The sequence below is a fragment of the Hakea prostrata genome, chromosome 3 (assembly GCF_041222555.1).
Source record: "Hakea prostrata isolate BN-2017 chromosome 3, UWA_Hpros_2, whole genome shotgun sequence".
Classification (NCBI taxonomy): domain Eukaryota; kingdom Viridiplantae; phylum Streptophyta; class Magnoliopsida; order Proteales; family Proteaceae; genus Hakea; species Hakea prostrata.
In genome coordinates, this window is record NC_142602.1 from 11522688 (window position 1) to 11666866 (window position 144179).

Consider the following 144179-nt stretch of genomic DNA (forward strand, 5'->3'; position numbering starts at 1 on the left):
TACTCGATACCTGATCTTCGGGCTGTGGATCACACTCCCGGGTATGCCAGATAGGGTACCGGCTGGGAGGATGTGACACACACTATGCACAGGGGAGGGCAAGGACGAGGTAGAGGTCGTGGTCGTATTGTAGGGGCACTTAGGGGCAGAGGTCAGGTTCAACACACCTCAGGCCGAGTTTTTGTACGAGGCCTACTTCAGTTACTACAACATCGAGCTGGGACGTCTGCTTCACCTACGCCAGCTCAGAGTCTTCAGGATTGAGCAGAGATTCGACACATTGCATTGGACACATCTCTTCACCAAGGATCTGCCGGTATACCCGGAGCTAGTGAGGTTGTTCTTCAGCAACCTTACTTACACAGAGGAGGCTCGAGGTCAAGGTCATCCACTTAGACTTGTCCTCAGGAGCAGGGTCTTCCAGACTCAGATTCGCTTTTCCACCCGATCACTGGCTGAGATCTTGTAGGTTCCTTACTATCCACAGCAGTGTGTGTGGATACCTGCGGGAGCAGATTTGGACAGCTATCTAATGCCGTATGAGCTACGCGAGATATGCTCCACACTATGGGATAGTCGTCGATGCTTCACTCCGTGGACCAGCGGACGGATGACGGATTCTGCACGGATTATCGGTCACATAGTCGGCCGAAACATTATGCCGAAGGCCGGACATCACCATCGGGTCACAGTGATGGAGGCCTTAGTCATTTACCGCATCTACATGGGCTTCGAGATCGATCTCTCCTACATCATTCAGCAGGTCATGCTGGACTTGGTTCTGCGGCCTAGCATGCGGAACCTTTGCTATGGGAGGCTACTGACCTCGATCTTCAGACATTTCGGGGTGAGTTTCAAGGATACACCAGTGGACACTGGTTCACAGGGATATGTCATCGGGACTCGGACCATTCGTCAGATGAGACTGCAGCAGACTGTGAGATCTCCTGGTCCGGAGGGTGAGGATGATGAGGAGACAGAGGATGAGGATCAGGAGTCAGAGGATGGAGGAGAGGATATCGGTCCTGATAGTGATGATCAGGCCGGAGACGATACAGAGATGCACGAGGCTGGGCCAGTGCATCACGAGTTTCCTTCATCGCACTTCGAGGCAGGTGGCCCCTCTCATGCAGACTTCAGATCTTGGGGCACAGATGAGATCGATGACTTCCATGCTAGAGAGGATGGAGGTTAGACAGGAGCAAATGTATGAGAGGATGGAGTCACGACAGGATAGGATAGAGCATCAGGTGACTCAGCTAGCGGAGGAGTTCAGAGCATACAGAGATCAGAGGAGATCACCTAGATAGACTATACCCTAGGGTTTTCATTTATGCATTTAAGATGTAATCGTTGTAAAAGCTTTTGAAATTAATGAAGTTCATTTTGTTTCACTTAATTATTGTATATTATGCACCTTTCTTTTATTTGCATTAGTGACATTTGTTTAAGTATAATTATGGTGTGTTATTCGGAAATGTTCTGTTATGCTTCATAGGTTAAGTTTCTAATCGAAGTGTTCTATTATTCACTTTTAAGAGTAGAGGAGTCATTTCAGATCTATGACTCAGGAATGTTCCGTTATTGTCTTTTGTGGTTACGATTTCCTCGAACCTTGGGCTCTGATACCAATCTGTCACATCCTCCCAGCCGGTACCCAATCTGACATACCCGAGAGTGTGATCCACAGCCCGAAGATCAGGTATCGAGTAATCAACCTCCCACATAAACAATAACATAATCATGAACAAAAATAATCGATGTGCTAAAGATAAACCATAGATCCAAATAAGGAAAGAATGAATCATATATAAATCAGAGTACTAAATATAATCAGAGTGTCTAAATCAGATAAGTAAAGTGAGGCGAAATCCCACTCTACAACCAGCGGAAATGTAGTTCTAAAAGAGAAGAAACAGGATAGAATCTAATCCCAATAGCAGGTACAAAAGGTAACTAAATTGTTCTCAATCTTATAGACATATTGGCAATATCTCGGAAACTTCCAACATTCGGGGCACCGGGTATCTCATGGGTACCCTGATCAACATTAGGTATCTCACCACCTCCATGAGGTATTTAACCACCACCATGAGGTATTTCACCACCTCCTTGACCACTGGATTCACCACGCCCACTTCTCAGAGTAACCATTTTGCAAAACTGAGAACATCAAAATACCGAATTTCGAAGTTTCAACATAAACCACAAGTCCAAATGATTTGAAAACTTAAATCATGCTTAAATATATCCATATAGTCATCAAACAATAATCCATAAGGCAAAAATCACATTTTCCAAAAATTCAACAGCAAAAGAGGTCTCTGTGACCATTGGTCGAGTGATTGGTCGACTGACCCAGTCGACCAATGAGTCGACCAATGCAGACAGAATGTGAAAATTCGCATTATAAGCCTCATTTCCTTCCAACTTCATTCTATCTTCTTTCAAAGGTGAGAGAGCTCTAGGGAAAGTCTCCAAAGGTTCTCACAAGTGTTCTTAAGGTGTTTTGGTGCTTCAACAACAACACCACAACACACAACCATCACAAACAAGGTAAATCTCTCATTCTTTCTTCCATTTTCATCTTCTCATGCTTGCATTTCAATCAAAACCATGCTTTGCTTGTATCCAATGCTAGAAATCATGCTTAGGAATACTTAGAAACATATTCCCTAGGTTTTAAACACAATGCCATGCATAGACAACAAATTCTAACATATTGGTGTTCATCTCGCAACGTTTTCATACCGAAATCGTTATCTTTAGAAAATTTTCGTTTTCTCTCAAACCGCTTGAGATTTTCGCACGAAATCAAATGCTACATGCTCAAGATGATATTGTAGATAGGTCCATAAAATTTGATTTAACCAATTTCAACGTTTCAAAAATCCAATTTTGACCTAAATTGCAAAATCCCCAAATTTTCCTTCTTGCTGAATCTTTCGCTTTAATCCAAGTTTTCGATCGATTTTCTTCAAACAAACTTCATAGACATGAAATTCCAAGTATTGCGCACATGCTAGTATGTTCAAATCAAATTTCCCCCAAATTTGAAATTTTCCGAAAAATTACGAAAATACCCTTTTGACTCAAATCTTAAAGTAGCACTAACTGGAATTGTCTCTTGTCTCTTTCACAGATACACACTATGCAGAGGGGAGGGCGAGGACGAGGTAGAGGTCGTGGTCGCATTGTAGGGGCACTTAGGGGCGAGAGGTCGGGTTCCTTCAGAGCCTAGACAGGAGGTTCGGAGACCAGACATGTTCGACACACCTCAGGCCGAGTTCTTGTACGAGGCCTACTTCAGTTACTATAACATCGAGATGGGACGTCTACTTCACCTACGCCAGCTCAGAGTCTTTAGGATTCGGCAGAGATTCGACACGTTGCAGTGGACTCATCTCTTCACCGAGGATCTGCCGGTATACCCGGAGCTAGTGAGGTTGTTCTTCAACGAACCTTACCTACACAGAGGAGGCTCGAGGTCAAGGACATCCACTTAGACTTGTCCTAAGGAGCAGGGTCTTCCGAACTCAGATTCGCTTTTCCACCCGAGCTCTGGCTGAGATCTTGCAGGTTCCTTACTATCCACAAGGCAGTGTGTGTGGATACCTGCAGGAGCAGATCTGGACAGCCATCTGATGCGGTACGAGCTTCGCGAGATATGCTCTACGCTATGGGATAGTCGTCGATGCTTCACTCCGTGGACCAGCGGGCGGATGACAGATTCTGCACGGATTATCGGTCGCATAGTCGGCCGAAACATTATGCCGAAGGCCGGACATCACCATCGGGTCACAGTGATGGAGGCCTTAGTCATCTACCGCATCTACATGGGCTTCGAGATCGATCTCTCCTACATCATTCAGCAGATCATGCCGGACTTAGTTCTCGCGGCCTAGCATGCGGAACCTTTGCTATGGGAGGCTACCGACCTTGATCTTCAAGCATTTCGGGGGTGAGTTTCGAGGATACACCGGTGGACACCGGTTCACGGGGATACTCTATCGGGACTCGGACCATTCGTCGGATGAGACTGCAGCAGATCGAGAGATCTCCCGGTCCGGAGGGTGAGGATGATGAGGAGTTAGAGGATGGGGATCAGGAGTCAGAGGATGGAGGAGAGGATATCGGTCCTGATAGTGATGATCAGGCCGGAGATGATATAGATATGCACGAGGCTGAGCCAATGCATCACGAGTTTCCTTCATCACACTTCGAGGCAGGTGGCCCTTCACATGCAGTTCCAGAGACTTCAGATCTTGGGGCACAGATGAGATCGATGACTTCCATGCTAGAGAGGATGGAGGTCGGACAGGAGCAGATGTACGAGAGGATGGAGTCACGACAGGATAGGATAGAGCATCGGGTGACTCAGCTAGCGGAGGAGTTCGGAGCATACAGAGATCAGAGAAGATCACCTAGAAAGACTGTACCCTAGGATTTACATTTATGCATTTCAGATGTAATCGTTGTAAAAGCTTTTGAAATTAATGAAGTTCATTTTGTTTCACTTAATTATTGTATATTATGCACCTTTCTTTTCTTTGCATTAGTGACATTTGTTTAAGTATAATTATGGTATGTTATTCGGAAATGTTCTGTTATGCTTCATAGGTTAAGTTTCTAATTCAAGTGTTCTATTATTCACTTCTAAGAGTAGATGAGTCATTTCAGATCAATGACTCAGGAATGTTTAGTTATTGTCTTTGTTGGTTAGGATTTCCTCGAACCTTGGGCTCTGATACCAATCAGTCACATCCTCCCAGCCGGTACCCTATCTGGCATACCCGAGAGTGTGATCCACAGCCCGAAGATCAGGTATCGAGTAATCAACCTCCCACATAAACAATAACATAATCATGAACAATAATAATAAAAGTGCGGAAGATAAACCATAGATCCAAATAAGGAAAGAATGAATCATATATAAATCAGAGTACCAGATATAATCAGAGTGTCTAAAACAGATAAGTAAAGTGAGGCAAAATCCCACTCTACAACCAGCGGAAATGTAGTTCTAAAAGAGAATAAGCAAGACAGAATCTAATCCCAGTAGCAGGTACAATGGGTAACTAAATTGTTCTCAACTTCATAGACAATATCCCTATAAGTATAGATCTCATAAACAGCACAAGGACGCTTCCACTCAATGGTCGGACTAAGCATCGTACGGAGCATAACTACTCGCGGAATCTTCAGTGTAATGGTTGTAACCGCAATCACCTTCCTGGAGATATGCCTCTTCTCCTTGCGCTTCTTCATAGGGGCTGTCATAATATTCAAGACTCAGTAGAATAGTCTAACAAACATTGTACAATAAAGGAATGAGTTTCAAAGAAACTCAGTAAGGCAGTTAAATCCATAATAACATAAATGGCTGGATTTCAGAACAAACATAAATGCAATATGGTATGAGACAAGCAATGAATGAATGAATCTAACTCTACATATGCTGGTCTCTATTGGCAGACATGCTTTAAGTCATAGCACCGTACTTCTTTAGGAAGGTCTCAATCACTCATCATCAGTTGGTAATGGGTCCGGCATCCCTCGGGACATTCCATGGCTGGGGGTTAAGTCACCACTCTCTCACATCACCATTGGTCTAAGTACCAGCGCATGTCAAGGTAAAGCCTAGCCAAATGCAAGTCTTCTACTTAGTTACATCAAGTCAGATCCAGATACGTCCATTCCTCGTCCCTGACGATCCTTTCCGGTATCCTTCACACTAGAGTCCTCATAGTCCCTGACTACGAACTCATCAACCCTATTGGTCATCCACATATGGTAAACGGGAAGCTCTCATGTCCTCTCACGGGTTGGTTACCGGTCTTAAGCGCCCGTGAGCCCAAGTCTATCCATATGCAACCCTACCAATAAATGGCCCCCACAATGTGATTCCTGTCCTCTCACGGGTTGGTTACCGGTCTTGAGCGCCCATGAATCCCCATTGCTACCACGGGTCGTTCGGTCTCAATACCCCTCCGATTTGGGTCTGACATAACAGGACATCCTAGCCAAACACTACTAGACAATCCTAGATATGTCATCCAACAGTTTAGGAAGGTGTCCAGAGGGCATCTCCGGAAACATCCCATAATATTCCCGTAGTAGTCCAAGGACAGAAGTGTCAAAAGGACACCTCTCCTTTCCAAACCATACTTAAGCATCCACATGCATCAATTCATATCATCACATATATGGTAACTTCATATATGGAAAGAAATCAATAATTACAATCACTTTGTATATAATTGGTAAGTAAATCATACATGAGTCAATTCAATATGAATAAGTAATGCTACTGATATCAAGACAGTACCACAGTAGTATAACATTATAAGAATCTAATTAAAGAAATAACTTAACAAGATTCAAATATAGAAACTAAGATATGCAATTTATGTTGTTAAAGAAGTAACCATCCTTACCTTTTATAACTCGCAAAGGAATCCTAAGAAATCAAGTAAGATCTTGGCAAACTTGAGAAGAAGGTCCTAAACAAGTGTATACAACATATTAGGAAAGATCCCTAACAGAAAAGATACCAAAACATCCAACACAGACCAATTCTGGAGTTGCTGTACTCATTGGTCGAGTGGATTGGTCGACTGGTCCAGTCGACCAATCAGTCGACCAATGCAGAAAGTAGCCTAAAAATCAGCGTTTTGAGATATAAAATCCGAATTTGGTGGTTCAAAAGGGTACTAATCAAGGGGTAAACTACACCAGTAGTATCCTAACATATAGGGGACCTCAAAACACTAATCGAATCAAGCCATCAAGATCCAAATTAGGAAACAAAAAGTGTCACGCCCTCCCAGCCGGTACCCTATCTGGCATACCCGAGAGTGTGATCCACAGCCCGAAGATCAGGTATCGAGTGATCAACCTCCCACATAAACAATAACATAATCATGAACAATCATAACAAGAGTGCGGAAGATAAATCATAGATCCAATAAAGAAAGAATGAATCATAAATGAATCAGAATAATAGATATAATCGTAGTATCAAACGGATAAGTAAAGTGAGGCAAAAATCCCACTTTACAACCAAATGAAAAAGTAGCTCTAAAGAATAAACTAGACAAAACCTAATCCCAAGAGCAAGTACATTGGGTAACTAAATTGTTCTCCACTTTATAGACAACATCCTTGTAAGTGTAAATCTCATAAATGGCACAAGGACGCTTCTACTCAATGGTCGGACTAAGCATCGTACGGAGCATAACCACTCGCGGGATCTTCGAGTAATTGTGGTAACCGCAATCACCTTCCCGGGAGATATGCCTCTTCGCCTTGCGCTTCTTCATAGGGACCGTCATAGTACTCGGTACTGCAGGATAGTCTAACAACATTGTACAATAAAGGAATGAGTTTCAAAGAAACTCGGTAAGGCGATTAAAAATCCATAATAACATAAATGGCGGGATTCCGAACAAACATAAATGCAATATGATATGAGACAAGCAATGAATGAATGAATCTAACTCTATGTATGCTGGTCTCTATTGGCGGACATGCTTTAAGTCATAGCACCGTACTTCTTTAGGAAAGTCCACTCACATCCTCAACCATTTAAGATATCTTGGATTCTCTCACGGATCATTTCACCGGTCTTGAGCAGCCGATTGGTAATGGGTCCTTCATCCCTCAGGACAAACCTTGGCAGGGGGTTAAGTCAACACACTCTCTCACAACCATTTGGTATAAGTACTGGCGCATGTCAGGGTAAAACCTAGCCAAATGCAAGTCTTCTACTTAGTTACATCAAGTCGAGATCCGGATACGTCCATTCCTCGTCCCCGACGATCCTTTCCGGTATCCTTCACACTAGAGTCCTCATAGTCCCCGACTACGGACTCACCAACCCTATTGATCATCCACATATGGTAAACGGGAAGCTCTCACGTCCTCTCATGGGTTGGTTACCGGTCTTAAGCGCCCGTGAGCCCAAGTCTAACCATATGCAACCCTACCAATAAATGGCCCCCACAATGTGATTCCTGTCCTCTCACGGGTTGGTTACCGGTCTTGAGCGCCCATGAATCCCCATTGCTACCACGGGTCGTTCGGTCTCAATACCCCTCCGATTAGGGTCGACATAACAGGACATCCTAGCCAAACACTACTAGACAATCCTAGATATGTCATCCAACGGTTTAGGAAGGTGTCCAGAGGGCATCTCCGGAAACATCCCATAATATTCCCGTAGTAGTCCAAGAACGAAGTGTCAAAAGGACACCTCTCCTTTCCAAACCATACTTAAGCATACACATGCATCAATTCATATCATCACATATATGGTAACTTCATATATGGAAAGAAATCAATTATTACAATCACTTTTATAACATTGGTAAGTAAATCATACATGAATCAATTTAATATGAATAAGTAATGCTACTGTAATCAAAGTTATGCAACAGGAGTATATCATTGTAAGAATCTAATTTAGGAATCATATCTATGATATTCAAATATAGAAACTAGATTCATGCTATCTATGTAATTAAGGAAATAACCATCCTTACCTTTTATAACTCGCAAAGGAATCCTAAGAAATCAAGTAAGATCTCGGCAAACTTGAGAAGAAGGTCCTAAACAAGTATATACAACATATTAGGAAAGATCCCTAACAGAAAAGATACCAAAACATCCAACATAGACCAATTCCGGAGTTGCTTTGTACTCATTGGTCGAGTGGATTGGTCGACTGGGTCCAATCGACCAATCAATCGACCAATGCGAGACGATAACCTAAAAAACAGAGTTTTAAGATATGAAATCCGAATTTGGTGGTTCAAAAGGGTACTACTCAAGGGGTAGACTACATCAGTAGTATTCTAACATATAGGGGACCTCAAAGCACTAATCCAATCAAGATATCAAGATCCAAATTAGGAAACAAAAAGTTACCATAATTAAATCAACCATGGATCTTGATGAATTTGAAATAGAAAACAAAGACAAGAACAATAGGAGGATAGATCTTTGCTTCGGGTAATGGTATCATGAAAACATACATAGATCTTCATGGAATAAGGCTTAGAAGCATAAATCTAAATAAGGAAATAAAACCTACCATATATGTAACTACCATGCATCATGAAGAACACATAGTAAGGTAGAAGAGAACAACTAGAGATTTATAGATTATGGATCATGGAAGGAAAAACACAGTAATTAACTACTAACATGATCAACATAGAAGATCCAAAGAGATCAGAATTCAGATTAGAAGTTTAACAAAGATTAGATCATGGTTTGATCATGATTCCTTCAAAAGCTTGCAATGATCATGGTTAAGATCATTGTTCTAGCCTCAAATCCTTAGGATGATCATGAGAACATGTTCAGAGATGTTTGCAACAGAGAATGCAGCATCTCTTCTACTGTCTCAACTCAAAAAGGAAAGAAAAACAAAGATGGAGGAGAAGAAGAGAGAGTAGACATACCTTTTGATGCAAAAAGAAGAGTTTCGACGAAGATCCGTCAAGAAAACACCAAGGATGCAAGAGAGATGACTTGCGAGAGGTCTTTGGTTCGTTCCGGAGAGTTTGGAGGCAGCAAATACGAAGTGGACTCGAGATTGGACTTAAATAGAGCAAGAACAACCTAATTGCCAAAGACAAGACTCATTGGTCGAGTGGATTGGTCGATCGGCCCAATCGACCAATCGGTCGACCAATGCTGACAGCAAGACCAAAACAGGGAATTGAAGGTCCAGATCAAATCCAATCCTAAAGGGGTTTTGCACACAAGTCAAGTGACTTACCTAATAGGTAGAAATGCCTTCAAACCAAGATAGAGAGCACTCCAAGTCCATCAACTAATCAGATCTTCATCAGGATTCAGTTTCCATAAATAGAACCTCATCATCAACTTTCATGGATTCAAAGCCAGACACCAAGTCCTCTACTGGGATGGCCCAAAGCTGACTTCTTACTTTACTTCGGGTCATCGGACCTACAAATAACAAGGTTTCCGGGTCAAGGTTAGGGCTGGGTTTTACAAAAAGTTACCATAATTAGATCAATCATGGATCTTGAAGAATTCAAGATAAAAATCAAAGACAAGAACAATAGGAGAATGAATCATTGATTCGGGTAAAGGTATCATGAAAAACATACTTAGATCTTCAAGAAAATAGGCTTAAAAGCATAAATCTAAATAAGGAAACAAAACCTACCATATATGTAACTATCATGATTTATGAAGAAAACATGGTATGGTAGAAGAGAAACAACTAGAGATTGATAGATCATGGATCATGAAAAGAAAACACAGCAATTGACTACTAACATGATCAATATAGAAGATCCAAGGAGATTAGAATTCAAATCAAAAGTTAAACAAAGACTAGATCATGGTTTGATCATGATTCCTTCAAAAGCTTGCAATGATCATGGTTAAGATCATTGGTTTAGCCATTAATCCTTAGGATGATCATGAGAGACAAGTCCAGAGATGTTTGCAACAGAGAATGCAGCATCTCCTCTACTGTCTCAACTCAAAAAGGAAAGAAAAACAGAGATGGAGGAGAAGAAGAGAGTGTAGACATACCTTTGATGCAAAAGGAAGAGTTTTGACGAAGATCCGTCAAGAAAATCACCAAGGATGCAAGGGAGATGACTTGCAGAGGTCTTTGGTTCTTTCCAAAGAGTTTGGAGGCAGCAAATACGAAGTAGACTCGAGATTGGACTTAAATAGAGCAAGCAAGACCTAATTGCCAAAGACAGCACCCATTGGTCGAGTGGATTGGTCGACTGGTCCAGTCGACCAATCGATCGACCAATGCGAAGACAGCAATTCCAAAACAGGGAATTGAAGACCCAGATCAAATCCAATCCTAAAGGGGTTTTGCACACATATCAAGTGACTTACCTAATAGGTAGAAATGCCTTCAAACCATGATAGAGAGCACTCCAAGTCCATCAACTAATCCGATCTTCATCAAGATTCAGTTTCCATAAATAGAACTTCATCATCAACTCTCATGGATTCAAAGCCAGACACCAAGTCCTCCACTGGGATGGCCCAAAGCTGACTTCTTACTTTACTTTGGGTCATTAGACCTACAAATAACAAGGTTTCCGGGTCAAGGTTAGGGCTGGGTTTTACAATATCGCATTTGAGCAGCTAGAGGAATTCAAGCAGGAACTAAAGTTTTTTCTTCAGCAAAACAATGATGTGTTTGCATGGTCTACAGAGGATATGTCGGGAATTGATCGGCAAGTTGCAGAGCACAAACTTTGGATAGATTCGAAGGTAAAACCAATAATTCAAAGAGGAGAAATTTCTCCATAGAAAAGCATGAGGCCATTCGAGGTGAGGTTGAAAAATTAAAGAACTCTAGGTTCATTGAACCCATCGAATGCCCAGTCTTGTTTGCCAATGTGGTAATGGTCAAGAAAGCAAATGGAAAGTGGAGAATGTTTACAGATTACACAGATCTCAACAAAGGCTTGCCCAAAAGATTGTTATCCGTTACCCAGGATAGATCTTTTGATAGATGCCACCGCAGGATATGAAACATTAAGTTTCATGGATGCATACTCGGGATACAACCAGATCCTCATGTATAAAGAGGATGAAAAGTTTACTGCTTTCATGACTGATCGTGAAAGCTTCTATTACAAAGTCATGCCGTTCGGCCTAAAAACGCAGGGGCTACTTATCAAAGAGCTTTCAACAAAATATTCAAAGACCTGATTGGGAGAAACGTGGAAGCGTATGTTGATGATATGCTGGTAAAGAGCACTGCAAGGTCAAAACATATTGAAGATTTAGCAGAGGTATTTTCAGTACTCCGGAAATACCAGATGAAGTTGAACCCGGAAAAGTGCGCCTTCGGTGTATCATCGGGCAAGTTCCTAGGCTTTATGGTGTCTCAAAGAGGTATAGAGGCCAATCCGGCCAAAATATAGGCTTTGATAGACATGGAAGCGCCCAGGACTATTCGAGATGTGCAATGCCTAACAGGGAGAGTAGCTACGTTGAACCAGTTCATCTCACAGTCAGGAGAAAAGTGCCTACCTTTCTTCAAAGCACTCAAAGATTTGAGAGGAAGTAAGGAGGCAAAATGCTCAGAAGAATGTCAAAAGGCATTCGAAGATCTGAAGGAAACACTGGGAAAACCACAGCTCCTGTCCCGACCAGAAAAGGGAGAAATTTTGCAACTATATTTAGCAACATCCCCCTCGGCAGTAAGTGCGGTACTCGTTCGGGAAAAAGACAAAAAGCAGTGGCCAATCTATTATGTCAGCCACGTACTACTCGACGTAGAAACGCGATATTCCTAGATCGAAAAGCAGGCTTTGGCTCTATGATAGCAGCCAGAAAACTACGGCCATACTTTCAGTCACATCCAATCGAGGTATTTACTACTTTTCCTCTTAGTAAAGTTCTTCGTAAACTTGATTTGTCTGGAAGAATGGTGGCATGGTCGGTCTAGCTAAGCGAATTCCAAGTGAGCTTTAAGCCTTTAACGGCAATCAAGGCCCAAGCATTGGCCGACTTCGTAGTAGAAACTACTGCACCAATAGAGGAGATTGTCGAGCCTAGTATTCCGACCATGTGGGAGGTATACGTGGATGGCTCGAGCAATAAACAAGGAGCAGGGGCTGGGATTCTTTTGAAAAGCCCAGCAGGTTTTGTTATTTGTTATGCGTTAAGGTTCGCATTCGAAGCAAGTAATAATGAGGCGGAGTACGAGGCTTTAATAGCTGGACTTTGCTTGTCAAAAGCATTGGCAATAGCAGAGGTAACTATCTTTAGTGACTCACAGCTTATTGTCAATCAAGTACAAGGGGAGTATGGCTTCAAAGAACCCTGACTACAAAAATATCAAGAGATTGTGCAAGCGTTGCAGAAAGAATTCAAGAATCTGAAAATATGTCAGATCCCTAGAAAAGAAAATATAATGGCAGATGAGCTATTAAGACTAGCTAATGCCAAGGAAAAGAACTTAGACCCTTTGGTCTCCTCTTGAGATGCTTGGGTCCCAAAGGATTGAAAATAGGTCTAGCATAGGTTCATGAAGGAATTTGGGGGGCTCACATGGGAGGTCGAGCTTTGGCCCACAAAATTTTGAGGCTCGGCTTGTATTGGCCAAAGCTCCATCAAGCTGCAATGGATTATGTTCGTCGATGTAGCAATTGCCAGATCCATGCTACGGTATCAAAAAGGCCAGCTGAAACCTTGACTTCGATTCTAGACCCCATCCCTTTCGCGATGTGGGGAATTGATATCATGGGGAAATTCACCAAGGCAGCCAGCAGAAGGGAATATCTAATAGTAGCAATTGATTACTTCACCAAATGGGTAGAAGCTAGTGCTCTGGTGACCATCACTGAAAGAAAGGTGGAGAAGTTTGTGTTGGAGTCTATCATTTATCGGTTCGGGATGCCAAAAATTCTCATGACTAATCATGGCACACAATTCGATAATCCACAATTTGAACAATTTTGCAGTACATATCTAATCGAGCATCGTATGTCATCAGTAGCATATCCCCAAAGCAACGGCCAAGTGGAGGTTACAAACCGAACACTACTTGAGGGGATAAAGAAGAGACTCGAAGCGGATAAAGCTTTATGGGTCGAAGAATTGCACAATGTTCTGTGGGCATACCGAACTACGATTCGAACTCCCACAGGAGAAACTTTTTTTTAAATTGGCCTACGGGTCTAAAGCATTGGCACCTGTCGAGGTAATGGCTGGAACACTACGGGAAAGAGAGTTCGAGGAAAAAGCAAAGGAACACGGATTGCTAGATAGCCTTGAATTATTAGATGAAGTTCGTGGAAAAGCAATAGCACGAACTCAGCATTATCAAAGAAGGATAGCTTCACATTACAATTCCCGAGTGAAGAGTCATCAATACCGAGTGGGAGACTTGGTATTAAGGAATACCTTAGCTTCAGACCCACGCCACCAGAGGAAATTGGACCCTTCATGGGAAGGCCCATATATGGTAATTAAACCGGTCGGTTCAGGAGCATATAAGTTGAAGAACCTGACAACAGACAAAGAGCTGGATCGTTCGTGGAATGCTAGACACCTGAAGAAATATTATCCTTGAGAAGATTATCATTTTCATTCATGATGTAACAGCATTCAACTCAATCAATACAATTCTCAGTTTTTAACACACCATCTTTGGATTGGGGGAAACACACAATACTCAGATTAGATCCAACGACAAAATCACAAGGCATCGGTTTAAAACCCGAGTGAGACCTTCTCAAACTTATTGAATTTCTACGGAAATCCTTAAGTCAAGGCATCGGTTTAAAACCCGTGTGGGACCTTCTACAAGGCATTGGTTTAAAACCCAAGTGAGACCTTCTCAAACTTATTGAATTTCTAAGGAAATCCTTAAGTCAAGGCATCGGTTTAAAACCCAAGTGAGACCTTCTCAAACTTATTGAATTTCTACGGAAATCCTTAAGTAAAGGCATTCTTCTAAAACAACTAAGACCTATTGCAGCAGAGACTCCAATGACTGACAAAGTTTAGAGATGAAGTTAATTCTTTATTCCTTTAAATGACCAAAAGGGGTCAACCTTTACATCAAATATACACATGAGATAACAAGTGTTGAGATACAATCTTCGTTCGGTCAAGAAGGAAAATCATCATCGATGATTGTGAAGAACTCCAAAACAGGATCGAAGCAGCTTTGTCAGAAGCAACACAGAGTCAAGAAGAACAGAGTCGGGAAAACATATGATGGCTATTGGCCGTGGAGACATAGGTCCTCTCATCATTTGGTTCTCCTCCTCGATGGTTGTGAAGAATTCTGCAAGCTCCCACCTACAAAATCCTCCGCAATTCCATACTCTTTATCAAGGTTTAAAGTATCCCACGATACATCTCGATACGTCTCTCCATTGAATTACACTAAAATTCATTAGCCAGAGTGATACAATACACGATACAGGACGATACGTTTCTTAAAATCACCTGATCAATATGATACTCGATACCGATACTTTAAACCTTGCTCTTTATCCAGCTTTTCCCAAAGAGACCTGACCTGTGGTCAGACATGCATTCAAGGCAAGCTCTTCATAGCTGATTCCTCTGAGAGGGGACAAAGGAGGAGAATCATCAAGATGATGCATCATATCCGGATCTGGAGTAGGAGGTCCACCACGTCCTTGACCCAAGCAGGAAGAGGAAGTCCTAGCTTTGCAAACACTTCGAGATGACAATTTGTGCGGTGGGGAGCCATGTTGAAATAAGGATTTCTCCTTAGTATTGATTCCCATACCTCGTTCTCACCGTCCTGATATGCCTGCAAATTATAAGCGTTCAGCATGTCAACAAAAGGCTTACTCTGCAAATATTTGAAGATGCAAGCCCTACGAACATCAGTCGAAAGGGATTCGGGCAAAAGGGTAATAGCTTGCCTTTGTGGCGTACATGCGGCTTCAGACCCTTTCGCCCCCTGTGAAAGCTTCTCAACTTCCCACTCCAGCTTTCGGATTCTCTCCCTGGCACCATCCAAATCCGAACGAAGTTGCTCATTTTAAGAATTCTTCACTCGGGCAACCTCCTTTTAAGCCTTGTCTCCAAGACGAGCAATCTCAGCATCCTTGGCTTTGGATTCTTCCTGAAGCCCGGACAGCTCGTTACTCAGTTTACTGAGCCTAAAAGCTTCTTCCACCTGATTGTGGAAATTACCAGCAAGGCTCCTGCAACAATTCGAGAGTTAGTCAAGAGCAAAAAATCTTCAGAATGAAAGGCAATGAAGGGAAACTTACATCACTAGGGACTTTACGAAATCCCTATCCAGGACCGTGGAGAAGGCTCTGCTCTTGGCAGGCATCTGAACAGAAGTGCACCATTCTAGTGCCTTGTCAAAATCGCTTGTCACCAAGTCAGACCTCTTCAGCGACCAGGAAGGTTGGAACACATCATTATCTAACCGAGGACACTTTCTAGAAGTAGCACCCTCGGCCCCCTCGAAAACCTCCACAAAAGTTGGAGGGTTGGAGGAAGATGCCAAACAAGCACTAGAGGCAAGTTCGGGAACCCGAACAACAACCAAAGGATCCACATCTTCCTTAGAAGACTGAACGGTCTTCATCATGGAAGAAGATGCCAGCGAAGCTCTAGCAAGGGTTTCGACAGTACGAACAGCTACGGAAGGGGCCACATCCTCCTTGGGAGACCAAACGGTCTCCATCATGAAAGGAGACGCGAGGGAGGCATCAACGGAAGCTGCATGAATCTGAACTTTAGAAGATTCACCAACAGCAATTTCGTCGCGTGGAACAACCTTCGTCAGCATTGGAGCAGTCTTCTGAGCAGTCTTCTTGAAAGATTTCGCCCTAATATTATCCAAGTTAACTCTTGGAGGCACTACAAAGGGAAAGAAAGCATCGTCAGTACGAGAGATCAGCCAAAGATAAAGAAGAAAAGGGAAAACCCTAAATTTCCGAAGTCAAATGAAGTGAAGGATGTCCAGCAGAGAACTTTCGGAATAAGTAAACCCCAAGTATACTACTTTGGAGATTACTCAAGGAGAAGAAGTTCATAATAAAACTGAATGACAGAAAAGAAACTCACTTGTTCAGGTTTCAATTGAAGTATCGTCAGAAAATAAGAGTACAGAGGTAGCAAAGACAAAACACCACTTTGCAAACGATGAAGACAAGAATGACTTGCAGATAGCGAAGGCAAAGATGAAGCACACCTGAGGAACTTAAATAGCCTCAGGGAGTGACATGATGGTTGAAAACCCAAGTAGATCAAGGGTTAAAATAGAAGGGACGTTTCGAATTCCGAGAAATGCAGGATCAACGGTCAAGGGATAACAACGCTTCAAATTCGAAACTTAAAGGCTGTCCCAAGTTTCCACGTGGAGCAACGTGCACCTGATACGAGGATACTGCCAAATACCAACCGCCGCACCAATATTAAATAAAGAGAGTATTCCCATATCCTTGGGAAGGACAATTTATACGCGAATACGAGGAAATGTTTGGGCTTCGTCATAAAGAGGGAGTAGTCGGGGGGAAAATGCGCCAAGCGTCATAAAGGGTTCGGTTAGAACCAAATCAATGCTCTCGAGTGTATCCCTCTAATGTCCCGAGTGTCATCTTCAACTAAAGTACAAGTTTATCTCCATAAAAGCTTATCTCATTCTTGAGCGTCATTCTACATAAGGAAACAGAGAAAATTCTTTAAGTACGCTATGAGAAAGTATCATCAGAACTTTATAGCAATCATTGAAAGAGTTCAAGAAGAAGGAGGCAAATATCTATTTCATTATCGACAGGTCATGGGGGGCCAACCCTTACAAAAAATAATAATAAGAGATAGCTCCCTATTGTTCTCCAACAGGTTTGGCCGAAGGATCCTTGTCTGAGGCAGGCTTTGGAGGTTCTTCGGGAGAGGCGGCGAATCATTAAGGTACTCCTTGATATTTGGATCTACCGGAATAGGGTCCTCTTCCTCCCAGATCCAGTCAGGAAAAGGCAGCTCAAGTTTCTCAAAGACTTCCTTATGGCAAACACTCTGAAAGGGAGTTGTGTCAAAGGAAGGGTTAGCTTCAAGAATAGCCTTCCAGACGTCATTCTTCCCCGCTCGGTAAGCTTGAAGGTTGAATGAAGTCATCAGATCACTGAAGGGGACGCTGTTCAGATACTTCCGAATGCAGTCTCTTCGAAGATCTTGAGAAAGATGTTTAGGTTTGCTGGGAACTACCATCCCCTTCAGACGATCATTCTCTATGGCTTGAAACCGAGTCTGTCAGTACTCTCGGTAGCAAGCATTTTCTGCTCCTTAGCCTCGCGCTCAGTAGCAGCAGCACGACTGATTGACAAGTCAAGATCTTTTTTTCAAAGAGTGGATAGCCTTGTCATTCTCCTCCTTCAACACTTCGGCTACTTTCTTCAGCTGGTCCACCTCAGACTTGGCCTTCGCCAAATTCTCTTCAGAAGTTTGTAGCAAGGAGCCGTTACGACCAACTCGGCTCAAAGCCTCCATGTGTTGGTAGAAGCTCAGCACGGCATTCCTGAGAAAGCAGGCGAATTATCAAAAATCCCAAGAGAGATTACAAAACAAACAGCAAAAGACCAAGAAAAGTAATACCTTGTGGAGAGATGAACAAGAGAGTCATCTTGCAGGGTTTCAAAGGCTTGGTGATCAGCCAGCATCAGGCCGAGAGAGCTCCACTCGGCAATCTTCTCATGGTCCTGCGTGACCCGGTCCGACACCACCAATGACCAATGAGGAACGAAGACCTCCTCAGAATCTTTGTTCTTTTTGGATTTCTTTGGGGCAGAAGCATCAAGATGCCACCTATTGGCCTCAAGTTTCTTATACCCTTGTAGGAAGGGTCTGGAGGAGGCATAGAGGCCACCTGGTCTGCAGTCAGCGCCCGAGGAGACCGTTGCTCTACAATCACAACGGCCTTGGCAGCCTTAACCCGAAGGTTGTCTAGGTTAATTCTTGGAGGCACTGCAAAGAAGGACAAAAGTTAGAAAGTTGAATAAGGCTGCAGTATACTCAAGAAAGATGAAACGTGACAGTTAGAAAGCTCACATTGAGCTAGCCCCCAATATTGAAGAATGGGGGTGTATTCCATCTCATAACCATGTATCTCTTGATACCATGGAATTGACTTGATTTTCCTGACAGCTGCTCTATCTGCCTTGGATAGTGGAGGGACCCGGTTGCCCTCAGAATATGAAGTGAACAGTTTCCAGGTGGTCGGGAAGTTAAGGTCTGATTGAGGCGCTCGACAGAAGTAATACCGCTTGCACCACCCCTTATGATTGGAAGGACAGGTTCCCCTGGCAAGAATGCTGCCCGACCAGTCAAGCTCAACCTTGTTGCACTTGGAAAGAACAACCTAACTCGGAGGGTGAGAAAGAAACAGAACATGAAAATGTATAAAAAGAGGAAGAGAAGGTGTGATGCCAAGTTCGAAATATAAACCCAGAAAGCCGACGATGAGATGCCAGCTATTGGGAAGGAGCATGCCAGGACAAATCTCCCAATGATTTAAAATGGCAAAAAAAAAAAATATTGAAGAAGGGAAAGCGAACCCCGCTTTCCAGAGTATCTATATACAAGGAAAATTCGCCATTAAAGATCGAATTAACCCTCTCATCAGGAGTAGGAGCTCTAAGATGGTATGAAGAAGGAAAGTCGAAGCGTTCGATGGCTGAAGGAAGGTTCTCCTCAGTAAAAGAGGAAGGAACAGAACATGGTTCATCAGTGGACTTGATAGGTTGTGTGGACTACCCAGAAGATTTGGCAGTCGCCTTTGGAGTTCTGGATGGTCCAGACTCAGGAAGCGCAGAAGGAGCCTTAGCACTTTCTTCTGCTCTTTTCTGTTGGCTAACTTCTTCGAAGTCACGCCAAAGAGTAGTGTCACTATCTGGACTTTCGGGAGGGACGAAGCAAAGGCCTCATCACCAGAGTCGCCCTTACCAACGCTATGTTCAAAAGGAATTTCAGAAGAAACCCTACCACCTCCCATCACTGTAAAGGTCTGGTTGTGGTTTTTAACAAAAAGAAATCGGAGACGAAAGTAAAGGCACGAAGGAGGTAGTAAACTTACTGATTCACCGAGGTAGAAGGCTTAAAAGCGAGAAGATTGTTCGAGTGCAAAGAAGATGACGAAGTTTCAAAATTCCAGACAAAGAGAATGAAACCTACGAAGACAATGAACCGCTTTTAAGCACTCACACAGAAGATCGAGGACGTGTGCGATCGATATGGATTCTACATCAACGATCATGATTTGAAGACATTTCGAAAGTTTGAACTCACGAATAAAAACAAGCGATGCAGAAACCGTCGTTTCGATTTCGTGAGCAATGATGATTTTGGCTGCAGAGGATGTGTGGCGTCACCCCCATAGAAAGTGGAGACATTCACGATGCACGAGGAAAAAGCAATACAACCGCATTAAATGCGATTCAACATTTAATAAGCTGAGGATTATGCAAAGCCCTCTTTCAACAGATAAGGCAAGTTCAAAACCAAGCCCTCGGAATTGCCCGTGCGCTTGGTCTGGGGGGCTCGTGATACAGAGAAAATATAATCGAACCGGGTTTGCCCCTCGACCCCGGTCGGGACGAAAGAAATTGACTCGCTTCCGAGGCAGGCTGGGTTCAAAAGATAGCTTGCTGAGGAAGTAAACTGACTCAGTCAACAGGCACGCCCGAATCCATGATAATCGGAGTGGACGAATCGTCAAGGAGACGGTTAACAACACTTGCGGAAGATACTGATCGTTATTATATGGATAATTACATATAACGTTCATATTATCAAAGGAGTTATCTATTAGCCCAACCACGAACGGATCTATTCGTTACAATCTGGCGGCTATCCGAAGAAGGCTCAAATACATCCAACGAAGAAGATTCGAAGGTACACACTATATAAGACATCACCTGCCCACAAGGTAGATAGATACTGTAACAACCCCCGTATTTCTAACCCGAGATCCGTATTGCAGGTCTGAGAATCCGAAGGTCTAGTCGGGTAAATTTGTGGAGCGTCCGAATAAAAGTCCATGATCCATACTCTGAACCCATGAATCTGGATCCTTTGTCTGAAGAGCCTGCCTTGCTTGGTAGTTGGTCTTCTGGAAGACTTGTGTTGTTCGGAGATGTCCAGAATGAAGGTAAGATCTCCCCCATCTCTTCTTTAGGGCTAGGTAGTACTCGGATATCAACACCCTAGCAAAAGCACCCTTGTATGGCAAAATACATGGGGGCGGTTGCTAGTGGCGGTCGATCAAACCAAGCGACCGCCTGGAGCGACCGCCCGGTCTGTTTTCGAGGTTTTGCCCTATTTTTCCCTCCTCACTTCTATAAAAGGTAACCCTCGACCTACTTACGAATATTTTATTCGTGGTTAGCATTTTTGGAGGTTAGACGGCTGCGGGGAAGTTCCGAAAGTGGATTTGAAGTGCTGGCAGTGACCTGGAGATCAGTCCTTCCTTGTTTCTGGTGTTCTGAATTGAGGTAATGGATTCACCTTTCATCCTTTATCTCCTGTGTCTTTCAATTTAGTGTTAACCCATCCCCTCATCATGGTAGTTACCCTTTTTATTCAGTGGTAACTCTCTTTCCAATCTACTTGAGATGGATCATCCGAAAACGAAACCCTGCTTTCGTGGAAAGGATAATCCAATCAAGGGGAGAGTTCTGGGTAACCCAATGATGGTAATTGTAATATCCAGCCCTATTCTAACCCTGACCCTAACCCGGATCCACTGTTGTATTCAGGTCCGAAGACCTAAAGCGGTGGTAGAAGAGACCTATGGACCATTCTGATTGATGATCATGATTCGGAGACTGAGCCTATGGACATTGATGATGATACCCCTTGCTAAAATGCATTATCAGTGTTTAAGGAAAGTCTGCGTATCGGAGAAGATTAATCTCGTTAATGTACCTATTGACCTCCTGTGCACAATCCGAAGGTATTCCCCGAAACTAGACTTCTTGATTGAATTGTGGAAGAAAACCTCACTCAAATTGACCTTGTATAGCCTTTCAAATCCCTACTTGAAGTTGCTGAACTAAACCTGTTTTTCTGCTGAGAAATATTTTGGTCAATCCTTTTGGTCGATACCATCGACCAAAGTTTCCCAGTCTGCCAAGTTTAAGATTCCATGGAATATTCCTATTCTATTTATTATGACCTCGAGCCTTGAGCCTTGTGCAATCATTTTTCTCACCTGAAATCGTGGGGAGAGCTTCCCAAGGCACCTCCTTGGCTAATGTGAAGGGCACCTCATCAAAAACTCATTGTTTACTATTGATTCTTGTCTACTTCTTCCACACTAAGGTATGAATCACCACTCCACTCTCTACCCTACCATTTTCTACTCTTTTCTTTTCCTTTCTTGCTGGTGAGACATTGGAAATGGTGCTGCAACCTTGCAACCACCACTCCAAGTGTCTACACATGATTAACCTATGATCTTCTTAGCCATCCATTGATGTTATGCCTCCACCTCATGCCTAGCTTATGTATTCCTCTATTCTTCTATTAACATCATGTCACTTTGTACCAAACTGAGTTGTAGGGCATGCTATGTTCATGTTTATCACTTCTATATGATTCCAATCGAATTTCTATTAGTTCCTCTAACTATTACATGCCATTCCTCATCAATGCAATCAATTCCAACTCATGCCATGATGTTTATCACTTGAACTTGTTATCTCAAATTGGGGCTTTTTGTTTGGACCATTGGATTGGGTAATTTTCTTGACTTATAGTGTCCTACTACTGTTGTTAAGTGTTTCCCCAAGTTTCAGATTGATCCGAACACCGGAAAACCAAGTTAGGATGAAAACACCCAAAATCCATCATTTTGTCCCGAAGGAAATTTTGGTCGATCCTTTTGGTGGATACCATCGACCAAAACCATCGACCAAAGTTGTTGCTGATAGCAACCTTGGCTAGTTTTGATCCAATTGATATCCAATCTTCTTAATTCCTTCTCTAACTTATTATTGATGTTTGTTTAGGGCCTTAACAATTATTTTGGACTATTTCTTGGTACTCTCAATTCATCATCAGTCCAACCCAAGGTAAGGATGGTTATCTCCATAAACATATAGATCACCAACTTATGATTTATGTTCTTGTTTATGAATGGAACCTTTTGACTACTTTTAAATCTTTATAAGACTGTTATATATGTGTTAGAATAGTAGTATTGACATCTTTATACTCTTGTCATGATTACATTATTATTCTTGTTTACTTATGTCTATGATGATTCATTTCAATATCATGTTTTAACTTTTATGATAAGATGTATTGGATGCATGAAAGATGATGAACTTGAATATGTGATTGCTTATGTATTGACTTGGGATTGGGGAGTGCTCTATTGACACTTCTGTCCTTAGGCATCGGAGGGAATAGTATGGGATGTTCTTTGATGGTGCCTATCGACACTCTCCCGGGTTATTGGATGACATACATAGGACTGTCTAGTTGGTTGGCTAGGTTTATCCTTGTCGTGTCAGACCCGAATCGGAAGGGCATTGAGACCGAACAACCCGTGGTAGTGTATGGTTGGATGGGCGCTCTAGGCCGGTAACCAATCCGGTAGGGGACATAAACCATGCTACGGATACCTGAAAGGGGCCATTTATTGGTAGAGTTGCATATGGATAGACTTGGGTTCACGGGCGCTCAAGACCGGTAACCAATCCGTGAGAGGACGTGAGAGCTTCCCGTTTACTATATGTGGATGACCAATAGGGTTGATGAGTCCGGAATCTGGGATTTAGCTGACTCTAGTGTGAAGGATACCGGAAAGGATCGCCGGGGGCAAGGAATGGACGTATCTGAATCTGACTTGACCAACTGAGTAGATGACTTGCATTGGGCTAGGCTTTACTGTGACATGCGCCAGTACTTGACCAAATGGTGATGTGAGAGAGCGGTGACCGATCCCCTTACCACAGTTTTTTTGGTGACTTTACCGATCTTCCCCAGGCATTCCCAAGATATGGAAATGAGAGAGTGACTGACGACCCAAAGAAGTATGGTGCTATGACTTAAAGCATGTCTACCCTAGAGACTAGCATTCATAGAGTTAGACTCATATTTGCATCATATGTTCCATATCGCATTGCATTATACTATGTTCTGAATGTGTATGATTTCTAATTATGGAATAATCGCCTTCTTGCTGAGTTCTTCGAACTCATTCCTTTTTGTGCAAATGTTTTTAGATTATATTCCAGGTACCGAGGACTACGATGGCACCTCCTTTGAGGCAGACTATGATTCCACACACTACCCTCCGGGTAGTGGCGTCGGTGAGGATCCGTATATTGGAGCCGAGGAAGATTACTATCCGCACCAGGGTTAGCCCCACAGTTGTGAGGGAGCGGCAGCGTTGGGTTTACTTCATCCGTACTGTTGAGGAGACTACCATTAGTATAGAAGAAACCCTAGCTTAGTGCCCCATTTCTCTGGTGTATTTATGGAACCTTTGGTCTTGTAACTAACTTATCTTTGGGATTATCTTTTGATACTTGGACATGTAATTAACGTTATCACACTTCTTTTCCGCTGCTCTGAGAGAGTGGTTATCATACCTTCTCTCACCTTTATGATTATGTTCATACTTTACTGTTATGGTCTTCCGCACTCTGATTTATTTAATCTTATCTTATTCATGATACTTAGTATTAATTGTTTTTACCATTGATTATTACTGTTCATGATTATGTTACCGTGTTTGGGGGGGGGGGGGCCCCCCCCCCCCCTTCCTCCTTGCCCGGGGGCCCCCCCCCCCCCCCCCCCCAGGGCCCCCCCCCGGGGGGTTGGGACAAGAATTGTTAGGTTTTCTTTCACCCATTGGCTATAGGAGTGTTAGATTTGAGATTTAGTCCATGATTACTCGAAATCCGGATTGAAAACGAGTGATCAGAAGCCTAAGTTTCGGATTGAAACTCTCTGTTTTTGGGGCGGTCACTAGTGGCGGTCGCTCAACCTATGCGACCGGCCCGAGCGACCGGCTGGTAAACAGTGACCAAATGACTTTTGGTTCTGATTCACTTTGATTCAATTAACTTATATAATATTGTAACCCTGTGTTTAGGTATACTCTGTTTGAAAAGAAAGTCTTGTAATAGTTAACGGATCTCCTTTTACGGACAATTTACTTATATGCAGGTAAGGACAGTCAATCTTAATCTTATGAATATACTTGAACATGCTAGTCCAGTGTCTGTTAGCATTAGTCTTTCATTATATATATTGCTGTAGTTATGTTTTATATATTAATCATGTTATATTACTGTTGTTTGTCTTGTTTACATATATACTTTGTTGATTATGATTGTTATGAATGATGACGGTAGTATATGGTTTTGATGGATGAGGTATTCCTTTGGGATATCTTAGCTTGGGATATCAGAAGGCTGTGGAATGGGACACATGCCTGCTAATGTCTCCAGGACTGTCATGACTGCTTGATGACATTCTTAGGTAGAGTCTAGAATTGCATGGTTAGGTAACCTATATGCTACTACCCTTTCGGTAGGGGGATTGAAACCGAGTGACCCGTGATGACAGTGATATGATGTTGGTCCACTGTTAGTCATGTAAATGGTAGGGTTGCATATGTTAGGGTTGGGCTCATGGACGTCCAAGGAACGGATCGGGTGTTGTCACATCCCCCTAGCCGGTACCCTAACTGGCATACCCGGGAGTGTGATCCACAGCCCCGAAGATCAAGTATCGAGGAAATCATCCTCCCACATATACAATAACATAATCATAAACAAGAAATAATCAAGGTTTAAACATTATAAACAAAATATTTAACTCAAGAAAGAATAAATGATATAATCAGAGTGCGGAAAAGATACCAGATATCCGAAGATATCAAGATAAGTAAAGTGAGGCGGAAACTCACTTCACAAACATAGCGGAACGTAGAATGAAAGTTTAAAATGAAATACAACTGAAACCAATGTACTAATAAATAAACTAAGAATATGAGTCTTCAAGTTTATAGATGACGTCTTCATAAGTGTGGACTTCATCAATCCAACGGATTTGTTCTAACTCTACGCTGCCTTCAAAGGTAGTACGCAGCTTGATCCGCCGAGGGATCATCAGAGTAAGCTTGATCGTCGCCAGCACCTTGCATGTAATACGCTTCATCGGCTTGTGCTTCATTGTACTGCTCGTCATAATACTCTGTACCTGCAGGATAATCTAACAAGAAAATGTACAAAAAGGAATGAGTTTCGAAGAAACTCAGTAAGGCAAGTTAATCCATAACATCATTGATAACATGTGGCAAAACATAACATGATGCAATGCAATATGGAACAGATAAAGTATGAATGCATCTAAACTCTATGTATGCTGGTCTCTATGGTAGACATGCTTTAAGTCATAGCACCGTACTTCTTTGGGTAGGTCACTCACTCCCCCTCAGCCATCCTGGCATCTTGGGTCTGCCGGGTAATTGGGTAAAGTCCTCATCAAACCATGGTAGGGGATTTAGTCAACATACTCTCTCACAACCATTTGGCATAAGTACCGGCGCATGTCAGGGAAAAGCCTAGCCCAATGTAAGTCATCTAGTTAGTTATATCATGTCAGATCCGGATACTTTCCCTATGGCACCGACCAACTCGATTCCGTATCCTTCACACTAGAGTCAGCGTATCCTATGGCACCGACCAACTCGGACTACGGACTCATCGACCCTATTGGTTATCCACATATGGTAAATGGGAAGCTCTCATGTCCTCTCACGGGTTGGTTACCGGTCTTGAGCGCCCATGAGCCCAAGTCTAGCCATATGCAACCCTCCAATAAATGGTCCCCACAATATGATTCCCGTCCTCTCACGGGTTGGTTACCGATCTTGAGCGCCCGTGAATCACATTCGCTACCACGGGTCGTTCGGTCTCAATACCCTTCCGAATCGGGTCTGATATAACAAGGGTCATCCTAGCCAAACACTGCTAGACAACCCTAGGTATGACAACCAATGATTCGGGAAAGCGTCGATGGGCATCTTCGGAGAACATCCCATACTATTCCCTCCGATGTCCAAGGACAGAAGCGTCAAAAGGACACTCCCCAATCCCAAACCATACCTAGGCAAACACATTCTCAGATCAGTCATGACATACACAACCAACAGTTCATCATATACAAGAGAATGTAAAAGCAAAATCAGATTAAGCAGTAATAATTAACTCATATAACATGAATAATAAAAAGGATAACATAAACAAGTGCTACTGTTCTCACAGTAGGAGATCAGAATTAAAATACAATAAAAGTATGTAAAATCATAGTTTCGTGAAGTAGAAACCAGAGAACAAGCAACCTATGTAGTTAAGGAATCAACTGTCCTTACCTGATTATCGAAGAATATGATCCAAAAATCAAAGAGAGCAACTCCAAACTTAGCAAATAGACTCCTAACAATCATAGATACAACATTAGGAAAGATGCCTAAAAGATCAGAGAGCAAACGAATCAAATCGGGCGAAAAACGAAGCTACTGACTCCTTTGGTTGAGTGCTTGGTCGAGTGCCCCACTCGACCAATGAGTCGACTAAGCAAGTCAGTATGGAATTGTACAGACTGCTTTGGCCATTACTTCCTCGTTTGAATTCGAATTGATCTGAAATTCGAAGGGGAACTTCCTAAGGTATATTAGGATCATATAGTAAGATAAAAACATCAAGTCATGGGGAAAATTTGGGTTCTTGATCTAACCCAAGAAATTAGGGTTTCAACCTTATGGTTCCCATAAAAAGGTTGAGATCACAGAATGAAAGAAAAATAAATAATTGGCCAAAAGCAATAAGAAAATCATAGAAATTATAGTTTAGGTTACTAGAAATATTACCCATGAGGTTTCCCTCGCATGGGAGGTTACCAAGAGTTTCCAGAACTCAAGCAAGGGTTAGGGTTTCAAGAAAATCTTCGGCTAGGGTTGAGATCATGATGATGATCATAGATCTCAAAGAAACGAAGGAGATCACGAAGGGATGGTTGCAAGGATGCAGCATCAACTTCCTGATCTCAATCAAGAACAAGATCAAGAAAAGAAAATTAATAATTCAAAAGAGATACTAACCTTGAATTGTAAGAATAGAGAAGAGAGGCTTCAGATCTCAGAGAGGAATCTTCGAAATCACCAGAGAGAGTTTCGGAGAGGTGTTCTCACGTTCACAAAGTGTTTAGGAGGCAGCCGTAACAAAGAAATATGAAGTAGGGTTTAAATAAGAGTGAAAAACCCTAGAATTACAATTTCTCGGATTTCACCTTCCTTTGGTCGAGTGGCCCACTCGACCAGTCAGTCGACCAAGGCAGACAGTAAGGAATAATCAGGGATTTGGAGGATCAAATGGGCTTTAAACCTTATGGGCTTTTGCATACACATCAAGTAACATGTCAAGTGTGAATAAATACCTTCAAACCAAGTCAGATAATACTCCAAGTCCTTCAACTAATCTCATCTTCAGACAACTGCAGCTTCCTTTCCAAATCTACACAGACATCCAAGTATGGAACTCCATCAACAACATCTATGGGTTCAGAGTCAAACACCAGGTCTTCTACTGAGATGGCCCATAGTTGGCTTCTTTCTTTACTCTGGGTCTTTGGACCTAAAAACAACCGGGTTACCGGGTCAAGGTCAAGGTTAGGTTAGGGCTGGGTTTCACAGGTGTCGTGAGGAGTCATGAGAGCATCCGCCCCAATAATATGTGGATGACTATAGTGTTAAGGAGTGGAGTCCAACAGCGGTAGCCAGTCCGTGAGGATTCTCATTCCTAGGTTGCGAAGGATATTGAACCGAGTTGGTTGGTGCCATAGGGGATGTATTCGGACTTCATGTAGACATGTAACCAGTATGACCTTGCATTGGATTAGAAACCCCGACATGCGTCAGTACTCATTACCAATGGTCGTGGTAAGAGAGTGTTGACTTAACCCTAGCCATGGTTTGTGAGCCAGGTGTGGACTTTCCCTTTTGCCCAGGATCCCTACAGAGGTAACCAGTCTTTGCCAAATCAAAGTGATTAGACGTACCCAGAGGAAGGCTGGTGTATATCTTAAAGCATGTCAGCAGTTAGAGACTTGCATAGTTAGAAATCATAGTATCATTCATACTTTGCATTCATTCATATCATTATGCATTATTGCTTTATTGGATAATTGATGGGATTTATGATTGTTTTTTACTGAGTTCTCTAGAACTCATTCCTTTATTCTTCGTGTGTTTAATAGCCTGTACAGAAGAAGGAATTATATCTGAAGATGGGCTGGTTTCCTATGAAGGAACCATCCCGTATGAAGAGGATGTGGCACCGTCAGTGGGAAATGGAGATAGCCTGTGCGGGAGCTCCTGCGGGTGCATGGAGTGCGCTTATCGCACCTATTGATGGTCAGAGACAAAAGGTGGTTAGGCAGTTCGCTCAGAGATTAGAGAAGAACTGGAGGACTCCTCATCTTGATAAACTTGAGTCTAAGTTTATAGCATTAGAAAAGGAAACTGGAAAGAAATTGATATAAACTCTTTTGATTACTTCCGCTGAACTCATATTCGTTTTATTCGTTATTCTTTCATTTATTATTGTTATTGGAGTATTTGGACTCCTGTAATTCCTTTAATTCATTTATTGAACAGTTTTGCTCTTGATTATCTTTATTTGTATTAAATATTGTTGATAGATTAAAACCTTGGATCTTGTGACGGATCATTCCCACGGGTTGTCGGGCGGGTAACTGAGACCGGCGGATGGGGTGTGACAGATACAATCTGAATCGTATTCTCAGTATTCATTCTTTAGCTCTGTGCTCAAGCATAGCCGTTTATGATCAGTTCATCAACTGACTTAGCCTTCGGAGGTGGACTCCCGACCACAGCGGTCGGGCTACATCTGACGTTCGTTTTTGCAGGTCATCCACAGGAGATCTAAGGGCTGAGCAAATTTTGGACGCATCAAATAGCAAGGACAATGAAGGAAGCAATTGCACTAGGAATCATAAAAGGCTTGGACAAGGCAAAGGACCTAGGTGTAGATGTCAAAGTAATTTGGTACTGCAAAGATGAATTCCAATCCATATTCCTAGACAACAGCATATGGCCATTGAATTAAGTCCAACCAATCGCTTACCTTTTTGAAAGCAGAAAGAACATTATAATTTGTAATATCTGATTTCACCCTCTAGAAAACTAAACTAACTCCACCCCGTTTAATGAAAGAGAGACAAACCTCTCTGACATAAGATGTATTTGTAACAACAGCCACCAGTAATTTGAATATTTTCTTTTCGTAAAAAAAAAAAAAAAAAAAAAAAAAAAAAAAAAAAGAATAGAAAAAAAGCGCGGGGTTACCGAAAAGAAAAGATAAAACGCGCGGAAATCCGTTGTCGCTGGAACGGCTTCACAATGGCGGCTCTCGAGCTCTGCTCATCTGCTTCCATTCTATGTGAGAGATTTTCAACCATTTCTAGAGTTCCGAAGAAGTCTCGCGCACTTTTTTCTCCTGCTATTATCTACGGAAAATCATCTTTACACTCTTTATCGTCTGCTTCTTTCGATTTATTTTCAAATCCCTTCTTTTGGGTGAAGAAAGCTGAGCTTAAACGGTTCTGGAACCATCCGAAATGCCTTTTCCCTTCATCTGGAACGGAATTTATCCCCAGAAAGGAAGAAGACGATGAAGAAGTAGAAACTGATTATAATAGTGCCGGCGGTGAGGAAGCTGTTGATTCTGATTCACTTGATGCCGAAGCAATGGAAGAGGAAGCCCAAGATGCCGTTAGAGAGTATTCTGTCTCTCTACATCGTGAACTCAGAATTGGTAGGTTACATCGAAAGGACTGTCAGCTTTTATTTTGTTTATTTTTCATAGAGCTATACCATGTTCACAATTTTCACTTGATGATAGTCGCCATTGATTTCCTTATACGACTATAAGCGTTTGATGCTACTGGAGAAATATAAGACATGCTAAATTCGAGAGAGTCGTATGACTTGAAATAAATATTATACTAAAAGTTAGTGAAACTTGTTTCAGTAGGTTCTGAAAGTTTTGGGTTCCTCACAGAATTTGAATGGCCAAATGTACGTCTTCCGCCCTTTACCTGGCAGAGAGGCGTTACGAACCTTCTGTCTTGATTAATTAAACATTGAAAATTTGGTTTTTTATGTTGTATTGTTAGAAACATTTCAAGTTTTTCTTTTTGATGACTTGAGTCTCCCTAGAGAGTTCTTTACATTGATGAGGCAGTTTGTCCTCATCCATCTACACATGCGATGCATTTGACATATAGAGGGAAGAAACACAGTCGATTGAACTCAAATGATCTTTTAATAAGCCTTCTACTGGAGCCCCACTCTAAAGCGTGCACTTATTAGTTGTAGGCCTTAAATTTTTTTCTGTTATTTAATAACTGACTTTGAATATGGTAATCAAAATTATTAGAGGCAGAGCTCGGTGCAATGGTAAGATTGCTCCATCGCAACTAGTGGTAAAGCTGTAGGTTATGGCTGGACATTAGGGCCCTCCCTTGATCCTGTAGTGAAAGGAGCCTGGTGCACTACCCTTTTTTTCTTTAAAAAATAGTAAGAAATAGGAAACACTGCTTGGAACTAGTGTACGGCATCAAGAAAGATATCTGCAGCAGTAATTTCTTCAATTTCTATCCCAATACAGAAGTGTACATTTTTCTAGTTCATTATCCATGTAGTTTTTCTTGTCCTCCATCTAGAAGAAATATTTTCTACTGACAGAGGTGACTAGATAGGATATACCTCCACAGATGGCCCAAGGAGAACTCAGTGCCTTCATCAGGGGGGCAATGTCCATTACCATCATATGACCATCTATACAAGGAACAAGTCTCCACTTCCATGATGACTGCTCTCAATTCTGCTAAGTGGGATTAAACAAATCAGCTGGTTCACAGAAAACCAACTAATTCATCCCCTCTGCCTCAAATAGTGACTGTTTGGAAGGGAGGGGGAAAAAAAAAAAGAGAAGAGAAGAAGAGGCATTAAGAGGGATCTTCCTAAAGTATTAATTATCACAACTAACAGAAATTTTCGAATACTAACCCCCAATTTGTTTGACGGTCTTCAATTTGGCTTAGAGTTGCACAGATCAACTAGATTGGAGAAAACCCAACTCTGTATTGTTTAGATAATACTCATTTTAAGGGCTATTCCTAAAGAATTAAAAGCCATTGCAATGAAGTTCTTTTTGGCTTTTTCAATACTCACCCCCATTCATTTGGCCTGTCCATTTAGTTAGAAATAAAATTTCAGATATGATTAAACTAGAGTATTATCTGGATTGTGGAAAGATTCCTCACCTAGATTGCCTCAATGGACCAACATTATGAAACTGAAAGAGAACACCTAAGAGAGAATCTTTTTGGAATAGATGAAGTCCATTAAGTACTCTGGAAAGTCTACCTACACCAGTGATGTAACCAAGGTTGGTTCCCCCTGTAATTGGACCTAAAAAACCAGATCCAATAGGCCTCCTTTAAAGTAGGCCGAATATCCTAGGGTTTATTTTGGTGATTTTGCCAGACCTCCTATGTCTTACGTAGGGTTTGGTTGGAACCCCCTTGATCCAAGGGTCATGGATCTCTTTATTTATTTTTATTTGGGCTTGTATTTTGTGAATTGTGACAGAGTCCTAGTCTATGCAAGACTTTGAGTTCAAGTCCAAATCTCAAGTAGGACTCCTCCTCAGAGTTAGTAATTTGATTCCTTTCTTATTTGAATAGTTAAGTCTTTGTAAAGTGAGTCTTTTTATGGATAAGGTTCCCTAGTTTGAGTCTTGGTCAAATTACTTAGGTTGTAAGGCTATAAATAGGCCATGGAGTTCAAACTAAAATCAGTCTAGAGAGCATGGTCGTCAAAGCAGCAAGGCGACCAAAGCGATTGGGGCTAGGTGATTAGGCGACAAAGTGGCCTAGGCAACCAAAGAGGTTGGGTCAAAATTTTTCAATACAACTACTTTTAAACTATTTTTCAATACAACTACTTTTTATAATAAGCTAAACAAATACTCAACAGCCACATTCATCCAAAAAAACAAACATTCAAGAATCATAATTATGAAAAATTATTCAAAAAAAGAACACAAACATAAGTTAATCTCATCAAACCATGGTTGTCAAAGCATCCGCCTAGGCATTTATTGATTCGTTGATTCTTGATGTTGATAATGGCTTATGCTTCACATTCTGTTACTGACGGGCATGGGGGTCCCGCTCCCCGGTGAGCGGGCTGGGGTTCGGGGAGGCCGCCTCGGCGGGGGTGTGGGGGCAGGGCCCTCGGAGCAAAAAATAAGTTCTATGTCACTTTGGGCTTTGAAGTTCCTTTGCAGATTAGGCGTCAATTAAGAGGTTGAAAAACTGCTTTGCCGCCTAGATGGACGCTTTGACAACCATGCTAGAGAGTTTAAGAAAAATCAGAGGCTTAGGCTGTGTGGAGGAAACCCTGCGGCTTGGGTTGAAGAGTGATTCTTGTGCAAGCTCTCAGCAGTCAATTACAATCATTCCAGCATACAACTTGAAGGTCCAGCGGTCCCACATTGATTCCCAAGTAAATACAGTCCCTCCCCCACCACTTCCCTACCTGCAATCCATCAAGAACCCCTCCCCTCCCACTTGCAAGCCTCCCCCAGCCCACTCCTTGCCATTGCACCCTCCCCAGCCTTGCGGCAGCACCCTCCCCTCCCTCTTGTCCTCCCTTCTTGCAGCAGCCCCTCCTTCCCTAGGAAGAAAAGAAAAGAATAGAAAAGAGAGAAGAAAGAAAGAAAGAAAAGAAAATATAAGAGAGGAGAAAGAAGAAAGAAAGAAAGGAAAGAAGAGAGAAGGGAAAGAAGAAAGAAAGAAAGGAAAGAAGAGAGAAGAGAAAGAAGAGAGAAGAGAAAGAAGAGAGAAGAGAAAGAGAAAGACAGAAAAGAAAGAAGAAGAAGAAGAAGAAAAAGATAGAAAAGATCAAGAAGAAGAAGATTCAAGATTTGTCCAAGTCATGCCCAATTTTCCAATTGCAAGCTTCCTTTTCCTTTTCCCTTAATTGTAGACCTCCTAAACCTTTCCCACCCTTTTCCTTAATTGTTAAACCTTAATCCATCTCACCTAGGGATCTTTCTCTTGTCGAATTATTCCTCACTTTCTCCAGATCACCCCAGAACCACACCTAAACTATATCCCAAGACTCCACCGCAGGCTTCTCGGGTAAGTTTGGTTTTCTCAAATTGTGAAATCCTTCACAAACCTAACCCGAAAATCTATATTGTAGGTCCGAACACTTAAAGTGCAGGAAGAAGGCAACTGTGGCCATTCGAATTGAACCTATAGGTTGTGACTTAGAATCAATGGAAGTAGATGGAGATGATGCTAAGATAGAAACCTTGTCGGATTTCGGAAGAAGATCTAACTTGAATGATGATGGACTTGGTAGATGGACCAAGAGTACAAGAATGACACAAGTGGAAGGTCCCAGAAAACTAGGAAGACCCTTTTATAACTTGGAAAAGGACCCAAGAGGAAGTTGGAGCTTTCGGAATACCAAAATGAATTTTTGACCAAAAAGGGGATAGTTGGCAGCCTCCCTTGGTCGCCCCAGGCAACCAACCTAGGCGACCAACTAGTCCCGGGGTAGAATTGTCACTTTTGGGAAATTAGGATTTTGAAGCGCTATGAAGTATTTTTCGTTCTAAATCGTGTCATTGTGTTATAAGGCCATGAGAGAATGTCAGAGACACTCTAGAGAACTCTCTCCAAGGTGAAAGAAGATTTTCAAGCATCCGTGAAGCTTTCCGTCCGACAATTCTTCTTCTACAAGGTTTAATAGTCACTCTCTTCTCTCTAGTTCTACTTTCTCTATTGTTTCTACCTACATAGAGACTTTGAAGAAGGTCTGAGTCTATTGTAATGATCTATTCTTCCATTCTCTTAGTTCTAGAGTGAATTTCCATTCAGTCTAGCTCTTTCATGAACTTCATGGTGTGATTTCTGTAAAGACCTAGTATAAATCTATGTGATTTTTATTCTCTTTGTTTAATCTGATTTTCAACCCATCTTAGATCATATTCTATGATGTTTTTAGACCTTATTCTATTATTTTTTAGTCTTAGAGTGAATCTCCATTCTCTCTAATCTATTAGTAAATCTGCGGTTTGATTTCGGATGAAACCTAATATAGAACTCGTTAGGTCTTCATTCCTTTGGCCATTATTGATGCCTAGATCATACTAGATAGTGACCTACTATTATTTCAAAGTTTTTTAATTAATTTCGGAGTGTTTTGGAACCTAAATGATGAGTTTCCGATCGATTTCAGGTTTTTTTCTGTCCATTCAACAAGCCTTGGTCTATTGGCTTGGCAGCCTCGGTGACCAAACCAAGGCGACCAAAGGGTACTGCTGATAGTAGAATGCCTTGAATTGCCCTCTTTTCATCTTCGAACTTTTAGGGTTTGTTTCTAACATTAAATCATCGTGTTCTTTGGACTTCTTGGGCAAGTTTGAATTCATCTTTTGGTATACTTATCAATGGTTTCAAGTTGACAACAAGGTGAGGATGTTCACTTACAATAACCTAACTTACTTTCTTATTTTGTAATAGGACTTGAATGCATGTTCTATGTTACTGTTTTAGGACTTAATCATAATAGATATGCTTCTATAATTTCATAATATTATTAGTAATGATGTTATGCATATTTGATAAATATGTGAATGAGTTATGATATGATGATATGTTTGGAAATCATATTGTAATGTGATTGCTTAGGTTGTGATTGTGGAATGGGGAATGTCAATTGAGTGTTTCTGTGATGGGACATTAGTGGAGGTGGTATGGGACGCTTTCTTATGATGCCTCTCGGCACTTTCCATGATTATTGTATGTTATATATAGGATTGTCTAAAAGCGTTTGGTTAAGAAACCCAGTCATATCTCACCCTTTTGGCGTGTGTATTGAGGCCAAGTGACCCATGGCAGCAATGGGGATTGTGGGCGCTCAAGACCGGTGGCCAACTCTTGAGAGGACACAATCACATTGTGGGGGCCATTCATTAGTAGGGTCGCATCATAATAAGCCTAGGCTAATGGGCGCTCAAGACTGGTAGACAACCTGTGAGAGGACATGAGAGCTTCCCTTTTATTATATGTGGATGACCAATAGGGTTAACAGTCCGTAGTTCGGTTCGTTGGAGCCATAGGATATGATGAGTTTAGGGGAAAAGGTACATGAATGGATTGCGAGAGGCAAAGAAGGGAAGTATCTGACGCTAAGTTGATGTGACTCAGTAGATGACTTGCACTGGGCTAGGTATAACCTTGACACTTGCCAGCACTCATACCAATGGTGGAGAGAGAGAGAGTGGTGACCTAAACCCCAGCCATGGTGATAGTCCGAGAGGGATGCCTCGACCTAACTACTGCGGAGAATCCAAAAGATGTGCTTAAGAGCCGTGAGGGAGAGTGACTGAGACCGCTCAGAGGAGTATGATGTTCTATTTTAATGTGTGTCTGCCATTAGAGACTAGCATCTGTTAGAGTTAGTTATATACTTGCATATTGTCTCATATCATATTGCATCGTGTTTTGTTCCTGAATTGATTGTAATTGTTATTTGTATTTGAACTACTTGTTGAGTTCTTTTGAGTTCACCCTTCGGGGACAATGTCTGTTTAGATGACTTTGCAGGTGAAGAAGAGATCTCGAGTCCCTGTTTAGAGGACCTTCCATATATTATGCAACTGAGGAAACAATGGGAGATGATAGTAGCCCGTGGTGTGACTCGAGTACCAGTATGGAGTACTATCACTGCACCAATCAATAGTGATAAACATTGCCTTGCTCCTCGATGGGAGTACGAGCTTGATATGAATCCCCAATTACAAGAATACAAGCCCAAGGAGAAGAAGGCAAAAATAGGAGAGGAAGAACCATTAGAAGACATAGATTAGTTTGATAGTCTTCTTTATTTCCTTCAGTTGTAATACTTTAGTTGCCTATTTTTCCGCACTTTGACTATTAGAGTTTACTTCTGTATACTCTTTTACTATGATTATATTGGTATCATTTTTCCGCACTTTGATATTGTTTTGAGATCCTTCTGAGATCCATTATTTGATTATTCATTTAATTTCATTAATACAATGATTATTTATTGATCATGATTATACTATTGTGTTGTGTGGGAGGATGATTGTTGAAACTTGATCTTCGGGGCTGTGGATCACACCTCCAAGTATTGCAGTTAGGGTACCGGCTGGGGGGATGTGACACAAACTATACCTATATTAACCCTGATTCATCCCATCTTTTTTCCTACCAACCTTAGGTCATCTTGTAGCATGAGTATCCTATCCCATTGGAATTGCTTCCTCTCCAAAGTTCCACCCATTAGAGAATGCTTATTTCAATCCACCAGCCCATATTAATTTTGTTGAAACCCTACACCTTTTCCAAAACCTCCCAAAACCAAGATACACAATATATTATCCACTTCCTTCCCCAAAACCATCCCATAAAAGAACCCATAGTTATTTTAGGCATCCCATAAGTTTCCTATCCTCTCAAAACATACCCAAACCAACCCATAAATAAAATCCTAACACTTCGATAGCACACTTATTTGCTGGTTCTAATTAAAGAGGGTCCTGGAAGGCTAAGCTAGACCCTGGGTTGCATCAACCTGCTGGATAATTATCAAATCGTAGAGGTTTGCTTGGGATAATTGATGCTTTTATCTCACAGAATTCTCCCTGTTTGTCTTTGTTGGATCTATATGGATTCATGATACATGTGAGACTCTATGATGGTTCTTCACGTACTTTACTGACTTCTTAATTGTTATACATGCACAGAATTCCATTCTCCATAGTTTCTCTGTTCACTGTTTCATTATGTTTAAGGTTTTTTCTTCTGAGTTGTTTACTAAAGTTGTTGCAAGGTAAGCTTCATTGAATTTGGCATATTTAATTTTTGTTGTTTCCAGAAGATGAGACAAGTGATGGGAAGGAAACTGGTCGAAAGAAGAGGAGACAAAAAAATTCCAGCATCAAGGTGAGTGAACTTTTAGTTTTGTTTCAACGTTCTTCGTCTATTTTATCAGTCACATGATTTGTATTACTAATTATGCAGTTTTATGCCTTCTGATGATTAGTACTAGAAGAAGAGTCTACGTTAAGTGCTGATAAGTGGGTATGGAGTCAAACTCTTGACATGAAAGAAAATATAAAGTTGTGGGGAGGAGGAAGGGAGTTCTTTTGTAATTTTGAATCGTCTTTTTGATAGAAGATTATCATTCTCTAGATAGGTAGTTGTCCTCCTCCAAGCTAAGGAAAAAAAGAAGTAAAAATTACGATGAATGGTAGCCATGGTGAGGTCTTGCTTCGTATCAACTGCAACAATTGTTATACTATCGGGGCTATGTTTAGTTGATATACGACCAATAAATAAAATTGAAAGTTATTTATGGAACTGTATTGTATTAATACAGACCAGCACAGAACTGACTCGGGATGATAAACTTGGCAAACAGTCCACTGAAACCCAAAAGTCATAGGTTAATGGAAGAAATCCCTTCATGTTCAGTTTTTCCCCCCTAAGCCAAAACCCAAGTGGATCGCATTTGCAATTGAAACAACCTAGAAGAAGTGTTATTTGTGTATCTTGTGTGTCTCCATACATCTCGTAAAAGTCAAAACCTGGTTCAAGCTTGGTTCTAATAGTTGACACATTGGTGTGACAATCATAGGAAGCCAGTTTCTGAACTTGTCAACAAATCTTCATCTTTCTCCTCAAATACACCCCAAGTAATGCCATGAGGTATCAATCTCCATGGCAATGCCTTTGGTATAGGAGGGAAGGCCAATTGGCACAAATCATCTTTTCTTGGTAAGGAGGGACAATCTCTGCACCAAATAAATTCACATAATAACCCCAGATTGTGGCTGCAGTTCACAGTGCAGAAATGTGTCAACCATTGTATCTATCAACTCATGCTGCACTTAAAAGTGCACCTTTAGCACATCATGGTTCTAGATGCTTATTTATTATTAAAGTGTCTCTTTGTATATGAAAGGGATTAGACTTCAACTTAAAGTTATGTGGTTCCATTTGCTATTTTGCAGATCCCTGACCATCTTCTTCCAAGGGTCACAATTGTTGGAAGGCCAAATGTTGGCAAGTCAGCATTATTCAATCGTCTTGTGGGGGTATTAGTTTTTGCAACTGAGTCTTTCAGCACTTGTTCCTCAATTAAATATGTACTTCATTTTACTAGGTTGATTGACAAGAGTGTTGACTTCTTTCTGTGTATGCGGTGTGTCCCTCCCTCACTTTCTGTGGTTTAAAAGTTGGCTTCTCTTTTTATAATTTGTTTTACTTCTGAAAATTGCAGGGTTCTAAAGCTATAGTGGTGGATGAACCTGGTGTAACTAGAGACCGGTTGTATGGTAGAGCCTTTTGGGGTGTACATGAATTCATGGTGGTAGATACTGGAGGTGTTATCACTGTTTCAAAATCTCAGGCTGATGTTATGGAAGAATTGGCTATTACAAAAACTATTGGGATGGAAGGGATAACACTTGCCTCAAGGGAGGCAGCTGTCGCTAGAATGCCCTCAATGATAGAGAGACAAGCTACTGCAGCTGTAGAAGAAGCGTCTGCTATCATATTCCTGGTTGATGGTCAGGTATGTCCAGAATTACCACCATGATGACCTCTATTGTGATTTATAGCAGGAAGTATCTCTTTTTGTTTCTTTCACAAGTATAGAGAAAGGATGACAAAATACATAGCAGGGTGTATGCATTCCCATATATCACTAATCCGTGTAGCATGTCTCCCATAGTGAGATTACCCAGTTGATCTTTGTCCTATCTACTTGTAGAACACCAAAACAGAACAGCGTCAGCATAATGCTTACCTACTGTACTCCCTTTTAATTTTTCCCCCCTCTCTAACTATATAGTTATGTGACAGGGAGGTCCTTGACACAACAACAATGCTGCTTTATTGCAACTTAGGGGTTGTGGGTTACTATAGGGAAACAGCTTTTCCCTGAGGCAGGGGTAAGTCTGTGCGCATAATGACCCTCCCTAGACCTCACTAGGAGGAGCCTTATGCACTAGATGTGCCTTTTATATATAAGTCGTATGATGGTTATCCTCCTGGGATATGTCCAATGAATAGCTTAGGTTCGCTTGAGATATTTTGACTTTTGCATCTCACCTAGAAGAGAGCTTTCTTGCTTACTGGGACTTATCATGTGATATCAGTATCCAAGTTCTGCTAAAGACCTTGCTGATGTCATAGCTGAACAAGTGTTGTGCGGCTACAATGCAGATCTGGCCTCTAGGTCAGTTAGCCTTTTGAAAAATAACAGAAACTGACTCATCGCCTGATCATAAGAAAGAAAGAAGAGAAGTCAAGGAGAACATCAGCAGCAACCATTCTGCATCAGAATGATCAACAATATTGGTGTGACCATGACAGTGATGAATCAGATCTTTCCCTGGAGCACTCTCTTAAGATACCTCTCTATACGTGATGCAGGACAACCAGCTAGGAACCAATTCGAACCAACATTGAACGCCACCTTAAACCAGCCACAGCCAGCTGGTCCAACTAGAAGGTCCCGTTGCTTCACAATTTTGACTAATCAATGTGGACTATTTCACTGGGACAAGACATGAAGAATGAAGGCCAAAATAGTGTTCAGGTCACTGTTCACGTGAATGGTGTCACAGCCTATTATTAGGTATTAGGAATATTTCGTAGAGGATTTTTGGGGGGTGGGGGCCCAAAATCAGATTGCATGAAGATTTTATTCTTGGGAGATTTAGGACCTTAGTTTAGTTTCTATTTTGGTAGTTTTTAATTTTAATGAATTTCTATTTCCAAAAGATTCTATTTTCTCTAGTTACTAGGTATTAGTTTCTATTTTCAGTTTATTAAGTGTCTATTTCTTATAAAGCTTTAGTCAAGCTATAAATTGGCCTTTACATTTCAATAAAAAGCAAGATTTTTGGAAGCAAAAAAAAAAAAGATGAATTGAAGCTTTAGCATTGTATGTTTGCAGCCCCTTCTCTCTCTCTCTCTCTCTCTCTCTCTCTCTCTCCCCCCTCTTCTCTTCTTCTTACGAGTGTTGTTCTCCTTCTTCCCATTTTTTAAGTCTAACTAATTCTTCTAAGATTTCACTTCTTTCCCTCTTCTTCTTTATCCTTCTTTCTTCTCTATTCCGTCCATCATTAATACGGCATGTTGCACCCAATGGGCTTGATTGGGCATTATGGTAAACAGACTAATCACATTGACAACAAGGGATATATCTGACAAGGTGGAAGGGAGATGTAAAACTTTGCTGACTAACCTCTGAAACTAATGTATGCCTTAAAATTCATTATCATTAGATGCGCCAAGTTTGCAATGAGGTTCATAGGAGTCGTTGCATCTGGAAACTATCAGGAGCAATCCACTAGTGGTTGGATCACTACAGGAGAGAAGAGAGAGTGCCAATTTGGACTCAGTAGTGCTCCTTTGAATCCTAAAGCTTTAGTATTGCAATAGGATAAAATGTAAGTATGGATTGCAAGTGCCTGTGTTTTGATATAAATATGACATGTCCCATTGGCATGCATGGCTAGGTATCGGTAGTTTCCTTTCCTTTTGCTTGATGAGGTGATGCTGTGGTCAAAGATGGCCTTGCTCATGTTAAGTGAGGAGATGATAGGGCCAGCATAGTGGTAATGAGGATAGCATTAACAGTGGGCTGGTGGCATGAGATTGCATTAATGGTAAGACCATTAGTCATAGGCTTCTCACGGCCATGGTTGTCTATGTCAACCTGCTGAGTTAGGCTGCTATATAGAGGAAGTGCTATTGGAATGATGGCTGATGTTTGGCTTTTTAATTAAACTGCACCCATCCTGAACTTCTGGATGCCAAATCTGTTGCTCGTGTGTGTAGCCTGTGGTCTGAACGGATAACAAAGCTGCCGATGCCTATAGTTTGAGAGAATGCCTTGCTACAGCAAGCCTATATTCGTCTGAAGTCCCTATTGCACAGCCTGAGTGCCAACTTGTTGGGTTTGAGTAGATGAAGGGAGTATCATGCTTGCATTGATTATGGGGGGAATCTTCACTTAGTAGTGACCCGCTCGGGCCACACCCTGATTATACCCTGTGAGCTAGGTTTCTGTTTAGAGGTTATAGAGTAAGTATCCCTAGAACTTCATTGAGAGATCATTTGATTTGGGAGTTGCATAGTGGCGGAGCTGCCGATCACCTTGTCGAGATAAGACCATTCCATTAGTAGAGGACCGATTTTATTGGCTTGGTTTGTAGAGAGATGTACGCGTATCATTTTCCAGTATTGCGCCTCAATCTGCAAAACAGCACAAGCAGAACACAGGTCTCTATACTCCTTTACCCATTCCCTACTCCCTATGGCAGGACCTTAGCATGTACTTTGTGTTAGGCTTATCCAGGACCTCGAGAGGCAATGATTCTATCGTTGTGATAATAGGTCGCCTCTAAAAAATGGCCCACTTCATCTTGTGCTTGAGGATATCTGATGCTTCAGTGGTGGCAAAGTTATTCTTTCATAATGTCTTCAAGTACCATTGCCTTCCCGTCACCATAATGTTTGATAGAGGAGTCAAGTTCACTAGTCACTTCTGGCACACCTTGTGGTGCATGTTCGGCACCAAACTCCAATTTTGAGAGAGAGAGATGAAGGGATGGGTGCAAGAATTAGAAGGGAAAGAAAGGGGGAGATCAACATGGAAAAACCCTTAATTGAGTTCAGCTGAATCGGATGAACCTAGGGAATTTTTTTTGGCGGAAATTTGAAAATATTAGGTGGGTTTTGGTAAAATAAAAAAATTGTATTTATGCTTAATTCCCCACTTTTTCTTCCACAATTGTTGGATTTCTGTACACGTGTTGTGGTTGCAACGGCTTGCTGCTTGCTGCAACTGTTGCAGCAAATAAAAATCTAGTGACACCCTAGCTAACTCTTGCCCATATATCACTACACATAGGCTATAGTGTAGCACAATGCTTATTCTGTCGTGGAACACCCTAACATAGTGTTTATCATGCAATGTTGTAGAATCCATGACAAAGGGTGGGTTTTCCCATGGTTTTGGCTGCTGGCTTCACACACCAACTCCCCTCCTTTACCTGTGCTTTGGACCGGCAGCAAGCATTGGATGAGTCACTTAACAGGCGATTCCTAATGTGCCATTATTGTTCCTCAAAAAAGTGAGGGGGTGTACAAGATGATTACCACAAGGTGCAAACATTGTCATCATTAATCTTTTAGGCAAAGTATATGTAATTCCACCTGCTCCCTTCATTTTTTTTCTTCTTTTTTCTGTTAGTGAATAAGTGGATTCCTTTATGCTACTTAGGCCAAGTCTGGATACATCATACAGTTCCGACTCTCTATTCTGGGTCAGAATTAAATGCTGCGCACAGGGAAAGACATGTGGGCTAAATTCATTATGGCCTCCAGTTCTAGAATCTCCTATTCTTGAATATTCCAAGAAGGGATTAAGAGCGAAAAACTCACTTTGGAGTTAGATGATCATGTTTCCCCATCTCAGTGTGGGGCTCACAGGCACAGTACCTTCTCATGGTCAGAGCCCGACATGAGTAAGTTATTATACGATTCTTGTGCAACAGACATGATTCTCGAACTCTGAGATTTCCTGCCAGAAATATAGTTATATTTTCCTCGACATGGACAAAGTATACAGTTTGGACATCACAAAGATTCCACTTCATGCATAATGCCAGACGGGTACAACTCATAATTTGAATTGTGCAAGTAACATGCAATTTCAATAATAGATTTGAGCAAGGATTGAGAATTCTCAGAATTAGTATTGTAACTAAACGTGAGCTAGAATGTTATTGATTTCACATGTTCTCTTGCTGGATAGGGTGATGGTTTGATGCTTTGCTATTTTGAAACAAGTTATCTTCCTTTGCATACGTACAAGCTGCTTGAATTCATGATCTGATTCCTCTGTCAGTTATTAATTCTGAAACAATATAACTGAAACAATATAACTAATACTGAACAGGCAGGTCTAACGGCAGCTGATGTCGAAATAGCTGATTGGTTGCGGAGAAACTATTCAAACAAGAGTATTACTCTTGCTGTGAACAAGTGTGAATCTCCACGGAAGGGAATCATTCAGGCGTCAGAATTTTGGTCTTTGGGGTGAGTTCTTTCCTTTCATTTGTTGATTTTTTTTAAATACATTCAAATTGATTGGGGAAAAAAAGCATGGCTGCTTAATATTACTATTGGGGTTGCTTATGCATTTTTTTTGGTTGATCAAGTACATGATATTTTATTTTTGGGAGAATTGCTGATGCCCTCACATACTATAGCTTAATTACATATCAAACCCTGCACCTTATGAAATTACTATCGCCCTCCTCTCTTCAAGCGGTGTTAAGAGATTCTTAGTTCTCAGTGCAAAACTTCCATTTTACCCTTCATTTATAAACATGTTTTTAACAGGTTTTAAGAGATGGGTACTCTCTTCCACCGTCTTCTTCATCAAACCCTTTTCTCTTGTCCTTGTCTTTACAACCTTAGATCCCTAAATTCATGGGGAATTGCTTGTGGTTGAACCCAGTGAACCTCAATTCCTAAAAGAGATTCTTTATATTGCCTATTCCATGCGTAAGCATTAGGCTTCTCATTTTTACAGAGCCAAGCACCCTATTTACACACTAAATTAAAACCGAGATGTTTTTCCCGTATTTCCCCCCCAGAAGTTAGGAACTTTGAAATCTAGGCATTAGTATTCCAATCAGGTGAGCTAAAAAATACCAAACAGATCAGTCAAACTTAGAGTGGAAACCGGCTGAGATTTTAACTGAACTGTTAATTAGTAATTTTGACCAAGAAAAGAACTGCTAATCGGCAGCAGCAATGAATCTCTATATAATAAATGTCAACAGAGACAAACCGGGAACTCTGGAGAAAGATAAAACTAAACATACTGAAATTTGCTCCATATAGTCAACGATAGGCATCTTATTATCTTCCACCACGCATGTCTGATATCTACTGCATATTGATTTCCAAGGGAAATAAAATTCTAACAGATCTGCAATCAATCAAGATTCTTTAATTCGAAGGGCCTAACAACATGGATCGGAGATTTATGGAGTACATTTGGTTCATATATTGCTGAGATCTACAAATCCACAACACGCATAATATAGGAGAGAAAAGACAGGTTTTGAGCTTCAACCAAATTAAGCTGCCGTGGCTTTCCGGGGGGATTTGGTGGCCTTAGAAGGTGACTTTGGCTTCTTGCTAGCAGCCTTCTTGGTCTTTTTGGGCAATAGTATAGGGTTAATGTTTGAAACAGCACCTCCACGGGCAATCGTTACACCTGCTAGAAGCTTCCCAAGCTCCATTCCTCACTGCTAACAGAACATGTCTTGTTGTAATTCTGTTCTTCTTGTTGTCCCTGGTGGCATTTCTGGCCATCTACAAAACCTAAATTCACCATTGAAAACCCATATTATAGTGAAGGATTCCTAGAAAACTTTAAGGATTAGTAATCCTTTTTAGAAATCCAATGAATTCGGTCTTATAAATACGCAAGGAGAGTAATCAAAAAGAAAGAAGATGAGTTCTTCTTTCTTTTATCACTTAGGAGCCATGCATAATCACCAATCAAGAAGAGCATTAACAAGTTATCTGAAAAGAGGTAAATTATACAAGTTGACTTTGATCTCGCACTTGGGAAGTTGGAATGAGCAAGGAGCAGAAAAAACACTTCTTCCCAACAAAAGGAAAAAAAGGTCAAGTTTCTTGAGTTTTGATCTTCCAAAGAACAGCAGAATGTGTTGAGGCGTTCTCCAGGTGTTGCTGTAGCCAGAGCCATGGAAGGGAGGGGGCGTGAGATGGGAGAGAATTACGTGTTTTAGGAAAGGGTAGTTCTAAGTAACCAAAGTGTAAATAAGTAACTACACATCTCTCGGTTAGTTTTTTTTTTTTTTTTTTTTTTTTTTTTTTTTTTTTTTTTTGGGGGGGGGGGTTGAAAACTGTAAAGATGACACATCATCAGTTAGCAAATGTAGTTAAATGGCAAGGAGGCAATAGTAAATTCAGGCGGTGTCAAAAGTTTGATTAGTAATTGAAAAAAGTATAGGGGATAAAGTTGTATTTAAGCATAGTTAGGGGGCATTAGTAATTATCTCTATATTTTCCATCCAGTGTGGATCCGTAAGTGTGCTTATGTGAATGCTTTTCATCATTTTTTATGATTAAACATGATGTGAAGTATATGTCCTTACATTATTTTGAGCCCTTATATAGGTACACATTAAGTTTTAAATGGTCCTGGTGAGTTAAAAAAGACGAAGTTTATTTTTGTGTCTTGTGAAGGTTACCTAATTTGCAAGACAAAAGTGGATGTATTGATGTAGATAGAACTTTGGAATCAATATGTTTCAAACACAGACCACCACATTAGTTAGGATCAAGTTTCTTTTCTTGGGTAACCTTTCATCATGTTCTTATACTTATGTTCCTCCTTTACCACCGCCCAATTTCTTTCTTATCTCAGAAAGATAGTTGTCAAGGTGCTAAGGGAACCGAGGCATTGGAGAAGGGTAAGATGTGAGCAATTTGGTGAGGAAGGTGGCCAAGGCACCCACCTAGGCGACCAAAGCTTCTAGGCCAACCAAAGCACTTGGACAGGTAGGTGATGCTAGCAGTGTTAAGAAATATGAATTACTTTGTACAACGGTTTTGGTTGGACGGCTGATGGGACTCCAATATTGAGGGGCACACGCCATAGGGGTAGAATGTAAGGAGTTGTCAGGGATCAATTCCAATATTAGGAAGTAGTTTTTAAGAGTGTTTTTTAGTTTGTTTTGGGGGCCCTGGGGCTATATTAAGTGGAAAAGAGGGACTATGAAAGGGGAAATGGTTTACTGTGTTGTTTGGGGGCAAGCTTGCTTGCAAAAAGGGGAAGACCCTTGGGGCATTTTGAAAAGTGTATTCTAGTCTTGGCAGTCTTGTAATGGAGTTCAATTACTGAATTTAAATAGTTTGAATGTTGTGTGAACGATCGAATGAATCCATTTAGAGCTTAATCAACGGGCAGAGACATGCAGACAGGATTGTCCATGTAGTTCGGTTAGGGGAGAGAGGAAGAATGGCTTACAAGGACCACCAGACCGAATATGAGCAGCGTTTGGGTGGCTCTCTGACACTTGGAAGGAGAAGCCTTGTGAGTAGCTCTACAAGAAGAACTAGTTGGTGCTTGATTGGGCTAGCTTCAAGGAGGCCCCACAAACTGAGTTCGCTGATAGAAAGGAAACACATTTGAGTGTGGGGTTGGACAATCACTGTTAGGGCCTTAGGATGATGCCATGTGGAGGAGAGAGAATATTAGGGTTAGTTGAGTGGTAATAAATAGAAGGGAGAATTGAGTAGAGAGGGTATCGAATGTTTTATGAGAGAGTCTTGGGCAGCTGTAGGCTGAGGGAACACCTTTGGGTGTGGGGGTGACTGGCACCATTAAAACCAGTTTATCAGTGTTAATTTCTTGCATTTTTGTATTGATTTTGGGAAGTGATAATAGGTATCTATCAACTGGTATCAGAGCATTCACGATTCCAAGGAGGTGAAATGGTTTTATCACTGTTTTCTGGTGATGGAAAGGAGTAAGAGTGGTTAATAGAAGTCGAGCAATTTTGTTGTCAACATCAGATTAAACACGAACATTGGCTCGCAATAGCTCTCGAAAATTTGGTTGGGGATGCGTTTGATTGGATTTATCAGAAGACATGGTCGGAATTCAACTGGACAATCTTTAACGAAGGCCTGAAAATCGAATTCGATGGCGGGACAGAGGCAGAAGCGAGATCAACTTTGATGAGTTTCCGTAGTGGAATTGCGACCAAGGTGAAGGAGAACGATTCGTAAAACCACCCTGTACAGTTGAAAGCCAAGGTGGTGGGGGTTGCAACCGGCGTGGATGAGTATCATCGAGCATGGAGAAGAAAGAAGAAGAGCGGGAGAAGTTTAGGTAGCGATGCCTACCGGATTAAAGATGCAGCAGCGAGAAATCATGCTGAGATTCAATGGAAGCCAGAGGCAATCGGTGTAAAACTCCCTACGGCGACTGAGGTTCCTGTTTGCAGAAAATGGGGAAGACGACGATGGTGTTTGAGGAATTTTAGGGTTGGTTTGAACCAACTCAAACCGGTTTATCGGTTCAGTTCGAGCTCAAAAAACCTGGAACCTCTTAAGCCCAGGTGGACCAATTACAACGACTGGATCGCTAGACCCCCAAAGAAACCCCCTTGGGTCGAGCCCACTCCATTAAACCCAACCCATCTTATTTCATCAACCAAATATCCAACCCATATTCCTTAATCCACCATTTTAAGTGCTTGGGCCTAACCCATAAAAGACCCACTATGGGTCCAACCTATTTCCTTAACCCAAAGCCCAATCCAGCCCAATAAACCAACGCCCAACCCATTTCTTTTAACCCTTGGTTTTAAATATTTGAACCCCATCCCTTTTCCCCATCACTCATGGGCCTGGCCCATTTCATATACCCAAAACCCAAGCCTTCTCAGCATTACCTTAAACCCAAATAACTCAACCGGATCAAGACCCAAACCCAAACCCAGCCTGAACCAAGAACTTACCAGAAAATGGTCCAACCGAACTAACAAGTTCGGGAACCATCATCTTCAACCTTGCTGAATCGAGACGGACAGTAGGCGGCGGCAATGGATGTGCAGCTTTGCGATGGGTGTTAGTTTCGCTGCTGGCGACAGCGATTTCAAGACCGAGTGGGTGCGATTTGCTCCAACGACACTTGCACTGGAATTTTGGCCAAAGAAAACCATTGCTTGGCAACGTTCCCTCACTTTTTCGCTGCAAGTTTTTCGCGATGTGCGTGGTGACCTATGCTCCATCACTACCTGTACCATGAAATCGACAACCGCAATAGCTCACCTTGACGCTGATTTTCAGACAGATATAAGTGTCGCTTCTTGGTCTTCTCTACGACCCCACTTTGGTAACGGCAGTTTTGCACCTCTTGGGCTTTCATCTACCCTCTTTGGTGTTTGACGTTGACTGGCATAATGTTCGAGAGGAACTGCAATGTTGCAACTCTGATTTTTTCTTTTGAGGAGTCTGATTTTTTCCTTTGAGGCGTCCTTGAAGCTGTGCAATAGAGAGGCATCGAGTATTGCACGCCATTGGTCAAATGCATCCTTGGAAATGGGCCTGCTGTTGGATCTTAGAGAATGATGCTGAAATGGCCTGACGGTGGGGCAAGCATGTGCAGACTAAGCTTCAAAATTTCCATCACCTTAAGGACAAGGTGATTTTCGTGGGGCCGGTAGTGTTAGGGCCCTAGGATGATGCCATGTGGAGGAGAGAGAGTATTAGGGTTAGTTGAGTGGTAATAAATAGAGGGAGAATTGAGTAGAGAGGGTATCAAATGTTTTATGAGAGAGTCTAGGGCAGCCGTAGGCTGACGGAACACCTTTGGGTGTGGGGGTGACTGGCACCATTAAAACCAATTTATCAGTGTTAATTTCTTGCATTTTTGTATTGATTTTGGGAAGTGATAGTAGGGTTTTATCAACCACCTTATTGACATAAAGGTTAGTGTGTGCGAATCATAAGAAAGAGCTGTGATGTTGAAAGGAAGAAGGCCTGGGTTGGTCTTTGGATGGGATTGAGGGGTTGCGAGTGTCGATCCTTGCCGAATGTGGAGAAGAAAGAAGAAAAGAGGCTCGAGTGTGGACACCCATCATATTGGAGTCTGAAGATGCAACAATAGATCCTGAGGTTGAATAAAAAAGTTGTGAAGGGAAGAAGAGGAGTCGAAGGAGGCCTGGGGCAATCAGTGGAGAACTACAGGGGGTAGCTAGGTGGCTCCTCGTTAAACTTTGAGAAAGATTGAGGAGGCATGGTTACTCGAACCCTAAAAGCCAAATTGCCAAAAGCTAAGTTTTTTCAGGCCTTCAGGCCGAAACTAAGCCCGTTTCACTTGAAAATCAAGGCCCATCAAATGAAAAACTTAGCCCACTCAAAAAAGAATCGTAAATGGGCTCTAAAGCAAAAGGCCAGGCCCTCTAGCATTGGTTTAATGCCCATGCAAACAAGGACCCAAAAATTAGATGATTCAATTGTTAAACATTTTTAAGAGGGGTACTTTTGTCAATCCTTTATTCCTTCTTCTTCTTCTTCCTTCATCACTGTTGCGAACTAGGGCCACTAGGTGCTACTTGCAAAGGGGAGGGGGTGTGCTCGATTTTGATAGTGACAGTATTCTACCTAGCCCTTGAAGACAACCTTGGAGGAATGATTTGTAACGGCGATTTACCTATGGCTTCCATTCACCGGTAAACATTTGGGATCTTTTTTAATACCGGACTTTAAGTGGACTTGGCTTTTGGAAGCTTTCGAGATTCTAAGCTCAACAATCGTATCAAAGGAGAGGATCTCAATAGTAGCGTGCAGATGTTGATTCGTGCTATTAGGATGGTTATAAAGCAAGAAATGCTTGATAACCCTTTTAGATATGCCAAAAACTACTAGCCGAACTGCTTCTTCCAAAAACTTGACACATGAAGGCGACAACGACTTCCCCAAGGCTTGTCATAAAGGCCAAAGGGGGTATAATTTTGTCATTCATTTGATCTAGGAGAAGGTGATGGAGTAACCAACCATGCTTCAAGGGGGAGAGTTAAGACCATAAGAGCTGGACGGACTTCAGGGGATGCTATCTTTGTTTAACAACAATCTAAATGAGATTTTAGCGGATGGATGGTATTAGGAAAGATGATCTAGGCCATTTCATTGGTTGCATACCGAATGGAGAAACATGGTGCTGTCAACCCAAATGCCACATATTTGTTCATTGGAGGCATGAAAACATTGCATCTTGGGTACAATAACAACATTTGATCGCATTGAGGATTGCAGAGATTTTAATGGCTGAATTGGCGTGACTTTGCAGCCAATATGTGAAGATTTAATTACATCTTCTATGTTCGTAGTCATTTCCGTAGTTAGTATTGTAAGCTTTTGTAATGGTTGATTCTTTGAAAATTTTGTCTGAGGAAGGTATGCCCTTCCAAATTACAAGCATCAAGTTAAAAAGAGCCAAAAATTATTTTCTTTGAGCAAAAGGCAATTTATGTGTTTATTTATGCCCAAGGAAAATCAAAGTACTTGAAGGAAGATTCTCCTGAGGTCGATTTGAAGGATACAACCACTGTTTCTGCACATGAAACGTGGACTCGTGAAGATGCTATAGCAAAGGTATGGATTTGGAATAACGTTGATTCCTCTATTGCAAATAACTTCATGTTTTATGACACATCTAAACAGATATGGGAGGACTTGCGTGATGCCTTTGGTGAAGAGAAAAAATATTTTACGAGTTTATGATCTTATTGAATGTTCAATTACTCATTGAATGGTCAGTCGTTGATGAATTATTATAATGGATTTAAAGGATTAGGTGAAGAAATGCAACAACATCAGCCCCTTACTACAAATCTGGAAACTTTAAAGACAAAACAGGCTGAATTCTATGTTTCAAAATTATTGGTTGGTTTGGATCCAAAATTTTTGATAGGTAAAGTCAAATTTTGACATCTGAAACTGTACCTGCCTTGAGTGATGCTTTCTACAGCTTATTACGAATTAGTGGACAAAAGAGTACGCAAGGAAGCAAGGAGAATTCAATAATGGTTGCATGTCGTGGCCATGGCTCTTATACCTCACGTGGATGAGGCAATGGTCGAGCAAGAGGAAGGGGAGGAGGTTGAACTTCCCTTCCAAATTTATCCAAAGGAAATCGAGTGTGCTCTTATTGTGGCAAGCAAAATCATATAGAAAAAATTGCTGGGAGAAGCTTGGCTGACCGGAGTTGGCAGAAAACTGTGTTAATATGACAACATTTACTGGAGAGAATACCAATGACAACTCATCTGTATTTGCTTTGGTGGCGTCTACAAATTCCTCATCTCCTAGTGTTGACCTCAATCAAATCCTAAAGCGCCTACAACTGTTAGAGCAGAGTCAAGATACATCCACCACTAGTCTTGCCCAAACAGGTATATTTACTAAGTCTTATGCTTTGGTTTTTTAGTTTGTAGACTTTGGGGCATCTAGACATATGACAGGTATGTTATCCATGTTTTCAAATTTTTCTAAGTTTCCTAACCCTACTTCTATTGTTATGGTTAATAGTGAAAAGTCTTCCGTTGTCGGTAATGGGAGTGTATCCCTTTACCAAATTTGAACATTTCCTCTGTTTTAGTTGTTCCACAATTTGTAGTAAATCTTATTTCTATCATTCATATTTCTAAAGCGTTAGATTGTCTTGTGTTGTTTTTTCTGTCTTTTTTTTTTTTTTTTTGAATTTTAGGGTCTTCGGACTAGGAGGATTGGTGGAGGAATTGAGAAAGATGGACTGTACAATCTGTCCAATTTTAACACTTCCTCTGCAAAGACTTACATTGTTACCATTGGACTGGCACTATCGTTTGGGACATCTTTCTCCTAGTAGGCTTAGGTTGGTTGTTTTTGATTGTAAGGATGTTAAGTCAATAAAGTGTGAGGCACGTGAGTTGGTAAGCATCATAGGACAAGTTTTCTTGCTAGAACTCAACTGAGAAGTATGACTTTATTTGCTTTAGTACATTTGGATGTTTGGGAACCCTGTTGTATCCTTAATCGTTTTGGTTTCCCGTATTTTGTCATTTTTGTAAATGAATTTTCCAGAATTACCTGGTTATTTTTAATAAAGGATTGAAGTGAAGTTTTGAAAATAATTGCAGATTTTTTTGTTGAAATTTCTACTCAATTTAATAAATTTGTTAAATTTTTTTTCGTACGGATAACGCTTTGGAGTACGTGCAAAATGCGATTTTTGATATATGTTCTTCTTAAGGCATTCTTCATCAATCTAGTTGCTTATACACACCACACCAAAATGGTCTAGCCGAGCGAAAACATAAGTACTTGTTATAAGTAGCAATGTCCCTTGTGTTCCATGAGTGTCCTTAAGCAATATTGGTGTGATGCTGGCCTTACATCTTGTACCTTAGTAAATCGAATGCCATCTTCAATGGTAAGATGAAATACCCTTTCGAGTCGTGTGTCCAGACTTACCTCTATTTTCTGTCTCACTTAAAGTTTTTGGCTGTGTATGTTATGTGCATGTTTTACCCCAACCTAAGGATAAATTTTCAGCCAAAGCTCATAAGTGCATTTTTTAGGTTATTCTCGATACCGAAAAGGATACAAAGTTTTTTACCCGTTGATCAAACATCAATTCACTATAGCGGATGTTACGTTCTTTGAAGATATGCCATATTATGACTCTAATTAGTTTTCTGAAGATGATAGGTTTGACCCCCTTACCTGTGGTTGTACCGTTTCCTTTTGAGATTCCTGAGGTAGAATCAGATTGTGAAACTCCTGAAGTACCCATTGTACTTCCTAGGCCAGACAAGGTGCCAGTTCAGTTTCCACCAGTGCATGTCTATTATCGGCGGAAGAGACAAAAACAGTTAGATGGTACAACAGTCGATATCACTTCTTCTATAGATCCTCCTCCATTGTTTGATAATTCTGAAGATCTTCCCATTCCTTTGAGCAAAGGTAAACATTTTTGTTCGCAACGTTCTATTGTAGTGTACCTTATTTCTCATTATATTACTACTCTTCACTTCCCGGTTCAATAACGTATCCTTACCACATCTCTGTCTTCTATTCCTATTCCATCTACATACTCTGAGGCTCTCTCTAATCTGGGTTGGAAAGCTGTTATGGAGTCTGAAATTGAGGCTCTACACTTTGGATACTTGGACTTTTGTGGATTTGTCTCTAGGTAAGGATTTCGTGAAATGTCGTTGGGTATTTGTGATTAAGTCTTAAGTCTAATGGATTTGTAGAGCGCCTCAAAGTGCGGCTGGTTGCCAAGGGGTATACTCAAACTTATGGGGTGGATTTTTTTGAAACTTTCTCCCCTGTAGCTCGTTTGAATTTTGTGCATATTTTGTTGTCTTTGGCGGCTAATTTAGAATGGCCTCTTCATCAGTTAGATGTCAAAAATGCTTTTTGCATAGAGAATTGGCTGAAGAAGTGTATATGGAGCTACCTCTTGGGTTTGTTGCTGAGAGGGGGAATTCTACTAAAGTGTGTCGACTTCACAAGTCCATCTATGGGTTGAAATAGTCGCCAAGAGGATGGTTTGAAAAGTTTAGTTCAGTACTATCTGAAGTGGGATTTTCCTAGTGTTATTCAAATCATTCTGTCTTTGTAAGAAAGATTTGTAATCTTAATTTTTTATATAGATGACATATGGTTTCTGGAAGTGATAATGTAGGCATTGATGAGGTAAAGATTTTCCCCCCCTTTTTTGAGTACAAGATTCCAAACCAAGGATTAGGGGCATTTGCAATATTTTCTCAGTGTTGAAATTCTTCGAAGCAATCAACCTTTGTCAGCAAAAGTATGTATTGGACTTGCTAACTGAAACTGGAATGCTTGGGTGTAAACATGTTGACACACCCATGGACCCTCATCTCAAACTCACCAAGGATGATGGAGAGTATTTGGCGAATCACCTGAGGTATAGATGGTCGGTAGGAAGATTTATATATCTTACTATGACTTGTCCAGACTTGTCATATGCTGTAGGTGTTGTTAGCCTGTTCATGCAATCACCTAAGAAGCCTCATTGGGATGTTGTGGTGCGTATTTTACAGTATTTGAAGAAGGCTCCAAGAAAAGGGTTTGTGTACAAGAGAAATGCTCGCCTAAAGTTGTGCACATATTCAGATGTAGATTGGGCAAGCACGAGATGATCGGAGATCAACTTTTGGTTGTTGTACTTTCCTTGGGAGAAATTTGGTCACTTGGAGGAGTAAGAAGCAAATTACAATGGCTCGATCTAGTGTTGAGGCAAAGTATCGTGCTATGGCTCACACGGTGTCAGAAAATTTTTGGGTCAAGTTCTTCTTGAAAGAAGTTGGGATTGAGGTTGAAGAGCCAGTTTGAATGTTTTGTGATAATCAAGCAACGATCTACATTGCCAGTGAAATTGTATTTCATGGGAGGACCAAACATGTGGAGGTGGATTTGCAATTTGTGTGGGACGCAGTCATGCAAGGAGTTGTAGCTATGCCGTATGTTTCTTCTCCCGAACAGGTTGGAGATATCTTCATTGAATCTTTACCTGGTCCAGCCTTTGTAGAAAGATGTCGCAAGCTGGGAATTGATGATCAATACTCTCCAGCTTGAGAGGGGGGGGGGTTGTTGCAATAGTCAGGTAGTAGCTTGGGGAACAAATCATGGTGGTTTGAAGTTCTAGAAACAGAATTGTGGAGCTTCAGAGTGCAAGCTGTCACCAAAATAGAAAGTACTAACTTGGAGAAAAAGTTGTTACAAAATTAAAAGTTTAGGTGTTCTACCAAATTAGAAAGTAGTTTTCTGATACGTTGTATTTCCTTTGTTAGATTAGTTTTAGAATCTTAGAAAGTTGGTGTCTATTTTTGGAATTTATTTAGAATTTGAAAGTTGGATTATAGGCTTATAGCTGTACTTTTCAACTATAAATAAAGGCGTTAGAGGCAGAGAAACGATACTACTGCAGAATCGTCTCTACCCCCTTCTTTTTCTCCTCATTCTCTTCTCCTTTCTTCTTCTCTAGCTCTCTGTTTTCTTTTCTAACCTGCGGCTGTTCAGTAGGGCTGTGTTTGTTTGCTGGAATAAAGGTGGGGTGGAAAAATTCTTGAAAAAAGTGTAGATTTCTTAGTTTTCCCTTAAATCCCAAAATTGTAGATTGTTTGGTTGCTTGGGGTGGGAAAGTGAGAGACAAGTTTCCTTGAATCAAGGAAACTTGTCTGGTGATGTGGCAACCCAACTTTCCCACCCCAAGCCATTTTAAAACCCCACAAATTTGGTGGGACTTTGTGGGAAAGTTTGGAAAAGTAAAAAGTGGGACCCACCACTATCACTTTTCTACAAAACCCTTTCCTTTCCTTTCCTTTTCCCTCACCCAACTACACATGGGACCCACATGTTTTTTTTCCCACCCCACCTTTGCAAACAAAAGCAGCCTAGGAGATTCTTGTTTGGTATAATCCTCACCCTCCAACCAGCCTGATCCTATACGTGTCCCATGGCTTCCTGCTCCTCTTACACTCCCCTACCAGCCACCCATCCTAGAGACTGAACCACTATATATCACTCATGCCCAGCTTGTTACAAATATAGGTAACCCTTGTATTCCCTAGGGCTTTGGTAAACAAATCTGCGATTTGTTCTCCAGTCCTCACATGCTTGGGGGATATTATGCCTTGTAGTAACTTCTCACGAACAAAGTGGCAATCTACTTCAATATGCTTGGTACGTTCATGAAAGACTGGATTTGATGCTATATGAACCGCAGCTTGATTATCACACCATAACTTCATTGGTGTGTCATCAATAATTCCTAATTCTTGGAGTAATTGTTTTATCCATACCATCTCGCATGTTACCTGTGCCATAGCACGATACTCAGATTCTGCGCTTGATCTTGCTACCACAGTTTGTTTCTTACTCTTCCATGATAGAAGATTTCCTCCAACGAATGTGCAGTAGCCTGTAGTTGATCTTCTATCAATAGGTGATCCGGCCCAATTAGCATCAGAGAATCCTTCAACATTTCTATGTCCATGATTAGTGTAAAGAAGTCCGCGTCCTGGAGCTTTCTTAACATACTTTAGAATTCGTATAACTGCATCCCAGTGTGATGTTCGTGGGGCAGACAAAAATTGACTCACAACACTGATAGGAAAGGCAATGTCAGGTCTAGTCACAGTCAGATAATTCAGCTTCCCAACAAGCCTTCTGTACTTCTTTGGATCATCAATAATGGTTCCATCTTCTGGCATTAACTTTAAGTTACATTCCATGGGAGTGTCTATGGGTTTTGATCCCAACATTCCTGTTTCAGAAAGCAAATCCAGTACATACTTCCGTTGAGATAAGAAGATGCCCTTTGTTGATTAGGCAACTTCAACTCCTAGAAAATACTTTAACTTGCCCAAGTCTTTGGTCTGAAATTTTTCTTGTAAATAGGTCTTTAACCTATCAATTCCTGAAGTGTCATCTCCTGTAATGACGATATCATCAACATAAACTACAAGAAAGATCTTGCCTGCATCAGAGTTTTTTAAGAATACAGAGTGATCACTTTCACAACGAGTCATCCCAAATTCTATTACAACAGTAGTGAATCGTCCAAACCATGCTCGAGGTGACTGCTTGAGACCATATAATGATTTGCGGAGGCGGCAAACCTTATTCTTCTCCCCCTGAGCAACAAACCCAGGTGGTTGCTCCATATACACTTCCTCATGCAGATCTCCATGAAGGAAGGCATTCTTTACATCCAACTGAAACAAGGGCCATTGGTTGGTAGCAGCAAGAGAGATTAAAATGCGGATGGAAGTAAGCTTGGCAACAGGCGAAAAAGTATCAACATAATCTACACCATAAACTTGAGCATAGCCCTTGGCAACGAGACGAGCTTTCAGGCGAGCTAAAGAACCACCAGGATTAACTTTCACAGTGAATATCCACCTACAACCAATAGTTGTCTTTCCTGAGGGTAAGGGCACAAGATCCCAAGTCTGATTGTCTTCTAAGGCTTGTAATTCATCGTTCATTGCATTGACCCACCCAGGATTAGACAAGGCTTCAAGAACATTCTTAGGAATAGGATAAGTCTCTATAGTAGATATAGCAGTTGAGAACCCAGGTGATAAAGTAGAATATGAAATAAAGTTAGAGATGGGATACTGAACACAAGAATGAGTACCTTTCCGTAGAGCAATGGGAATGTCAAGGTCAGATTTGGTAGGAACGTCCGCAGGATCAACAGACGAAGTCGGCATAGAGGTAGAGACCGTAGGTGCAGAGGGGGGAGTCGGTGGTTTTGGACGGCGCATGTACACTTTGGTGATGTCTGGCGGTGGTGGAGGTGAAGGAACTATATCCTGTGGAAACACACTTTGAAAAATACATAGATCATCATTTAGGTCGGTTAAACTATGAGATTCAGCAGAAAACGGAGTGGACTCAAAAAATGACACATCTGCAGTAACAAAATATCTGCGTAAGTCAAAAGAATAACAACGATATCCCTTTTGAGTGCGAGAGTACCCCACAAAAATACACTTAAGTGCACGAGGATCAAGTTTAGAGATCCCTGGACGATGATTACGAATGTAACATACACAACCAAATACGCGAGGAGGCAAGGTAAATAAGGGAGATGAAGGAAATAAAAGAGAATGAGGAATGCCACCTTTTAAGACAGATGAAGGCATCCTGTTAACAAGATAATAAGCAGTTGAAACTGCATCAGCCCAAAAGGATTTAGGAACCTTCATCTCAAATAAGAGAGAACGGGTGACCTCCAATGAGTGTCTATTTTTTCTTTCTGCAACCCCATTTTGTTGAGGAGTATCGACACAGGAGGATTGGTGAAGAATCCCATTAGAAGCCATAAATTTACAAAAAGGATCAGAGAAATATTCTTTGGCATTATCACTACGAAAGGTTTGAATAGGAACACCAAATTGAGTACGAATTTCAATAACAAAATTGCAAAATATGTCAAATAATTCTGAACGATTTTTCATTAAATAAAGCCAAGTGACTCTTGAAAAGTCATCCACAAATGTAACAAAGTATCTATAACTTGAAGTAGAACTAACAGGACAGGGTCCCCACACATCAGAATGAACTAGAGAGAAAGGGTGGTCTGATTTGTTATGTATACGAGGAAAACTCACACAATGAAATTTTCCAAATTGACAAGACTCACAATCCAGCTTAGAAAGAGAATGAAAACTTTTATCTACCAATTTTAGGGTTTCCAAAGATGGATGCCCCAACCGACAATGTATTTGATGGGGGATGAAAATACTAGAAAAAGCAGTAGAGGATATCTCCTTGAATAGATACAACCCCCTTGACATACGACCTCTACCAAGCATCTTCTTCGTCGTAAGATCCTGAAATAAACAATATCCAGGAAAGAATTGCACCAAATAGTTATTAGTGGAAGTAAATTTATGAACAGATAATAAGTTAAATGGCAAATTAGGTACGTAAAGAATTGAGGGTAGGGTAATGGATGGAGTGAGTTGAACTGTACCCACTCCTTTAACATTGATAAGAGAGCCATCAGCAAGTGTAACCAAAGAGGATGATGGAACAAAAGAGGAAAATATACCTGTAGCCTTGGTCATATGATCAGAAGCTCCTGAATCAATGATCCATGGGCGAGATGTGGTTGAAAGGCAAGCAGTAGCATTACCTGTCACAAGGGTGGCAGCGGATGATTGTGGTTGAGTGGCCCTGAACCGAGTGAAACGAATATAATCTTCCTTAGTCATTTTTACAGTCTTACCCTTAGGATAAACTTTAGTAGTTGTAGACGCTGATTCAGAGGTAATGATTGCATTCGCCATGTGTGGGGGCTTCCCATGAAGCTTCCAACAATATCGTTGAATATGTCCTGGACGACCATAATGATGACAAGTCTTAACTTGTCCTGTACTATCAGTAGAGTTGTGTGAACTTGGATATTTTCCAGTATTATTTCCTCTTGTTCGTCTATATTATCGTCCACCAGGGGCTTGTCCTCCAGAAGTGCCTCGAGAAATTGTTGCCAAAGCTGAATTTTCTGGAGAGTTATTGGTACTCTCCCTTGCAACACGAAGAACTCTTGAAAATGTGTCAGCTAACGTGGGTACATGATCACTACCAAGAATCTGTGCTCTAACTGCCTCAAACTCCTTTCCAAGACCTCCCAAGAAACCCATAACAGCTAATTGCTCTCTTTGATTTTGCATAGTTTTGACATCAGAGGAGATAGGTAGAATAGAGTTTAGTTCTTCATACATTCTTTTAAAATTTGCAAAATATTGGGTAATATCTCTACCTTTCCTATCTACTCGATAAAATTCCTGAGACAATTCGTAGATTCTAGCCAAATTATTCTGACCATAATACAACACATTCAAATACTCCCATAATTCCTTCTCAGTTTGTAAGTGAGTAACCAAATCTATAATATTATCGGCCAAGGAATTAAACATCTGCCCAAGTATTCGAGCATCAACAATCGCCCAAGTATCATCCTCTTTAGGTACAGTCTTAGTCAAATGATCTATTTGTCCCCGTCCAGTAAGAATGATTCTAACTATAGCCCTCCACTGGTGGAAATTTGATGCACCCTCTAATTTCTTCTCAGTTAACCAATGAGAGGATGAAGAAATTATTTCAGTCATGGTATTTTTACTTGAAGTTTCTCCCATATCTAAACACAATTAAAACCAAATCAGATTAATCTCAGAATCAGATCCAGATTAGTTTCAGAAATCAGAATCCGATTAATCCCAAAATCCGAAATCGGAAATCGGAAGTCAGAAATCATAAATCAGAAACCAGAAACAGATTATCCCAGAATCAGAAATCGGAAACAGATTAATCTCAGAATCAGAATTAATTCCAGAAACAAACCACCAAATATTGAACCACTTGAACCAATAGAGCAAACCAAACCAACTCAAAACCAGTCTTAAAATCAGGAAACTTGGTCACGAAGTCACTCCTCTTTCTCTCTCACTCTCTCCAGTTTCAAACAGCGTCGGAAATGAGAAAGAAAAAAAAAACAGATCGACTACTCTGGCGGCACAAGTGACTACTCCGGCGACTTCTTCTTCTCCTAAGAATGGTTATTCTCTCAACCCTCACTCTTCTCTTTCTCTCTCACTCTCTCCAGTTTCAAACAGCGTCGGAAACGAGAAAGAAAGAAAAAGAAGAAAAAAAAAAAAAAACAGATCGACTATTCAGGCGGCACCAGTGACTACTCCGGCGACTTCTTCTCCTAAGAGTGGTTATTCTCTCAACCCTAAACAGATCGAGAGACACTCTATCATAAAACGAAAAGTATCTCAATACAGTTTATTTCGTACCTGAAAATTGCATATCCGATATCAATTTTGGGCATTCCCTTGCACCGATCTTCCACGAAGACATCAAAGTAATGGCAGCGTAAGAAGCTGCGTCAATCTTCAAATAGAAATCACCAACAAGTGCAGCGTAAGGTGCTGCATCCCTTTAATTTCTGGAAACGACTCTCACAGTACGGTTTCTTTTCTTTCTATAGAATCAACTGTTTGTACTAGTAATTCTTAGAATCGAAAGGAATAAGATGACCTACAGCTCTGATACCATGTTAGTTTGAGAAAGAATAAGGTGAAGAATTAGGGAGAAGAGAAGATGGAAGCCACGACTTAGTTGTGGAGGCTCTAAGAAAACTTATGAGCACACCTCAAAATAACTTCAATATATATAGGCTGATTTACAAGTCTATTCTATAGAGGAAAGCATCAACCAATTTCAATTGGTATAAAACTCTTAATTACCACTATCTTTTTCCTATCGAGAGTTAGCGCAAGGCACTAACTCTCGATGGATCAGTCTTTCCCAAATTGCCCTTTCCTAACAGTTTCTAATTTCTATCTTCATTCAGTCTTATCTCCCTTCAGTATTGAGTTGCTATATTTTCAACTGTCTGTGGTTTTGGTTGGGTGGGTCTTCCATTGGTTTTCACGTTTGAACCAAGAGAGATGGAGGAACCAAATGCTTTAATGGTGGAAAAAAGAGAAAAAAGTGTTATGGTTGGTAGATCGAAATGTGTGGAGAGGGATTGGAACATCTTAGATGTGAGGATTGGGACTTGGGCTCAGTTGAGGATTGAATTCCATTAACACCCCACATTTTGAACTTACTACAAAAGTAGATGTTGCAGCTTGAAAGGTAAACTTATGAAATTACAGTCCAACTTCCCCACTATAATGAATATTATAGGAAGCTAGTAATAGGTTACAATAGTTTTGTGAACAACCTGAGTGACATGTAGCTTTTCCCCAGTCATGGGAGTCTCTTTGTCTTCATCCTCTTGGAATTTTCCCAAGTTGATCAGGCTTATTTTGTGTTCCATCCAAGTCATATGTGCTCCTCTCAATCTCATACTTCAGTGCACCTCTCAATCTCATACTTTAGTGCACCTAGACCAAGTCCTTAAGTCTCATGGCAACCAATTGGTTCTGCCTTTTGGAGTGTATGTCATCGAACATTCTCTAGTTGCACTCACATTTACTGCTAGAACATGGCTGGGATAGCACTTCACATGCTATTTGGATAGGTTTGGTGAATGCGATTCATTGTCATGTTAACCACCATTCAGCTAGAACTAGAAGAGAGTATTAAAGATTTTTGTTAGGTAATATTGCCTAATGCTGCATAAATATGAATGGAAAGACTAGGGTCATTGAACAACAGTCTTATTTTATCCTGCTTGAACAAAAAACAATTGGAGAGAACCCCGAAGGTGGAAAGGAGGGGATTAGGTAGGGGAAAAAGGGTTTTATTTTGGTCTCTCTTTTTTTTTTTTTTTGGGGGGGGGGGGGGGGGGTAGGGGTGACAACCTCAAGGCTCAGAGAAAGGCCGGAGAGGCATCAAATGGAAAACATCTAAGCCCAGGGTATCACAATAACCTGTTCCTTGGGAGTTGAGAAAAGGTTTGGGGAGATCAGAGAGAGCTTAGAATTAACATCATTAGAGATGGCCATCCAAATCTGGTCAAGAGATTGGGATTTGGTAGTCCCTCTTTTAAGATAATGCTCCAGCCAAATATGAAAGATATTAGCCCTGGATGTCAGTCTTTTGTTGTATTTCATGGACTGGAAGCTGAGAGGGAAAGCAGCCAGTGCAATTCACAATGAAAGGAAGGTGGTGTCCACTGCAGGGCCAAATGGAAGCTAAAGCTTTATGGCAAGTGGAACTGGTAAAGGGACAGGATAAAAAGAGATGGTGGTTGTCCGCACTCCTTAGTACCATTCCACAAAGGTTGCAAGGAGCAGAGACCTTTATGTGGCTGTGAAGGAGAGAGGATTGGTGAGAAGGCTGTTCAAGGATCTCCAAGAAAGGTAGAATCCCTTCATAATGCGATTGTATATGGTATTTTTCTGTAACAATCAGACTATGTACTAATCTGTTCAGGTATAGGAATATTTGTATTAATTCCAGGGATTCTATTTGATCAAGCATCATTATATAACCGTCCAGAATATTCTAATGTGATATGGACTAGATTAACAAAATACCAAGATGTAAGGATGTAAGGATGAAACTCCTGAAGTGGAGAGGAATACCAACAAAAAGAAGGGACGAGAAAAGCAAATCAGAAACCAAGAGCAACTCAATCCAACTAAACCTATCCCAAACTAACTGGGTCTTGCTTCTTAACTCATATCTTTTACACCATATTTTTGGATGCCACATCTATTCACCATCATTTCTTGTTTCTGCCTGAGCAATTTTCAATCCCCCAGCCTTGTACTTCTTCTAAACTCCATATGTCACTCCTTGTGCATATGTTGAATACTAAAGTTTTTCAACGTAATGTCTTTAATTATGATGACTTTTTGGTTGGTTTCCTTTGAAAGCATCAACTATTTTGTATTTTGGTTCTTGTTGAAAATGAATTCCTTTGGTGTGTTCAACTGAACTTTATTGGAATTGGAACATAGCTAGATTGGGGAATTGTAATCCATCAAAAACAAACAAAAATAGTGCAAAATTACTGAATTGTCTTTTTTTAGTATTTATTTATCCTACAAGATGCTTCTAGCATCCAACATATATGGTCACAATTGTAGTAAGGGATAGTGGCCTGCAGGTCACAATGAGCTTGTGGATTGGTTGATATGATTTCTTGTTGAGAAACACGATTTTGGTAGAATGGCTTGAATATATCAATGTGGTGTCAAGCCCTCTATTTATAATAAAGTGGAAAGAACACTATTACATAAATACCCTTACTTGGGTAACAAAAAATGGAAAATTACATGAACAAAAACTCTAATGGAGTTGAACTCCTAGTAGAACTCAACCAACACTCTCCCTCAAGTTGAGGCATAGATATTAGTCACGCCTAACTTGCCTACAATAGGAAGAAAATCTCCTACCTTCAAACCTTTAGTGAAAATATCTGCCATTTGGTCTCCAGATCTCATAAAAGACATGCAGATGGGCCCTTGTGCTAGCTTTCCTTTGATAAAAAACTTGTCAATTTCAATGTGCTTAGTTCGATCATGTACACAGGATTATTGGCAATACTAATGGCAGCCTTGTTGTCATAATATAACATCATAGGGTTTGGAATTTGGACTCCAATATCTTCTAGCAAGCCTTTCAACCATAGTAGCTCACAAACTCCATGAACGATAGCTCTATGTTCAACTTCGGTACTGGATAAAGCTACCACATTCTGTTTCTTAGTTCTCCAAGTAACAAGATTACCTCCAACAAAGATATAGTAACCATAAATTGACTTCTTGTCAAGAGATCCAGCCCAATCTGCATTAGTGTATGCTTCTACTCTTAGATTATTAGTGGGTGACAAAAGTATTCCTTTTCTAGGAGTTCCCTTCAAATACTGCAATATTTTGGTAACAACCTTCATATGAGCTAAATATGGACCATGAATGAACTGGCTCACTATCCCCACCGTATAAGCGATGTCTGGCCTGGTGTGGGAAAAGTAAATAAGCTTCCCTACTAGCCTTTTGTATCTTACCTTTATCCACTGGTTCCCTCTCTTTTTTCTTAAGTTTAGCTTCAGCTTCAATAGGGGTATCAACTGCTTTACACCCCAATATTCCCACTTCTGATAATAAATCTAGGACATACTTTCTTTGGGTTAGGAATATACCCTTTTTTGATCAAGCCACCTTAATCCCTAAGAAGTACTGTAACTTCCCTAGATCTTTAACTCAAACTCTCTGCCAAAAAAGTCCTTCAACCTTTGAATTTCCTCACCATCATTCCCCATGATGACAATATCGTCTACATAGACAATGAGAAGTGTGATATTAGTACCTGACTTCTTGACAAATATTGTATGATCAACATTGCTTTGCTTGTACCTAATAGAAGTCATTGCCTTTAGGAGGCATTCAAACCAACATCTAGGAGGCTGTTTTAACCTATAAATTGACCTCTTCAACTGACAAACTTTCTTTGTTGTATTGTCATTGGTGAATCCATGTGGGATTCCATATAGACTTCTTCCTCTAACTCCCCATGTAAGAAGGCATTCCATACGCCTAGTTGGTACAAGTTCCAGTCTTTGTTCACAGCTACAGATAACATAATTATGGCAGTGTTCAGTTTCACAATAGGGGCAAAAGTCTCCTGATAATCATTCCCATAGGTCTGGGTAAACTTCAAATTGTTGATTGATCCATCCATATTTTGTTTAACCACAAACACTCATTTGAAGCCCACGGGTTTTTTTTTCTTGGAGGAAATATAACCAGCTCCCAAGTATCATTTTTCTTTATTGCTTGTATTTCCTCTACAATAGTTGCCTTCCATCTCTTATTAGCATGGGCTTCCTGCCAACTTTTAGGAACATATAAAGATCATAATAAGATACCTCAGGGGAATCGTAGAATCTGATTCTGGAGCAGGAGATTGAAGTGGTAACGTGTCATCTTTCTCCACCTACTTTGGCCTGTTGTAATTCTTCCTCTGATACGTCTGCACCTCTTTATTTTGGTCAATCTTGTTTTGAAAGACCTCAATAATGTGCCTCACAGGAGTGGTCTCCCTCTGACTAGGTTTTTCACATGGTTGAGAAAATGGAGGGGGAGAATTAGAGTCCTCAGGTATATTGGCCGAAGTCTCCCCCTTGGTCGGAAACACTACTCCTAAGTTGTGTTGTGGTGGTGTGATAGGATTTAGAGTTGGAAAGAACACCTCACCTCTAAGACTCTCCCCTTGGAGAGGTGTATAGTAAGGGTAAGACTCTTTAAAAATTACATCTATAGAGAATGGTTTTCCTGGAAGGGGGATGATAACATTTGTACCCTTTCTGAGTAGCAGAATACCCCAGAGATATGCAGCGTAGGCTGCGGGGAGCTAGCTTACTTTGGTAGGCTGTGATTCGGGCATAACACACACATCCAAAAACCTTTGGGAGAATAACAAAAAAAAAGGCTCCTTGGAGAAGCTCATTAGGACATTTAAAACCAAGTATCCTACTAGGCATCCTATTTATAAGGTAAGAGGTAGTGAGTATAGCATCACTCCAGTATTGGTTAAGGACATTTATAGCAATCATAAGTGAACAGGCTATCTCTAAAAGATGCCGATTCTTTCTGTCGGCAACCCCATTTTGGGTAGCTATATCAACACAATTGGTTTGATGTTGATGTCAGAGTCAGAGAGATTTCTTTGAAATTCACCATCAATATACTCTGTGCCATTGTTACTGCTAAGGATCTTCACAGTGGCATTGAATTGAGTTTTAATCATATTATGAAAATCACGAAAACATCGAAAAACCTCATTTTTTTTTTTGTTTTAAAAGATAAGTCTATATAGAACGAGAGTGACAATCAATAAAAGTAACAAAGTACCGATGGCTAGTAATAGACACATGTCGGCTGGGGCCCCACACATTAGTATGAATTTGTACAAAAGGAATAGATTTTCTATTATGAAGAGAAGGTAAGTAAGTAGAATGAGTCTGCTTCGCAAAAATGCAAGCTTCGCAAAAAAATTCATCATTTTTACAAGAAGAAACTAAATCAGGAAATATTTTCTTAGGAGTATAGAGGGGGGTGACCTAGCTTACGGTGCTATGATGAAAGTTTGATATTACCGAATGGACCTGATTAGAAGATGCAGTCAGAGCAAAAGTAGATCCTCCAATTGGTTCCAATAGATAAAGTCCATTGTCTATTTTACCACATCCAATCTCTTTCCCTGTTACTAGATTCTAGAAGATATAATAAGATGGGAAAAAAGTCACTTTACAATTCAAGTCATGTGTAAGACTACTGATTGAGAGCAAGTTAGTAGAGAAAGAGGAAACGTATAAAACTTTAGACAAAGAAAGTGATGGGGAATGCTAAATGGTCCCTTTTCCAGCAATGGAAGAATATGAGCCATCAACAATTTGAACTTTATCTTTTCTGAAACTTGGAGAATAATGTAAGAAAAAGGAGGATGAACTTGTCATATAATCTATGGCTCCTATATCAATGATCCAAGGAGCAAAAATTGAAGAAACATAGAAGCTTGTAAAAGTTTTACCTAAAGTAGCAAGGTACAAGTTGGTATGGGTAGTAGAGGAAGCAATAGTAGAGGCTATACTAGCAGTAGGAGACTGCTAGAATATGTTGCAGAGTAGCTAACTCCTCCTGTGAAAAACCAATGTCTGCAGAGGGTATTATGGAAACCATCTCAGAAAGATTAGCCTTCGGTTTTTCCCTTCTTTGTGTCCTTTTTTGCTCAAAATCGTAGGTTTTCCCATGGAGCTTCCAACAATTGGCCTTGGTATGATATGGTTTGTGATAGTGCTCACACTTGACAATCTCCTCAGCCAAATCAAATTTAGTGCTAACAGACTGTAAGGCTGATTTCTCCACAATAGGAGCATGAAACATAGCTAGTCAACGGTTTTTCTCACATTGAACAAGGGCTTAAGACTATTTTAGTGTAGGAAAGGGAGAACGACTTAATACTTGCACTCTGATCTGATCATACTCCACATTTAAACCCGCCAAGAAGTCATATACCCGAATCTTATCAACATGCTTCCTATAAGTAGTCGCATTATCCAGATTAGTGGGGTGATAAACCCTATAATGATCCAATTCCTGCCAAAGAGATCGCAACTCAGCATAATATTGGGCCACAGTCAGTTCCTTTTGGGTAGTCTCATGAAGATTCTTCTGTAGCTCATAAACTTTGACAAAATAGGAATTGAAATGTTTGATTCTTCAGTATCTTATTCAGAACTTTACAATCAATATATACACAACTGCTATCTATGAAATAGGAAAGAATATCCTACCTAGAAGATTAGAATAAATAAGAAATCTACCTAGAATAGAAGATTACAATAAATGAGAAATCTACCTAGAATAGAAGATTACAATCAATGAGAAATCTACCTAGAATAGAAGATTACAATCAATGAGAAATCTACCTAGAATAGAAGATTACAATCAATGAGAAATCTACCTAGAATAGAAGATTACAATCAATGAGTAATCTACCTAGAATAAAAGATTGCAATAATAAGAAAAATACATGTAATAGAATATTACAATCTGATCTACTTAGATTAAAGATACTAATAAAATATTATGATATGATTCTAAGATTTTCCACACTCCCCCTCAAGCTAGTGAATAGGCATTCTCCATTCCCAGCTTGGATATGCATTTTTGAAAGGCTGAGTTGCTCAATCCTTTAGTAAGTACATCAGCAAGTTGACTATGTGTAGACACATACGGCGTACAAATCAGTCTGCTATCCAGCTTCTCTTTGATGAAGTGTCTATCAATCTCAATGTGCTTGGTTCGGTCATGTTGAACAGGGTTATGTGCTATACTGATTGCTGATTTGTTGTCACAGTAGAGTCTCATTGGTCCACCCCATTCAACCTTTAGGTCTTCTAAGATAATCTTCAACCAAAGTAATTCACATATTCCTTGAGCCATTGCACGAAATTCGGCTTTTGCACTTGACCGAGCCACAACATTCTGCTTCTTGCTCCTCCATGTCACAAGATTGCCACCAAGAAATGTGCAATATCCTGTGGTCGACCTTCTATCTACTGCTGACCCTGCATAATCAGCATCAGTGTATGCTTTTAGTATCATTCCTTTATTCCTTCTAAATAAAAGGCCTCTCCCTGGCGTCCCTTTTAAATATTGTAGCACATGGTGAGCTGCATGCAAGTGAATTTCCCTTGGACTGTGCATGAATTGGCTGATTACACTAACTGCATATGCTATGTCTGGCCTTGTGTGGGACAAGTAGATTAGTCTTCCTACTAGTCTTTGATACATCTCTCGGTCCACAACAACATCTTCTTCTGCATTCCCAAGTTTACTGTTGGGATCTATTGGAGTGCTTGTTGGTTTACACACGGCCATTCCTGTTTCTTTAAGGAGATCAGTGATATACTTTTGTTGAGAGATGAAAATGCCTTGTTGAGAGTGAGCAACTTCAATGCCAAGGAAGTATTTTAATCTTCTTAAAGCCTTGATCTCAAATTCCTTAGCCAAGCATTGAGTCAAATTTTGTTTCTCTTTTTCTTCATTTCCTGTCACTATTATGTCATCAACATACACAAGTAGTGCCGTGACTCCCCCAGATGATGAATGCTTGATGAACAATGTATGGTCTCCTTGACTTTGCTTGTAACCCATACTAATCATGACTTTAGTAAATCTGCCAAACCATGCCCGCGGTGACTGTTTGAGTCCATATAAGGCCTTTTTTAACTTGCATACAATATTAGCAACTAAATCCTTCTCATAACCCGGTGGAACCTCCATTTAAATTTCTTCCTTTAGTTCACCATGCAAGAATGCATTTTTAACATCAAACTGTTGCAAGTCCCAACCATAATTTGCCGCCAAGGATAGTAAGATTCTAACAGTATTCGTTTTTGCAACTGGAGCAAATGTTTCAAGGTAGTCAATCCCGTAAGTCTGGGTGTAGCCCTTGGCTACCAACCTTGCTTTGTACCTTTTTAAAGATCCATCTGCTTGATACTTCAATGTATATACCCATTTGCACCCCACAGGTTTCTTCCCTTCTGGTAATCTTACAAGTTCCCATGTTCCATTGCTTTCTAATGCTTCCATCTCCACATTCATAGCTTGCTTCCACTCCTTATTGGATAAAGCCTCAGATAAGGTGTTAGGAATGGCAATGGTGTTTAAACTTACCAGAAAGGCTCTATGAGATGGGGAAAAATGTTTAAAGGACAAAAATTGGGCAAGAGGGTACATGGGTTTTGTTGTGCATTTTCTAGTGCCTTTCCTAATGGCAATAGGAAGGTCTAGTTCATTACTATCTGTGGGCACATCAAATTCGGTTTGTAGTGAAGGATTAGTCATTTGTACCTCATTTCCAGAATTTGGATTGGAGTCTTGAACTTGCACTGATTCTGGAACAAGATTCTTCTTCCTTGAGAACACCTTTCCTTTGCCAAATCTCACATGCTCAATATCAGAAATAGGCTGATTCATTTCAAAGTTTGACATATGTTCATGTTGTTCACAGTTTGATACAGGTGAGTCGTGACACAAGTTTAGGTTGTTCACAGTTTGACTCAGATGACATAGTGAAGTATTTGGGAGTGAACTCTAAGTCAAGTAAGGAATTCCCATTCTTATCTTCCATTATTGAATGCTCCCCCTGAAGATGAGGTGTGGAAAAATAAGACTTATGTTCATGAAAAGTGACATCAATGGAAACATAGAACCTTTTTGAAGGAGGGTGATAGCACTTATAGCTCTTTTGAGTGGAGGAATATCCTATAAATAAACATTTGAGTGCTCTAGGATCTAATTTACTCCGATGTGATCCATGAATATGAACAAATGAGACACACCCAAAAATTCGAGGAACAAGGGTATTTGTCATTTTTAGGTTTGGGTAGAACTGGGAAAGGACATCCATTGGACTCTTGAATCCTAAGACTCTCGAAGGCAGCCGATTTATGAGATGAGTTGCTGTGAGGACTGCTTCCCCCCAAAATGACTTAGGCACATTATATTGGAATAGGGAGGCTTTAGTTACATCAAGAAGGTGGCCATTTTTCCGTTCAGCTACTCCGTTTTGTTGTGGGGTATCAACGCACGATGACTCATGTATAATTCCCTCCCTTTGAAAGAATGGAGTTAGAATTTGATTGAAATAGTCTCTGGTATTATCAGATCTAAATCTTTTTATACTAACTCCAAATTGGTTTTTAACCATGGAATGGAAGTTGGGAAGAACGCAACTAACATCGGATTTGTTTGTGAGTAGAAAAATCCATGAGACACGAGTGCAATCATCAATGAATGACACGAACCACCTAGCCCCAGACACATTAGGAATTCTAGAAGGACAAATATCACTATGAATTAGATAAAAGGGGATGGAACTTCTTTTCTTGCTTAAAGGAAGTGGTACACGCTTGTGTTGAGCAAGCTCACACACATCACAATGAAACTCATCGACATGTATGCCTTGAAACAAAGAAGGAAACAAAAGACTGATTACCCTAAAAGAAGGATGTCCAAGTCTGTGATGGTAAAGCCAGATTTTTTCTTTATTGGTTTGAGAAGGACTACCATTAGTAGCATGTGATTGGCTTGGTGCCTCAAGGTAGTAGAGTCTATCCCTTTCTCTAGCATGTCCAATCGTCCTCCCTGAATCCTTGTCCTGAAATATACAATGACTATGGTGAAAGACTACATTACAATGTAAATCTTGCGTGAGTTTCTTCACAGAAACGAGATTTATAGATAGTCTAGGAACATGTAGGACATTTTTCAAGGTGAGGGATGAGTTGAGCTCAATATTTCCAGTTCCAGCCACAGTAGTTAATGAGCCATCAGCAGTTGCTATCTTCCTACTACTTGGACAGGGAGAATATGTGGTGAAAAGATTTGGTGAGTGTGTCATATGGTCAGTTGCATCTGAATCTATGATCCAGGGGCTTGGAAGAGAATTACTAGACATTTAATCCAATAGAAAGTGGAAACTCACCTGAATATGCCAAAGAATATGTACCTGGTTTTTTTGTTAAGGTTGCTCAAAAGAGTTTTTACACGTTTTGTGTCCTCCTGATTAAGGCTAGCAACCTCTTTATTAGTGACTTCAGGTTGCTGTGCAGATGTAACATGCGCCTGACCATTATTTCCAGATTGCTCTCCTTTGTGCCGCCACTCTCGGCTAGGAGGTTTACCATGAAGTTTCCAAGATCTTTCCCGTGTGTGACGAGCTTTCTTGCAGTAGGTACACCATAGATTGTCTCTGTTTTGCAATTCTCCATTCTGTAGATTTTTTATTTTCTGATCAAATGCAGTCCTGAAAGTAACCTCTCTTGGTTCTGACATACTCTTTGTAGGTGCTTAAAAATAGTATGTGAAACAGTAACCAAAGATGCAATAGAATGACAGATAAGGCGGAGAAATAAAAAATCTGTTTTTCAGGTAAGGAAAAATTAACAGAACAGAGCTGAATAAAGAATGGCGATAAAGGCCAAAGGAAGAATAATCTCTGTGTGGCGGAAACACCAGAGATTAAAGGTAATGAAGGCCTGAAAGCTGGACAGCAATCCCAAGATTGGTTGGCTCTGATACCATGACGAAATAGGAATTGAAATGTTTGATTCTTCTGTATCTTATTCAGAACTTTACAATCAATATATACACAACTGCTATCTATGAAATAGTAAAGAACCTACCCAGAAGATTAGAATAAATAAAAAATCTATCTAGAATAGAAGATTACAATAAATGAGAAATCTACCTAGAATAGAAGATTACAATCAATGAGAAATCTCCTAGAATAGAAGATTACAATCAATGAGAAATCTACCTAGAATAGAAGATTACAATCAATAAGTAATCTACCTAGAATAGAAGATTGCAATAATAAGATAAATACCTGTAATAGAATATTACAATCTGATCTACTTAGATTAAAGATACTAATAAAATATTATGATATGATTCTAAGATTTTCCACAAACTTGTACATCATTCCCCAATTGTCCATATGTTTCAGTAGTAGCCTTCCATATTTGGGCTGCAGTATTAAGTAATAGGTATCCACGGACAATATTTGGATTCATGGAATTCGAAAGGAATGACATAATAAGAGAGTCATTCGAGATCCATTTATCCTGTGAAACATCTATGGTGGTAGGTTTGATAGTGGCACTCGTAATGTGTTCAACAAGTCCTCTTCTGACAATAGTTAAGTAGGCAGATTGAGACCAGATCAAATAATTTGTTCTATCAAATCTTATTGAAAGAGGATGAAGAGTGGGGTAATGTTCCGAGCTAGTGGAGGCAGTAGTGCCTTGGTGGTTGCCATGCCAAAAAACTGTATGTAGTTCTTCAGTCTTCACTATTTCAAAACAATTGAAAAGTCGCAGAATGGAATAGCTGAACCACCCAAACATATCTAGACAGTTATAGGGTCTATAGTGTAACACCATTAAATTTCCTTTTTTTTTTCCCCCGAAAATTTGGATAATTGCATATAAGTCCTTGTAAATATGGATAATCACAAATATACCCCTTAAAATATGGATATTGCATATAGGTCCTGTAAATATGAATAATTACAGATAGGCCCCTGTAAAGCTGAATAATTACATTTAGGTCCCTGTAAATATGGATAATTTCATGTAGGCCCCTGTAAAACTATGAATTCTCAAAAGAGACCCCTTCATATATACAAATTTACAATTAGACCCTTGGTCTAGTTTGGTCCATGATTTTGTTTCAAGGGTTGAATAGGTTTTAAGGAGCTATTGTAACGAAATCAGAAGCTATCATAACAAAATCAGAAGAAGAAAAAGATGTAAGAAGCACTCATAACAAAATCAGAAGAAGGTTTCAGAAATTAGAAGAAGAAGAAAAATAGAAGAAGGCAGCGGAATCTGCGATGGAGATGGAGCTCTCGTTTCAGAAATCAAAAGAAGAAGGAAAACAGAAGAAGAAGGTGGAAGGTTTATGCGATGGAGATGTAAGGAGCTATTGTTTCAGAAATCAGAAGAAGAATGCGGAAGGTTTCTGCGATGGGTTCTAGGACTAGGTAGTGATGTTGGGTTGCAGCGGGAGGTTTTGGTTTCGGTGACGGAGCAGTTGCAGCGGCTGTGGAGGTAGGTCTTCGTCAGCGAGAGAGAGAGATTTCTCTCTCCTCATTTTTCTTTTTATTCTTTCTCTTCCCTAATCGAATTCAGGCTTTGATACCATGTTGAGAAACACGATTTTGGTAGAATGGCTTGAATAAATCAGTGTGATCTCAAGCCCTCTATTTATAATAAAGTAGAAAGAACACTATTATATAAATACCCTTACTTGAGTAACAAGAAATAGAAGATTACATGAACAAAAACTCTAATGGAGTTGAACTCCTAGTAGAACTCAACCTGTCAACCAACATTTCCACTATTTAATAATAGTACAGATTAGAGACAAAATCCATTATTAGGAATCCTAATAGTTAAGAAAAACAAGCATGATTTGCGCACCTGGAATAAAAAGGATCAGCTTTCTTTTGGTGATTAAAGAAATATTATGTTCATTCATATCATATACAGATGGGGCATTGGGTTGATGCCTATTAAGTACTAGCAAACATAACCTAGTTGATGTGAATGTGATTCATTTTCCTAACCATTGCTTGTTTACATTTTCTCATAGCATTAGGTTACTTAAATGGGAAAATTGGAAGCTAGAATTACTTAAATTTTTCTTTAGCTTTATATGTGGTTTATTAGGTTAGATGTATATGACCATGAACATTTGTTGGATTCTATCATTGTGGTGGAACTTTTTATATTTCCTGTTCTCTCGGCACTATACTTTGATTAATACATTAATTTTTTGATTGATCAACTAGGTTTTCTCCACTTCCAGTATCTGCTATTTCGGGGACGGGAACTGGAGAGCTTCTTGATCTTGTTTGTTCTAAACTAAAAACACTTGAGGTATTTAATTTCCTAAAAATATTGGAATTCTTCAAATCTAAGTCATGAGCACCTATATTTTTGGTTTGTTTATCAAATTATGTAGTTTAAGTCTTGAAAAACTACTTGATGTGATGCAAGATGTATGGGATTCACTAATCATTATTTTTTACCAGTTCTCATTAAAATTGGTTTTGTTCTCTACTTGGTTTAATTTCATGTTTGCTTGACTATAGAAAGTTATAGCCAAGAGGCCAAGCATGCAATATTTTTCCTCATAGTTTGTGGATTTCTAGCCAATTTAATATTTAATTGAGGATGATGTTTCCCAGAGAATCAAAATAGGGTGGATGAAGTGGAGAGTGTGTCAGGGTTCTTATGTGATCGACGTATTCCATTGAAGCTTAAAGGAAAATTCTATAGGACCGTCGTTTGACTAGCTATGATGTACGGTGCAAAGTGTTGGGGATATAGATAAACTCAGTGTAATAGAAATGAGGATGCTAAGATGGATGAGTGGCAAAATTATGAAGGATAGGATAAGGAATGATCATATTAGAGTTGGTATGGGGGTTGTTTCCAAAAGTGATAAGCTACGAGAAAGCCGTTTGAGGTGGCACGACCATGTTTAGCGGATGCCTATAAATGCCCTTGTATAGAGATGTAATATAATCCAAATTGAAGGAACTAGAAGAGCTAGGGGTAGACCTAAGAAAGGAAAAATCGGTTGAAACTAGGATTTCGACCAATGAAAAGGCCAAAATTTTGGTTCAAACATATGATTTTTTTTTAAATTTCGACCCTAGGTTTTGGGTCTTATATGACGTATACTTCATTTGATTTCTTGCTCTTACCTATGAAAAGCATAATAAACACAATGGAACTAATATTTTGCCAAAAAAAAAAAAAAACTATTGAAAATTTATTATTCAAGTATACTAACAAATGATTGGTCCCTTTGAATTGTTCGTTATGATCATCAAATGATTTGTAAAGGTTTCCTAATGTCATACTAAACCTAGAGTACAGTAGGTTCAGAAATTCCAGCACACCACATAATCCAAGATCGCATAGTTTTGGCCAACCTCACATCTACACTATAGATCTGAATATCAGTGGCATAAAGAAAATCATTAATCATTGGCAGCTGAAGAAGAAATAAAGTATATTAATTCAAGTAATTAAAGTTCTCACAAATGTAAGTATCGTACTACTGTCTACACATCTTATGACATCTAAAAGAATTAAATATATTCAAACCAAGGTATCTTGAAGAAAACTCTAATGTCCATAAGCACAATCTGCACACAAAAAATTCCCCGCCCTTATAGGAATTTCTTTGACATATCCAATAATCTAAATAATCCAAATCATTTTGAGCGAGAAAATTTCTTCTCAAGAATCTCAACCAAAAAAATTCTAAGTCAAACGTCAAATAATCCATGCATAGATCAATCAAGGTGTAAACAACATTTAATTTGACCACAATTCCAGTAGTTGTACTAGTAGAGTCATCCCAATTTAGTCTCTTTGGTTTTACTGTCTACTTAGTAACAAGCACAGTTAATAAGAAGATTGCAATGCTCCATGATCAATTGATCATGCACAGGTATGGAGGCAATAGGTAGTGTACTTGTAGCTGTGTTAGGGGTTGCCTCGGCTTCTTCAGTGATGAGTGCATAAGCTTGTCCCTGAGTTGCTGGGGGCTGAAATAGTCCTCGGGATAGGGCAGGTTCTTGCTAGATTTCCATGCTAGTATGCTAGTTACAGTTGAAACATCTTGGTCCACCAATGTTTTTGCAGGTGTAGTTGCAGGCAGAAGAACTTGACCAGCCTGATTGGAAACAGGCCCATGAGACTGTATTGATGGGTAACTAGTATAAACATCCTTGGCAAATTTATTGGGCCCTTGGTAACCTTGAGAATGATTCTGCCTCTTTATACTATGAGTCGCCTTATAATCATCCTTTTGCCAAGACTCAATCGTCTTTGGAACCTGCAAAACCAAAGTCTGAAGGCATAGGGCTTCCAATACAGTCCTAATAGAGGGCGTGAGACCCTTCAGAAATTTCTTGGCTTCCTCTCGATGGGTCCTCTGATGAACTGGAGCAAAGTAGAATAGGTCTACAAAATTCTGTTGGCATCCTAGGACTGATTTTGGGCCTTGTACCAGGTTAGTTAACTCAAGTTTCTTTATATCTTCAAATCTTTTCAGTTAAGACAATTTAGGTCTTCTACTCCCTATGGACTCCATGTGGTCCAGGACCATTACCTCTTAGTTGATTATTGTTATTATTGTTTCCCTGCTGCATTTGAACCATAAATAATTGCATGAACTGCTGTTGTGGTTGCTGCATCTGCTGCATCTGCTGCATCATATTAGTGAAGATGACAGTCACATCTTGAGGAGTCATGAAAGCTGGTCCCCCTAGTGTAGGTTGTCCACCTGCATTAGTGATAACAGCTCCTCTATTCTCTAATTCATCACCTCCCCTAGTTCCTCACCCCTTCTAAATTCTAGGAGGACCTCCTTTCCTTTTCCTATTTCATCTACCGTTCATAAATCCACAATCACTCATACCTTTCTATTATTTATTAATTTTTATAAAATGGATTTTACTAAAACATGCACACCCTCCCACCCCCACCCCCTCACCCAAAAATAAAAGAAAAAAAGAAAAAAAAACTACGGAGCACTTCTTAGGATTTGATCCTTAGACCTTTCTATCTAATTAATGTTTTTTAACCATTGGACTATTATGCAAATTGTGATAAAAGCCCAATAAAATATAAATATACAAAAGGAGCTGAACCCACTGCGGTCTTGTTGACCAACCCCCCCCCCCCGAATTGTGATAATCAAGCAACAACAATGATAGCTAATACCTCACTCTTTAATGGTAAGAGGAGACAAATTAGGCTAATGCAGGTTGTGCTTAATTATTTAATAAAACAAGAAGTGATCACTTTAGTTGATCAATATAGAACATGGCAGATGCCCTTACAAAGGGATTGAAATACAAATCGAACATTCAAAATTGTGGGGGAGATGGGATTAAAGACCTTATAGATAAATAGGTCTTAATCCAATTTCATGTTATTTTGATTAATGTTGCAATCATTAGCTACTACTTGTGATTCTTGTTAAATGCTCATGAATCATTGGTTTGAAATGTTCCACCACTGAGGCTAGCATAAGCCAACTTTATTCTCACCATTTGAGTGATGGTTTCTCAACCATTCTTAGTTTCACTTAGTCATGGTTGAATTGAATTTTGTATGAAGATTATACATATTTCTTTGTTGAATATTGGTATTGGCAGCCTTGGTAAAGGTGATGTTTTAGCTGTTAAGGCTTTAAAATTGTGGGGGAGATGGGATTAAAGACCTTATAGATAAATAGGTCTTAATCCAATTTCATGTTATTTTGATTAATGTTGCAACCATTAGCTACTACTTGTGATTCTTGTTAGATGCTCATGAATCATTGGTTTGAAATGTTCCACCACTGAGGCTAGCATAAGCCAACTTTATTCTCACCATTTGAGTGATGGTTTCTCCCCCCCCTCCTTCTTTTTTTCCTCTTCTTCTTTTTTTTTTTTTTTTTTTTTTATTTTTTCTTTTTTTTTTTTTTTTTTTTGGTATTGGCAGCCTTGGTAAAGGTGATGTTTTAGTTGAATTTAATTGTTGAGGTATTTGAGTCATACCCAACTTGTGTTGAGGTACTCAAGTTATACCCAACTTATTGTTGAGGTATTTGAGTCATACTCAACTTATGTTCTAATATGAGCCATCAGATTAGTTACGATCTAACTGTGTAATGGGCCTTTGTAGGAGAGTCCAATTACCAATAGACTTCAGTATTTATACTATAAATACTAGCTGGAAGCAGCGGTTGGGGTATTCCAAACTAGATACTCAGGGTGTAATGCTTTAAGCAATCTCGTGCTTAAACCCTAATCCTAACAATCTTAAAGCATTAGTTTTTTTGAGAAGTTCTTGTTTGAAATAAGGTAAATGAACGCTGCTCGGTTCAAAAAGTTATCTGCAATTTAATTAGAGTGAGTTATCTCTTTCGCACAAGTAAGTGGCCCTCTCTATGCTTCATGATTTCTTTTTTTTTTAAAGAATAATATTTTTTAGAGTAATCTATTCTGTCTGTTCTTGGGATTCGAACGAATCTCCATTAGCGGAACAATTGATATCTGCTTGTTTCGTTTTAGAAATTTACGAGATATGGATTACTTTAGGAAGATTTTTGGTTCTAACTCGGTTTTGGAATCAGAGTTATGAAAAGAAGAGTTATTCTACATTGTAAAATTTGTTTTCTTGGAATTCGTTTTTGGAGTTAACATAAAGTAACTTCATGTTTAAAAGAGTTTTTTTAACTCTAAAAGACATTGTGAGTTCTCGATTTTTGTGAGTTAGCATAAAATAACTTTATGTTTAAAAGTTTTTTAACAAAAAAGAGACAAAAGAGGTTAGAGCGAAGATGTCGGCTGGTCTATGGCGCACTCTGACTGAAGCTGAAACTCTCTGTGATCAATTGGCTTCCATTGGTAAGCCTCTCATTGATCAACTACAGGTGTTGAGATTGATAAAACGTTTCAAAGCGTCGATGCTCATAGATTCTTCGCTTCGGTTCTGCTGTATTTCAGAAACAGCAGCTGAAAACTTAACTACCTGGAATCGTATTCTCCTTGATCGTGTTCTCCTCAACAAGGAAACACCACCATTACTAGACCTGAACTTTGGCTTCCATTGGGAATCCTCGCCTTGTAACCGAATATGGAGTTTGAGTCCATGGCAGAGAAAAAAAAAAAAAAAATTTGAAGCCATTGCTGGTGTTTCACCACCGATTCTTGAAACGTGGGAAACAATGAGTACAAAGTTTGCAGTGAGCTCTTATGGTGAAGATGAGCTGATCTGTCTAATCCAAACGTAAGCATCTGTATTCTTCATAGTTGTTGGATCACTGGAATGACTATGCACCTTGTTGGTAAATTCATGTTGCTGTTGGGCCCATCCCCACCACTTTGCAACGTTTGAGAATTCTCTTCTCTAGATGTTGTTTGGGCCCACCCCTTGCCAAGATTGAGAAGGAAAATAAGTCCCAACGCTGGATGCTTTACTTCCTCTCTTGTGGAGGTGTCCGACCTAGTCAATTGGTTGAAATGCTGAACTTTGGCTCCAGATTAGTAGAGCTCTAGTAGTGGAGAGAGAATCATGGTCCTCTTCTCATATCTATAGTCAGACTCTATCAAGAAGGTATAATCGTATTTGTTTTCAAGTATGACTCTTGAATGTACAGATAAGGTACTTATAATCTTTCCTCTTTAGTTTCATCTTTCATTTAACATTGAATTGCTGATTTTGATTTTTAAATCTAGCATGGGTGTTAATCTTGATTAATGTTGCAATCATTAGCTACTACTTGTGATTCTTGTTAGATGCTCATGAATCATTGGTTTGAAATGTTCCACCACTGAGGCTAGCATAAGCCAACTTTATTCTCACCATTTGAGTGATGGTTTCTCAACCATTCTTAGTTTCACTTAGTCATGGTTGAATTGAATTTTGTATGAAGATTATACATATTTCTTTGTTGAATATTGGTATTGGCAGCCTTGGTAAAGGTGATGTTTTAGCTGTTAAGGCTTTAAAATCATAGTGATTTTTTTTAACAGTTAAACTAAGGTGGAATTATGTGGATGGAAAATTTTAAATATTTCCAGATGCTTTGAGCAAAGAATGGAGAATTTAAATATTTCCAGATGCCTTGTCACTATTGAAATCGAGAAAGATTAATTTTTTTTCTAACAAAAAAAAAAAAAAAAAAAAGGAGGGGAAAAGAGAGAACACCTTTGAATGGAGATATACATCTAATTTTACTTGACCAAATATAGAGACCTTCACTGGGTATAAAATAAGTGCAAGAAAGTGAAGAATTTTTTTTTTTGTTCCATAGCTCAAGTGTATTCATCCATGTCGGCGGGTTTTAAAAAAAGGGCATTCTCGTAGGTTTGTTTTGATAGAGTGATATGATATGGATTATAAAGCCTATATGAACAAACTTGAAGAGTATGTCATGAAAGGTTTCGAATATAAAGACTATAAATTAATTTAGTCATTTGATCTTAAATAAGCACATAGATTATGGCACAAAAATTTGACAAAATAAGTAAAGAGTTTTGGTTTCAAATGAGTAACTCTGATAAATGCCTTTACTGTGTCGAATAAGGTCATAATTATTTGCTTACATGTAGACGACATGCTAATTCTTGGTTCTGATTATTCTGTAGTGAGTGAAATCAAAGAAACCTTAGCTAAAGAATTTGACATGACGGATCTTGGTGTTGTAGACATCATTATTGGCATGAAAGTAAGTTTTTCTGGGTAGGGAATTACCTTAACCAATCTAGTTGTATTGAAAAACTACTTCTAGATGGGGATACAGTGGATGCAAACCAGTAGAGGCACCATATGATTATAACAGCCTGTATCAAAAGATGGTAAAGTTGTGAATCAGTTAGAATATTCTAAACTAATTGGTAGTCTTATGCATGCAATGAGTTGCACTAGGCCAGACATAGCCTATACAGTAGGCATGCTGAGTTGCTTCATATGTAATCCTAATACAGAGCACTGGAATGCCCTCAAAAGATTAATGAGATATCTTAAGGGTACTACAAACTATGCTCTTCTTTAATTTTGACATCCTCAAATTTTGGAAGGATAATTCTGATGCATCTTATTGCTCAGAAATATAAACAACAATCTACTAGTGATTATTCTTACACTAGGTGAATTGGCTATTAAAAAGGAAATCCAATAGATGAACTGTATTGTTCTGAGTTCTATCTTTTATGGAATCAGAATTATATTCTCTAGCCTCAGGAGAGATAAGGCAGAGAGCGGATAAAAGATCTGATCCTGGATATTCCTATGATTAGCTTGAAGTTTGTTTTGTGATAATCAAGCAACAACAATGATAGCTAATACCTCACTCTTTAATGGTAAGAGGAGACAAATTAGGCTAATGCAGGTTGTGCTTAATTATTTAATAAAACAAGAAGTGATCACTTTAGTTGATCAATAAAGAATATGGCAGATGCCCCTACAAAGGGATTGAAATACAAATCGAACATTCAAAATTGTGGGGGAGATGGGATTAAAGACCTTATAGATAAATAGGTCTTAATCCAATTTCATGTTATTTTGAATTGTTTGAATTTCATCTAGCCATAGTTAGCATTCATGACAATTTGCATATTTCAGATAATTTGGCAAGATTGTGGAGTATAGAGGTTTGTGAAATCATTCCACATTAATGATATAACAGCCTTTGTATGAAGCTTGATTACCTTATTATTCCATTCAAGGAGTATGAAAATTGTTGATATGTTTCAATGATGTTATTATTATCTTTATATCATTCCACATCTGATGATATGTCTTCCATAGAAAGGTTTATCATTCCAAATTTGATGATATAACCAATAAATTATGTTGGACACGATAACTCTAACATTCCAAATAGAAACATGGAATGGTTCTTTGTAAAAGAAACCATTTAGATCTTGTTCTTGTATAGAAACTTGATGAGAATGCAAATTATGTTGAACATGATTTCAAATAGAAACATGGAATGGTTCTTGTAAAAGAAACCGTTTAGATCTTGTTTTTGTATAGAAACTCTATGAGAATGCGAATGATTTTTCGGTCATCATGTGGGTTGTACTAAGTTCTTTTGATTGAGCTAGATACTAATATAAATGATTGAATTCATATATTATGAAATTCATATTTTGGTAAATTTGCAATGGATGGCAAAAATGGAGGAGCGAATCCAATCCTCTGGCTTGATGGAAATATTTACTTGACAAGTAAAATCACTCAAAGCTGTCAGGATGGATTTCGATAAGAAATATTCACTTTAAGAGTAAATCGTTCAAGGATGCAAGGAACAGTTGTATTGTTCTTTGTGAGAATAAGTAATTCAATCCAAGAAGAACTTCTAATTAGATTGGGTTTAGATTTGTTCTAAAACTCATGTTTTGATTCAAAATGTTCTTTTGGATTTTATTGAATACTATTCTCTTTTGGAAAGTTATGAATGATTCTGAATTGATTTTGAATATTACATTTCTGGGACTAATGCTAGAGCCATATGTAGAACATAGGAGGAGATTGTTGAGGTATTTGAGTCATACCCAACTTGTGTTGAGGTACTCAAGTTATACCCAACTTATTGTTGAGGTATTTGAGTCATACTCAACTTATGTTCTAATATGAGCCATCAGATTAGTTACGATCTAACGGTGTAATGGGCCTTTGTAGGAGAGTCCAATTACCAATAGACTTCAGTATTTATACTATAAATACTAGTTGGAAGCAGCGGTCTGGGTATTCCAAACTAGATACTCAGGGTGTAATGCTTTAAAACCAACCCCCCTTCTTCCCCCCCCCCCTCTCCCCCCCCCCCCCCCAACAAAAAAAAAAAAAAAAAAAAAAAAAAAAAAAAAAAAAAAAAAATTATAAAAAAAAAAAAAAAAAAAAAAAAAAACCCCCCCAAAAATTTATCCCCTTTCATTCTTCATCTTTATCGACAATTCATGTCAATTTTTAGTGGGTCATAGGACTGGATTATTGAGGAAAAGAAACTTTAGATCCAAGTGATTGGATCAATATCTGAATATGTGTACAAACATAGACTATTGTGCAACAGGTCCAAGGTCTGTCTTCAGGTTTAATTGTAAGTTAGGTTTACATCATTACATGGGGCATGCCAAGGTATACTGGATCATACCATTTTGGTCCATTTTATAAACAGAAGGGACTGGTTTTGACAAGATCTGCAGGTTTTGCAGGTCTTGTCTCGATATTGCTCCTCTGGTATAAAAAATTCCATCCATTTTTTGTTTTTTGCCTCTTGATTCTCATTTCCCCTCAAATTAGTATACTCCTTTGTCACAAATATCCTCCTTGCTGGTTCTTTGGGGATCAGAGACACCTTGAAGTTAGGTGTATACATTTGTCCCAAACTTTTGATTTGTTGATGGTTGATGACTTGATAGATTAAAACGTGTTTGCTTGTTTTCAAATCAATATATGTTTAGTTTAGGAGCTTAATCTATAAATACGTGTTGTTGTTTTATTGTTTTTTTTTTCTTTTTTGAGGAGTGCTAGTATTTTTTTTTTTTGATATTCTAATTTTAAATATTAGTTTAATATTTATACATGGTAGATGACATTGAATCTAATATATGTGAGACACCATCACTCAATCTACACCTTGATGGTGTCGAATTTATTTTTTGTTGTTAATTATTTAAAAATGATTATATATTTGTTGTAATTATATAGAACTTTAAAAGTACCAATTATTTACTGTTTTGTACTTAAAAATAGTAGAATACTAGTGCAAGTACATATGTTATTATTGGTGTGGTTTATTATGATAATTTTTAAGTTTTTCATTACATTTATTAATTATGTAATTAATAAATAAAATAATAATTATAGAAATTAGTTTTTGAAAATAGTTCCGTTTGGTTGTATGAAACATTCGAATTACTTTTGTTTAAGGCCAGTTTTAATAAATAGTGTGTATGCAAAAACCAAGGTAAACAGCCATCAAAATATGACCGGAAGTTCACCACCATCTCAGTTTCGAGGCTGGCCAAAACTGGCCTGAAACTGAGATTTCAAACCTTGGTTGGTTATCAACGAATAAGGGAATGCTAGTTATTGGCAGTCTTTCAATGTTTATTTTTTTCATGGATGTAGGGCATTGGAGGAGGCTTTTGATGTCTTGCTAAGAAAATTCTCCAAAAGCATAAGATTGGATTAGCTTTTTCTGTTTTTCATGGATGCTGGGATTGGTGGAACTTCCATTCACCTCCAATGCAGGTTAAGAAGCTTTACCAAAAGTGTGGTGTTAACTTAGATTTCTGGAACATGAGTTCCTTAACATGTAAGAGTTTCAAATTGATTGTTGTGATGATGATAAGAAGGATTACTATTGCTTGCATTCAGGAAATTAGAGGAAGGGTAAGAAGATTGAAGAGTTGGACAAATATGGACTATGGTATGCAGGAGAACAGATTAATAGAAGTTGAGTGGGCATAGTAGTGATTAAAGCTTTAAGAAAAAGATGTTTAGGTGTTGAAAGACTTGATGTAGGAATTGAACATGTGTTGACAAAAGAGGTTGTCAGTATTATCTGTGTCTATGCTGAAGGATTGAACAGTAGTAGCAAGTTGGGATTTTGTGAACATTTGATGAAATAGTCGTTAGTACATGACATTAGTGAAGGAAAAAGATTATTATAAGGGGGTGAGATGAATCAAATGCCTGGGAAGAGAGTAGAGGTTATGGAAGAGAGTCTGGAGGTTATGGATTCTGTGAGAGGAATGAGGAGGATATATCAGTTTTGGATTTTGTGGTTGCTTATAATTCATCATAAACACCTTCTTTGAAAAGAAAGAGGAGCAATAAGTCAACTATAACAGTGTTTAGACCAAAAACTCACGAGATATCTCGCTACTGAAAAGGTGAGACGAGATCAATGGTGAGCTAGAAAATATCCCACCTCATGAGATATCTCAATGAACTATAGATCTCAACTCAACCAAATTTTGAACCAACCTGATACATAGAAGGACTCAGAAGTTAGAACTTGACTGAGATGGGATGTCTCCCTTAACTCCACTGAGTTGTTGCATTTTGCAGCTGGAAGACTAGTTTCTTTAAGATTTTGGTTGATTTTTGTTGGAAGATTCGTTAGAGTTGCCATTGTGGATGTTTTCTACCACATCTAGTCTAAATCTACTAATTGAGCCTATTGTCCAGCACATCCAAGAGAATGTATTTGAACATTTCTAATGTTTATTTATTGAAGTTTTATTTATTTATTTATTTTCTTTATTTCTCTCTCTCTTAAAAAAAAAAAATGAAATGGATAATTTGATTACCTTTTATGACTAAATTATTTGTAGAATTGGGTATTTGAGACTTTCCCTTCATCTTAGTTGGGTTTTTTTTTCTTTCCGTAAATCTGATAGTGCCATTATGTTTAGAAGATCTAAACCAGGCTGTCTACCAAGTTGAAGCTCCATCCAGCCATCAAAACCTAACACCTCCCCCCACTGCTGCCCCTGACCTGGGTTAGATGATCAATCAAATTGGCTGAAAATATAAAATAGAGTAATGTTTAAAGCCAAGTGACCAGAACTCTATGCTTCTTGAACCATGCAATGGACAACAAAAAGGTCGTACCCAGTGCACAAGGCTTTCATTCAGCAGGTTCTACGGAAGGTCATTCGTAGCCAAACAGATTTCAACCTATCAAGATTTGGTAGAGTGCTTTGTTGGGACTGTAACGTTATTACTAGGAAGAGCTTAACCACCCCAAGTAGGTTGGTGATTATGGATATGTGTCTCATTACATTGGATCGTAAGATAAGGGAGCCTGTCTACCCTAGGTAATGTGGTGGAACTTGAGAGGAGACTGCTTGAAGTCATTTACTGACAAAGTTGCCAAATTAGGGAAAGTGGGACTTGGAGAGAGACCAATTTGATGTGGGTATTAAGATGGTTGGCAAAGAAGTCCTTGGAGGATTGAAACGGAAAACACCGTTCTTATAGGAAGATTGGTGGTGGGATGATGAGGTCCATCCATTTAGACATCAAGACTAAGAAAGCTGGTTTCATGGTATGAAAAAGGACTGAGGATGTTACAGATCTGAAAAGGTGTAAATTAACTAGAATCAAAGCAAAGAAGATCGAGGGGTACACGAAGGTGAAGAATTATGCAGCTCTCAACATCAACATAAACACCATGGAAAAAAGCTACGTATAAAATCATAAACCTGTGGGGAAGGATGAGTAGAGATTTGATCTTGTTGTATGCTTTAAAAGTGAGGACGGTGCAGCCTTGGGGTTACAACATTGATGAAATGTTGTACGGTCATTTTCTACCACTCGCTTAATGAAACCATTCCAAGTTTTAACGAATTAGAAGAAGGTACAATCATAGATCAAGTAATGTAAGGCTAAGATCGAGGATGATTTAGCCCCAATTAAACCCACAAACCAAATAATTTTAAGAGAATAGAGACTGGGAATAGATGGATTTAGATCTCAGCAGTAAGGCTCCTTCAGCCCTACGTGTTTAGCTCTCGACATAAAGGTCTTCCTTGATGTGAACAGAGGTTCACCCCGGGCAGAAACCCTTGGGTGGGCTCCAGGCAACTCCAAGGTGGCGCACCTCTGGCCGGACCCTCCTATAGGGGCAATTTGGTCCATTCCAGCCCTAATTACTTGCTGGGTTTAATTTTCAGAATTTCTTTTGGGTATTTTGTTTTGTTTCTGTTTCTGTTTCTGTTTCTGTTTTTTGTTTTTTGTTTTTGTTTTTTGTTGTTGTTCTCAAAAGATTCTTGATTACTTAGAAGTCTTGTTTGAGTTAAAGATAAGTTCTTGAGTCCTTAGGAGCCTTCTTTAAGGATGGACTCTTACAAGTCTTTATTTACAAGAAGAGTTCCTTTATTATTGTTGAAGTCTTAAAAGTCTTAGGAGGAATCTATTTTCAAGGTGATTCCAATATATGTTGAAGTCTTTATTTGGATGGTTGAGATTAATTGTGAGGGAGAACCTAATCTATAAAGCAATCCCACTTAGGTTGGAGTCTTTTGTAGGCTATAAATAAACCTAGTCTTTCATTGTGTTTTTCAAGTCTGATTATTTCAAAAAATTGATTGAGTTGAGGATCGTGGCCTTGTTGAGGTGGCATGATTGAGTCAAGATTGTGAGTTCTTCTTCAGAGATCAGAACCTTTCTTCAAGCTCTAGCACTCTTCTTCTAGTTTCCATCAACTTCAAGAAATTACAGAAGCTTCCAAGTACAGCAAGCCTCTACCCCCTCCCACACCCTCCTAGGCCCGTTGCACCTACCCCATCCCCCATCCCCTGCCTGTGCAAACCCTAAACCCCTCCCCCCTTGCTGTTACACCCCTGGCAGAAACTCCCCCAGCCCCCGACAATCCCTAAAATTCTGCCTCCTGCGATCCTTCCAAGCCCCTCCCCCACCCCTACCCTACCTTGCTGCCCCTTCTTTCCCTCGTTTCTTCATCACAACCCTCCCCTCCCCTGTTTCTCACTTGTGGCAGATCTGAAATAAGAAAATTTTCCAGTCCTCACATGCTTGTGGGATATTATGCCTTGTAGTAACTTCTCATGAACAAAGTGGCAATCAACTTTAATATGCTTGGTATGTTCATGAAAGACTAGATTTGATGCTATATGAACTGCAACTTGATTATCACACCATAACGTCAATGGTGTGTCATCAATAATTCCTAATTCCTGGAGTAATTGTTTTATTCATACCATCTCGCATGTTGCCTGTGCCATAGCACGATACTCAGATTCTTCACTTGATCTTGCTACCACAGTTTGTTTCTTACTGTTCCACGACACAAGATTTCTTCCAACAAATGTGCAATAGCCTGTAGTCGATCTTCTATCAATAGGTAATCCAACCCAATCAGCATTAGAGAATCCTTCAACATTTCTATATCCATAATTAGTAAGAAGTCCGCATCTTGGTGCTTTCTTAAGATGCCACAGAATTCGAATAACTGCATCCCAGTGTGTTGTTTGTGGGGCAAACAAAAATTGACTCACAACATTGACAAGAGAGGCAATGTCAGGTCGAGTCACAGACAGATAATTCAGTTTCCCAACAAGCCTTTGTGCTTCTCTAGATCATCAAGAATGGTTCCATCTTCTGGCATTAACTTTAAGTTAGTTTATATGGGAGTGTCTAAGGGTTTTGATCCCAACATTCCTGTTTTAGAGAGCAAATCCAGTACATACTTCCGTTGATACAAGAAGATGCCCTTTGTTGATTGGGCGACTTCAACTCCTAGAAAATACTTTAACTTGCCCAAGTCTTTGGTCTGAAATGTTTATTGTAAATAGGTCTTTAACCTATCAATTCCTGGAGTGTCATCTCCTGTAATGACAATATCATCAACATAAACTACAAGAAAGATTTTTCCTGCATCAGAGTTTTTAAAGAATACAAGGTGATCACTTTCATAGCAAGTCATCCCAAATTCTGTTACAATAGTAGTGAATCGTCCAAACCATGCTCGAGGTGGCTGATTGAGACCATATAATGATTTGCAGAGGCGACAAACCTTATTCTTCTCCCCGTGAGCAACAAACCTAGGTGGTTGCTCCATATACACTTCTTTATGTAGATCTCCATGAAGGAAGGCATTCTTCACATCCAACCGTAACAAGGGCCACTAGTAGGTAGCGGCAAGAGAGATTAGAATGCGGATGGAAGTAAGCTTGGCAATAGGTGAAAAAGTATCTACATAATCCACGCCATAAACTTGAGCATAGCCCTTTACAATGAGATGAGCTTTTAGGCGAGTGAAAGAACCATCAGGATTAACTTTCACAGTGAATATCCACCCTACAAGCAATAGTTGTCTTTCCAAAGGGTAAAGGCACAAGATCCCAAGTCTGATTGTCTTCTAAGGCATGTAATTCTTCGTTCATTGCACTAACCCACCCAGTATTAAACAAGGCTTCAAAAACATGCTTAGGAATAGGATAAGTCTCTATGGTAGATAGAGTAGTAGAAAACCCAACTGATAAAGCAGAATATGAAATAAAGTTAGAGATGGGATATTGACATAAGGATGAGTACCTTTCTGAAGAGCAATGGGAATATCAAGGTCAAATTTGACAGGAACATCCACAAGATCAGTAGACAAATTTGGCACAGAGGTAGAGACTGTAGGTGCAAGAGGGGGAGCAGGTGGTTTCGGACAATGTATGTACACTTTGGCGATGTCTGATGGAGGTGGAGGTGAAGGAACTTATTGGTTGAGTTCTACTAGGAGTTCAACTTTATTAGAGTTTTTGTTCATGTAAATTTCTATATCTTGTTACCCAAATAAAGGTATTTATGTAATAGTGTTCTTTCCACTTTATTATAAATAGAGGGCTTGAGATCACATTGATCAATTAAGCCATTCTACCACAATCAACTTACTTAACATGGCATTAGAGCCTCAAGATGATTAGGGAAGAACAAGAATAGAATCGCAGAATATCGCCGCTACTTATTGCTCCTGCAACACCACCATGGCGATTAAGGAAGAACAAGAATAGAATCGTAGAATACCGCCATTGCTTCTTGTTGCGATTAGGGAAGAACAAGAACAAGAACAGAATTGCAGAATACTGCCATCAATCGTCTTCTCAACTCTTAAAACAGTGAGTTTTTTTTTTACCAAGAACAATTATTTTGAAGAAAAGAAGAACCACCACCGCCTTCCTCTGTTTTTTTCTCTCTTTGTTTGAAACGAGAAGCTCCTTAAAAACTATTAAACCCTTGAAGTAACAGCCCAACTTTCATCAAACCATATTTAGTTATTTTCCCTCCTGACCTGCGGTTCTATTAACCCAAAAACAGAAGAAGAAAAAATATTGATGTTTCAGGGGTTTTGTTGGTAAATTTGAATTTTTCAGGGATCTAATTGTAAATTTGCATATTTACAAGGACTTATTTGCAAATTTGCATAGTTTCAGGGCTTGTGAATTTGCAAATTCAGATTTTCCAAGGGCTTATTTGTAATTTCCCATAGTTAAAAAAAAAAAAAGAGGTGTTCCTTATATGCACCTTTTGAGTGGTTTGGCTATTGTATTTTACGACGTTTTAGTTGTTATGACAGGGTGAAGACTGAAGAACTGCAGACAATTTTTTCAACAAGTCAGATGAACTTATTTTTATGTTTTATTTTTGGATAATTTTTCATAATTATGATTCTTGAATGCTTTCTTTTTTGGATGATGTGATCATTGAATGTTTTTTTTTTTAAATTATTATAGAAAGTAGTTGTATTAAAAAATTTAGACCCAACCGCTTTGGTTGCCTTATTGCTGCCTAGGCGCCGCTTTGTCGCCTAATCGCCAAGGCGGAGCCCTTGATGCTTTGGTTGCCTTACCTCCTTGACAACCTTACTCATCCTATAATATTTCATGTGGTGTCTAAAATGAAGCCTTAGTAAAGGAGGGTTGTTTCATCAGCTTCTGCTTGGCTATTTGCATCATACCTTTTGCCAAATCTTAAAATTGTGAATCATGGTTGTTGTCCTTTGATGAATTCTATTATTTTTGTGCTTGATATATGATCTTATATACACAACTGGATGTTTCTAATGATAAGGACATCTTATAGAATACAACTGGATGTTTCTAATGTAGAATTTTTGTGGCCAATATTTTTAATATCATTGGTGACTTATCTGAATGTGATATTATCTGCAAATCCTTTTAGCAGTCCTCATACTTGAGATCTCCGTATTGTTGTTCTTAAGATTTGTATGTTGAAATCTTTCTCTTTCAAAGCTAGCAGTATCCTGGTTCCTCCAAATTTTTTGATATTTTCTATGCTATAATTTGCAGAGTAGAGAAAATCCTGGTGAAGAAGAGAATTATGTTCCTGCTATTGCTATTGTTGGCCGGCCAAATGTTGGAAAAAGCAGCATTTTGAATGCATTAGTTGGAGAGGACAGGACAATTGTTAGCCCAGTCAGTGGGACTACTCGTGATGCTATTGATACTGAACTTACTACAGAAGATGGCCAGGTTGGTTTGCTTAAAAACTGATCTTCCCCTTCCCCACATGCTTGTTGCCTACTATTTCGTAGCTTTTCCACAAACCATTTCCCAAACCCCTTAATCCAGTGTTAAATCATTGCCCTCAAAAGTCCTTCCCAAGGGTTTAGAAGAGAAGATTCGCTTCTCAGGATGTATCAAACAAAACCAATATGGGAAAAGGAAAGTAATGTCAGCACCTTGTATCAGCAACTCATGTTGCAACACTAAGGTTGCTTGCTCCATTGTCTCCAAGTGAGAATGGTTTTAGGTCAGGAAGACTCTGTGTGAAGCACGGGTAAAGGTGTGTATATTATGACTGAGCCTTATGCATTGGGTACATCTTTTTCATGTACCTCTCCTCAATATTTAATAGCAGACTATTGTCAACATAAAATCCCAATTTTATTTTGGATCATCTAATTTGGTATCAAGATGATCCAAAATTTAAGCCAGCAAACGATATAATCCAAACTATAAGTGACGTTAACCAGAATTTTGCCCTTGGCCAAAACCCTAAGTGGGGCCCACAAAATGCACTTTGGAAGCCTCCCTAGTCCCTAGGCTGGCCAAATTCCTATGGAGGGTATTTTGGGCATTTTCAGTCCTAATTTAGTGGTTGGTTTTTATTTACAGAATTTTATCTTTTATTTCTGAAGAGTTTCAGTCAGTTAGGAAGTCCAGTTTGAGTTAATTAAGAGTCCTTGAGTCTTTAGTCCAGCAAATGTTAATTAAACAGAAGTTAGTATGTGCTAACTAGAGTTTTTAAGTTACTTAGAATTTTGTTTCTCAATATGTCAATTAGGTGTATTAGATCTTTTAATTTTTATTTTGACGGTTGTGATTAATGTGGGGCGATCTTGGTCTATAAAGAGATCCCACTTAGAGTTAAGGTCTTTTAGTAGGCTACAATTAAAGCTTACTCTTTCTTTGTAAGTAAAGTCTGTTTTAATAAATTTGAAGTCTTTGTGAGAAATTAGGTTTTGGTTCTATTTGGGAGGGCCCACGACGGTTTTACAGCTCTTCAACATTCAATTACAGCAACCTTCTTTAACAACCAGCAGCCATCTTCCACTTCCAGCAGCCTCCAAGTAAGTATACACCCCCATCCCCTTCCCCTTCATCCTATCTCCATTGCAGCCCCTCCTGTAACAACCCCCGTAATTCTAACTCGGGATCCGTATTGCAGGTCCGAGTACCCGAAAGTCCAGCTAGAATAAGTTGTGGAATATTTGGATTGAAGTCCATGATCCATACCCTGAGTCTATGGATCAGGATTCTGTTGATGAAGAACTTGCCATACTAGGAATCCGAAGAAGAACTTGTAGAAACCTTGATGGACTGGGAAAATGGATCACCAGTCAGAGGTGTGATTGAAGATGTTCGAAATCAAGGTAAGAACTCCCCCCACTGCTGTAGAGGGTTAGGTTTGAGTTGGGGATCAACCCCTTAAGCAAAGCACCCAAGTACTGAAAAGCATGGTAGAAGATCTCGCTCTCGAGAGAGATCTCGCCACCTTGAAAAAGAGAGATCTCGACCATCTCGGTGAGATCTCGGTCGAGATATACAATTTTTTGGCGTCAACTCGGTGGGTTTTAGGGTCCCAATTGGGTTGAAACTTGGTATTTAGCTTATTTAAGGCCTTTTGAACATGTTGGTGGCCTTGGATTTGTCAGAAACAACCCTATGTATGATTTCTAAGTCTACCCATAGTGTGAAACCGAAATGTAGTAGGATTAGGGAATGCAATGTTATACAACATATAATATAGAACTTTTAAAGAATATAAATGAAAAGCAAGTATATCAAATGCATCAACTAACTTAAATGTTATCAAAATTCCATCCATATGTGTATCACAATCTGAATTTTCAAGAATAAAATAATTATACAACCATTAGAAGTTCTATATAAGTCATTAAATCATAAATTCATAAGACAAGTAGAGAATGATTGATCTTCCTTGTTGTAGATGTGTTAAGAGTAGTTGTAAGTGAAAATTCAGCCAAAATCTACAAAAAAAAGGCAAAAATTGAGAGTTCTAGCGAGATCCAGGGAGAGATATGGCGAGATCTCGAGCGAGATATCCCAACTCGCAGATCTCGACCTCCATCTGGTATCGCCAAGGTGAAAAAACGAGATCTCCCACCATGCTGAAAAGTACTAGGGGGCGGTTGAGTGACCAATCAACCGCCCCAAGCGACCGTCAGTTTTGCTTGTGGGATTTTAAACCCTATTTTGCCTTAGTCTTCTATATATAGCCAATCTCGACCTTTTTACTCATTATTATATTCGGGATTACGGGTAAGGACGGTTAGGAGGCAGAGAGCACGTGCTGGAAGGTGAGAGAAGCGTGGTTTACGAAGTAGATCCAATCCTTCGTCAATTTTGCGAATCAATTGGAGGTAAGTGGATCCCACAACCTCTATATTCTTTCCTCATCTCTTTGAATGGTGTGGATCCATCTTCTTTGGATTGGTAGTGAGTTAATTGTGTTGGTTCTGTTCCCCATCAATGATTTTGATGTGATCATGTCCGAAAACGGATCCTTGCATCCAAATAAAGGATAGATCTGATTTAAGGAGATGATGTGAATATTGAATTATTAGAAATCTAGGGTTTTTGTTTCGTTCTTGTGTTGTAGGCTCCTTAAGGACGAAATTTAGATATAAATCTTCCCAAAATCGGATTAAAATTGGGAGATCAAAAGTCATAATTTCGGACTTAGAAGTAGTCTAAAACAGGGGCGGTCGCTTATGCTGATCGCTTGGCCAATCAACCGCCCCAAGCGACTGGTTGGGTCACAATAGCCCTGTGAAGTTGGTTGTTGCTCTGATTTGACTCCTGTCCTTAATGTAATTTTGTAACCTATCTTTAGGTGATCTTAGAGGTATACTGGGACTGTTGTTAGTGAGGTTTAGTTGCACTTTAGTAAGCTTTTACATATCTACAGGTAAGGACATCCTTTTACATATATATATAGACTTGAACTGTGGTGATTTTACTATAACTTCTAATGCATATGTAATCTTGTAACTGTTGTAACCAGGTATGATCATATGAGTTATGATTGATTATGAATTGTGAATTATGATTAATGTATTTCAATTGCTATGAAATGTTGAATGCTTAATTACATGATGATGATTGATGAAGTGATGTAATAATGGTTGAGGGTATCTATTGCTTGGGATATCAGGGGCTGTAGTATGGGACACTGCCTATTGATGCCCCTAGCACTATTATGATTGTTGGATGACATACTTAGGGATTCTAGATTGCATGGCTAGGTACCCATACATGTTACTACCCTTTCGGTAAGGGAATTGAAGTCGAATGACTCGTGATAATAGTGACGTAACTCTGTTTCATCCTACAACTGTAACCAATCCGTGCGGAGATTCAGTGGTCCACTGAGGATCATGCATTAGTAGGGTTGCATATGTTAGGGTTTGGGCTCATGGACATCCAAGGAGCGTCAGGGAGTCGTGAGGGGTCATGAGAGCATCCACCCTAACAATATATGGATGACCATAGGGTTAGGGAATGGAGTCCAACAGTGGTAGCCAGTCCGTGAGGGTTCTCATTCCTAGGAAGAGAAGGATATTGAACCAAGTTGGTTGGTGCCATATGGGAAGTATCTGGACTACATGTAGTATGTTACTGTATGACCTTACATTGGATTAGAAATCCCAACATGTGCAAGTACTCATGCCAATCTTGGAGGCATCAGTGGGTGACGGAGATGTATGTCATGAAGCCTCCTGCGGATGCATGGAGTGCGCTTATAGCACCTATTCACGGCAGAAGGAGACGTGTCGCTCGACATTTTGAGAAGTCTTTGGAGCAAAGTTGGATAGTTCCCTACATTGTTATATTTGAAGAAAAGACTTTAGCCCTTGAAAGATCTAAAAGAATTAAACTGAACTAGTTTTATTTTTGCTTCCACTGAACTTTATAAGTTTTGGACTTGATTACTTTATTTCATTTCTTTGATTTATTCTTTGGAGTATATGAACTCCTGTAATCCTTTCTACTTAATTATTCGAATTTACTCTTGCTAATTATTATTACTTGCATTTATTGTTATTGATGGTAAACCGTGAATCCTGTGACGGATCTCACCTACGGGTTGTCGGGTAGGACCAATGCCGGCAGGTGGGGTGTGACACCTCCCCCCTTACTTTCATTAATCGTAAAGCCTAGGAATCTCCCCCCCCCCCCTCAACCATCACAAACTTCCCCTTCCCACTCCCCCTCTACCCCTCCCCCTACTGCCCCCAAACCCTGGAAGCCCCTTCTTTGCCCTCCCCTGTTCTGCGCACCACCACCCTAGACCCCTCCCCCTTGCTGTTGCATCACAGAAGCAGCTTCTCCAGCCCCCGATTCTCCTATTCGCCTCCCCTACCCCCTGCCCCACCTCCCTCCTACCCTACGGCTTCCCCATTCTCTCCCCTCAATCGCACCCCTCCTGCCCCTTTTCTGACATGCGGCAAAATCTGAAAACATGAAGAAGAGAAAATAGAAAAGAAAGAAACAAAAAAGAAGAAAAGAGAAGAACAATATATACATATATATTTGAAAGATTGCCCAAGATCCAAGAATCCTCTTCTAATATCTCCAAGAACCAACTCATAGTGATCCAAATTATCTCATTCTTCTTTCCCATCAACCCTAGGGTGATTGTGGACATCACAAAACTATCCCATAGAGTTCTGGGTAAAACCCTAATTTTTCCTTTTCCCCTAAATTATCCCAACCCATCTCATTTGTGATAGTAGAGCTTTGCACATAATTTTAGACTGATGCTTTTCATCCCATAATAGTCTTGGGGTCCTCACAACCGAAGAACGGTATCTCCAGCTGCTGTCGGGCGAACTCACAACCCCCTCCGGTTTTGGCAACAAGCTGAAATTCCTCCCTGTGCTTCCTTTTTATATTATCAGCCACTTTTGGATTTGCAGCCCTCAGGCTCCATCTGTTGTGACCTTCGGCAATTGGGAGTTTATCTCAACTACTTTCCCATGCATAAAATAATTTTTTATTTTGCTTTAGTATTCCTGGTTAGCTTTCTCTTCCTTCTCCACAAAGATTCATGTTTCGAGTCCATTGTAGACAACTAAGCTTGTAAGTCACCTACAATGCTCTCTACCTCCTCTACTCTATTCTCCATTCTTTCTCTTACAATCCCTTAAGATTGAAATTGTTCTGATACCTCATTGATAAGAACCCACGAAGTGAGTCTACAAACTAATAATATTTAATTATTGTAATGGAGAAACAAGAACAATAAGCAAGATAGACCTGGTTCTATTGGTGCCAGTCACCCCCGCAACTCACTACTACCCTTAGCCAATAGGTTGCCTAACATTCACCCTAAATATTCGTCCCCCTCCCAAATCCCTTTCTTCCCCTTAAATATAACCTAGATACAATCCTAACAAATCTCAATCCTTGCAAACTACTTCCCATGTGGGTGAGAATGAGATCTCTTTCCATGTATGGAATTGATCCCATATGTTCCCTGTTGAAGTATACCAAAGTTATGGGCTGTTTTACTGTTCACATGAACTGTAACGTGAACAATATTATGCCAGTGATGCTACTCTAGTTTCTATTTCTAATGTAGGAATCTTGCTATACAAGTTTTGGGAGTTTCTAGAAAACATAGTTTCTATTTTTTGTTAGTTACTAATTTTAGAACTTTCCATTTTTAGTACTTTCTATTTTGGACAGATATTAGGAGTTAGAAGACTAGAAAATTCTGTCCATAAGTTGTAATTTTTATTTCCTTTTATAGAGGGCAAGATGACTTGCTTCTCAAGTTGTATCTAGACTATTGATATCTATAAATAAGAGGCTGCGATTCTAGGAGTTCTAAGCTGGAATCGCACGATTGTGTGATTCCTATCAATTCTTCTCTTCTCAGTTCTTTTTGTTGCTGCACTGTTTTAGTTCATTAAAGTTTATTTTCTAACATGGTATTAAAGCATTAATTTGATTTATGGGTTGCTTTCGATTGTCGGTTTGAGAGTCGTTTAGGTTACCAGTTTGAAAAACGGAACCCTAGTTCAATGAAGATGACAAACTATTCACTGAATTGGGGTTCCCATGGTGATTTAACAACAACAATAATAATAATAATAATAAAAGACAGTATAGGTTATGCAGACCAAGTAGGTAAAAGGTAGTATAGGTTACTACAGACCACAATTAGGTAGGTAGAAGCATGGTAGAAGATCTTGCTACCATGAAAAACCGAGATCTCGACCATCTCGGCGAGATCTCGGTCAAGATATGCCATTTTTTGGGCATAAACTCGGTAGCCCATCTCAGTGGGTTTTAGGGTCCCAGTTGGGCTAAAACTTTGTATTTAGTCTATTTAAGGCCTTTTGAACACACTAATGGCCTTGGATTTGTGAGAAAACAGCCGTAAGTATGATTTCTAAGTCTACCCATAGTGTGAAACCGAAATGCTGTAGGATTAGAGAACGCAAGGTTATAAACATGTATATAAAACCATTAAGGCATATAAATGAAAATCAAGTGTATCAAATACATCGAATAACTTAAATGTCATCAAGATTCCATCCATATGAGTATTATAATCTTGACTTTCGAGAAGAAAATGATAAAAGTATACAACCGTTAGAAGTTCTATATAAGTCATTAACGCATAAGTTCATAAGACAAGTAGAGGATGATTGAGCTTCCTTTGATGTTGTAGATGTGCTAAGAGTAGTTGCAAGTGAAAATTTGGCTAAGATCCGCAAAAAATGGGGCAAAAATTGAGAGTTCTAGTGAGATATGGCGAGATCTGGGGCGAAATATGGCGAGATCTTGAGCGAGATATCCTATTTTGCAGATTTTGACCTTGATCTTGTCTCGGTTTATGAAAAAACCGAGATATCTCGCGAGATCTTGCCGAGATCTCCCACCATGGGTAGAAGTAGTATAGGTTAATACAAACCAAGTAGATAGGTAATGGTAGGTAGGTAATGGTAGGTAGGTAACTGTAGGTAATGGTATTGTTGTAGAATGCCATAAGTTGGGGACGAAGATCTTCACAAATAATATCCTTTAGCACACCTTGAGTAGATATAGAATAAGGTACCATTGGAGGTTTTGCTTGGATTGGAAGTGCCGGTTCTCTACACTTTATCTGTGTACTAAGTTTTCTGCAATTTGTTTTCTCTCTCATTCCGTGAGGAAGAAGATGAAGTTTTGGTTAGTTTTTGGTTCATGTTCATTCAATTTTGGGTTCAATTTTTGGATTGTTTTAGTTCAAATCTGGGTTCACTTCTTGGATCAGTTTTGGGATCACTTTTTGTCCAATTCTTGGTTGGTTTTTTATTTTGTTTTTTATTCTGTTTTCTGGTTTTGTTCCATAATTCCCAGACTTGCTTTATTTTGTGTTTCCATTAGTATTTGTTTCTATATTTAATTAGGATTAGTTCCCACTTTGTTTCCTAAATTTAGGCTTCCAACTCTGTCCTCCATTTATAAATCTAGTTCCTTTCATGTCCATCACTTCTTTATTTACATCTAACCTCTTGAAAAATCTGATTTATTACAGAATTGCCGTTGGGCTTATATATTTACCAATAAATACCAATAACCCCTTGAAAATTTCTGGTTTATTACAATGTTGCCATTTTTTTAATCCACAATGGGGAGAGTTTGAAAGATGTTTTTTGATTCAGAATTGCTAAACGAAAGAAGATTATGTCCACCATAAAGGTCTCATTGGAAACTATTGCTTGGGATATTTTTATACTAGATATTAGTTGTCATTAATTGTCCACGTGTAATGCTACACGTGAGGGGGGAGAATGGTACGAATGGTACCTTATTCTATATTTACTCAAGGTGTGCTAAAGGATATTATTTATGAAGATCTTTGTCCCCAAATTATGGCATTCTACGACAATACCATTACCTACATTTAACTACCTACCATTACCTATCTACTTGGTTTGTAGTAACCTATACTACTTCTACCTACCTAATTGTGGTCTGCAGTAACCTATACTGTCTTTTACCTATCTACTTGGTCCTCAGTAACCTATACTGTCTTTTACCTATCTACTTGGTCCGTAATAACCTATACTGCTTTTTACCTACCTACTTGGTCTACCTATCTGGTTTGTAGTAACCTATACTACCTTTTACCTATCTGGTCTGCAGTAACCTATACTATCTTTTACCTATCTACTTGGTCCACAGTATCCTATATTGTCTATGACCTATCTACTTGGTCCGCAGTAACCTATACTGTCTTTTACCTATCTACTTGGTCCACAATATCCTATTCTGTCTTTGACCTATCTACTTGGTCCACAATATCCTATACTGTCTTTGACCTATCTACTTGGTCTGCAGTAACCTATATTGTCTTTTACCTACCTACTTGGTCTACGGTAACCAATACTATCCTTTACCTACCTACTTGGTCCACAATAACCAGTACAGGTTCCCGGCTCATAGATTTGCTTAAATTTTTGATAGCCTGCCATGATAAATATGTAATGAAGCTGAAGGAATTCTGGCCATCCCTGAAAATCTTCTATTGAAAAGATCCTTCATATTCTTGAAAATAACCTGTTGCATCCTCCAGAAGTAAAGAATATCCATCCATGTTTTGGAGCAAAAGAAAAAAAGGCAAAGAACTCAGAAATTTTCATACTGAAAAAAAAAAAAAAAAAAAAAAAAAACGATCTATCTGAAGTTGACAGAATATAGTAGACAGGATGGTCTGGAACTAGAGTTGAAGAATAAATCAAGACGGAAAAGATACAAGTATCCAGCTTGCCTATAGGTGTTTCAACAGAACCCTTTGCTTCCAAATGGGTTTCCATGGTTAATCATTGATGACTGACTTGGGGATTATGTAGATATTTTGTTCTATTCTTTTGGGGACTTCTTTGCAGAGAACATGTACTTAATTTTTTTTAACTTCAAAATGAGTGAAAATTTTGTTGCTGATAGAAAGGAATTTTGTTGCATATAGGTTATGGCATTTTCTTTGAATGCCAACTTAATATTTTGCTAAGTTAAAGAACACAGTACCAAAGGATCCATCAATGACTTTTGGAGCTCCGAGGAATAGGAACCACCCAGGAGGTCGTACAGTTTTCACCATAGATATAGATGGGATTTTCCTTTGAAGTCCAGAATACAACTCAAAATTTTTTCTCCCTTAAAATGCATTTTGCTCTAAAAATAATGTTTCATAGCCTGCTGAATGTGGGAACCTTTTGCACTGGTTACAACCTTTTTAATCCTGATTTGGTACTTTTTTCTTCTCCTTCTCAGAAGTTCTGCCTAATCGATACTGCTGGAATCAGAAGAAGGGCAGCTGTAGCTTCAGCAGGGAGTACAACAGAGGCCTTATCGGTCAACCGTGCATTTCGTGCTATTCGTCGTTCCGATGTTGTGGCCCTTGTTATTGAAGCCTTGGCATGTATCACAGAGCAGGTAGACTGCCCCATATGTCATGAGTTTTGGTTATCATGGCAACTTTTTCTACTTTTTTGCAATCTTATTCAGGCATTTTGGGTCATGCAAGATCAATATAATCATAGTTATATGTTAAGGTGTTGCAGATATTCTTTTCTAATAAAAACACAGGTTAAGACATGTAAAGACATTATCTAGGTCTACCTGAAAAGGGGGCACACCCTCCAAGAAAGACATCTGATTTCACTATTAGTTTACCTCCCCTTCTCCCACAACAATTGTTGTCCTTCCCTTTTCTGCTTTCGCATGATATTATCCATTGCATTTATTGCCCAACCTGAATGGTATTTTATTGTAAGTCAATGTAAAAATTATATTGAAAGGATAGGAAATTTTTATTGCATTGACCACTTCCTCAAAAGGGTCATTTGTAGACAAAGGGGAGTTCTATGAAGATGATAATATCCAGGGACACTTTTCTAGGCTAGCTTGCATGGGGAGGTTATCTCAGGTCACTATTTTCTTCTTTCAATGTGGAGGTGTGCTATGGAATTCCAATGGTTGGATATTAAGGAGTGGTCTGGGTTGACCGTGTGTTTTCAGACTCGAATTCCATCAAATAACCCTACCATGTTCATATACCCATATACTCGTCAACCATCCATTTTTCTGCTTGCACCCTTCTGTGGTCCTTAATTTTCTATACTCCTATTAGGATAAGACTTGACATGGGGATCAGGCATTGTCCACCTATGCACAAATGGCCCCTTCTAACCTGCCATGTGGCAGAGACAAGTCCTACCTAGAGACTGTTTCCAGATTGGTTCACCCATACACCGCCATTACTTTACTAACAAATATTTCAGTTTCTATTTTGATATCCCAGGATTTCAAGATTGCTGAAAGAATTGAGAAAGAAGGAAAAGGCTGTGTGATTGTTGTAAACAAATGGGATACAATACCAAATAAAAACCAGCAGACAGCTACATACTATGAGCAAGATGTTAGGGAGAAGCTCCGTATTCTTGATTGGGCACCAATTGTTTATTGTTCTGCAACAACCGGGAACAGCGTTGAAAAGTATGTTGTAACTTAGTGCTATATTTTATTTTCTGCTTGCCTATATTGTGCCATGTGTTTGTTGTTAAACATTGTGATAAAATATATAAATTCTTGTCCCATTCTTTACTAGAAGATGTTCTTTGCTTGCTAGTTACTGAACAGAGGAAAATGAAAAATGTTTGTGCTTGCTTATAAAGCTTTGTGGTTTCCCTATCTGAGTTTTTCTCTTACTTTGTGGCATAACCATGTTATTTGCACGTAATCATATTTACTTCCATCCATTACATTTTAATGAGACAATTTCTCATTGTTTGAGAGCCCATTCTGCAAATGGTGCTCCTTAAACTTGTTATAACTATGAAATGAACTTTTTGAGAATGTTGACCTTCTCTAGTAGTACTCCTAACCATGGTAGAAGATCTCGCTCTCGAGAGAGATCTCGCCACCTTGAAAAAGAGAGATCTCGACCATCTCGGTGAGATCTCGGTCGAGATATACAATTTTTTGGCGTCAACTCGGTGGCCCATCTCGGTGGGTTTTAGGGTCTCAATTGGGTTGAAACTTGGTATTTAGCTTATTTAAGGCCTTTTGAACACGTTGGTGGCCTTGGATTTGTCAGAAACAGCCCTATGTATGATTTCTAAGTCTACCCATAGTGTGAAACCGAAATGTAGTAGGATTAGGGAATGTAATGTTATACAACATGTAATATAGAACCTTTAAAGCATATAAATGAAAAGCATGTATATCAAATGCATCAACTAACTTAAATGTTATCAAAATTCCATCCATATGAGTATCACAATCTCAATTTTCAAGAATAAAATAATTATACAACCATTAGAAGTTCTATATAAGTCATTAAATCATAAATTCATAAGACAAGTAGAGAATGATTGATCTTCCTTGTTGTAGATGTGCTAAGAGTATTTGCAAGTGAAAATTCAGCCAAAATCCACAAAAAAATGCAAAAATTAAGAGTTCCAGCGAGATCCAGGGCGAGATATGGCGAGATATGGCGAGATATAGCGAGATATGGCGAGATATGGCGAGATCTCGAGCGAGATATCCCAACTCGCAGATCTCGACCTCCATCTCGTCTCGCCAATGTGAAAAAACGAGATATCTCGCGAGATCTCGCCGAGATCTCGCGAGATCTCCCACCATGCTCCTAACAACACAATTTCTTAGACCCTTCTTGAAGTCTGCTTGATTACATGGTCTTTCTCTACAGTTGTTGGTTATGGGAATATTGTGTGAATTCTGCTGAGGCTTCTTGATATCTCCAGCCAGCCCAAAAGAGCCAAGAAATGGGCCCAAGCCCATTTGGAAGTTGGGCAAAACCAAAGGGTGCCAAATTCTGTCCAGTGGTAGAATGGTCATTTTCCTACCCCTGGATCGAGCTTAACTAGTTGATCGAGTCCATTTTTATTTCTAAATTTTAATTGTGTTTTTATTTCCTAATTTGGAGTCTAAGTAGTTGAGTATTTTGGTATTTGTTTGTGGGTTTAAACAATGAGCAATTAGAAGTCACTCATAGGTGTCTAGTTCCATCAATCTCCATTTTAGTCAGAGGAGATATGGTGTGATGTAGTACCCATGGGATTGTTTGACATTATTTTAGGGAGACCCTGGTTGTATGATAACGACGTAACCATCTTGGGGAGGGAAAACGAGTGTAAATCAGGCACAAAGGTCAGAAGATTGTACTCTTACCCTTGAACCTACCAGCAGAGATTAGGAAGAAGCAAGCCCTTAAAGCAATTCAGAAGGACTCCAATACCAAAACACAGCACTTGGCAGACCCTAAACATAAAGGACCTAGTCAAGAGATCAAATAAGACACTGCCACCAACTCCAAAGCTCTACAACTAGATGGTGAACCCTCTTCACCAATCTAATAGTTTCATAAGATGAGGTGAAAGCAGAGCTTGACAAGGTCACAACAATTAAGGAAGGACTTGAGGCACCCACTCCTCCAGGGGTTCATTACAGTACAAGATGAGCATTGCTGCCCACAGATATCAGGCCCTTACCATCACCACTTCCATGTGAGACTGGTCCTCCCTTGGGCTTCATTTTCTTTCTTGAGGAGGACTATAAACCTCCTATGGGTCATAGCAACAGTGATGATCAAAGTGCGACGGGAAAAGGGCTCCAAGGGCATGACCAATGACTCCAACCTTTCCCCTAGGGCGTCTAACACTCAGGCCCCTAGGATTAAAGATTACATTACCACTAGCCCAAGTTCAACAAGGTACTGTCAAGGAAAGGTGCAGGCAGCAACACACCTACTGCTTCCTACTGTAAGATGCAAGGAAGAGTTCACACCAAAGACTTCCAGGGCATTAAGAGCTAGAGAAGCACATTCATTAGGACATGAATGCTTTTAAGAAGGGGAGAGTTGATTTATCCAACTCAAAAGAGCCAAGAAAGGGCCCATGCCCATTCAGAAGTTGGGCCAAACCAAAGGGGGCCGAATTCTATTCAGGGGTAGAATGGTCATTTTCCTACCCCTGGATCGAGCTTAACTAGTTGACTTAGTCGACTTTTATTCTTGAATTTGAATTCTATTTTTATTTCCTAATTTGGAGTCTTAGTAGTTGAGTAATTTTGGTATTTATTTGTTGGTGTGATAGGGTTTTAATTTAGAAAGTCTAGTTTTGGTAGGCAATTGGTTTCCTATTTAGTAGGGAGTTCATTAGTTGAGTCTTGGGAATCAAGTTTCATTGTTTGAGTCTATTTGGGTTAAGTGGCTATAAATAGCCTAGTCTTATTGTGATTTTTCAGATTGATTGAATTAAATTATGAATTGAAGAAAGATTTGGTGTAGTCTGGGATACTTGGGAGGGTGACTTGCGGCTGGAGTAGAGACATTGTTTCTGCGATTCTAATTTTCTTCTATTTCAAACAATAGCAGCAGCCTCACTCAAGTTTTCCAAGTAAGTTACAGCACCTTCCCCAAACCCTAGAACCCCTTCTCCTTCTTCCCACAGTTTCAGATCCCACCCAACTAGGACTCCCTCATTCCTGCCCCAAAACACCTCACTATACCCTTCTTAGAGTCGCCCAACCCCATAGAACCAAGTCCTAACCTCTGTTTCCCCAATCCAGTCCTATTTTCTGAGTTCTTAAATTTCTGCACTTCATCCTCTCAATTGAAGTTGCAGACTTTTAAGAAATTCTGGGAAATTTCTAAAACATCCTAAACTCCTTCCCTACATACCTATACCTGTTTCTGAACTGCAGAATAGTCCTTCACTGTGCTAAACTGCAGAACAACAGCCTCATTCCCCAAACCCTAACCCTTGCCAAATCCCAGTTCAACTAGGATTTGAAATTTTCGAATTTGAGTTGGGAATCCTATTCAATATCAGACCTGTATTGACATTCCCAGCAGCGTTATTGGCTCCCAATACCCATTGGTCAAAGCATCTAGAGGCCCTAATTATGTGCTGGTTCTACTTTAGAAGATCCTGATATCCAACCCTAAACCCTGGGTTGCATCACTCCACATCTTCTAATGAGCCGTATCTTTCCAAAGATTTTATTGTCTGCATTATAAGTCTAGGTTATCAGGTGTTAATCATATTTCGTGAATTCTGCTAAGGTACACAACTTCTAATGATAAGGATCATTTGAAAGATTTTTAATGTCTGTGTTAGCAATCTAGGGTATCAGGTGCTAATCCCGATGTTTTTTGAAGGTTCATTATGTCTTGTTTTTAATACCCTATTTTATTTATTGAGAAGAAGTGTGGTGTCCAACCTTATGCTTGAGACTCCCCAGAGTGGCAGCAATACAATCCTCTCCCTTCTGTCTTCTTCCCATGTCCTCTCCTCATTTCTTTATTATGTACAAGGTATCAGAACAGGGTTGCTAGGATCCTTGTCTTATCGTAGAATTGTGTTCACCTTTATTGTTATTCTCTCAATCAATATTGACTGGATCTTCACCTTTTTATGGTTCTCAAGGTTCTCTAGTTGAAGCCTGAAGGGGAAAAAAAGATACTAGTTTGTGGTCAGGCATAAGAACTAGATTTTGTTTGTGGTCATTGTTGATTGATGGAGAAAGGATTGATGTTAGCCTTTGAGAATCTCTTGGCATTGATCTTAGGTGTCAGTCTTTATGTTTTTTGTATTGGTTGTTTCTAGTTCAAATTTTTTGTGGACTCTCTTTTCGGTTTGATGGCTCACAAAAAGGCTGTGGTAACTAAAGCTGTTTCTTCTTCACCCAGTTTACTGGAAAGAAATTAGAAGAGGTTAATAATTTTTAGGCTGTTGTTCATTGATCATGATCAACAAGATCACCTGATAAAGACCAAGCCAGCTGATGGTGCGTCATGGTGCAACATGGATACATGGATCTCAGGACAGATGTTGAATTTTATGGAAAACCAGATTTACTTGCTGAGATAGGAACATTAAAATGTGCAAACCTCTAGACAGTCCCATGGACCCCAAATCGAAGCTTACAGTTGATAGTTGGGACATTCTAGATGAACCTGAGAAGTGTCAAAGACTTGTTGAAAATCCAACTATTTGACTGCCATGACCTGATATTGCCTTTCCAGTTAGTGTCGATTTTGTGGAGGAGATTGAATTGGTTAAGTAGTAGCAAGGTTTAAAGTATCGCCATATCGGTAATGTATCGGTTAGTTGATTTTGAGAGACGTTTCGTTTTGTATCCTATCGCATCGTAGATACATATCGATGAAACCAAAACTAAATGGAAATGATTAAAGTGCATATGTAAATGGTCTAATCTGCATAGAAAACAATAGACATAGTTATTACAACTTACAAATAGTAGTAGAAAATGCCTCCTGTTTCAAAGTCCCTTAGAATTCAGAGACAATACAGCCAAGGATACTTAAAATTTAGATCCTAAATAATTTTAAAACTTGATATCAAACTCTATAACCCAGTCAGTGTCTTCATTTGTTTTGTAGGGAACTTCAAATTTGCTCAATTTCTCTGTTCCTACAAGCTCATCTATGTTCGCACCAAACATATGAACCTTCTTTTCAACTTTAATGGAGTCTGAATTCTTCCTTCAGCCATCATCTCCTCTACTTTCTTCCACCTTCCAGCATTTGCATATATATATTTGAAAGCAAAAAATGAACACAATTTAGAACCTATTACTATGAGATTTCCTAAATACGAAGTCCCTTTCAACCTTCAAGATCCCCTAGCAAACTCAAATCCCACAGGACCTGTCAAGATGGGATTAGTACCAGCTACTGCGGCTAACAACTAATCACTAACCCCTCGTCTGCTTGTATTATTTCATCTCCCTCAAAGAACAAAAAAGAGCCACAATTTAGAACCAAATACTACGAGATTTCCTAAGTATGAGTCCTTTTCAACCTCCAAAATCCTCTAACAAGCTCAAATCTCACAGGACCTGTGAAGATGGGATCAGTACCAGGTTACTGCCTTTATTTTTGATGAATCCAGTACTTCAGAGATCTAATTCAATTACACAATATGAATGGTTGACCTGCACAGGAAAAAAACTTGAGCGGATGAAGCACCACAGAGATAACAAACATTCACTAAACATATCAGCTTCCATATTTGAAAGCAACGTGAAAAGCACTCGACTGATCGGCATTGATTATTGCATGCTAAGAAAGAACATTTCTTTGAGGCATTCAATCGAACACTTTGTAGGCATCTCAATCGAACTGCAGTTGGTCTACATGTCAATGAAAGCAGAATGAGTCACTAAATCCAGCAAAGAGTAAAGAGTAAGAGACAGAATAGAAAAAGAAAAAAAAGACTGAGGCAATCGGATGGAAGGAGAGAAAAAATAAAAAAAATGCTAACCCATCCTCAGATTCCTTTTTTAGTTGAAGCTACATGCAATTGTAAGGAACAAGAGAAAAAATAAATAATACTAATCCATCTCTGGTTTTCTTTTCCCAAAAAACTGAAAATAGGGAGTCTAGAACCGAGGATTCTGAGTTGGCAGTCACCTTTTGCAACTTGCAGAGGCAACACCTCTTCCTCCCCACTTCTTAAAGATGGACTGATATGTATTGGTTGTACTGTTATGTATCTGTTTGACGCTAAGCGGTAAAGTTTCTATGTATAGTTAAGCAAATGGTATTTTGAAAACTAAAATCGATATCATTGTTGTATCATATCGTTTTGACCCGTATCGGCCGATACATTGAGATATGGGGGAAACAATGGGGAAAATTAAATTTCTAGAGATGTATTGGCCTGTATCGTATCGCAAGCCTGTGATACCGATATGTATCGGCCGACACTCTAAACCTTGAGTACTAGCATGAAGACACGATGGAATAAAATACAAGGTTGTGGGCTGCTTAGAGGATAGAACAAGAATCAAGTTCAGGAAAAATGTGGAAAATCACTTGAGAATTGGAATTGGAGATTTGCTTAGAATTTTATGTTTGTATTTGGAGGAAGAAGCGAGGAATACAGCATTAAAATTGAGCATGGATTAGCACTAACAAATATTGAAGAAGCCGCTAAAAATGCTTCTTCAGTATTTGTTTAGTGGCTGCTAAATGCTTCTTCAATTTGTTCAGTGCTGATCCATGCTCATACAGATAAAACAAACCAAGATTAGACTATAAGCTAGCAATAATAAGAGTTACGTCATATGACAAGAAACATTTTCCTTATCCCTTGTCAGATTTCTGTCCTGGTTACTTTCAAAAGAATGTTTTTGAAAGTGAATAATAGATTTTTTTATATGGTTTTGCCACTAGCACATTCCCATGACAGGGTCTGGACTCCAAAATATGAAGCAAGTTGTAGAAGCGGAAACCACCTGATATCAGCATAAACCCCCATGATGATTAAAATAAGTAATCTAGTCAACAAAATGTTTCCTACCTCAAGGAGGGCTGAGCAACTACTTGCATCTTGGTGCATTATTCTATCATGTGTCTTGTGTTAGTGATGCTTTCTTCAGTCACTTGGCTCATTGCTCTTTGTAGCGCATGGTTCCTTTCTTTGATGCAACCCTTACTTATCAGGATATGAAGGAAGGAATCAATCAATGCCACCAAATAGCATTGATTTATAGAAGCAAGTATGACTCTTTGGAACCACAAAATTAGATTTTTTTTTTCCTCTGCAAATACATTGAAAGCAAAGATTTGGTACAGTGTGGGGTGCAAGACAAGTCATTCATAGGAAGGCTTCCCACTTTGGGGATCTATTAATGCTATAAAGTTATGCGCCATTTGTTACTTTTTCATTCAAGAAAACTTTTAGTTAGTTAGACATGAATCACGATTTAGCTTATTCATCAATAATTTGCCTCAGGATCATTGATGCTGTTTGCATGGTTGGAAAGGAAAGGTCAAGAAGGCTTGGTACTTCTATATTGAATCAAGTTGTACAGGAGGCAATAGCTTTTAAAGCACCTCCAAGAACCAGAGGTGGAAAGAGAGGGCGTGTTTATTATAGCACCCAGGTACATTTGATTTGCAGAACTGGACCCTGCATTGGTTTGGTGTATGATTTTAATTCTTGTCTCCAAGAGATTGCAACTTTGGATGTGGGTGGATGTTTAATATCCCTTAATTGAAGCTGTCCTTGTTCTTTATTAATTACTTATGTCAAAATCCACCTGAATTTCTTGGTGCAGGCAGCAATTCGTCCTCCCACTTTTGTTTTCTTTGTTAATGATGCAAAGTTTTTCCCTGAAACATACCGGCGTTACATGGAAAAGAAACTACGTTCGGATATTGGATTTTTGGGCACGCCGATTCGGCTTCTATGGCGAAGCAGAAGGACAGTTGAAAAGGTTGAAGGTTAGTTAATGGAGATTCTTTTTCTCCTGAGGTGTTAATTGATGTTTTCATGGTCATGTTTTAAGTTTATTAGGGAACTATGTTTCTTAAAGCAACAGTAGTCTTAAAGCAGTATTCTTTAAGATAGAACAGGTAAAAAGTTAGCGCCGTGTCCAATGTTCTGACAGTGTCCCAAAAAATAGAAAAAAGAAACTGAAAAAAAGAATACACGTTCAAAAATTTCATCGTGAGTTAGTTAATGGCAAGGCCTGCCAACTGCCATTCCAATCATCTCTGATGCGTATATACATTTCTTTAAAACATAGTCGTCAAGGCATCATCTGGTTACCCCCTTTTTTTTCCATTCTCCAATGCCTTGGGTCATCTAGATGCCATGACAATGCTTAAGTACACTGCTTAAAACAAAATGACACAGTATTTGGAGTGGCCACTAGTTTTTAATTGTGAAAGGCTGTTGAGTTTAGAAACGCGTTCTCATTAATTGCTTATCATGAAGCTTTGGAGCAGCCAAGGTGTCTTTCTTCTTTCTTGAGGATGAGTACTTTTGTTCAGCTGTTTTGCAAAGGATGATTAATGATTTTATATCTTATCCAAGACTGAGGTGGCAGGAAAAATTATTAGAGTTGTCTGCCACATGACCCAGTAACACTGCACCACTTGACGAAAGAAAGCTCTTTCTGGCTTTAAAATTCTTACTTAGGGGTGCTGCTAGCTCTACGCTAAACAAGAATACAAAAGTTGGTATAGTCTAGAGATGATCAATATAAATCTGGTGGACCCATATGATTGCCCCTGTAATGAAGAGCTCAGATTTTCCATGTCATTTCTCCTAGTAGTGATGGCAATGGGGTGGGGTTGCCGGTACCCCACCACTTATAGCGTATGGTATGTTCTTGAGTTTGGTTTGGTAATGATACTTTCAAAAACCATAGGGCATTAGTGTATTAGATTTATTGAGCCCCATGCATGTTTCATGGTGTTGGGCTGTTTCGTTGAGCCCCATGCATGTTTGAGCCAAAATAATCCAGTATTCGGAACTTTTGGTTTCTAAATGTATGGGGACTTGTAATGCTTGAAGGAATGGAGTTAAACTTGTATCCATTGAGGATTAGTAGGGGTATTTTGGTCCAGAGAAAAAGTATACCAAAACAAAACTGAGTTTTTGCTTTTATAAGATAGATAAAGGCAATGGCAAAGTATGAAACTGAGATCCCTCCTCACTCCTCTCTTCAAAGTCATTCTCCATGTACACTTTTGTAACCTTTTCAACCTTTCTCAGATAATCTTTTCATAACGAATTCTTTGTACTAATCCATCCATTTGTTCCCAAAAATTAACTTACTGCTTTCATCAAATCCTATTTGAGGTGCATATACTCTTAATTATATTTACAATCTCTTTTTCCAACGTAGGCTTGATATATGATTCTATCGTCAAATATTTTGACATCCACCACATCATTTTTTAAGTTCTTTAGTGGGAAAATTTCTCTCTCTCTCTCTCTCTCCCCCCCCCCCCTCGTATACTTTATTTGTTCTTACTCCTCTCTCAAAAGTTTCACCTCTTATTCCCCCAAAAAATGAACTCTTCCCTCTCCTTCCCCCCTGATATTTTAAAATGGCCAAATTATGCTCTATCTTTGTCCTTTAGTCGATCAAAGCTATTCCATTTTTTAATCAACTTTTTTATTCCTTTTCTCCTTGTTTTCTGTAAGAATCCATTAAAATGTGATTAGGTGTTTTTTTTTTCTTTCTTTTTCCACTCTTTTATAGAATTTTTATTTATTTATATTTTCATTTTCATTTTTCCTCTATTGGATTCTTATATATAAAAGAGGCAAAAAGGAAAAATACATTTAATCATGTTTAATGTATTCTAATAAATGGAGGATGAAAAAATAATGAATACATTTAATCACATTTATTGGATTCTTATAAAAAAAGAGAGAAAAAAAATTCTATAAAAGAAGAAGAAAGAAAAAAATATAATAATTAAAAAAGTACATCCAGGTATAGAGATTCATGCAAAGAGGGAGAAAAAAAGAAGAAAAAAAAAAAGATGAAGAAATAGACTTAAAAAATCACTTCTAGGCTTTTAAATATTAAAGATCTTATGTTCCAAGATGCCAATTTGATCCTTCATTTGTAGACTTCTAAATATTAATGATCTTATGCTCCAAGATGCCAATTTGATCCTTCATTTGTAGACTAACTTATTTAAAAACGTCTTTGCTTGCACTAGTCCACAATTTAGGAACTCTTGTTTACTTGTCATCGCATCCAGGCACTATTGCAACACATCATTTTGGAAGGGGATGATGCCCTAGCTGACCCTTGCTCACCCTTCACTACACCTAAGCCATAGTATAGTGTCACTTATTTTGGTAGGAAACCCCTAACATAGTGTTTATCATGTAAGGTTGTAGAATCCATGTTAAAGGGTTTGGAGGGTTTTCTCCAATGTTGGCTTTCGACTCCTTTAACCAGGCATCAGATGTTGGCGGAGCAACTCAAATCTGAATAAAAGTTTCTCAACTCTCTAGTACTTCTCCACTTAGGATTTTGTATTATACAAAAGTTGGCTGTAAAGGAGATTACCTTCATCAGCTCTATAGCAGCAGCAGTCTCAAGAAACTAACATGCAAATAAGAGGGAAGATAGAATAGAAATTCAAGAGGGAGTTGTTCCTTGCTGAACTCTGTTTCATGCAAATTATGTATAATACTGAAAGCTAGCAGTTAACTAAAGTTTCCTAAATTGACTGCATTAGCAAAAACAGAAAATAGAAATAATATGCCTATTACAGACTGCTTGATATCTAAGAAAGGGACAAATCAGGAAAACTACACTAATGTATTCATGGCTCAGGAGTACCTGGAGTACATTTTAGCCATGAGCTCATACATTCTATTATTGTTAACAAGCTCCATCTAGGCCTATCATCAATTCCATACCCAATATGTTTTGGATATATATATGAAAAGTTCACTCTTTTAAACTTCAAGTTTTGAAGACACATGCATACATTTGGTTACATACAGTCTATGGTCTAAGTTTCAACTGATGAATTTTCAGGAAAAACTGCAGCCACAAACAAACAAGTCCATCCAGCACCCCTGGGTAGAAAACCGGCTGTGGCAACAAATTGAATACAAAGCTACTTCAGTTAGGTTTCTGTTGATTTGATTTCAGGAAGAACTCTTCAGTACTTTAGGGTAACTACTTATTGAGTTGACATTTTGAAAACTGAGAAGTTAAATGAAGTTATGGTGCTGCTTTGTGATATTCCTCATCATATTACAAGGCTAAGAAGCATAGTGGCCTGGTAACAAAATGCCACTTGAGTTTTGTAGTCAGAGTTTTACTCCTATTTAATGGTCCAAGTTGTAAATATGTTGTAGCTTGTAACAAGTCATTAAGAATTCAAATATTTGAGGATGCTAGTAGATGACAAGAGGATGGCAGTTAACAAAATAACATTAAGCTGATTTATGATCTTCATGCCCAAGTGATCCGTATTTGAACTTCCTGAATTGCATCTAATAATCGCAATTGCTCCTGTCTGATAATCAAGCTAATAAGATAATTATTTATGAAAAATAGTAGTAGGAGAAGATGATTTGCCTGAAGAAAATGATGAGTCCAGACTTCGGCTAACATACAAAGCATGTAATGTTAGCCCCTCACTTACGCTCTCGAGCTAGACTCATAAGGTCCATATGTATGCTTACGCTAATTACCTACAGGCAAAACTGGGAAGCCAGCCGTCATGGCGCTGGCATGGTCTATTTGAAGGAAGCAACACCAGACTCAAAGCCCTCTACGGGAAAGGTAGGTCAGGCTCTTGGGTTCGAATACGAAATGATGGTTGGATTCAGAAACTCAGAAGGGTTCAAGCAAACCTCACTGAGACTCGAGGTATGCAATCTAAACTAGGTTACAGACCCAATTGACACAAGCTACTGCAGGTGGAAGGTAGACACCCTCCATGCCCTATTCGGTAGTGGCAATTAAAAAGATCCAGCAGAGTTTGTTCCCACAAGGATCATTAATTCTACGCCAGTTCCAAAACTAGAGTCTTCTCAGGTTAAATTTGTATATTACGTGATGGCAAGAGAGCACGATGATATATACAGCAACTGCCCCCGGCATGGACCCTGGTGGATAAGAAGGTTTGGCTTGTCATGTGAAGATGCTTCTCTCTCCATAGCTTGTGTTTACGAGCCATCAGTTTAAGCATTGCACCGTAAGAAAATTTTAGTTGACACGTGATATGGGCAAATTCTGATCAACAGATTTGGTAAGTGGTCGAACCACTAACAATCCAAGAGGCAACCAATAATGCGTGTAACCAACTTCCTTGAAGTTAGGAATAAGGATCCTAACCAAATTGGGAAGGTCGGATTGCTCTTAGAGTGCAGATTGAATTCATCAATCATAATGCAAAGGAAACACTCTCTCTCAATGGATAAGACTCAATTGTAGAGTTCAGGTTGAACTCAATCACTACATTGCCAAGGGAAATTTGACTATAAATACTCATACCCTCACCAGTGATAAGGTAAGCTTTTTAGATGTCTTTTTAGAATCACATCAACTAGTTGTCTGCTTGCTACAACCTGTTCTCTTCATCAAAGGATTGGATATTCGACTAACTTGGTTGTCATAGCACGTTCTTGCAAGTACACTTGATCATGTGGTCGAGTGGGATTTTGTAGCAGCAATTGGTGCCATTTGTGGGAATTGATCAAAAAGCCATCGTGTATACTAGATCAGGAAGGATAGTTGGAGATGATTCGAGTGAATGTGAAAAAGAGATTAATAAAGAGGATGCACCCCAAGGAATCAAAAAAAGTTTCTCATCATGATGCCCCAGCAGATCAATCCGATCAGTTTGTAACAATTGGTTAGTTCAATGAATTGCAGAAGCAAATCCCAGACTTGAATGACTAATTAGGGTAAGTATTTGTCAACAAGTAGCAACGCCGAGGACCGGCCAACATGTTAATTCTATTAACCTTGATGAAATTGGAGATGGTCGACCATCAAAGCGAAATGAGGTATGAGCACTCCTACACGACCACTCATCATGACCATCTTAGAGAAATCGGGAGAAAGGAAAAGAAAAGGTCGGAGCATCACGAGAGCTAGTGTCTATGGACCCTCCTCAAGGTGACAATTATGAAGATCGAGGGAGTAGTTTTCATCCGACTGACAATCTACAAGGAAGGGATAACAATGGAGTTCCGGCCAAACACACTGATTATGTAAAAGCAGTTTGAAGAACTTGATGAGAAGCTGAAAAAGCTAAAAGATTCGGGCAAAGATGCTCTATACTCTGTTCTGAAAGAAAATCATTTTGTCCGAGAAATTTCACAAGCCAAGATGCCAAAGAATCTCAAGTGCATGACCTTCACAATGTTTGACGGGACAAGATGCCCAAGACATCACATCATGCACTATAAGTCTGTCATATCCTTATATAGACACAGTGAAGTAGCCATGTGCATAATATTTCATGCTTTATTGATTGGAGTCGCATCCGAATGGTTTTTGGGACTACAAAATGGGATAATAGAGAATTTTGACCATCTTTGTTGAGTTTTTTTGTCGCGCTTTTAAAGTGGAGTAAGTACAAAGAAAAGAGATGACACTTTGTTCTCTATCAAACAAGGACGTATGGAGTTGGTCAGAAGCTATCTTCGAAGGTTTAACAACCTAATCATTCAGGTCGAGAATTTAAACCAAAAGATAACCTTTCATTCACTTTATCAAGGGCTCAATCATAAAGGACTACTCGAACACCTCTTGTTAGATATGCCTGAGACATGCAGACTTGCTCGAATGATGCCATAAGCAGGCTGAGATATCAGAAACCATAGAGTTCTGGAAGAAAGAACCGACCACAACAACAAAAGCAAATAAGGAAAGATTCTAGCAAAGCAGGAATCCAACCACAAATCCAAGCAAAGGTGGTCAGACATAGTCAACAAAGTAGGCTGAGGGAGCATACACTCCCTTGAACACTAGAAGGTCAGATATCTGATGCAAGTCAAAGGCCAAGGACCACTTAAATGGCCAAACAAGCTTCAATCCCAACCAAAAGATCGTGATAGAAGCAAGTATTGTAAGTTCCACAAAGATCATGGTCATTGGATTGTTGATTGCAGGCAGTTGAAGGCAGAGATTGAAAAATTAATCTCTCAAGGACAATTGAAGTACATTCGAGCAAAGCAAGGATCCCTTCAACCACCCAAAGGAGATAGAAAAAAAGCTAGGTCGACCAGCAGAGAAAGGCATAGAAGCCCTAGTAGAGGTCGACTAGAGGGTGAGGATGACAACCGAAGAAAATGATCACCAATATATACAGTTCTTGGTGGTCCAACAAAGTAATAAATCCAGCAGGCAAAAAGAAAAAGCTCATTACGTAGGTAATGCCGAACTCGAAAGGGTGGTGTTAGAGCCATCACCTTCTCCTACAAAGATATGCAAGATATAAAGACTTCCCCATGATGATGCCTTGGTGATTAAAGTCATTTTGGTCGGAACTGAAGTCCATAGGGCATTAGTTGATATTTGTTTGTCAGCAGACATCTTATCCCTAGAAGCTTTTAGAAAATTGAAACTGTGAGAAGATGCTTATCCCATGTGGAACTCAATTATATGGATTCACAGGGTCCTCTACTTGGGCAGAAGGAATGATCAAGTTAGACCATCGAGTAGGCGAGCACCTATGCGATAAGATCATTCAATCAAATTTATGGTTGTTCGTGACCCATTTGCCTACAATGTCATCTTGGGACGACTAACCCTTTGTGCTCTGGAAGCAATAATGTCCACACTACACATGAAGATGAAATTCCGGACCAATAATGGTATTGGAGAATGTAGTGCCAATAAAAGGTTTAGTTAGTAGAGTTATGTCAATTACATGAAAAGAAGAGAAAAAACCAGTTCGACCATGTCTATCGAATTTAGGGATGATCAAGATGATGAAGCAATGTAGAGCGAACCAGTCGAAAAGTTAGAAAGAATGTCTTAAACCCAAGCAACCAAACCAAGGGACAATGATTGGTGCTGAACAAGAAATAGATTTCAAAACTAGATTGACTTAGTTTCTGGAAGTAAACTCGGATATCTTTGCCTGCTCGGTGGATGATATGCTCGACATAGACAAACGGGTAGCCGAACGCATACTATGTATTAATCCTCAAGTGATTCCGATTATCCAAAAAATAAGTAACTTCTCTATTGAGAAACATGAAGCGTTCCAAACGAAAGTTCAAAAAGTGCAGCAGTTAGGTTTCGTAAGGCAAATTGATCATCCGATTTGGTTGGCTAATGTGCTAGTAGTCAAGCAAGCCAATGACAAATGGTGAATATGCACATACTACACCGACCTCAACAAAGCATGTCCCAAAGATTGTTATCCGCTTCTAAGAATTGACCTCCTCATAGATACACCTACTGGACATGAAATGTTTAGTTTCATAGATGCCTATTCCGGTATAATTAGGTCCTGATGCACCCATATGACAAAAAATATATAGCCTTCATGATTGACAGAGACAGTTACTACTATAAGGTGATGTTATTTGATTTGAAAATATAGGAGCAACATACTAGAGAGTAGTAAACAAGATCTTTGCCAATCAAATAGGTAGAAACATGGAAATGTATGTAGATGATATATTGGTGAAAAGCATCTCAAAGGCCGACCACAAAACTGACCTAGTAGAAGTGTTCGACGTACTCCGAACGTATAAAATGAAGCTCAACCCTGAAAAATGTGCTTTTGGGGTATCATTTAGAAAATTCTTGGGCTTTATGGTATTCCAAAGGGGAATTGAAGCTAATCCAGAGAAGATTAAAGCAATTCTGGATATAAAGCCACCAAGGAATATCAGAGAAGTACAATGTCCCACTCGTTGGGTAGCAGCACTGAATAGGTTCATTGCTTAGTTAGGAGAAAAATGTCATGCCATTCTTTAAGGCTTTAAAGAATATGTCTAATCAGAAGACAAAAATTTGGAACGAAGAATGCCAAAAAGCCTTCGATCAACTAAAAGAGAAATTGGCACATCCACCCCTACTCGCTCAACTGACCCTTAAAAAGGAATTGTTTCTATACTTGACTACATCTTCAACTGTAGTCAGTGTTGTGCTCATTCAAGAGGAAGGTAATGTTCAAAATCCGATTTATTACATAAGTCATGTATTGATTGATGCTGAAACTAGTTATCTTGAAGTAGACAAACAGGCACTAGCTTTGGTGACTGCTGCATGGAAACTCCGACCATATTTCCACTGACACCCTATTGTTGTACTTACTAACTTTCCTATGAAGAAGATATTGCATTGACTAGACCTAGCGGGATGACTAGTAACTTGGGCGGTCGAATTGAGTGAACACCATACAAAGTTCCGACCACGGCCGACCATCAAAGGTCAAGACTAAGCAGACTTCATTGTGGAAACTCAACATTTACAGGACGAGCAAGAGGAAGATGCATCCACTTCCAAATCAAAAGATGCGTCCTATCTATTGATGGATCCAACAATGCATAGGGGAGTGGAGCATGATTGCTTCTATAGAGCCCAAGAGGATTTGAAATAAAATATGCACTCCATTTCAAATTCAGGGCTTCTAAAATGAAGCAGAGTACTAGGCATTACTGGCTGAACTCAAATTACTACAACCCTAGGTATCCAGAACTTGGATATCAAAAGTGATTCCCAAATGATTGTGAGTCAAGTAAACGGGGTGTATGAAGCAAAAGAAAAGAGGATAGACAAGTATCTAAGCCTATTTGACCAGTATAGACAACATTTCATAGACTTACTAGTTAAGCAAGTACCCAGACCCGAGAACGACCAAGCAAATGCACTCTCTCGCTTAGCAACAAAAGATTTGGATGTCACAAAGCCAGTGATTTATTTAGAAGAGCTGCTGAGTCCAAGCATCTACATGGTCGACCACATGTAGATACAAACCGAGCAAGGCTGGATGGATCTGATCATTCGCTACTAAGTGTATGCTCAACTTCCAAAAGATAAAAAAGAAGCTCAAGCAATTCAACAAAGAGCAGCTTGGTATACAATCAGAGAAGGCCGACTATACAAGAAATCAATAACTCGACTACTGCTTCTATGCTTAGGATCTCCAGAAGCTACCAAAGTCCTGAGGGAATTTATGGAGCACACATAGGTGCTCGAGTGCTTGCGGATAAAGTATTAATGTAAGCGTACTTTTGGCCCATGCCAGAAGTTATGTTCGGAGATGCGACAAATGCTAGGTTCACGCCAATGTATCTCATACTCCTGTTGTACCATTAACAACAGTACTATCACCTATTCCTTTCGCAAGATGGGGGATAGACCTAGTAGGAAAGTTGCCAAAAGCTTTAGGAGGTAGAGAGTATCTGGTGGTTGCAGTCGATTACTTTACAAAATGGGTAGAAGCAGAACCTATTGCTTCAATTAATACCAACCAGATGAAAGATTTCATTACTCACATCATCATATACAGATACAGAGTTTCGAAGATGATCGTGTTCGACCGCGGAAAGCAGTTCGAGAATCCAGAGTTTGAAAGATTCTCTAAAGATCAAGGGATCGAGCATCGACTATCTTCAGTAGCATACCCTCAGAGCGACGGACAAGTTGATGTAACCAATAGGACTATGCTCAACGGATCAAAGAAAATGCTTGATCAACTAAAAGGAAGGTGGGTTGATGAATTGCCAAATGTCCTATGGTCCTACCGAACAACCCCAAGAACTACCATTGGAGAGTCACCATTCAGGCTTGCCTACAGGCTTGAAGCACGAGTACCAGTTGAAGTCCAAGTCGGATCCCTCAGAGAAGAAGAATTCGACAAAGAAGCAAATATTGAAGGCATGAAGGTCAATATAGACCTCATCAATGAAGTAAGAGATAAGGCACAATATTGGTTAGAAGAATATCAAAGGAAAATGCTACTTACTACAACAACAAAGTAAGGATGAGGCAATACCTTCCCGAAGACTTAGTTCTTCGCTAAACAACAGCCGTAGATCCGACCAACCAAGGAAAATTAGATCCAAACTAGGAAAGTCCATGCATAGTAATCCAATAGGTCACTCTTGGTGTCACACCCCACCCGCCGGTCTCGATTACCCGCCCAACAACCCGTGGGAGTGATTTGTCACAGGATCCACGGTTTTAGTCTATCAACAATAATAAATACAAGTAAAGACAATCAAGTGCAATAACAATTCAATAAATGAATTAAAGGATTACAGGAGTCTAAATACTCCAATAAAAATAATAAATGAAAGAATAATAAATCAAAATGAATACGAGTTCAGCGGAAGCAATCAAAAAAGAGTTATATTATTTTCTTTCCAGTTTCATTTTCTAAGGCTAAATAATGTTTCTCATGAATCTCAAGAAAAGGCGTCCTCCAGTTCTTCTCCATTCGCTGAGCGAACTGTCTAACCACTTTTCGTCTCTGTCCATCAATAGGTGCGATAAGCGCATTCCATGCACTCTTAGGAGCTCCCGCACAGGCTATCTCCATTTTCCATTGCCAGTGCCAATAAAACATATACAAATAAAGGAGTGAGTTGTAGAGAACTCAGTAAGAACAATTACAATTCCCATCCAAATATCCAACAAATCAGAAATGCATAAATGATATGAATGAGTGCAAAGTATGAATGATTCTATGATTCTAACTATGCAAGTGTCTAACAGCTGACATGCTTTAAGATATACACCAGCCCTCCTCTGGGTAAGTCTAGTCACTCGGATCCAGCAAGGACTGGTTACCTCTGTAGGGATCCTGGGCAAAATGGAAGGTCCACACCTGGCTCTCAAACCATGGTTGGGGTTAAGTCAACACTCTCTCACCACGACCATTGGTAGTGAGTACTAGCGCATGTCGGGGTTTCTAATCCAATGCAAGGTCATATAGGTAACATGTCTACATGAAGTCCAGATACATCCCCTATGGCACCAACCAACTCGGTTCAGTATCCTTCGCAACCTAGGAATGAGAATCCTCACAGACTGGCTACCGCTATTGGACTTCATTCCATAACCCTATGGTCATCCACATATTGATGGGGCGGAATGCTCTCATGACTCCTCACGACACCCGGTCTGTTCCTTGGACGTCCATGAGCCCAACCCTACCATTTATATGACTAACAGTGGACCAACGTCACATCACTGTCATCACGGGTCATCCGTTTTCAATCCCCCTACCGAAAGGGTAGTAGCATGTGGGGTACCTAGCCATGCAACTCTAGACTCTACCTAAACATGTCATCCAATAGTTATGACAGGTCTGGAGACATCAGCAGGCATGTGTCCCATTCCACAGCCTTCTGATATCCCAAGCTAAGATATCCCAAATGAATACCTCACCCATCAGAACCACATACTAACCATCACCAATATATCACATTCATAACCAACAAAGTATATATATATATATATATATATATATATATATATATATATATATATAAACAAGATAAACAACAGTAATATAACAAGATCAGCATGTAAAACATGATTACAGCAGCATATAAAATGAAAGGCTAATACTAACAGACACTGGACTAACATGTGTAAGTCTATTCATAAAGATAGGATTGAATGTCCTTACCTGCATATAAGTAAATTATCGTAAAAACGGAATCCGTAAACTATAATAAGATTTTCTCTTCACACAGAGAACACCTAAACACAGGGTTACAATAATGTATAAGTCAATTGAATCAAAGTGAATCAAAGTGAATCAAAACCAAAAGTCAGTTGGTCACTGTTTACCAGCCGGTCGCTCGTGCCGGTCGCTTAGTTTGAGCAACCGCCACTAGTGACCGCCCCAAAAACAGAGAGTTTCAATCCGAAACTCAGGCCTCTGATCATCCGTTTTCAATCCGAATTTCGAGTGATCATAGCCTAAATTTCGAATCTAACACTCCCATAACCACTGGGTGACAAGAAACCTAACAAACACCATAAATAGATTACCCAGAACTCTCCCCTTGATTGGATCTATCCTTTTCACGAAAGCAGGGTTTCGTTTTCGGATGAATCACATCAAGAAGATTGGAAAGAGAGTTACGATTGATCAAAAGGGTAACCACCATGATGAAGGGATGGGTTAACACGAAAATGAAAGACAATGGAGATAAAGGGTGAATCCATTACCTCACTTCAGAATACCCGAAACAGGGAAGGATTGATCTCCAAATCACTACCAGCACTTCAGATATGCTTTTGGCACTTCTCCGCAGTCATCTAACCTCCAAAAATAGTAATCATGAATAAAATATTCGTAAATTGGACGAGGGTTACCTTTTATAGAAGTCAGGGAGAAAAATAGGGCAAAACCCCGAAAACAGACCGTGAAGTCGCTTGGTTTGATCGATCGCCACTAGCAACCGCCCCCATGTATTTTGCCAAACAATGGTGCTTTTGCTAGGGGCTTGATATCCAAGTACAACCTAGCCCTAAATAAGAGATGGGCGAGATCTTACCTTCATTCCGGACATCTCCAGACATCACTTTCCTTCCAGAAGTTCAACTACCAAGCAAGGCAGGCTCTTCAGACAGAGAATCCTGATCCATGGGTTCAGGGCATGGATCATGGACTTCTATCCGGACACTCCACAAATTTACCCGACTAGACCTTCGGGTTCTCGGACCTGCAATACGGATCTCGGGTTAGAAATACGGGGGTTGTTACACCTGGAGCGTACCACCTACATGACCCAGAGACTGAGAAAGTAATTCCTCGATCATAGAATTCGAGCAACCTTAGAAAGTACTATCAATAGTTTATCTCACAATTTGATTTGATTTGAAAGGGTTGATTTTACCCTAATTTTGTTACACCCATTAGCAACAATGCCTCTCTCTTTTTTGAAGCAGGAATGCGCTTTCTTAAGCCAATTATGTGGAATAAGCAAATCGATATATTATTTTAAAAGTTGCCATGCTCGAGGGGAAGCAACAAGTATTTCTCGACCACACTTTCTATGCTCGGGGGAAAGCCTCAAATTTCTCTCGACCATGAAGTGAAAAGAACATGAAAACTTGAAAATCAAATTTGGCCAATCTCGATCAATAAAGAAATGATAATAGCAACTTGGAAAGAAGAATAATTGATCAACATGGGTCGACCACAAGGAGATCAACCAATGTAGAAAAAAGTGTCTTCAATACAACCAAGTTCTAAAACATGAAAGAGTTACAAAAGTAATAAAAAGTTGATTATACATCAAAATCAAACATCTTTAGCAGCATGCTCCTCATCCTTGTCTGAACCCTCCTCATTGCTTCCCGAACCACTTTGTTCATCCCCTTCATTGGTGCCAACCTCTGTTTCCTCTGGGCCTGGTTCCTAGTTTGAATCTAAAAAAATTGTTTACCTCGACTGAACACCCCCAAGAAAAGGATCCTTGCCAACTGCCCATGAAAGTCAAGATATCTTCAGCTCGTCATAAAGACCTAGGTCGACGAAGTCCTTAAACCCAGAAACATCTAGGGTCAGATATTGAGTCAAGACATCCTTATATCCATATCTCCGACCATAGTTGAAACAAGGTCTTGCTGTGAAATCCCTCAAAACCCTAACCCGGGAATCCATATTGTAGGTCCGAAAATCCGGAGTGCAGGAGGAAGGCAACTATGGGCCATCCAAATTGAAACCATTGGATTTGACTTTGAACCAATGGAAGTAGATGGAGATGATGCTAAGTTGGGAACTTTGTCAGATTATGGAAGAAGATCTAACTCAAACATTGACAAACTTGGTAGATGGATCAAGAGTATAGTAATGACACAAGTAGAAGGTCTTGAAAAATCAGGTAAGACCCTTTTATAACTTGGAAAAGGACCTAAGAAGAAGCTAGGGCTTTCGGAGTACCAAAAACCCCTTTTGATCAAAAGTGCTAGGCTTGCCAGCCTGCCTTGGTCACCCTAGGCGACCAAGCCTGTTTAGGGGAAAAAATGGTATTTTGTGGGAATTAGGTTTTTGAAGCCTTATTTAATTGTTTTTCATTCTAAAACGTGTCACTATGTCCTATAGCCGTCAGAGACTCTAAAGAGAACCCTCTCTAAGGTGAAGGAAGGTTTGGAAGCATCCGTCAAGTTTTTTGTTCATCGTTTCTTCTTTTGAAAAGTTAGCATTCTTTCTCTTCTTACTAGTTCTTCTTTTTCTCATGTTTCTACCTACTATAGAGACTTAGAAAAAGGTCTAGATTTGTTGTACTTACCTATTCTTCTATTCTCTTAGTTGTAGAGTGAATCCATTCACTTTAGCTCTTCCATGAACGTCACGGTATGATTTTGGTAAAGACCTAGCATAAGATCTATTGGATTTTTATTCTCTTTGATTAGTCTAATCTCCAAACTATGTTAGACAATTTTTCTATGATGATTTCAGACCTTTATCCACTACTCTCTTTAATCTAGAGTGAATCAGATTCACTCTAGTCTATCCGTGAATCTTGTGGTTTGATTTCAAAATAAACCTAATATAGGATTCATTAGGTTTCCATTCCTTTTGCTATATTTGATTCTTAAACCATGCTAGATAATGTCCTACCATCATTTCAGAATTTTCTAATTAATTCTGGAGTGGCTTGGAACCCAAACGACGAGTTTTCTATAAATCTAGGCTTTTACTATCCGTACACCAATAGCCTTGGCAGTCCCAGGCGACCAAGCCTGGTGCTGATAGACTTAAGTCTGGGTTTTGTTCTCTTTTCATCTCCAAACCATTAGGGTTTGTTTTTAACATTGAATCATCATATTGTTAGGACTCTTTGACAAGTTTGAACTCATCCTTTGATCTATTCTACAAAGGTTTCAAATCAATAACAAGGTGAGGATGTTCACTTACATATAACCCTTGTTACATTCTTATTTGTACTAGGACTTGAATGCATGTTCTATATTGCTGTTATATGATTTAGAAATGATCACTATGACACTATAATTTCAAAATATAGTTTAGTAATGATATATATTATATATGATCTATATATGTGACTATTTTGTGTTCGGAATGATTTATGATATGATAATGTGATTGGAATCATATTATAATGCGTATGTTAAGTTGTGGTTGTGAATTGGGGAATACCATTTGGGTGTTTCTGTCTTGGGACATGAATGGAGGTATGTGACACATTCTGATGATGCCTCTTGGCGCTTTTCATGATCACTGGATGTCATAATTACGAAGTCTAGAAGTGTTTGGTTACATACCCTGTCATATTACACCCTATCGGCATGGGCATTGATGCCGAGTGACCCGTGGTAGCAATGGGGATTGTGGGTGCTCAAAACCGGTAACCAACCTGTGAGAGAAAACAATCACATTCTGAGGGGGGGCATTCATTGGTAGGGTCGCATCATAATAAACCTAGGCTAATGGGTGCTCAAGACTAGTAGACAACCCATGGGAGGACATGAGAGCTTTCCGTTTATTATATGTGGATGTCCAATAGGGTTAAGAGTTTGTAGTCCGAGCTGGTTGGTGTCGTAGGATACGATGACTCTAGTGGGAAAGGATAACTAATTGTGTCGCTAACCAATCAAAAATAAAATCATATACTAATCTAGCTAGCAGAAAGTAAGGGGTCGAACTATAGGGAACTAAAAGGCTAAGTTACTAAGATTGAATTCAACAAAATTAAAGTTAAACTAAATCTATTAATTAATGCAAAAACTTTAACTATGAATACGTGAAGATCTTTGGGATTTCGAATCCCCAATGCTTTTCCCTAACCGATATAACTCTACACTTCGAAGCAAATTAAGGATGGTCTTCCTAGATATGCCTTATCTTTGCAAGACTATCATCATTCACCGAAGCTTGGAACGCTTAGTTTACTGACCTATAGAACATCTTTGGTCAAACTCAAACACAATCAACTAGAAGATATAGAACAATCAAATTAATGAAATAAGCATAGTTCATCTACATCCCAAAGAAAAGGAACTAACTACTCATTATCACAAAGTTCATAAGACAAATAAAGATGAAACATTGGGAGAGAGAGAGAGAGAGAGAGAGAGAGAGAGAGAGAGAGAGAGAGAGAGAGAGAGAGAGAGAGAGAGAGAGAGAGAGAGAGAGTTGTGATCTTCTTCTTCAGCAATGAGAAAGATGAGAGCCGCGTTCGCCGTCTTCTATTCTATGTGGCTGGCTTCTCTTTTATGTCTCTTGCACACAATGAATCCCATCTTTTTACCCGTCGATTCGACCTTTATTCATTCGGATTTTGAAAAACTTCAAAACTAGAAATTTGTAGATATTTTTGACATCGTTTTATAGAATCTTGAATCACCACAATCTAAGTTCATACGAGAGAGATATGCCCAAAATACTGAAGGTACATCTGTTTACCCGATTTTCAGATTTATTATCAATTTTTTTCCTTAGACCTCCACCTATTTCCAATTTGGCTAAGATCTCACTTTTCATGATTTCTTGGGCAGCAAGGTTGAATGCCATGATTTAAAATCCACCAATATCTAATATATTTGCCAACTTTACTCCATATTATCTCTAATAACCAAAATCACCTTTTTCCTAAAAAATACACAAAAATAATCAATTAGCTCTCTTTTAATTAACTGAGTATGGGAAATTAAATCAGATAAATAATGATAAATGCATGTTTATCAATAACGAACCCATTTTGAGAGGCATGAGGGGAAGTATTTGACCATAGGATGATGTGACTCAGTAGATGACTTGCACTAGGCTAGGTATAACCCTTACATGCGCCAGTACTCATACCAATGGTGTGGTGAGAGAACAATGACCTAAACCCCAGCCATGTTGATAGTTCAAGGGGGATGCTTTGACCCCTTCTCAAGACCAGTAACCAACCCATGAGAGATCAGGGTGACGATTCCTTCCCAAAGGAGGCTGGTGTTCCATCTTAATTCGTGTCCGCCATTAGAGACTAGCATCTATTAGAGTTAGTTGCATTATTCCATCTTGTCTCATATCATATTGCATCATGCTATGTTATTGAATTGGATTGTAATTGTTATCTGTATGTGAACTATTCGCTGAGTTCTTTTGAGCTCACCCTTCAGGGACAATGTTTGCTTTGGACTTTGCTGCAGTTGTTGATGACATGGAGATCCAGCAATACAAAACCTTGACGAGTGATCTGTATGGTGTACAAGGTGTTGGCGATCACGAATATCATGGTGAAGAATGTTAGTGTGTTGATTGCGTGTACTAGGATTAGCTCGACTCATGAGCTGGTCTACCCCATACTTGATACGGAGATTTTTGAGTTTAGACATTACCTTTTTATTAAGGAAACATACTTTTAGTAATACTTAGAACAAATTTTGGCCTTTCGTCATTCTTTCAATTGTATACATTAGATTTGATTATTCTTCTACACTTTATTATACTTTGATATTTGTTTTGAGATCCTTACTTTTGATTTTATTCTTTAACTACGTTAATACATTGATTTCTTCTTGCTCATGATTGTACTGTTGTGTGGTGTGGGAGGATGATTGTTTGAGACTTGATCTTTGGGGTTGTGGATCACACCTCCAGATACAGGTTGAGGGGATTTAACAGAGTGGTATTAGAGCCCAAGGTTTCACACAATCCTAACCACAAAACACAATATTGGAGCATCTTCGGGTCATAGATCCAAAAGTGACCCAACTCCAGGTTGAGGGGATTTAACAGAGTGGTATTAGAGCCCAAGACTTCACACAATCCTAACCACAAAACACAATAGTGGAGCATCTTTGGGTCATAGATCCAAAAGTGACCCAACTCTCGTAGAGTGAGTAATAGATAACATCAAATTAGATACTTGAACAAAAGAAAGCATAATACATCAAGTATAAATAATATACAATAACCATGGTGAAACAAATGTACATTACATTCGAAAGATGAAATTCATAACATACAATAAGAAAATTGAAAAAGAGATACTATGAACTTGATTCATTGATTATAAAAGTTTTACAAGATGAAGCTAAATAAGTACATATGGAGTCAGCATAAATCAAAATCCTAGAACTCTCTATCTAGGTAATCGCCTCTAAGATCCGGCATTGTGTTGATCTGTGAGAGCATGGACCTCGTCCTCCACTCGAGACAATCTACCATCCATCGCGGTCAGGTGAGTTACTATCCTCTCTTGATGGGCCTCTATCCTCTCTAGTGAAGTGAAAATTATGGACCATTGAGAACCTGAAGGTGGCATCTCTAGAGTCTGATTTGTAGGACCCCCGACCTCCATCTTTCGAGGCGAAATATCATCCTCCTCATGTGCCTGATCATCCTCCTGTTCACCTGCATGAGCCTGATCATGTGCCTAATCCTCATCAGCATCATCCTCTTCGTCAGATCCCTCGTATCCCTAAAGATCCATCATAGAGATTAGTTGAGTCCCTTGACCCCTCCTATGTTACGGTGAAGCACCATTGTGAAACCCAGCCCTAACCTTGACCCGGAAACCCTGTTGTCTGTAGGTCCAACAACTCGAAGTAAGGCAAGAAGTCAGGTTTGGGCCATTTTAGTAGAAGACTTGGTGGCTGGATTGAAATCCATGAGTGTTGATGTCAGTGTTCCATTTATGGAAACTGCACCCTGTTGAAGATCGGATTAGTTGGTGGACTTGGAGTGCTCTCTATATTGGTTCGAAGGCATTTCTACCTATTAGGTAAGTCACTTTAGGTGTGTGCAAAACCCCGTTATGTTTGGACTTGATCTGAGCCTTCAATTCCCTATTTTGGTCTTGCTGTCCTGATTGGTCGACTCATTCGTCGACTGGACCAGTCGACCAATCAATCGACCAATTGGTTCTATTTTTTCTAATTAGGTCGTGGCTACTCTATTTAAATCTAATCTCGGGACTACTCCACCTCATCTGTCTCCTAAGCCTCTGGAACGAGTTAGAACTCCATTCTAATCAATTCCCTTGCATCCTTGGTTGATATCTCGCAAGAACTGAAGTAATCTTCATCCTCCTGCATCAAAGGTATGTCTATGCTCTCTTTCTCTTCTCTATCTCTGAATTTTTTTTCTTTAATATTGTTTTTGATTGAGATCAGGAAGAAGATGCTGCATTCTTGCAACCATCTATTCCATGTGTGAAACCCAGCCCTAACCTTGACCCGGAAAACCCTGTTGTTTGTAGGTCCGACAACCAGAAGTAAAGCGAGAAGTCAGCTATGGGCCATCCCAGTGGAAGACTTGGTGACTGGCTTTGAATCGATGAGTGTTGATGACAGTGTTCTATTTATGGAAATTGAATCCTGATGAAGATCGGATTAGTTGATGGACTTGGAGTGCTCTCTATCATGGTTTGAAGGCATTTCTACCTATTAGGTAAGTCACTTGGTGTGTGTGCAAAACCCCTTTATGTTTGGATTTGATCTGAGCCTTCAATTCCCTGTTTTGGACTTGCTGTTCTGATTGGTTGACTGATTGGTCGACTGGACTAGTCGACCAATCCAATCGACCAATGGGTTCTATCTTTGCTAATTAGGTCTTGCTTGCTCTATTTAAGTCCAATCTTGAGTCTACTTCGTATTTTCTACCTCCAAACTCTTTGGAATGAACCAAAGACCTCTGCAAGTCATCTCCCTTGCGTTCTTGGTGTTTATCTTGACGGATCTTCGTCAAAACTCGTGTTCTTACACAAAAAGGTATGTCTACACTCTCTTCTTCTTCTTCTTCTTCATCTTTGTTTTCTTTCCTTTTTGGGTTGAGACAGTAGAGGAGATGCCGCATTCTCTATTGCAAACATCTCTGTACTTATCTCTCATGATCTTCCTAAGGATTAATGGCTAAAGCAATGTTCTTAATCATGGTCATTGCAAGCTTTTGAAGGAATCATGATCTAAATCATGATCTTGTCTTCGTTCGTCTTTGATTTAAATTCTGATCTTCTCAGATCTATTTTATTGATCATATTAGTAGTCAATCACTATGTTTTCTTTACATGATCCATGATCCATCAATCTCTAGTTGTTTCTCCTTTATCATACCATGCTTTCTTCAAGAATCATGACTGATACATATATGGTAAGTTTTGTTTCCTTATTTAGATCCATGTTCTTGAGTCTTAGATCTTTTTTTCTTGAAGATCTATGCATGCCTTTCATGATTTCTTTATCAAAATCAATGGTCCACCATCCTATTGTTCTTGTCTATGATTTGTACTTTGAATTCTTCAAGAACTATGATTGATCTAATTATGGTAACTTTTGTTTCCTAATTTGTAACTTGATTCGATTAGTGTTTTGAAGTCCTCTATATACTAGGATGCTACCATTGTAGTTTATCCCTTGTTTGGTACCCTTCTGAACCACCAAATTCGGTTCTTTATTCTCAAAACTCTGATTTTGAAGGCCACTGTCTCTGTTGGTCGACTGATTGGTCGACTGAGACAGTAGACCAATCCAATCGACCAATGAGTACAGCAACTCCAGATTTGGTCTGTTTTGGATGTTTTGATATCTTTCCTTTTAGGGATCTTTCCTAATATGTTGTACACACTTGTTTAGGACCTTCTTCTCAAGTTTGTCAAGATCTTACTTGTTCTTAAGATTCCTTTGCGAGTTATATAAGGTAAGGATGGTTACTTCCTTAACAACATAAATTGTATGTCTTAGTTTCTATATTTGAATCTTGTTAGTTTATTTCTGTAATTAGATTCTTACAATGTTATACTACTGTTGTACTATCTTGATATCAGTGGCAGTACTTGGTTATATTAAATTGACTCATGTATGATTTACTTACCAGTTTTATACAAGTTGAATGTTATTATTGATTTCTTTCCATATATGAAGTTACCATATATGTGATGTCATGGATTGATGCTTGTGTATGCTTAAGTATGGTTTGGAAAGGGGAGGTGTCCTTTTGACACTTCTGTCCTTGGACAACTACGGGAATATTATGGGATGTTTCCGGAGATGCCCTTTAGACACCTTCCTAAACTGTTGGATGACATATTTAGGGCTGTCTAGTAGTGTTTGTCTAGGATGTCCCGTTATGTCAGACCCTAATCGGAGGGGTATTGAGACCGAACGACCCGTGGTAGCAATGGGGATTCATGGGCGCTCAAGACCGCTAACCAATCCGTGAGAGGACATGGATCACATTGTGGATACTCGAAAGAGGCCATTTATCGGTAGGGTTGCATATGGTTAGACTTGGGCTCACGGGCGCTTAAGACCGGTAACCAACCTATGAGAGGACATGAGAGCTTCCCGTTTACCGTATGTGGATGACCTATAGGGTTGATGAGTTCGTAGTCAGGGACTATGAGGACTCTAGTGTGAAGGATACTGGAAAGGATCGTCAGGGGCGAGGAATGGACGTATCTGGATTTGACTTGATGTAACTGAGTAGGAGACTTGCATTTGGCTAGGTTTTGACCCTGACATGCGCCGGTACTTAGACCAATGGTGATGTGAGAGAGTGGTGACCTATACCCCCAGCCATTGAATGTCCTGAGGGATGCCGGACCCACTACCAAAAGGCGTTGTGTGATGAGACCTTCCTAAAGAAGTACGGTGCTATGACTTAAAGCATGTCTGCCAATAAAGACCAGCATACATAGAGTTAGAATCATATTGCATCATGTGTTTCATATCATATAGCATTTTACTTTGCTTTGAAATCCTGCTATATATGTTGTTATGGATTAACTACCTTAATGAGTTTCTTTGAAACTCATTCCTTTTGTACAATGTTTTGTTAGACTACTCTACAGGTTCCGAGTATCATGACTGCACGTATGAAGAAGCGCAAGGAGAAGAGGCATATCTCCAGGAAGGTGTTTGCGGTTACGACAATTACACTGAAGATTCCGCGGGTGGTTATGCTGCGTACAATGCTTAGTCCGACTATAGAGTGGAAGCGCCCTTGTGCCATTTTTGAGATTTATACTTATAGAGATGTTGTCTATAAGATTGAGAACAATTTAGTTACCTATTGTACCTGCTATTGGGATTAGATTTCATTCTGTTTCTTTTCTTTTAGAACTGCTATTTCGTTGGTTGTAGAGTGGGATTCCGCCTCACTTTACTTATTGATTTAGACACTCTGATTATCTTTCGTACTTTGATTATATACATGGTGTATTCTTTCCTTATTTGGATTTTTGGTTTATCTTTTGCACATTGATTATTATTGTTCATGATTATGTTATTGTCTATGTGAGAGGTTGATTACTCGATATTTGGTCTTCGGGGCTGTGGATCACACACTCGGGTATGCCAGGTAGGGTATCGGCTGGGTGGATGTGACACCATGATCTCATTCTATGCTTTGAGATTTATGATCATCGTCATGATCTCAACCCTCGCTGAATTAACCCTTGAAACCCTAACCCTTGTATGATCTTTCTGGAAACTTTTGGTAACCTCCCATGCGAGGGAAACCTCATGGGTAATATTTATGTTAATCTAAATTTGATCTTTCTATGGGTTTTCTTGTTATTATTGGCCAACCATTATTTCCCTTTCATCCTGTGATCTCAACCTTTTCATGGGAGCCATAAAGGCTGAAACCCTAGTTTCTTGAGTCAAATCAAGAACCCATATTTTGATCATGTTAATATCCAATCAATGTGTTTTCTTTTGTAACCTATCATCCTCTAGTTCTTTATCCTTGATCATACCAATGTTTTCTTCATAATCCATGATTAACCTAATTAGGGTAAACTTTTGGTTCCTAATTTGTAACCTGGGAACTTGATTCAATTAGTGGTTTGATGACCTCTATATACTAGTTACTGCCATTGAAGTTTCCCCCTTATTTTGTACCCGTTTGAACCACCAAATTTGGTTCTATTTTCACAAAATTCGGACTCTTGTAGGCTATTGTCTCGGTTGGTCGACTCATTGGTCGATGGGGCCAGTAGACCAATCCAATCGACCAATGAGTACAGCAACCTCATTCTTGGTCTGTTTTGATTGTTTTGATATCTTTCCTTCTAGGTATCTTTCCTAACATGTTGTATACACTTGTTTAAGAATTTCTTCTCAGGTTTAGTAAAGGTCTTACTTGATTTCCTAAGATTCCTTTGCGAGTTATAAGGTAAGGACAGTTATTCCTTAATTACATAGATCACATACTCTCTGGTTTCTACCTTATGAAACTATGAGTTTGTTTACTATTCTTATATTTTATACTTCTGATGTACTACTACAACTACAGTAGCACTTCACTTATTTTATTTATTTATTATTTAAGCTTATATGAATTGCTTATTACTATATTGTTTAACGATTAGCTTATGCTTTTACATTCTCTTTTATATGATGAACTGTTGATTGTGTATGTCATGACTGATCTGAGAATGTGTTTGACTAGGTATGGTTTGGGATTGAGAGGTGTTCTTTTGACACTTCTGTCCTTGGACATTATCGGAAATAGTATGGGATGTTTCCGGGGTTGCCCATCGACGCTTTCCCAAATCATTGGTTGTCATACCTAGGGCTGTCTAGCAGTGTTTGGCTAGGATGTCCCCGTTATATCAGACCCAAATCGGAAGGGTATTGAGACCGAACGACCCGTGGTAGCAATGTGATTCACGGGTGCTTAAGACCGGTAACCAACCCATGAGAGGACGGGAATCATATTGTGGGCCATTTATTGGAGGGTTGCATATGGCTAGACTTAGGCTCATGGGCGCTCAAGACCGGTGAAATGATCCGTGAGGGGACATGAGAGCTTCCCGTTTACCATATGTGGATAACCAATAGGGTTGATGAGTCCGTAGTCTGGGCCTATTAGGACTCTAGTGGAAAGGATACCGAAAAGGATCGCCCGGGGCGAAGAATGGAGGTATCTAGACCTGAGTTGATGTAACTGAGTAGATGACTTGCATTGGGCTAGGCTTTACCCTAACATGCGCCAGTACTTAGACCAAATGGTGATGTAAGAGAGCGGTGACTTAACCCCCAGCCATGGCTTGTCCCGAGGGATGCCGGACCCACTACCAACAGGAGTCGAGTGACTGACCTACGCAAAGAAGTATGGTGCTATGACTTAAAGCATGTTTACCAATAGAGACCAACATACATAGAGTATAGATGCATACATATATTGTCTGTTTCATATTGCATTGCATCTTGTTATGTTCTGCCACATGTTATTTATGTTGTTATGGATTAACTACCTTACTGTGTTTCTTCGAAACTCATTCCTTTTTGTACAATCTTTTGTTAGACTATTCTACAGGTACTGACTACTATGAAGAACAGTACAATGAAGTGCAAGCCGATGAAGCGTACTACACGCAAGGTGTTGGCGACAATCAAGATTACTCTGATGATCCCTCAGGCGATCACATTCCGTACTACGATTAGAGGCAACGTGGAATTGGAACATCTCAGTTGGATTGATGAAGTCCACTATTTTGAAGATGTCATCTATAGGATAGAAGACTCTTAGTTTAGTTATCTTTCTTATTTTCTTTTGTTTCAGTTGTTATTCCTTTTAGACTTATACAACGTTTTGTTGTATTTGTGGAGGGAGTTTCCGCCTCTCTCTCTCTACTTCTTTTGATATTTTCGGATATCTGATATCATTTTCCGCACTTTGATTATATTGTTTATTCATTTCTTGATTTGAATCTTTGGTTATAATATTTAAACCTTGATTATTTCCTGTTTATGATTATGTTATTGTATATTTGGGAGGATGATTTCCTCGATACTTGATCTTCGGGGCTGTGGATCACACTCCGGGGTATGCCAGTTAGGGTACCGGCTGGGGGGACATGACAACCATAGTATCCTCCAAGTTATCCTCGAAGTAGTGAAAGAGATGAGTAAGAAGCTAGCCAAAAGCGAGATTCTTGACCCCAGGATACTCAAGTCTGTTGATCTTGTTGTGCTGAATAATATAGGCCAAGTCGATGGGAAGACCCAAGTACACCGAGTAAGTCACGAGTGCCTCCATCACGGTAACCTTACTATGACGTCCTCCTTTCGGCATGATGTTCCTCTCGATGACGCGTGCAATGACCCTATACCACATCAGGGACTAACACAACTCTTGTCATCCCAAAGCAAGGAGCATAACTGACTAAGCTCGTAGGGAAGTAGTAAATCACTACCCTCCATACCTACTAGAATCCACCAACACTCACTCGAAACATGCGGTACCTCTATAATGTGGACCAGCACCCTAGTGGAGAAGCGGATCTTTGTCTCTTGAACTCGTGTGGAGATCACTAATCTAGTACCTCCTCGGCCATTATCCTCAGTCTGATAAGTCAAGTTATTGTAGAAGTACCTAACAAGGTCTAGATATACGAGCATCTCCTCAGTAAGAAGATGGTCACACTCTAAAGCATGAAATCTCTCTTGAATGCAAAATGCCCTCAACTCGTCCATCACGACCAGTTGGCCATACTTGATGGGAGAACTCTCCAAGTAGGTGTGGAAAAGAAACTCCGCATCCTAAGTGTCAAATAAGTTCAGACGCTCTATGCCGTGGTCTGGAGCCGATGCATAACCTCGACCTCTCCTAGAACCAAGACGTCCTCCTTGTCATGGCATGATCTAAATTTGGAGATGACAAGACAAGATTAGAATTGCATTAGCAAAGAAATTCAGCAAACCTAATTTTAACTAAAAGGGGTAGAATGGTGAATTTTTTGAAAAATGCAATTTTGGTGAAAAGTACAATCTAGAAAAAAAATCAGCAAAAAGGCTAAATTGCAAAGGAACCTAATTTGGGATTTTTATAAAAAAATTGAAATCATTGAGTTTTGATCAAATGGAAAGTTTGGGATCATGATTTAAATAAGGTGTAAGTAATGTGGTGCCAATAAAAAATTCATTACATTTGTGGTTTGGAAGAAATCGCCATTTAGGCAACCATTTGAGATGAACAGTGAAATTTCATCAAAAGAATGCAAGAACTTGATGTTGAAGCATGACGTTGAGTGCAAAATGGTTGGAATACAAAGAAAAGTACTCCTAGACATGTTTCTAAACTAAACCATTACTTATGTCATGGTTAGAAGTAAAAACACAAAAGGAGTTGAGCCATATGAGAGCTAAACCATAACATACCTTTGGTTGATGATCAAAATGGAAGCTATTGATGTTGTGGAAGCCCAAAGGAGACCTAAAATCATTTTGTTTGCAAAGAGGAACTTTTCTCCAAAGCCAAAATGAAGTTTGGTGTAAAATGAAAATGAACCAAATGAAGCATTTTGGGTCCTTTTAAAGACAAAAATTCGAGCAGGGGCAGCTTGGTGACTTGCCTTGTGGGGCGACCAATGTTGGTAGTTTTGCTAATTTTGGTTTTTTTTGGGAAAAATATTGGATGTTGCATATGTTTGATTTTGCGATGACCTATATTGATGAGTTAAGTGTTATATGCATGCTAGAATTTTGAGATTGAGTTTCTGACAAGAATTTTGACTGGTTGTTTTGGTGTTGGATTGACAGGATGGTGAACACAAGGAATCGAAATGCTTCTTCTAGTCAGAATGTGAATGGGAGTGTTCCCAATGGAGTTGCATCTCCTAGTAATGTTGGAAATCATAATCCCTCGAATGATCAACCTGTTGGAAATCCTCCCAGTGCTCCCCAAGTTGTGACCAGTGGTGCGACCAGTACACAGGTTTGGACCATATTGACAGCTCCTATTGACAGTAGTTGTCACACCCCACCCAGCCGGATCCGGTCATACCCGAATACCCATGGGGGTGATACACTGTAAGACCTAGGTTCAGTGACAAATCCATACAACACATGATAACATAATCAAGAATAAATCAAGTTCAAGTTAATAAATTATCAAATTTGGAATAAAAGAGTTACAGTTGACCAAAATTTCAAGTCAAAAGCTAAACATTAGAATTCTAAGAAAGAAAGATAGTCTAAAGTCTACAACAGAAAATAGTCTAAGGAATCTGTAAGGGAAGGTGACTCCATAAGAGCAATCCTGACACGAACACGAAGCCTCATGTGCATCCACGTCCTCTTTGATCATGTCCTCCTGGTAACCACCTGACAAATGATCCTCAATGAAAGTGGGGTCCTCATAACCTGTAGAGAAGTCTAAAGAACAAACAAAATAAAGGAATGAGTTCATAGAACTCAGTGAGGGTAACTAACACCCATGTCATACATTCATCCAATTTCCACATCATAATTCATAAGATAACCATGTAATTTATAATATAAAATAAACAGATGCATGATGATGATATGATGTTCCTAACTCTATCATGTAGTCTCTATGGTAGACATGCATTAAGTCATACAGGAGTCTCCTCTGAGCGGCCTCATTCACTCTCCCTCAACAAGAAATGTCTATTGGGTTCTCCGCGGTTGTTGGGTCAAGTCACATCAATCCGTGGCTGGGGTATAAGTCACCACTCTCTCTGTCACATCCACCCAGCCGGTACCCTATCTAGCATACCCGAGTGTGTGATCCACAGTTCACAAGATCCAGTATCGAGAAAATCAACCTCCCACATTCACAATAATATAATCAAGAACAAGACTAAATCAAGGTTAACAATATTATTCAAATGAATCAAAGTAAAGTAACAAAATAATCATCAGAGTGTGGAAATGATACCAATAAATATATAAAATCAAAATGTAGAGTGAGGCGGAATCTCACTCCATGAGTACAGCGGAATGTAGATCGAAAGTCAAAGGAGATTACAACTGGTTCTAAAGACAAGAAAGAAAGATATAATCAAACTAAGCTAGAGTCTATTCTACTTTATAAAGAACGTCTTCATAAACATAGACTTCATCAATCATGCTCAGACGCTCCCACTCCACAGTAGGGCTAATCTTAGTAACAAGTAAGACCACTCGAGGAATCCTCAACGTAATCTTCATAGTTGCCAACACCTTGCGTGAAGTAAGCTTCTTCAGTTTGCACTTCCTCATATTGACCTTCATAGTCATCAATGCCTGCAGAATAATTTAACAAAAGATGTTGTACAAAAGGAATGAGTTTCAAAAGAAACCCAGTAAGGCAAGTTATTCCATAATAGCATAAATAACATGATAGCATAAGCAAAGCATAATGTGATATGATATAAGACAGACAAATGCAGGTATGAGTCTAACTCTATGTATGCTGGTATCTATAGGCAGACATGCTTTAAGTCATAGCACCATACTTCTTTGGGTAGGTCTCAAATTATCACATCCACCCATCCGATACCCTATCTGGCATACCCGAGTGTGTGATCCACAGTCCACAAGATCCAGTATCTAGTAAATCAACCTCCCACATTCACAACAATATAATCAAGAACAAGATTAAATCAAGGTTAACAATATTATTCAAATGAATCAAAGTAAAGTAACGAGATAATCATCAGAGTGCAGAAATGATACCAATAGATATATAAAATCAAATGTAGAGTGAGGCGGGATCTCACTCTACGAGTACAGCGGAATGTAGATCGAAAGTCAAAGGAAATTACAACTGGTTCTAAGATAAGAAGAACGATAAAATCAAACTAAGCTAGAGTCTATTCTACTTTATAAAGAACGTCTTCATAAACATAGACTTCATCAATCACGCTCAGACGCTCCCACTCCACAGTAGGGCTAATCTTGGTAACAAGTGAGACCAGTCGAGGAACCCTCCATGTAATCTTCATAGTTGCCAACACCTTGCGTATGGTACGCTTCTTCATCTTGCATAGTCATCAGCGCCTGTAGAATAATCTAACAAAAGATGTTGTACAAAAGGAGTGAGTTTCAAAAGTAATTTCATAATAGCATAAATAACATGATCACATAAAGAAAGCATATTGTGATATGATATGAGACAGACAATGCATGTATGAATCTAACTCTATGTATGCTGGTCTTTATAGGCAGACATGCTTTAAGTCATAGCACCATACTTCTTTGGGTAGGTCTCAATTCACTCATCCTCAGTTGGCAAAGGGTCCTTCATCCCTCTCGGACAATCCATGGCTGGGGGTTAAGTCACCTCTCTCTCACATCACTGTTTGGTCTAAGTACTGGCACATGTCAGGGTAAAGCCTAGCCCAATGCAAGTCATCTACTTAGTTACATCAACTCAGATCTAGATACGTCCATTCCTCCCCTCTCGGGATCCTTTTCGGTATCCTTCACACTAGAGTTAGCGTATCCAACTCTCTCAAATACGGACTCATCAACCCTATAGGCCATCCACATATAGTAAATGGGAAGCTCTCATGTCCTCTCACGGGTTGGTTACCGGTCTTGAACGCCCATGAGCCCAAGTTTATCCATATGCAACTCTACCCATAAATGGCCCCCACAATGTGATTCAAGTCCCCTCACGAGCTGGTTATCGGTCTTGAGCGCCCATAAATCCCTATTGCTACCATGGGTTGTTCGGTCTCAATATCCTTCCGAATCGGGTCTGATATAACAGGGAATATCCTAGCCAAATACTGCTAGACAAGTCCTAGTTATGACAACCAATAATCCGGGAAAGTGTCAAAGGCCAACATTGGAAATATCCCATACTATCCCCAATGATGTCCAAGGACAGAAATGTCAAAAGGACATTCCCCAATCCCAAATCATACCTAAACAATCACAATCATAATTCAGTCATATCATCCATGACAGATATCTCATCAAATAGAAGAGTATAATAAGACAAGATCAAATGAACGTACAATATAGATGAGTAAGTATTCATAAATGATCAAGTACATAATATAAATAAGGAAATAAGATCCTACTGTACTTACAACATTCATATCAAAATAGAAACTAACATAACAGTAGCAAATCTAAGTAGTTCCCAAATTAGAAACTAAATCTATGCAATCTATGTTAATATGGTAACAACTTTCCTTACCTAAATAGATCCGAATATATTCCGAACAGATAAGAGGATGAATCCAAAGTTAGCAAATAAACCCTAGAATAACATCATACAGTCATTAGGAAGTAGTCCTAAAAGAATGAGCATCAATCGAATCGAAACGGACGAAGAAATCCAATTCTATCATTGCGGGTTGATTGGCTGGGTTGACTAAGTCAGTCGACCCAGGTAGTTTGCCAAAGGGCAAATCCGAAACCAAAAAGAGAATCTTGATCTGAAACCTACACTACACAATCCGGAATGCGACGAAACTTGGAGAGAATGTCTAACACAGTAGTCCAAGACTAAAAATCATCAAACAACAATTAAAACCATTACTTACTAATTTGAAATCATAGTTTCTATTTTGGTAAAAATCATGGTTTTTCATTGGAAACATGCTATGAATGAAAGAGATGAACTAGAGATGATAAGGTCTCATTCTAGTACAAGAACATAGTAAATCAGAAGTATGAATAATCATGGAGAGGCATCTACAATGCTAGAATAAATCAAAATAAGAATATGATCATAGTTTAAGAAGAAATCATAAAAATCATATTAAGAATGAATAAGATGATCATGGCATAAAAGAATGAAAAGAGACTGTAAAGATACGACTACAAGGTTGCAGCATCTTCATCATAATCTCAGTTCAGAGATGAGAGTGATCATGGAAAGAATGAATCAAGAACACAAAAGATTGAATACTAACCTTTGATTGAAGAACAAGAAAGAGAACTAGCAAGTTTGCAAGATTAGATCTTCTTCTACACTTTTGGAGGCTTGGAGATGGTTTCCCTTCGTTCTCTAAGTGTTTTGGAGGCTAGGGATACTAAAATCACGAAGTCATGGGGTATATATAGCAATATAACCTAAACAGAAGATTCTGCTCGAGTTCAGCAACTCTGGGTCGATTGGCTGGGTAGCCTGGCCCAGTCGACCCAAGCAGTCGACCCAAGCAGACAGCAAAGACAAGATTAGGGAATTGAGGGCCTTACACTACTCGGAATCAAACGGAACTTTAAACACATATTCTATAACTTACCTAGCATGGAAAAATGGCTTTAAATCATATCCCACCAAGCTCTAAGGTCATCAACCAATCTTCTCTTCATCAAGGCGTAGTCTCTTTTCTATATCCAACATTGTCTTCAAGTATGGGGCATCATCTTCAATCTCCATAGGTTCGGAGTCAAACACTATGTCTTCTACTAATATGGCCCATAGTTGACTCTCACTTCTACTTCGGGTCTTCGAACCTATAGTGTGAAATCCAGCCCAAACCTAGCCCGGGGCACCCTATTTATTTTGGGTGAAGAAATACTTGTTTAATATTAGACCTTGATGTTAGACCATGATTTTTGTGTTTTTATCTTTGAAAGCCTTAGGAGGTTATGTCCGACCTTTTCCTTAATGTAGATCCATGTCCCGAAATGATGGGAGTTGTCCTTGTAGGCCCTCTTTATGGAAGACATGGTGTTTGACCCAAAGTGGGGGAAATAGAGACTTGTGGACCCTTTTGATTAATGATTTTGTGTCGGAGCCCAAGCCCTTGGACATTGTCGATAATGCCCCTCACTTGAGAGCATTGTCAGTGTTAGTTTTGAATCTGCAGCCTAAAGAAGGTGAGCTTAGGGTTTAGGGTTTAGGGTTTAGGGTTTAGAAGAAAACTTATAGAAGAAAACCCCACTCAATTTGACCATGTATAGCCTTCCGAATCTCTGTCCGAAGTTGCTGAACTATGTCTGACCAATCCTGCCTGCGCATCGAAGAAGATTGAATTAGATGAAGCACCTAATGAGCTCCAATGCTTGATCCAAAGGTATTTCTGGAAACTATATTTCTTTATTGACTTGTAGGAGAAAACCTCACTCAATTTGACCCAGTATAGCCCTCCGAATCCCCGTCTGAAGTTGTTGTTCATGTCTTGGTCGACTGACAATCAACCAGCCAGTCGACCAAGAGTAATGGAATTCTAATATTCACTAAATCACTTCCCATTTTGCCCCTACCTTTTTTGAACTCGTGAATGAGGACCTAAACTAAGCTTTGGCACTCCAGAGAACGAGGTTGGACACTCTCTTGGGCTTTTCTTGGTGTTTTTGAAGATCTTTGACTCCAATCATTTGTGTTGCACCTTAATCATCAACTCAAGGTATGATTTATTCTATTCTTCTTCTAATCTATTCATTTTTCTATCATTTGATGATCTTAAAACCATGGCTGAAGTGCTGCAACCTTGCAAACACTTAATCATGAGTTTTCCCCTTTCAATTCCTTGATCCTTCCCCACTCATGCTAAGTTATGATTCAATTGAGATTAATTGCACTCCATCACTTTGATTCTCTTCAATTTAACCTATTTTGATTCAAATCTGATATATAGATGCATGTTAAGCTTAGACTATAATAAAATTAAGATTCTAACTTGATTCTTAACATTCATTTGTTTGATTCCCATCATCCTTTACAATTTCTATCAATTCCAATTTAATTCTTGATAAGTAACATATAGAACTTAAGATTTCGAATTGGGCATTTCTGATTGGACCGTTGGATCATCATGAAAATTAGTGTGTAGTATCCTCTTACTGTTATAAACATGTCCTCCAAATTTCGTGTCGATCGGAGCACCGGAAGGTCATTTTTGGACCAAGTTTCAATTCTGCCCTGAGGATAACAAGTCTTGGTCGACTGCTTGGTTGACTGACAGTCGACCAAGCCAGTCAACCAAGATATGGTAACACCCTTGTACTCGGCCGAATTGATCCGTTTGACCTCCGATTCGATTGCTTTCTTCTCTGATGTTACTTGTGTGTTGTCTAGGGTACAGACACTGACTTTTGGGCTATTCTAAGTGATCTTTGGGATTAGTTTCGACTTGATTAAGGTAAGGATGGTTATCGCCATAAATACATAGGCTATGTGCTTAAGCCTTGATTTTCATAACTTAGTGAACGTGGTCTCTTTATTTCTTTTGAATATCATAGGACTGTTATACATGCTTAGAATAGTAGTATTGTGATTTCATATATTCTTGTTATAATGATTGATTATTATTGTCACTTATACTTATGATGTATCATTTCAATATTATGATTGAAATTTTGTTATGATGATGTATCAAATGTATGTGAGACATTGGACTTGAGTATGTGGTTGCTTAGGTATAACTTGGGATTGGGGAGTGTTCTATTGACACTTCTGTCCTTGGGCATCGGAGGGAATAGTATGGGATGTTCTCCGAAGGTGCCCATCGACACTTTCTCGAGTTTTTGGATGACATACATAGGATTGTCTAGTTGTTTGGCTAGGATGTCCCTGTCGTATCAGACCCGATTCGAAAGGGCATTAAGACCGAACGACCCGTGGTAGGGTATGGTTTGATGGGTGCTCAAGACTGGTAACCACCCCGTGAGAGGACATAAACCATACTGCGGATACCCGAAAGGGGCCATTTATTGGTAGGGTTGCAAATGGATAGACCTGGGCTCACGGGTGCTCAAGACCGGTAACCAACCCGTGAGAGGACGTGAGAGCTTCCCGTTTACTATTTGTGGATGACCAATAGGGTTGATGACCAATAGGGTTGATGAGTCAGTAATCCGGGATTACGCTAACTCTAGTGTGAAGGATACCGGAAAGAATCGCCGGGGGCGAGGAATGGACGTATCTGGATCCGATATGATATGACTGAGTAGATGACTTGCATTGGGCTAGGCTTTACCTTGACATGCGCCAATACTTAGACCAAATGGTGATGTGAAAGAGCGGTGACCGAAACCCCAGCCAAGGTTATCCGGAAGGTTTCAGGACCCAATTCCCATCGGCTTGAGTGATTGAGACCTACCCAAAGAAGTATGGTGCTATGACTTAAAGCATGTCTACCTTAGAGACCAGCATTCATAGAGTTAGAACCATACTTGCATCATGTGTTTCATATTATATTGCATCATGTTATGGCTTGTATCATATGGCTTATGTTTTATGGAATGACTACCTTGCTGAGTTCTTTTGAACTCACTCCTTTTTGCAACATATTTTGTTAGACTTTTCTGCCAGGTACTACTACTGTTGATTATGACAGTCAACAACACTCTGAAGACCAAGTTGGTGACTTGTACCACACTGGTGGCGGTGAATACGTTGATAAAGATTAGCAGTCTGAGACTGATTTTTGTCATGACCAGATGTGGCCTGGCTTAGTTTCTTATAATTTTGTTATTTAGGAAATATTGTATAAGGTAGAAGAAACTGTAATTTAGTTGTTTACCTTTCCTTTCCCTTCTTTTAAGAACTGGTTGTAACCTGCACCTTATCCCAATCTACCTTCCGTTGTTATTGTAGAATGGGTTTCCGCCTCATTTCAATTTTGATTAATTATTTTATTAGTATCTTTCTGCACTCTGATGCTCTTTGTGATTCTTCTGAGATTCTTCCTTGACTTTTATTATTAAGTTAATTGAAAATTTTGATTTCTTCCTGCTTTTGATTAAATTATTGTGCTAAATGGATATGATCGTTCCTAAACTTGATCTTTTGGGCTGTGGATCACTCCACCGGGTAATCTAGATAGGGTACCCTTAGGGTGGATGTGATATACAGACAAAAGAGTATCCGGGTTAAGGTTAGGGCCGGGTTTCACACAAATCACTCTCCCTCAACCATTCCGGTATCTTGGGTTCTCCATTGGTAATTGGGTCCTGCATCCCTCATGGACATTCCTTGGTTAGGGGTTTAGGTCACCTCTCTCTCACATCACCATTGGTCTAAGTATAGGCGCATGTCAGGGTAAAGCCTAGCCCAATGCAAGTCTTGTACTTAGTCATATCAACTCAGGTCCAGATACGTCCATTCCTCGCCCCGGGCGATCCTTTCCACTAGAATCAGCATAGTCATAGACTACGGACTCATCAACCCTATATGTCATCCACATATAGTAAACGGGAAGCTCTCATGTCCTCTCACGGGTTGGTTACCGGTCTTGAACGCCCATGAGCCCAAGTTTATCCATATGCAACTCTACCCATAAATGGCCCCCACAATGTGATTCATGTCC

At 39.5% G+C, this 144179-nt stretch overlaps 1 protein-coding gene across 2 annotated transcripts; it reads left to right on the plus strand.

Moving 5' to 3' along the window:
• Nucleotides 1–29923: 29923 nt before the first annotated feature.
• EMB2738 (GTP-binding family protein) lies at nucleotides 29924–113376 on the plus strand. Of its 2 annotated transcripts, XM_089148995.1 has the most exons (12): nucleotides 29924–30374; nucleotides 37547–37614; nucleotides 38685–38768; nucleotides 38954–39247; nucleotides 43649–43788; nucleotides 74167–74254; nucleotides 90721–90903; nucleotides 100228–100389; nucleotides 101258–101451; nucleotides 108744–108894; nucleotides 109069–109234; nucleotides 112309–113371. In XM_089148995.1, the coding sequence occupies exons 1-12, from the start codon at nucleotides 29960–29962 to the stop codon at nucleotides 112380–112382; spliced, it is 2019 nt and encodes a 672-aa protein (XP_089005121.1). In that variant the 5' UTR covers nucleotides 29924–29959; the 3' UTR covers nucleotides 112383–113371. The 2 variants fall into 2 exon arrangements, with proteins under 2 accessions (XP_089005121.1, XP_089005120.1); XM_089148994.1 differs by lacking the exon at nucleotides 108744–108894 and having other exon boundaries at nucleotides 29936–30374; nucleotides 112309–113376.
• Nucleotides 113377–144179: the final 30803 nt, after the last annotated feature.

Excerpts from the sequence above, each read along its gene's own strand:
- EMB2738 (XM_089148995.1), top strand. The coding sequence starts at position 29,960 with ATGGCGGCTCTCGAGCTCTGCTCATCTGCTTCCATTCTATGTGAGAGA. Across the intron at positions 30,375-37,546 it reads ACATCGTGAACTCAGAATTG|AAGATGAGACAAGTGATGGG; the intron begins GTAGGTTACATC and ends TGTTGTTTCCAG. Across the intron at positions 100,390-101,257 it reads TGGCATGTATCACAGAGCAG|GATTTCAAGATTGCTGAAAG; the intron begins GTAGACTGCCCC and ends TTGATATCCCAG.